The 144179-nt window shown below is 38.8% G+C and overlaps 1 protein-coding gene across 1 annotated transcript; it reads right to left on the bottom strand.

Moving 5' to 3' along the window:
• Window positions 1-69749: 69749 nt before the first annotated feature.
• Window positions 69750-129748, bottom strand: Rab38 (RAB38, member RAS oncogene family). The gene is made up of 3 exons (XM_036173578.1): window positions 129420-129748; window positions 108883-109163; window positions 69750-70735 (listed from the first exon to the last, which is right to left on the bottom strand). The coding sequence occupies exons 1-3, from the start codon at window positions 129619-129621 to the stop codon at window positions 70583-70585; spliced, it is 636 nt and encodes a 211-aa protein (XP_036029471.1). The 5' UTR covers window positions 129622-129748; the 3' UTR covers window positions 69750-70582.
• Window positions 129749-144179: the final 14431 nt, after the last annotated feature.

The following is a 144179-nucleotide window of genomic DNA, read 5'->3' as shown; positions in this document are numbered from 1 at the left end:
CTAGATGCAGAAAAGGCATTTGACAAAATCCAACACCCCTTCATGAGAAAGGTCTTGGAGCGATCAGGAATACAGGGAACATACCTAAACATAACAAGGGCAATTTACAGCAAGGCAACAGTCAACGTCAAATTAAATGGAGAGAAACTCAAAGCAAAACCACTAAAATCAGGAACAAGACAAGGCTGTCCCCTCTCCCCATACTTATTCAATATAGTACTTGAAGTTCTAGTCAGAGCAATAAGACAACGTAAGGAGATTAAGGGGATACAAATTGGAAAGGAATAATTCAAGCTTTCCCTATTTGCATTTGACATGATAGTATACATGAGTGACCCCAAAAATTTAACCAAGGAGCTGATACAGCTTATAAACACCTTCAGCAAGATAGCGGGCTACAAGATCAACTCAAAAAAAAAATATCAGTAGCCCTCCTATATACAATAAACAAACAGGCTGAGAACAAGTCAGAGATACATCACCCTTTACAATAGCCACAAATGATATAAAATACCTTGGGGTTACTCTAACTAAGCATGTGAAGGACCTATATGACAAGAACTTTAAGTCCCTGAAAAAAGAAATTGAAGAAGATGTCAGAAAAATGGAAAGATCTCCCATGCTCATGGATAGGCAGGATTAACATAGTAAAAATGGCAATCTTACCAAAAGCAATCTACAGATTCAATGCAATCCCCATCAAACTACCAACACAATTCTTCACAGACCTCGAAAGAATAATACTCAACTTCATATGGAAAAACAAAAAACCCAGGATAGCCAAAAGAATCCTGTACAATAAAACAACTTCTGGAGGCATCACAATCCCCGACCTCAAGCTCTACTCTAGAGCTACAGTAATAAAAACAACTTGGTACTGCCCTAAAAACCAACATGTGGACCAATGGAATCTAATTGAAGACCCTGACGTTAATCCACACACCTATGAACATATAATTTTTGAAAAAGAAGCCAAAAATGTACAATGGAAAAAAGAAAGCATCTTCAACAAATGGTTCTGGCATAACTGGATGTCAACATGTAGAAGGCTGCAAATACATCCATATCTGTCACCATGCACAAAACTTAAGTCCAAGTGGATCAAAGACCTCAACATAAATCCAGTTACTCTGAACCTGATAGAAGAGAAAGTTGGAAGTACTCTTGAACGCATTGACATAGGAGATCACTTCCTAAATATAACACCAGCAGCACAGACACCGAGAGAAACAGTCAATCAATAGGACCTGTTGAAACTGAGAAGCTTTTGTAGAGCAAAGGACACGGTCAACAAGACAAAGCAACAGCCTACAGAATGGGAAAAGGTCTTCACCAACCCCACTTCTGACAGAGGGCTGATATCCAGATTATATAAAGAACTCAAGAAATTAGACATCAAAATGCCCAACAGTCCAACTAAGAAATGGGCTATAGAACTAAACAGAGAATTCTCAACAGAGGAAGCTCAAATGGCCGAAAGACATTTAAGGAATTGCTCAACATCCCTTATTATCTGGAAAATGCAAATCAAAACGGCTCTAAGATACCACCTTACACCTGTCAGAACGGCTAAGATAAAAAACACTGAGGACAGCTTATGTTGGAGAGGATGTGGAGCAAGGGGAACTCTCCTCCACTGCTGGTGGGAATGCAAGCTTGTATAGCCACTTTGGAAATCAATATGGTGCTTCCTTAGAAAACTGGGAATCCATCTCCCCCAAGACCCAGATATCCATTCTTGGGCATATACCCAAGGAATGCTCAATCATACCACAAGGGCATTTGCTCAGCTATGTTCATATCAGCATTGTTTGTAATAGCCCGAACCTGGAAACAACCTAGATGCCCTTAAACTGAAGAATGGATAAAGAAAATGTGGTACATATACACAATGGAGTACTACTCAGCAGAGATAAACAATGACATCATGAGGTTTGCAGGCAAATGAATGGATCTAGAAAAAGTCATCCTGAGTGAGGTAACCCAGACTCAGAAATACAAACATGGTATATCATAGGAGGATACTAGTTGTAAAACAAAGGACTACTAGACTGCTACTCACAATTCCAGGAAGGATGCCAAGTAAAGATAACCCTAAGAAAGACACAGGGAACACCCAATGACAGAGAAATGGATGAGATCTACATGAGCAAACTGGACATGAGGAGGGGGTAATGAAGGGCAAGGTTTGGGAAAAAGAGAGCTTAGAGGAGCAGAAGATCCCAGCTGGATCAAGAACAGAGAGGGAGAACAAGGAAAGAGAGACCATGATAAATGAAGACCCCATGGGAATAGAAAGAAGCAAAGTGCTAGAGAGGTCCCCAGAAATCCCCAAAGATACCTTCACAATAGACTACTGGCAATGGTTGAGAGAATGCCTGATCTGACCTACTCTGGTGATTGGATGGCCCAAACCCTAACTGTCGTGCTAGAACTCTCATCCAATAACTGATGGAAGTGGATGCAGAGATCCTCAGCCAAGCCCCAGGTGGAGCTCCAGGACTCCAATTGTCGAGAAAGAGGAGGGATAGTAAGAGTGTGAATTGTTGAGACCAAGATTGGAAAAAGCACAGGAACACATAGCCAAACTAATGGAAACACATGAATTATGAATCAAAAGCTGTGGAGTCCCCAACTGGATCAGGCCCTCTGGATAACTGAGCCAACTGAATAACTTGAACTGTTTGGGAGGCACCCAGGCAGTGGGAACTGGACCTGTCCTTAGTGCATGAGCTGGCTGTTTGGAACCTCGGGCTTATGCAGGGACACTTTGCTCAGCCTGGAAGGAGGGGACTGGGCCTGCCTGGACTGAATCTACCAGGTTGAGCTGATTCCCCAGGGGAGTCTTTGCCCTGGAGGAGATGGGAATGGGGGGAGTGGCTGGGGAAAGGCTGGGGCAGGGGCAGGAGAGGGGAGGACAGGGGACCCCATGGCTGATATGTGAAATTAAAACACAAATATCCGTATGAAAAATATAAAATAAATATATTAAAAAATAATAAAAATAAGATATATTAAAAACAAACAAACGTAATACCAGCCCTTCTTCTAAAGACAGTATTAGTCCTAAATGATGACTGCCTAGTGGGTCCTGGTATGCCTTGAGCTACTAGCATGGTTAACTGTATTCTAGAGAGAGCTTCAGAAACTTTTAGTGAGACAGTTTGAGGATGTGTTCCTCACTTACCTTCACTTTGCAGGGAAAGCATGAGAACCACTCTTGGTTGCTTAGGAAGTTTGCTCCTTTGTGTCTGAGATAAAGCTTGATACTTCTGGGCCACATTACCCTGGTGTTGTCCATGGCATTTGTCTTTGTTTTTATTGCTGTAAAGAGACACCATGACCATGGCAACTCTTATAAAGAAAACATTTAACTGGGGTAGATTGCTTATGGTTTCAGCAGTTCAGTTCATTATCATCAGGGAGCATGGCAGTATGCAGACTGTTGTGGTGTTGTAATAGCTGAGAATCCTACATCTTCCAGGCAATAGGAAGTCACCTAACATATTGGGTGGTATCCTGCGCATAGGAATCCTCAAATTTCACAGCCCCCACAATGACACACTTCCTCCAACATGGCATACCTACTGCAAGAAAGTCATACCTAATAGTGCCACTCCCTATGAGATTATAGGGCCAATTACATTCAAATTACCATAATGCTTTTGAGTACTATGAGACTCTGTGTAGGAAAATGTACCTTTGATTTTTATACCTGAGTTGTCCACCAAATCCATCTTTCCCCCTTTTTTGTCAACTGACATAATGTATCAGTAACAATAACTAAATTGTTTTGTTGACTTGCAAGCTTTTGTTGCTTAACTGGACAGCAGAGTAAGGTAGAAAATGAGTGACATAGAGATGTTCAAGGTCCATTGTTTCAGACTGTGCATCTTCTGAACGATTGTCTACATTTTCTCAAATGCGGTTGTCTTACATATAACATTGGAATCAGAAAGCCTATTTCAATAGGGCTGTAGTAACAACTTACATTAGATGAAAAATGGTGTAGCATGAATTTTAAAAGGTCTAATTAATAGAAACAAACCTGGAGCCAGGTACTGGGGTCAATGCTGGAAGATAAGAGAAGCAGAGAAGAAGAATAAGCCACAGACACCTCACCTTGCCAGCTGATCCTGTTTCCTCAGATTGGAAGCCTCAGAGTCCTTATCCAAATGGATCTCAGCTGAACTGTTTCTCAAAAACCTGAAAGCTTAACCAGCTTTAGTTCTTGGTTTTCATGCCTTAATATACCTTTCTGCTTCCTGCCACCGCTTCCTGGGATTAAAGGTGTGGGTCACCATTCCTGGCTCTTTCCAATGTGGTTTTGAACTCACAGAGATCTGGATGGATCTCTGCCTCCCAAGTGATAGGATTAAAGGTGTGTGTGCCCCCATTTCTGGCCTCTATGTCTATCTAGTAGCTGTTCTGTCCTCTGACCCCAGATAAATTTATTAGGATGCACAGTATATTGGGGGACACACTATATCACCACATTTCCCGTTTTTGTCTAAAATAATAAAAGAAGGTTACAGTCAAGAATTACATTAAAAATGTCTAGTCCATTATCATTAGACAGACTTGGACAAAAAAAAAAACTCCAATACATATCTTAACAATGTCCAGTAACATTTGATAAACTCAGACAAAAAATTTCATTACTTATCCTATTTAAAACAAGTAGTTCCTTTTTAAAAGTAGGTTTAATAATCTCTCTTTTTATCTTATTATAAAATGGTAAGAGTATTTGCTTAAAGAAGTAACAAGTTGATTGTGGTGGCCCATGGTACCACCAGAGGCCACATAGATGCCCAGGGTCTAGGCTGAAACCTGTGACCACATTGGTATCTGAGAGCTCTGCTGCCACTAGGGCAATCTGAGTAGCCAGCACTGTCACCTGGGGCCATGGTATCATCTTTGTCAGGGCTGCTGCTGATTTGGAGGATTCCTATGCTCAGGATACTGCCCAGTGTCTCAGTGAACTTCCTGTTGCCTGCAAGATGTAGGATTCTCAGTTACTCCAGCATCACATCTGTCTGCCTACTGCCATGCTCCTTTTCATAATGATAGTGGACTATACCTCTGAAAATGTAAGCAAGCCACCCCAGTTAAATGTTTTCTTTATAAGAGTTGCCATGGTCATGGTATCTCTTCACAACAATAAAAACCCTATCTAAGACAGAGTTGGTACTAGGAACTGAGGCATTTCTGTGATAGGCCTGACCATGTTTTTGTTTGGAGTAATATGGACATTGGGAGTTTGGGTTCAGAAAGCAATGGAATGCTTTAAGTGCTGTTTAATGGGCTATACTTGCAGGAGCCAGCATGGCCCTACCACGGCCAAGGTCTGTGATTATGTTCATATCTCCTGATAACATTGAAGGAAATACAGATGTCAGTGGTCTGGGCTACCACCTGGAGCCATGTTGGTGTTCAAGGGCCATACTGTTTCTAGAGCCATATTGATCTGGGTTCTTTATGCTGCCACCGGGGCCATGGTGATGCCCATGCCTGAGCTACTGCCAAAGGCCACATCTGGTTCCATGGTCCTGTGGCTGCTGAAGTCTGTGTTGATGTCCATGGCCTGTGTTACCATGGGGAAGGGGGGTCACGGGAATCATACAAGTTGAAATCTGACGACCATGGTGGGCTAGTCCTGCTACTCACTGGCCCTGGGATAGCTGGTCATGGCCTTAGCTGGATATTGCAGCAGGAGATCTGGCCCCCACAATCGGGAAAGGTGGCCTCACCCCTCACCACAGGCATGTAACTCATTTCACTTGGATAACATACTGCAGCTGACCCTGTTGTTGAGATGCAGGTGAACTGACCCTGAAGGCATGAGGGTAGCAGAGCTGACCCCTGTCTTCCCTCATCTGCCTTGTGGTAGCATGAGTGAGAGAGCTAGCCCTGCCCCCCACCAGCTGCAGCACACAGGAGAATGGACTCTGCACCTTGCCTGAGCAGAATGCTAGAACTAACCTGGTTGCCTCTCAGAGGACACAGATAAACCAGCCCTGAGGGCTTCAGAGCAGGAGAACTGACATCCTGGGCCCCATATGTCCCCTACAGCAATTGAGAGAGAAGGCCCTGCACATCTCTTGGACAAGATAGTTGAGCTAGCCCTGGTGGTGCTGAGTGTTGGTGAGCCAGACCAAGGGTCTGAAAGCAAGAGAACTGGCCCCACTTCTTGAGGCAGTCTGCATTGAGTGGGCTGGCCTAGGCAGTGCTGGAGAGCTAACCCTGGTGGTGACAATGCAGGAAGTTAGTGGGCTGATGAGCACAGCTACCACCCAGGCCCAGAACCAGGGGAATGAGTTGGTCCGAGTCCACATCCACCACATCTAGGAACTGTTGGAGCAGGTAAAGGGGACAAACCTACAGATCCAAAACTGGAGGATCTCCACAACACAGGACAACAGCAGGCTATCCAAGAGGAGTCCCAGGGAGATCCACTATTGATGGTGTAGAAGAGGCCAGAGGCCTTGACCCAGACCAATGACTCATGGTAATGAACACTTACTTGCAAGTAAAGATGAAACAACTGAAGGGTGAACTTGGTGACGCACAGGGTTGCATTACAGCTGCCACAACTAGACTCTTTTCTTTGTTTTGTTTTGTTTCTTTTGTTTGCCTTGTTTTTCTTCTAAATTTGGCTTTGTTTTGAGGTGCCAGGTTACAAGGGCAGAGGGCAGATGTGGGGGGATGAGGAGATGGGTGGCATCAGTACACACGATATGAAATCCACAAAATATCAATAAAAGTTTGAGAACAAAAAAGTAACACGTAACTACTTCAAGCAGTTGAAGATCTGGTGTAAACTATCTTTGCAAACCTTAGAAGATGCTTTCTTCTTAATGTGCTTTTGTGAGAACACATGTTAGGGCATAACTCTTTGTGCCCAGCTGAAGATTCATTTTCCTTTCTAATGAGTATTATTGAGTTTAGGGTCATGTCTACTCATTACTGAAGAAGCCACAAGGGGGCTCACTCACCTTTATGCATAGCTTCTGTGTGCAGTGAAGCTATTGTGCCCTACCCACCATTTCATGGTACAAAAAATATTTTCATCAAGACAAGATGACAGATACAGGAAGAATAAAAGGAAGCCTAAAGTAATCAAGAAATCTGCACTGCTATGGCCTTGTGCTGCACTATCATGTATGAGGGAGTCAGCTACTCTCTTTTAGATTTTCCTGTATTTCAAAAACTTATTCAAAATGGGCCAAATCTAAAATAAGCAATTCAAAGAAGTAAAAAAATGCTTGTGTTCTTCCAGGTTGGAGGGATGTATTTCTGCATCTGAAGATCACTTTCCTTCAGCATTCTTTTGTCTGAGGACTCCTACCTGAAACTTAAAAATTTATCTCTAATTTTTGATGATCATTCTACTTCGGTTGTTGTCATTTTGTTTCTTAGACATTCTTAGTCAAAAACAATTTTATTATTTCTTTACTTTTTAATATTTTTCCTTTCCACTTTCTCCCTCCAAGGATTCTCATATTGTTCTATTGGCTCCTTTTCAAATCCATGGCCTCTGTTTTCACTGATTGTTGTTACATGCACATATATGTGTATGTGCATGTAACAAATATCTAAATATAACCTGCTCAGTCTATGTGGTACTTGTACATATGTTTTCAGGGATGACCACTTAATATTGATTAACCTATTGGTGTGCTCTCTCCTAGGTGGGGAAAAAATCATTTCTCCCACTCTCAGTAGCATTGAGACCTCATAGTCTTTTTCCTACCTACCTTTGCGTGTTTACTGTTATTGTCCTGGTTCAGCTCATGTTTAGGTAGTTGTGCTAGTTAGATTTTATGGGCATGGCTTTCTGACATTACTAGGGGACTTAATATCACAGCAAATTTCATGATCCTCTGGCTGTTACAATCATTCCATTCCCCTCTTCTGCAATTACCTGAGCCTTACATTCATGGGCATTTTGTATATATATTCATAGGGACTGGGTTCCACAACTCTGCATTTTGATTAGTTGTGGTTTTCTGTTTTGGTTTCCTGTTGGGATAATCTTTTTGTGCACTGGGTGAAGATGAGTCTGTTTCACCTCACCTTCCTAAGGCACCTTCTAATTGGTTTAATAAAAAGCTGAATGGCCAGTAGCTAGATAGGAAAGGATAGGAAGGACTTCCAGGCAGAGATAGGAATGCTGGGAGATTCACTGGCCAGATATGGAAGAACTTGGACATACAGTACTGAGGAGAGGTAACAAACCACGTGGCCAAATGTAGATTAGTATAAACAGGTTAAATGAAGTTTTAAGAGCTAGTTGGGAATGAGTAAAAGCTAAGTCCAAGCTTTCATACTTAATAAAAAGTGTCTGTGTTGTTATTCGGGAGCTAGCAGTCCAAAGGAAGACCAATTATAGCTTCCATCTGTTGCAGAGATGTTTCCTTGATGAGTGGTAAAGACTGAACTTATCTATGGGTATAAGGATAAATATTTAGAATGTGGTTAGGAATTGTGCTGGTTTAATAAAATGATGGTTGTAGATTCTTCTCCAAGATTCATGGCTTTGCAAGTCCTGGGTGGCTGACTAGGTTTCCAGTACCAGGTATGATTTCCCTCTTGTTGATCTGGCATTGTACCCAATGAGAGAGCTGGTGGTTATCGCCAATTCATATGTGTCACTTTTGCAACATTTGGGTTATCTTGCCATGCTGGTCACTGTTGTGGTTCATAGACATCATAGCTGACTAGGACTGTTGGTTGCTTCCATCCTTTGGAAATTTGTATAGTGTCTTCATGAAAGAAGAATTCAGGTCACTTCTAGTTTAGGGGCCTCTGGACCCTGTGTCTGAAGTGCATAGTGTCTTCAGCAGTAGGAACTTACCTTCTCCATGAACAAATCAAGGGCAATAGCAAAAGGCTATATTGCTTTCTAAGTCTCTTGGGCAGCTCTTACCAACAACACAAAAGATGGCTTTCTCATGTCTGATGTTGGGTTTTTGTCAGATAATCTTTGGCTCTTAGAGAGAGCATTGTCAGACAAGATGAGAAATGAAAAGATGAGAAATTTTTATTTAAACTATATAGGTATTTTTATACAAAGACATATGTATTAGGGTTTTGTTTTTTGGTGTTTTTTGGGTTTTTTTTTTTTTTTTGGTAGATAGTTCATAACATTGACCTTAAGACCTTTTCAGACACTGTTGTTATTTTATCCTTCTCCTTTCTTCTATATTTATCCTCTTTCCCTCTCCCTAAATACAGGTCCCTATTTTCACTTGTATCCTGTTATTCCCCTCTCTATTGCTACCCCACCACTCCACTCTGGTAATGGTCTTTTTGATTTCTTGGTTTCTGCAGTTACTCCTGGATATGTACTCACATTTGAAGATTTGCAGTAAAGAGCCTCTGATGAGAGAGAACATAAAAGTTGACATTTTGGCATCAGGGTTACCCCAATTATGCACAGCACATTTTTTGACTGGAGGCTTTAAGTAGGTAGAGCATCTCCAAATGACTAACTCACCAACAAATCCTTCACAAGTTTACCTTAATTGTGTTAACCAATATACTACACTGTGTTCTGTGTACAGGTCTCATGATCCATGTATTGAGAATCTTAAAGGATCTTTTTAATAAAAACAAACCCAGCCAGGTATTGGAGTGAATATTGGAAGATAAGAGAGGCAGAACAAGCCACAGCTACCTCACCTCAACAGTTCCTCATCTGATCCTGTTTCCTCAGACTGGAAGCCTCTGAGTCCTCATCCAAAATGAATCTCAGCTGACCTGTTGCTCAAAAGCCTAAAAGCTTAACCAGCTCTAGTTCCTGGTCCTCATGCCTTAAATACCTTTCTGCTTTCTGCCATCACTTCCTGGGATTAAAGGCTCTTGCTTCCACACCTAGTTATTTGCAGTGTGGCTTTAATGAACTCACAGAGATCCAGAAAGATCTTTGCTTCTGGAATGCTAGGATTAAAGGTGTGTGTGCCACCAGTTTCTGGCCTCTATATCTAGTGGCTGTTCTGTTCTCTGACCCCAGATAAGTTTATTAAGGTGCACGATATTCTGGGGAATACAATATCACCACAGATCCCCTCTAGGTCAGACAAAGAATGATGGGGTTGTGTACTGATCATTTCTTAGCTTCAGGTTCCTTTTCCCACTTCTATTTCTTTCATCACTACTTGTTACATTCTGACAAAGTGTCTGAGCATGTTCTCTACAGCCTCTGGTTGTGGCTTCCACAGCTTTGTTGTCTGTCTATCTATCTATCTATCTATCTATCTATCTATCTATCTATCATCTATCTATCTCATCTATCACCTATCTATCTTCTCTTATTGTCTCTCCTCTACTTGCACTGGTGATAGCTCTTCCCAAGCATCTAGAGATGAATCCAGCTTGGTGAAAGCAGTGTATTGGAGCTGGAGGCACCAGCTTGACTGCTTCTTTGCTGGGGGCACAAAATCCCACTTGGGATTATTTCTGATTTCATTAACTCTTCTTTTATGTACAGGAATAAGATAGAATTTTATCATAATAATAATCATCTTATTGCTCAGCCTCAGAGGCTAAAACACACGACCAGGAACTCTTAACTTACTTTCCACATGTCTTAACAGAAAACAGTAACAGTGTTTAATATTTTCCAAACTAAACATCTTAGAAATTATTTTTCCTTAGACTTTTCAATCAAACAAACAAAGCTACCAAGTCCTTATCTTTCAAAACCATAACTCTGTGTTCTTCTTTCATTTATTTCAGAGAGAACATTTCATGCTCAAATAATTTGTGGGTTTTGCTTTAACTTGCTGTCTTTCTGGTGTGAAACTTTACTGGCACATTTGATATATGTACTCCAAGTTACAATTTGCAGTGTTTTCTGAAAATCCACTCCATTTATTTATTTGTTCATTTATTTGCTTGCTGGCAATATGCAGCCACTCTGTTATGCTGGTAGCTGTTATGATAAAAAAGGAAGCCCACAGCTATTCTACAAAACTGACAAACAAGCAAACAATGGGGGAATTAAAGGAGAAATCTTAAATTAATTTATTTGAAAGTATAATGGCTAAAATTACATTTTAAGTTTAAATTATTATGCTTAAGAAACCTATAAAACAAAAATGCCTCTAACCTGTAAGCCCCACTAACTCAAGGACTGTAAACTTCCTAGAATGTTGGAGGCTGATGTTCATGTGTTCTTTCTGTAAGCAAGCTTGGTTGCCTCAATTGCATAGAATGAGTTGATCACCAGTAGGTGGGAAGTATGTCATGATATATTCTTGCCCCTGATTGGATGAAGTTGGCAAGTATGTAGCCTTGTGGGTTTTGCCTTTATAAGCCTTTGATTAATGTGATACAATGTCATACTCTGGGAATCCTGGGTATGGGTCTGGCCCTTATCCATGGTCCTGGACAGTATTTAATAAAGCTTGCTTCAAATTTGGCTCAGACATTATGGTAATAGTCTTACTCTTGCCCAGTGGGATTAACAAAATCGCATAATAAATAAAATCATTTGAGCTGAGACATGAAAGAAGAATAGAAATTTGTTCTTTGTGTATTTCTTTTCTCTTTATTTGGAACCAAGATGAGAAAAAAAATTTAGATTGTGTTCTCAAGGGTTTGCCAGGAGGAAATAGACAGTATTTTTTTAATAGAATGTTGGAAGCAATTTAGAGACTCACAAGAACCAAGAGATTTTATCATTTCTCCTTTTTACATGACTAGGCTGGATATTTGGAATTTAAGCAAGACTTGGCCATTTTTAAAAGTAGTTTCATTGTTAAGATGGAGGGGCAATGTACTATAAATCAGATCTACTTATGCTGCAGAGAATTACTTAACAGATATCTTGGGCAAATATAAATCAAACAGGCACAGAAAGGCCTAGATAAATAAGTAAATAGTAGAATCAGAAAAAAATGCACAGGGTCTTGGTAACCCTGATAGGAAGAGGGTTAGATTTCTAGTTCCTTTTTTCCTAAGTTTTATTCATTAGTTTATGGGTCCCCCAAATTGCCCACTGATTAAAAAATATTGGAAGCAAAGAAATCTGGTGAAGTGGAGGTATCTTGCTGGCAAGCTGGGCTCAACAACAAAGCCTAAGTGGAAATGAGAAGGGGAGGAAACCATAAATCTCACCTCTACTTCAGCACAAAGAATTATATACAGTGATTATCTTAAATATTACTGTTTTACTGTACCCACTCAAACAAGTAACCTTACACCAATTCTTATGCAGGAAAAATAATTAAATGCAGTGGGACACATGTTTACACACACACACACACACACACACACACACACACACAAAATGAAAATAGAAAGGGAATTCGGAAAGAAGGGATTTGGTAGGAAGTGTAGGAGATAAGAAAAGATCATTGGTAGGGACTTTCATGATAATTTTTTTATTTTATTTAATTAATTTTTAAGCCCTGACCACAACCTCCCCTCCCTCACTGTCCTCTCTCCTTCACTCTGCTCCTCTCCTCAACCAATGCCTCCTCCATCATCCTCCATAATTGCTCAGAAAGAGGCAGGCCTCCCATGGGCTTCAGCAAAACATGGCATATCAAGCTGCTATAAGACCAAGCACTTCCCCTTGTATACAGGCTGGGCAAGGCAATCCAGCATGAGCATTAGGTTCCCAAGAGCCAGTCAAAGCCCCAGGGACTGCCCCTGCTCCAAGTGCTAGAAGTCCCACATATAGACCAAGCTGCATACACCACTGTCACATATATGCAGAGGGCCTAGCTTGGTCCCTTGCAGGCTCCCTGATTATTGGTTCAGACTCTGTGAGTTCCTATAAGCCAGGGAAGCAGTTTCTGTGCTTTTCCTGCCATGTTCCTGACATCCCACCCTATTTTCTACAATCCATTCTTCCTCTCCTCATCAGGATTCCCAGAGCAAGCAAGGCCCAATGTTTGACCTTGGGTCTCTAAATCTGCCTCCATCAGTCACTGGATGAAGGCTTTCTGATGACAACCCAGTTAGTCACCAGTCTGATTACAGGGGATGGCCAGTTCAGGATACTGCCAGGAGTATTAGCTAGGGTCATCCTTGTTGATTCCTGGAAGTTTCCCTTGCTTTAGACTTCTACCCAACTTCCTAATGCTCTCCATCCAGTCATCTCACTCACACCTCTTCCTACTTGCCAACTCAATCCCTCAAGTTTTCATGCCCACCCATACCCAATCCAACCAGCAAGAAAGAAAGAGAGTTACAGACCAATTTCCCTCTTGAAAATTGATGCAAAAGTACTCAATAAAATATTGGCAAACCTAATCCAAGAACACATTAAAAAGATCATCCACCATGATCATGTAGGCTTCATCCTAGAGATGCAGGGATGGTCCAACATAGGAAAATCTGTCATTGTAATCCACTATATAAACAAACTGAAAGAAAAAAAATACATGCTCATTTCATTAGATGCTGAAAAACCTTTGTCAAAAATCCCTTCTTGATAAAAGTCTTGGAGAGATCAAGGCATATACCTAAACATAATAAAAGCAAGATACAGCAAGCCAACAGCTAACATCAAATTGATTGAAGAGAAACTCAAAGCAATTCCACCTTTATTAGGAACAAGACAAAACTGGACACTCTCTCCATATTTATTCAACAAGTACTCAAAGTTCTAGCTAGAGTAAAATTTTATATGAATGAAATCATAAAAGAATCAGTAATAAATAAAGTGTAAACTAAAGAGCTATGACTTTGTAAACTCAACATCTTTAAATGAAGAGAATGCTGGAAGTAGAATGGAGACTAGGAATTTGTCTTTGCTGCAATTGATGAAGAAAGGTTTAGCAGTGCAGGAAAGTCATCAACTTCACCACAAGTTATGAAAACAAACAAGACAGTAGAAGACACTGCATGTGCTCATGGCCAGATCTGATTCTTAAGTTCTTCTTTTTTTTTTTTTTTTTTTGAGCTGGGGATCAAACCCAGGACCTTGTGCTTGTTAGGCAAGTGCTCTACCACTGAGCTAATGGTCTGGAGCATTCTGGTTATTATGGATTGACTAAACCCTGAAGATTCTTAGATAATTTCGTGATATTATGAAAGTTCCCAAAGAGGTATTCCAAAATCTTTGTTGTATTTCTTTGTTTAATTTGCCATGATGAAATAAATACCACTGACTCAGCAACTCAAGCAACAGAATTTCATTTGCTCACAGTTTTGCATACTGGAATTCAGAGCAAAGAATCAGTAGAGTCTACATCCTTCTTCACTTACTCATGGCCTGGCTTCTTCCAGCATCTCCACTTGTTCTTCCCTCTGGGTATGTCTGTGTTTTATTCAGATTTTAATTGCTGTGATAAAATGCCTAAGATGACAACATTAGAGGAGGAAAGATTAATTTTGCCTCAGCCTTTCAAAGGCCCATGGTGGGCAGGTTTCCACTTCTTCTGGTCTATGCAAAGCATTGTAACAATGGTGGTCACACCTTTGTAGCCAGAAAACAGAAAGGAAGAAAGGAATGGAGGGAAGGAGGAAAGAAGACAGGGAGGGAGGGAGGAAGGGAGGAGAGAAGACAGGTAGAGAGAGAGGGAGGGAGAGAAAAGGAAGAAAGAGAGGGGCTAGAGGGAAGAAGAGCAAGAGAAGCAAACAGAAGAAAAGAAGAGAGGAAGGGAAAAGAAGAGATGGAAAAGGTAGGGATGGGAAGGAAAGAATAATGAAGGAAAGGGAAGCGACAAGTTACCTCAGAATGTACCCTAAGTGACCACTTCCTCCAGCTATACTCACCTATCAAACTTTCTAAAACCTCCCATAATAGTGCCACCAGTTGGGACCCAGCCTTCACTAGGTGAACCTTGTGGAAGAATACTTCCTTTACAAACACAGTATTTTGTGTCCTAATCTCTTTTTAAAAGGACACCCATCATATTGGACTAGAACCAACTCTAATCTCATTTCAATTCAATTACCCCCAATAAACATCCTCTCTTCAGTATGGTTACATCCCAAAGTAATAGGGATTAAGTCTTCAGCATAGTAAATTGGTGAGGACCTAACCCTTGGCCCAGGATACTTGCCAAGATACATAACTGGAAAATTGAGTGTACTTGAATGTCACAAAGATAAAACCCTTATTATTCTTATGTTATTTGGTCACATCTTTGCCCAGTGCCAGCTTTATCAAATCTAGTTTCGTGCCAACTTGCTTAGTTGCTTTCCAAATAAATAATTAAATAAATCAGACTTAATTAAAGCCCTTTGTGAGTCTTTCTCTATTCTCATTCATGTCACTGTTCCTTAGAGGAAGATGGTATTTCTCCTAAAAATGCCACATGGATATTTTAAGCCCTGTCTTGTAACTTTACCTATACTCTAATCTATTACTGTAGCTCATACTGGTTACTTTTCCTTAATATTCTAATGCAGCTTTCTAACAAATCTATATTATCTAACATGACATATGACTTACCTGTCCTGACCTGAATTCTCTGTCCCACTCTCTTTCCTGCCCCTTTGCAATTATGAGGCGAACGTGTCACTGACACTCATAAATTTCCATTTCCTTGCACATGCTCTTCTCTGCTTGAATGACCTTGCTTCTTGCCATTAATGTTTGGTCCTTCATTTATACTGTAGTCATTGAACGATGCCTCTGTCATGATGCATTTCTTATCAGATTAGAATTAGAGGTTTTACAACACACTTCATCTAAAGGATTCATAATGTGTTGAGGGTAAAGAGCAGACACCTCATAATTCAATGTCTAGAATATGACACATAACATGCTATTAACTCAAGATTTATTAAATGAATGACTAACATATGGGTTTATTGGTTGGTGACGTTGGTGGTAAGGCTGTTACCCGAAACTGAGGAAATGTTCAGCTGTTGGATAAATGTAAAAATGATGCAAATCTGAGTTCCCTTGTAAGAACAATAGAAGCTGCATGTAGATAAGGAAAACAGAAGAAAGAGATCTGTTTTCTGGAAATTCTTTCTCCTACTGAGACGCTTAGGGTTCTCTGCTTTCCCTCTGCAGCTGAGATGCATATACATATGGTTGACAGTTTCCAGATGCTTACATGCAGCCTCTCCCTTGACACCTGAAGGCTCAGCCTCCCAGACCCTGTTGTGAACTGTGACAAGCTACTAGACAGTAGGGACTTTTATTCTTGAATTACTAAAATGGAAAAGTGGTCCCTGGAAACTAAGTTTTCCATAACCTATAACTGAGAGAAAGGAGTGAAGATTTGTTGACAAGAAATTGAAGGGTCAGTCAAGATTATGAAATCTCAAGGCAATTTTTTTATCACATTACACTCAAATTCTAACATAAACTAAATTTTCTTTTAAATAAATAAATAAATAATTATTTCTAACAAATCACAAGCCATGGGCTTTCAAGGAAAAGGCAGAAGCCAGGTTATCCATAGTTACAAATCATCCCAGATAAAGCTAACATACATGGGAGAAAGCCCTTGACCCTCTCACATAGTAACCTAGGAACACAGTTCTTATGTGTAGCCCAACTTCAGCACAGTACCCTGAGTTAATTGGGTTTCTAGGAAGCTCTAAGAAGCTAGGTCAGGAGACACCTACTGGCATCCCAAGTTAGTCCCCTAAGGCTGTTTTATGCTCATTATCTCTTTCTTGCATATCTGCCTCCAGGATTCCCTAGAGCATTTCAAATCAATCATGACACAAGACAGCATTCTAGATCCCTCTCCCTGCTCCTGAATGATGTGACTGGAGGATAATCTCCAAGCATAGTGAGTAGGGAAGCCAGAGAGTGTGTATGGGAGACTGGCAGTCCCCAGGCAGATATATGTCAGTTCTCTCACACTAATTAGTGGAAGCAGACAGAAGCTGTCTAGGTCTGCAGACCTGAGTGGGTGCAGTTTCAGGACTGTCACTCAAGATGAAGCCAGAGGATAGAGCACAGGCTTCATGGGAAAGCTTAGCAAAGTGCTCAGAATGCCTGAGTTGTATCTCAACTTATCAAATAATCAGTAATTATCATTGAACATGTAACAACCATTTAGAGTAGGAATGATTCTATAAGGAAAGATATAAAAACATAAATAACTTGCTAAAGGAACAGCTTAGTTTGGAGTATTTAAACACAGATACCATAGTTATTTAAATAAAAGCTCTCTAACACACATATTAACATATATTGAACATTTACCTTACTGGAAAAGAGAAAACCTGTGCAAAAGATGAAGTCTGAGACTTGTTGACTGGATAATCTAGAAGGTTTAAGCCTTTCAGATATTTCTATATTCTAATGTGTATTGTTCCCAGATCACCTCAATTTTTCCATGCTTGATTGCTCAAGGAAAAGACAATACTCTCAGTCACACGGTCTTTGTCTTCTCTACTTTTTATATAACCTATAGTGTCTAGTAAAGTGACAGGCAAAGAAAGTGCTGAATTGGTGTTTTTAAAAGGAAGGAAATAAGGCAAAGAAGGCACAATGGCAGGATGGAGGCAGAGGAGGCGATAAGGAGGAAAGGAAGATAAGGGATATTTAAGGGTATTCCAGAATTATATAAAAAAGTATTTGCTGAGCCAAGAAACAGGTAGTTGTTTATAGATACAATTAAAATAGTCTTAATTTTAAAGTACTAGAGAGCTTTTATATACAGTTCTTAGTCTCCAGTTTTATTCTCAGGTTAAACAATACTTATATACATTCTACACTGTTATAACCCCTGGCCTAGAACCAGTCATATTCAACAAGCAAAACAATTGTGGGACTGGGAGCAAGCAAATAGGTGTTCAATACAATGTTATCCAAATAGTGTATTAGAATATGGATCTCCTTCTTTCTCCTAGTAAACATGTAGATAAAGATGGAGTGATACTAAACTAGACCTATTTTACTTAAAAGAATTATATATATATGCTTTACTTTTTATACATTAGAGAAATAATATGACAAAATATTAGTAAATATGGAACACATTAAAGTGAGTTTTATGCTCATGATTTCTCCAAAATTGCATGGAAGAAGGAAGTTGTGGCAGGAAATCAGAAATTCTCAATTACACTTTTTCTTTCATTAATTTAAACAGGAACATGAAAGAACCTCATCAAGATAAACTACAGCACCCCTATCTAAGCCTGTCACTCATAAATGTACTTATGCATACACAGTACTTATCATCCACGTACTTTATCTTGGATAATGAAGAAAAGAAAGGAGTAAACTCTTTACAGCAATTTAAGAACATTATTGACAGGCATGGTGGCACATTGGAAATCTGTTACTAAAAAGGCGGAGCAATCAGGATCAAGAGTTGGAGATTATCCTGGGCTACTTTCAAGACCTTGTGTTAAATAAACAAATAAACAAACAAAATCAAAGGCAAAGCAAATAGAGAAAAAAATCAGTAATATTTCTTTCCTTTGTAGCATTGTTGAGCTTGCATATTGTGCCAAGCCACAGGTCAAGGTTGTTATTGTGCAGGATGGGGTTTATTTGACTTCTGGAATAAAACATACTTTAAGAGATATCAATTAAAATTTAGAAGATGAGAAGGTAAAATACTATTATGTTCAGAAATAGTGGTCCTTCTTGAAATCAGTACAACATGCCCAAATAAGGATAATATAGGATAATAGTTTGTGTAATTAACAGAGAGATCCTTTGTCAGATTGTTTATGTCTTTATATAAAGGGATACAACAGTCTTCATCATATGCACATGGACTACCAAAATAAAGTGTGAAAAATGGCCCAGGTTACACTGAAGCCAGTTCTACTGGCCAATTACTTAGACAACAATCTTCTCAGCAGGGTTGGCATAGACAATAACTATGAAGGCCAAGTGGATATGGCTAGAGAGGAGTGCAGTGTGAATAGCATTGTTTGCCAGTCTAATGTTTTCACCTGTCAGTTGGATATGGGCTTTGTCAGAACTACAACTGACAATGAAGCTTTTAGAGACGTGAAGGGAGCTGTGGGTTAGAGGCCTGTCTGTCCCTTATAATGTCAAATTATTTTCTGCTGATGGTTTTGAAAGCAAGGGATTTCTTACACAAGTACATCTGAAGCACACATGGGTCAGAGTGTTGCCGATTATACATGTTACTTAATGTAAGATATTAGAAGGAACAGTTCCCTCAGTACTTAAACAGCAGCTTCACTTGTTTCCTGGGTACCACTCCTGCCATACAGAAGCCCTTCCTTCCTCCTTCCCCTTCCTTCCTACTTTCTAAAACTCATCCTTCTATAGTCCATGAATTTCATTCTTCAAATTCACAAGAAGTTACAACTGCTGACTCAATGAAAGTTTTGTGAGCTTCAGGCACCCTTACTCCTGAGATGATGATGTTCATCTGAGGTTAGAAAATATTCATATCCATTACACACAAGGAGCTCCATATCCTCACTTACATGGCTGAGATGGAATAATTACCCAACCCTATTTCTTCTACTGGAAATAGCTATCAAACCCATAGTAGGTGCACATAAGAGATGCTCAGCACCAGAAAATTAATGAAAGATACATGTTGAGGAAGAAGTTCAGGATTCCAGTTATCACCAAGTCAAGAGTATTTATAATCCTTCCTGCATGTCTCCTCTTGCCTGAGTTCATTTGTGGGTAAGGTTGTGGAGTCTATTCTAGGCTTAGACTGGTGAGGGGAAGGAAGGAGTATAGTAAACCATGTCTCTGGATATTTTTTTAAAATTGTATTTTTTAAATTCTTCATAGATGTTTGCTTTGATTTTTCATGTCTCATTAAAACGTAATTCATCTTGATTATTGAATGTTTTGATAAATTCCTAAATCTCATACCTGAGAAGTGTGTCACATTTACCACACCCTAGTTCTAATCTTGTAGGCAGAGAGACATGAAAATAAAACCCCAAATTTCTAGTTGAAGGCTCCAAGAAGACAATGGTCAGGGAAATGGAAATTACCAAAAAGATCAAGGAAAGTAGCTCAGGAAAGTGGCCTCATAAAAACTGACAATGACCTCTTTGGTTGTCTGTGTGTGTGGATCTAGCAGTAATCAGCAAGCTCAGTTGGCTCCTGAAGGAACAGACACATCACTACTCAGGTCTCAGACTGGAGTACAGATGAAAGAAGCAAAGTTATTGAAATTGCCATTAATATTGGCACTATAAACATTCCCACAGGAAATGACATTACACCTGTGATCTGAACTTCACCAACACAAAAATCATATACTTCCATGGTATTTGAATGGGATACAATCTCAAGGCAGTCGATATGTGAAGAACAGGAGGCATCTCAGTGAGATGTTCACATGGAAAAAGATGATCAACAAATACGAAGTCACAGATGTGAGAATTATTTGAGAAAGCCTTTAGAGCAGCTATTAGAAAAAAAGTGTTCCAACACAGTTATGAAAAGTCTTTAAACAAATAAAAACATGTAAAATCTAAGCAAAGAATTGGAAGGCATGAGAGAAAACTCAGTGGACAGCTTTCTTCTTTTTTAATCTTTGTTTCTCTCCTTTGTAGCACTGAGGATTGAACCCTTGGGCTAAATATATATATAGTCTCCCACTGACACATATCTCTGTTCTTCTTTTTATATTTTTTCATATAAGACAAGCTCTCTCTAGGTTGTTCAGGATGACGTTGAACTCACCCTATAGTCCAGACTTGACTTGAACTTACAATTACCCTGCCTCTGTTTCTGTGCTAACTGGGATTGTAGTTCCTCAGCACCAGACCCAAATATCAATGAACAACTTCAAGACTAAAGGCATAGTAGTTGAAATGAAGATCCTGATGTTGTACTTAACAGTGGAATACAGATGACAAAAAAAATAGAGGGTCAGAGAACTCAGAGACAGATGGGTAGAAGTTATCCAGTTTGAACAGCAAAGAAAGAAACTGAGAAAGAAACAAGAACAAATAACTTTCTTAGAGATAGATCTACTATTACTAGCCTTATTCCCAGGAAATGAAGAGAGAGAGAAAGAGAGAGAGAGAGAGAGAGAGAGAGAGAGAGAGAGAGAGAGAGAGAGAGAGAGAACTAGGCACTCCAAAGAGTGGAATGAATAATGATATAGAAATATAGCATATAGATATGGTAGGATAATAGGGTAGATTGTTGAACTTTTAAAGAGCAGCTTGTTTGAAATGTTTTATATTGGTATAGATTTTAGTTTATTGATACAAATTTAAAGTTAATTTGTTATACTGTATGTATGTTTCTATTCTTGTTTAAGGTATTACGTTTATGCAGCTCATTTAAATTGTAAGGAGTAATTAAGAAATACAGATTACTAGTTAGTCTTCTATGATAGTCAAACTTATAGTCATGTTGAATTTTTCTAGATATACATGGATGAATTCAATTAGGAATATATATATATATATATATATATATATATATATATATATGTAATTCAATTAGGGAGGTAATCTTCAAACACTTCAAAGATCTACAGAATATGGCATTTTAAATGTTTTAATAACTTAGACTTTCTGGGCAATGAGACACATCTGCTCCTGGCAGCACCAATCTATGCCAGAGAAGATATGAGCATTGAAGAAACTGCATATGGAGTTAACTTTCATTGTGGCAAAAGTTAGCCACTGGGCAAGAAAGTGCCTTTGCATCGACTGCTGACAATATGCTATCCAAAATGGAGAAACAGGACACAAAACAAAGTACTACCCATCCTTGCCAAGATAAGTGTGTTTGCAGCTTTGGCAACAGGCATCCTCTGAGGCCAGGACAATATGGTATCATTGATGAAATGGCTTTGTAATCTGGAAAAGGTACAGTACCCCTTTCTTCAAAGGTATCTGAACAGATAGTAGACTGATGGCCTCTGGGGTGCAGTGGAACAGTAGGTGAAACAGTTATTCTTGAAGGAGTAATTAGGTTGATGGAGTCTAACCTCTCAATAGTGGGCAGGGATTTAATAAAAGAAGATGAAGCCATCCACAAGCAAAGAAGAATGGGAAGCCAAATTCCAAAAACACCAGCAATTCTAGAATTTAACATCCTGAATCATGACAGGATACTGGTGGAATTCAAGTTTATCAGGTACATAGAATACTCACACCAAATGTGAGTTTGAGCTGTAGGTCTTGTGCACATCCTGCTTCACAAATGAGTCTCTCAGATATGCTAAGCCTGTAGGCCAAAGATGATGCTCTAACACACAGAGAAACCTCGGGTGACTGTCCAGGCAGCTGGCTGTTTCTGTCATAACTCATTTTTGAGAAGTCACTTGTTTGCACTCCCTGTTTTATTAGGTAATATTATTTCCCTCTGGACTCTCTGAGGGAGTTGAAGATTAGATAGTTATAGTTACAGTTTTCCTTGTTAAGATATTCAGAAAAGAAACTCGCTAAAAGGTGTTAAGTGAATGTTTGAAAGACATCATAAGATAGTTTTCTGTTGTTAATAAGAGTTAGGATAGAAAGTAAATTAGGTACATTATGGACTCACTAAAATAGAATAGATAATGAAATATTTTCACTGAATTTGTCAAATGCAAATGGACTATCCATTGTTGATGTATCTATTGCTTATATATATATATCGTATATAGTAATTGTAGTTATTGTATATAGTTTTTCTTATATTAGTTATAACTTTTTATTATTTTAAAAATTCGTTTTTGTTTTTCTTGTTTTTCGAGACAGGGTTTCTCTGTGTAGCTTTGCACCTTTTCTAGAACTCACTTGGTAAACCAGGCTGGCCTAGAACTCACAGAGATCTGCCTGGCTCTGCCTCCCGAGCACTGGGATTAAAGGTGTGTGCCACCACTGCCCTGCTTAAATTTTTATTAGACAAAAAAGAGGAAATGTGGTGATATTTTATTTGTGTGTTAATAAATAGAGCTTGCCTGGAGATCAGGGGGAAAAGGCCAGCCATTTTAAGTAAATGAAGAAGTCAGGCAGCACACACCTTTAATCCCTTAGTAAGCAGGATCTCTTGTGTTCAAGGCCACACTAGGGAACAGAGCCAAAGGGGGTGGGGACACGACACACCATTAATCTCAGTAGAGACTTGGAGGTCTGTGCAGTCAGACGGACAGTGACAGAGCTGTGTAGGAAGAGGAATTAAAGTATCTGGGCTAAGAGCCAATGAGAGGGCAGAAAAACAAGGCATATAAGCCTGGGTAGACAGGAAGTCACTCTCCTTAGAAGCTGCAGAGTTGGTGAGCTGAGGTTGGCTGGTGGCTTTCTGTATTTCCCGATATTTCCCTGATCTCTCTAAGGCTTTAACCCAAATTTCTGGCTCCAGGTTTTCTATTTATAAGACTATTTAGCAATTCATCTACAGAATAATGGCCTGAAAACTTTTGAAATTGTTGGTATGTTTTCCCATACATTTCAGTGCATGTGGGAATCCCAACCCAGCACTATAAACAGGTAATATAACACAATGGGAATCCAATTGTGAGTCCTGTCTGATCAAAGACTGTATAAGTATTTCTCATGTGTCTCAAAGATTTCTTAGGTCTTACTCATCTTTCCCTTGGTCTGAGTAAACAACGACATAGTCTGTTTCTCAAAAATAGCCAAAGCAGAATGCTGTTTGGCTCTGGTGATTTCCTCTATTTCCAGCACCCCCCTAACAGTAAGCTATCATTGCTGCATTATGCTATGATTATGCTGGTGTTAGCAGTTTCCCTCAAAGCTGGCTTTTTAATAGTTGAAAATCCCCAGTGACCTAGAAGAAATTGAGGCCACCTTTGAAAATCAGCATGAAATCTTTCGAGTTTTGAGATCTTTCTACTTACTGAGCCATGGCTGTCCCTTTAAAAGAAGATGAACAGAGGTTAATATGAATTTTATATACTACCTGTCACTGCCTATTTTTATGTAATATATATTTCCAAACTGTGCTGTGTTTCTCAGTTTTATACATATATTACACACACACACACACACACACACACACACACACACACACATGTCTGTAGCTCATGCTTTTAAACGTATTAGAGCAACATGAAAGTCATCAAAGGCTGTTTTTCCAGTGAGAACAGAAATGCATTTATGAAAACCATGAGCGGTCTTACTAATATCAAGCAAGAAAAAGTACAGTTAAATCCAAGTCATATCAGGAGGCAAGGCCATGTGACCGAGGCAAAAATTTCAAATGAGTTCTACTAAAAGCCTAAAATACACAGAGGGCTTTTACAGGTAAATAGTTACTTTAGTTCTCAATCAGGGGCACTGTTGGAAGAAAGGACTGAAGGAAAATATTTCCTACAGCAGGACTGTTAACAAATGGGAGAAATTATTTGAGCCAATATGTGAACATTTATAGGCATTGGAATTTATGTCGCTGTTGTTCAAATACCAAGTAAAGGGTATACGACCTAGAACAAAAGATACCTACGGTAAAGCAGATGAAGTTTTGACAAATTTTACATTTTCTATTTCACTTTATGTGTGAATTTGGCAAGTATTAAACTTTCCTTTATCCCCCTTTCCTTAACTATAATGAATGAGATAATCATACCCAAATCACATGATTATCCTGAGGATTAATGCATGCAAGGACACACAGTGACAGCTCCAAGAGCTTGGTTATTATTAAGGCAGAAATTCTATCTGCAAAGCAAGAGTTCCTCTCAATTCAAATTTTCTGTTTTCTTCTGTATTTTGGAGGCTCAAAAACCAGGCTCAAATGAACCCAATTGTCTGAGTCAAACACATCTCTGTAGAGATTTCAGCCTTCTAGCAGTCACAAGATGTGTGTAAGATGGGGATATAAATAATTTCCTTGTCTTGAAATATTTCAGTAAAGCAATTATATAATATATTTTATAAAAGCAAATGGGAATAACCATTACACAGTAATGTGTCAAGTATGTTTTTTTTTTTTTTTTTTAATGTTCAGAGCATACAGCTAGTTCAGTTCCTTTGGTTTTCTAGAGCATCTACTAGATGTGACAAGATCTCTCTCATCAGATGGTGTCCTAGTTAGGGTTACTACTGCTATGATCTAATACCATGACCAAGGCAACTTGGGGGGAAAAGGGTTTATTCAGCTTACACTTCTTCATGACTGTTCATCATTGAGGGAAATCAGGACAGGAACTCAAAACAGAGGAGGATCCTGGAGGCAGGAACGGATGCAGAAGCCATGGAAGAATGCTGCTTACTGGCTTGTTCCTCATGTTTTGTTCAGCCTGCTTTTTTTTAATAGAACCCAGGACCACCAGCCCAGTGGTGGTTCCACCCCAAATAGGTTGGGGCCTCCTCCATCAATCACAAATTAAGAAAATGTCTTACAGCTGGATCATATAGAGGCATTTTTCCAGTTGAGGTTACCTCCTTTCAGATAACTCTAGTTTGTGTCAAACTGACATAAAACTAGTGAGCGCTGATGGCCTATAATATATCAAGGGAGACAATTCTTTCTAGTCATTCAGTGTGGAAAGTTCATAAAAGGAAAAGTGTCCAAAGGAACAGGCAGAACTAGGAGACTAACTTCACTCAGGGATACAAGTGTGCTTTACAGAGAAATTTTGATCTAAGCACAATGTGCGTGCGTGCATGCGTGCGAGTGTGTGTGTGTGTGTGTGTGTGTGTGTGTGTGTGTGTGTATGTGTGTGTGTGTGTGTGTGTGTGTGTGTGTGTGTGTGTGTGTGTGATTTATTTATAGTGTTTTTCAGGTCTAAGGTAAGTCTAGATTTTCCAGATAAAGACAGTTTGTTTGTATAAAATCACAAAAACAAGTGATTACTTTGAGTTATCTGCAGACATTTTTAACTTGGCCATGATCTCATAATAAAAAAGTAGGGATGAGAATTTTTTTTAATGAAAGGACTGCACCATTCTACACTGTATTCCTATGTCATAAGATAAGGAACAACATGTAGATAAAAGATCAAGGTGAACAACATGACCTTGGGCAAAGAGCTGTTGAGGATTTGTCTCTTTCCCTATAAGGTGTAAGAAATAAAAATGGTGCATCTTCCAAGGGATACTAAAGGGAAGTGAAAGATGCACAAGACAGAACAGCTTCAGCAATTCAAATGCAATAACTCCAAGGAGGAAGGGCCAGAAGATCTGCAAGAAAGAATTGCTACAACGAGATATTGCAAAGAAGGCCTTGATGATCAAATGACGAAGAAAGGCCTGAGTTGTTTTGTTTGGTAATGTTCTACAAGCTCCACAAGCCTTCTAGGATACTTACAACATTTTCCTTTCTTCCTATCATGTGTGCATGTGTGGAGCAGGTTATGTTTTATGTAATAAATTGCCTTGAAACCATACTAAGTGCAGTGTTTAGTTCTTCTCTGGATCATGACAGCTTGCAAAAGCTTATTAATCACCTCGGTATGTTATAAATAAACTAAAATTCTTAATTAATCAATTGTTTCAATCTTTTACTCAATCACCCCCTTTGTGATGCCAGGCTGGATGTTATGAGTATAAAGTGACAAAGCCACTCTTTCTGCCTTTGAGATGCTTACAGGCAATGTAGGAATATGTTCAGAGGATTTTATAAGAATGCTACTTGCTGCTTGTATGGGAGATGTAGTGTTTTAGGAATCTTGGGGCAGGAACATCCTGTCAGAAATTAGAGTGGCATTGGATCAGAATGACTGTCAGTGAAGGATCTCCAGGAAGGCTTTCTGGAGTAGATGCAGTTTTACCTAGGGGCTTCTTTCCTTCTTCTTCTTCTTCTTCTTCTTCTTCTTCTTCTTCTTCTTCTTCTTCTTCTTCTTCTTCTTCTTCTTCTTCTTCTTCTTCTTCTTCTTCTTCTTCTTCTTCTTCATCTGCTCCATTCCAAACATAAGCACTTGGAACTTTTCCTTGATATAAGCAGACCATAGAAATCACTAAGTCACTGTCAGAAAACAATTTCCACTGTGTCACAAGGTAACACATGAACAAAGTGAAAGTAAGTCTGCAAGGCAATTTTTACATTTGCAAAAGGGTGCTCTACAGCCCGAACTGTGCAAGCAAGCACACCAGGGGTGGGAGGGAGCACTTATTCTCATCCTAACTCAGAGTAATAACTGTTTTTCATTCAGTTGATGGGAGTTCAGTGTGACTGGCTAGCTCACAATCAGATGGAAGTGGAAGGGTCAGATAGAAAGTCAAGTCTCAAGAAAGCCTGTCATGGGGGTTGTTGGGCAACAAGCATGTTCACAAGAATTTTACAAGAAAGGGGAGAGGTATAGAATTCTTGGCCTTCTGTAGGCTTATAGTCTTTCATTGAAAAGAGTATTTCTCAGAGTCACCCAATCTAACAGACTAACATTTATTTTCAATTTATTCAATGATTACTTTCTTCATTGAGTGGATTTCCAAGGAATAATAGTGGCTCACACAGACTAGGTTCTAAGTGTGAGCACTGAAGAAGACTGACCTGATCCATTCTCTCACTCAGCTTTAATAGAGGCTGTATAATATCATCACCACAGCCCTGGAGAGCTCAAGAGAAACCCTTATCCCAAGTTAGAAGTAGAGGCTCTTCCCTGGGTAATGCATCCTCAGAAAGTCTGCCACGCGCCTGAAAATCACTCTGTCAAATCTTTGCTGGCACAAAGGATACAAATCTTCAACCAGATATTCTGGGAGAATTTTTTTCTTTCTTTCCCAAACCATACACCAAGTAAATGTCCTCACTGTGAAGGCTTCATTAAGCCTGGGAGCAGAGTGTACTCGGGAAAGTGTACCTTTGAAGTCAAATATACCTCGGCTGAAATATTAGCCTCAAAGGTTTCATCCTAGGACAGACACTTGCATTTCTCAGTCCTTATTTTTATTATCCATCCAGAAGAATAAAGGAAAACTTAGTTAATTCAGAGTTGTGATGAGGATGCTACCCTATGCTTCAACCTCCCATCTATTTGTCAGTTCATGTGTTAACACTTTCTTAATGTCCCTAAGCAGACTGTGGAGCTCAGATGTCTCCTCTGTTCTCATCCTTATTAAATTCAAGTATTTCTATTTTTCTCAAGCTGAGTGCTTCCCCACCAACTTACAAACTACTGGAGCTGGGTAGCATATCTTCTGGGTCCATGGAAGCCCCTCACAATAACACTGCTTGAAACATTTTAGCTGCTTTCCCCTCTAACAACTCTTACACTCACCCATATCTTGACTTTTGCCACAAACAAAAGGTGAGCACAGAGCTCTGGGAGGGAATTCCTCGCTAAGAGGAGGACAAATCAACCGAGATTTGCAGATCTCAAGCGTCCTCTTTAATAAGACAGACTGCTTGAGAAGCCTCTGCCTAGTCAGAGGAAGTTTTTCCTGCACAGTAAGAGCCTATGAAATTGCAAAATGAGTGGTCATACTTTTGGCAGCCAAAACAAAGAAGAAAATATGAATATTTACAAGATTTAATGTTGGAAAGAAAAAGGCAAAGAGAAGCATTAGGGAAGCATCATTATCCCTGGTACTAAAACTAGAGAGTTATTTCTCTAGGGCCTCACAGAGAGGACAGCATTTAATTTAATTAACAATGCCAGCAAGAGCATCTTTGCTGTAAATTTAGCAAACAACAAAAAGGCCATAGCCAGGAAATCTGGGAGCTTTTTTTCTGGCCATTTGCAACTGTGAGAGAGACTGTTCAGTATCTGGGGAACAAATGGAGAACATGATCTTCAAACAATCATCCATAAATACTATTTTTTTTCAAGCCCATTTGGTAAATGCATGACTTTGATGATCTACTCCCTGAAGAAAATTACAGCACTTTTGTTTAGTTATTAAGAACCAGAACTGAGTTGGGGGGTAACCTTTACACACTGCTGGTGGGAATGTTAACACATGCAACCACTATGGAAATCAGTACAAAGGCTCTTTAAACAACTAAAAAAGAGATCAATCTTGGGCAAGAAAAATAGCTCAGTGGCCTGGGAAGATGGCTTATTCAACAGAATTCTCCCCATGAAAACACAAAGACCTAAACAGGATCCTAGAAATGCCAGCCATGGTAGCAGGTATTTGTTCTGGTAAATGGAGACACATCTGAGGTTTGCTAGCCATGGAAGCTAGCTAAATCAATGACTTTTAGGACATTGAGAAACCTGTCTCATAAAACAAGAAAAGAGTTCTGAAGAATGACTCCTAAAGTTCACCTCTGCCCTCCATATGCATGTGCCCATGTACACATATGAAGTCACAAGAAAATGTACTTGTTAATACAGTGAGAAGAGCCACATGACCCAACTATATCACCCTTACAAATATCCCAAAAGGAATCCAGGTCCATATACCACAGAGATACTTGTTCTTCAGATAGAAGCTGATACTGAGGTACAGAGGGCATCTCCAAAGAGGCTCCACATTTCTGTGTCCCCCATATAAGGAACTGAGCAGAGGCATGTGGCTGGAGTTTTCCTGTGTGTCCTGGCCTGCCGGCTCTCCCACCAGCGTCCCCCAAGTAAACACACAGAGATTTATATTACTTATAAACTGTGTGGCTGTGGCAGTCTTCTTATATCTTAAATTAACCCATTTCCATAAATCTATACCTTGCCATGTGGCTCGTGGCTTATTGGTATCTTACATCATGCTTCTCCTCATGGTGGCTGGCATCTCTCTGACTCTGTCTTCCTGTTTCCCCAATTCTCCCCTCTGCTAATCCCACCTATATTTCCTGCCTGGCCACTGGCCAATCAGCATTTTATTTATCAATCAAACATAGCAATACATTTACAGCACAGAGAACATCCCACAGCAGAGACACAGCATTGTTCCAACAGAAGCAGACCATGGTTCATTAAGAGAGTATGATTTCAAGTATAGAGAGAAGGCCCAGTGGGTAAAAAAAACTTGCCATGCAAATGTAAGAACCTGAGTGAGTCTCTAGAATCTACATAGAGCCAGACACACAGCACACATTTGCAAGGCCACTGCTCCTACAGCAAGATGGGAGGCAGAGACAGGAGAATCCTTGGAAACTCTCAGGCCAACCTGCCTGCAACTAAAGACACTCTGCCTCAAACACAGTAGATGACAAGGACTAATACCAAAGATCTTCTCTGACCTCAATTCATATGTTGTGGCATGTAAGCACCCACAATTACACACTGGAATATGTACACATGCATAGTGATTATACACATATCAGAGAGAGAGAGAGAGAGAGAGAGAGAGAGAGAGAGATTTTTTTAATATTTTTTTCTTTATTATTATGTGTTTTAAATTTTATACATCAGCCATGGGTTCCCCTGCTCTCCCCCCTCCCACTCCCACTCCCACCTTCCCCCCAGGCCCTCCCCTCCATTCCCATGTCCTCCAGGATCAAGGCACCCCTGGGGATTCATTTAAACCTGGTAGATTCAGTACAGGCAGGTCCTGTCACCTCCTTCCAGACTGAGCAAAGTGTCCCTGTGTAAGCCCAAGGTTTCAAACAGCCAGCTCATGCACTAAGGACAGGTCCTGGTCCCACAGGCTGGGTGCCTCCCAAACAGATCAAGGTAGTCAATGGTCTCACTTATCCAGAGGGCCTGATCCAGCTGGGGGCTCCACAGCCTTTGGTTCATAATTCATGTACTTCCATTCGTTTGGCTATTTGTCCCTGTGCTTTTTGCAATCTTGGATTCAACAATTCACACTCTTGCAGACCCTCCTCTTTCTCGACAGTTGGACACCTGGAGCTCCACCTGGGGCCTGGCTGAGGATCTCTGCATCCACTTCCATCAGTTATTGGATGAGAGTTCCAAGACGACTGTTAGGGTGTTTGGCCATCTGATCACTAGACTAGGTCAGATCAGGCTTTCTCTCAACCATTGCCAGCAGACTACAGAGGATATATCATTGTGGATTTCTGGGGACCTCTCGAGCACTCTGTCTATTCCTGGTCTCATGTGGTCTTCATTTATCATGGTCTGTTATTCCTCATTCTCCCTTTCTGTTCTTGATCCAGCTGGGATCTCCTGCTCCCCTAAGCTTTCTTTTCCTCAAATCTTGCCCTTCATTACTCCCACTGTCATCCAGGTTGTTCATGTAGATCTCATCCATTGAGAGAGAGATTTTTAAAGAGAGAGAAATGGCACAATTTCAAGGGTGTGAGAGGAGTCAGAGGAAACAAGCTTAGCAGCTCAAGGGTTCCCTGTACAAAAAGCTGAGGTTTTCATGTCACTTCGCGCTGTGGGCTTTTGGCTGCATAATGTGGGCTTTTGCTCGACTTGTCTGGCCTGGGTTTTTCTGTGCATGCTCTAACTACTACAGGAAGTTCTACATACAACTTCATATATCACATTTCTCCTTAGTGTCTTAAGACTCCAGGTAGGAGTGTTCTGGTATTGTAATGAGCCAGAGGCATATTGTCCTGTGCTGCTGTTCCTGTGCAAGTGACTGATTTCAGATGACCTTGTGGAGTGGAACAGTGGAGGTCCTCTTTGCCCATTGTTTTTTATATTCAGATTTAGTAAGGATTTGGGTAAGGCCAGACCTCTCCCCTCTTCTTTTGGCTTGTATTCATATTTCTCAGTGAAGGATTCACAATAAACAAGATATGGGATCAGTCTAGCTATCATCAACAGAAGAATGGATAAAGAAAATTGATAAATGTACACAATGGAGCATTATTCAACTGTAAAGAATTAAACTATGGTGTTGCAGAAAAATGGATGGAACTGAAGATTATTGTGGTAAGTGAAATAATTAGACTCAGAAAGGCAAATGTATCATGTTTTTGTTCCTATGTGTGTGTTATGAAAACAGAATGAACAATGTGGGGGTCATTGAAATCTAAAGAGAATGCAAAGGATAGAATCAGAGAGTCATGGAAATAAATAATACAAAAAATATCAGGCTTTCTCATGTATGCAGAATATATATATGTGTACTTTTATATATATATAATATAGGTATATATATATAAAATGTCATATATATGAGAGATATGCTCATTAAAATCAATAAATATATTGAAAAACTCATACAAGTCATACAAAATAATCTAGACTCTGAACTCATACAAATCTGACTACTATTAATTTTGTGACTATGAAAAAAGCAGTGAAACTCTATATGACTCCATCTTCTCATCTATAGAATAGGTTAGCTGCAGAATCCATGTCACTTTTAAAGGGGAAAATCACTTTAAGTCCTAATTAGTCATTTCCTCCCATTGAATCTAATTCTGCATCTCCCTGGCTTGTAATTTCTGTTCATTCCTGATGGGTTCTCTCTGCTACCTCTGCTAATGTAAGGGATGGGACCCACTTCACTGGGCAGTTGTTCCATTAGGAAAGAGCTGAAGTAAGTCTCACATCTTGGAGAAGGAATATTTTTGTAGTAGCCATAAATTCTGTGACTCATAGACTATGTAGGACACATGCACCTTACAGGAGGCTGTCTTAATCTCTGCCTAGAGTTTTCCTTTCAGACTTCAGAGTCAAATGTTACTAGAATAGTCTGTGCTGGGGTTTCTGGGATTATTTGGCCATGATTTACCAAGTACTTATTATGTCCCAGGTACTATGCCTGGTACCAACTTTGCTGTGGTAAATAAAACAGCATGCCTGCACACATGGCTTCAGGCCAGGTTATCCAGGGTCTCCTTGGCTCCTGTCTATTACAACTTGACACATAGTGTGAACAGCGAAAAGTCATGCCAAGACTGACACACTATACCATGGGTCAGTGCTGTTAGGAAGGGCTGTGGATTCCAATGGGAACTGATGTGATTGTCTGTTCTCTGTGTTTGCATCTGCTTTCCTCCATGATGCCATGTCCTTGAGGCTCCAGTCCACTGTGATTTTAAAGCCTTTGTGATTCTATTAAATCAATTCAGCAAACATTCAATTTTCTAAGTACTTACTGAGCTCAGGAAGTCAGTAGAATTGACATCACTAATGCTTCAGCATGCTTCTTGTCTTCATGCAGTCTATCTTTGGGAAACAGAGACAAAAGTAGCTCAGAGTAACTCAAAGCTCTGTTTTGGTTCTCTTTCTGTGAGCATACTTTAACTGTTCCCCTCTTTGTCTCCAGGGAACAGCCTATGTCTTATTAAGACCCTTAGGTCTTTTAAAGACAAGAATCCATTCTCATCTACTTCTTTGTAACTAGATTCTTGTGAAATTTCAGTATGAAAGACTTTTAAACATATAAGGAAACTCATATATATTTTGATACCTTCTATAGACAAAGCATTAAAGTAGATTATTTACATAATTGTATAATTCCCAAGGAATAGGAAATAGTATCTTTATTTTATAGAAGGACAAACTAAAATCAGCAAAATAAAACAACTTGCCCAAGTGAACAGATGAGTTGAGAGTAAAACTCAGTTTGACTCCAAAGCCTTATAGGTTTTTCATAATACTAGGGTCTTGGAAGTTGTTACTGTTGGATTTGGAGCCAGATAATTCTCATTGCTTTCATATATTACATATTTTATTGTGTCCTACATCATCATTAAGCTATACTAACAGGTATCCATAGCATTTCCCCTATTTGTGATAGTCAAAATCTTTCTTTTCCTTGATGTTTCCAAATATCTCACAATTAAAAAACATTATCATATGCTAGACTAAAAGAAAATATCCACGAAATTACCTAATTTTTCTATGTTACAGAGAAAATATATATTTATCAAATTATGTAGGTAAGCATGTTGGGAACTCTGGCAGTACAAAGCTGTATGTAGCATTCTACATTTGAGTATGTTAATAAGATGGAATTGAAATGGCTAGGACTACAGCTCAGTGGTAGAGGACTTGTCTAGCATGCAAAAAGCTCTAAGTTTGATCCTTAGCAACACACACACACACACACACACACACACACACACACACACACACACACAATTGAAATCAGGAAAAGATTTTAGGATTGGGCGAAGTCAGCAGTGTAGCACAGGGAGTAACATGCTTCTTGTCATAGCCGATAACTTGAATTTATCTGATCCCCAGGATAAGCATCCTAGGAGAGAATAAACTTCTAAAAAATTTCCTCTGTCTCCACATATACGCCATAACATGTGCATGCATGTCCATACAATGAATAAATAAATTAAATAAATAATTTAAAGGTGCTAGGACTTCTTATAGATATAGCAATCTATTTAATCTACCAAGAGGGGAAAACTTTTGAAGTGAAGCAAGGTCAGCTCTTCAATGATCTGACCAACCTCATCAACATCCTTGCTAACTGTTTCTTGGCCATTGAGCTAAGATCAAGTGTAAAAGCCTTAAATGATAAGACAACATGTGAGTAGTAATTATCACAATCATAACAATTATGTTAAAAGACTGACAGGCTTTTGCTGATTTTAAAAGTAAAGATGGTGAGGCTGAGAGAAATAAAGTCAGGTATGTCAAATCGGCCATCTGTGAAAAGGAAAAGCCAGAATACATCCATTTCTGTCTGTTTCCAGCCAGAGTTCAGAAGCATCTCAAACACTGGACAGTCACAGATGCTGTAAGAGACCCAAGTGCAAGCAGTTGCCATAAGCCTCGGAAACAAAGCAAGAACAGCAAATTAGGCATGAGTTTCAGTGCTGTGCAAAATGAGAATATTAATCATTCATATTTGGAGAAGACACCCCAGATGTCTAGAGACATTAGCCTGCTTATGTAGCATAAATGAAGACATCACTTTGTCTAATGATCATTTAAGAATCAAATCATAGTATGTGTTTGCCTCAAATATGGAAGGCTGTTTCTAACTAGTGACATATTAAACATGGGCAAATTAGGAACACTGGGGCAATGGACAGAAACCATTAAAACATAATCTTGATAGGTTAGGAGAAAAGAAACACCACTGACGGTGGTTTTTTTTTTTTACTCCATAGTGAAATGCCTGGAATATGGCTGTGTGAAGCCTGACTTTCCTACATGTGATCTAGTAACAGAATGTCAGCAGAGAGTTTGCCAATCTTTTTCTTTGGGATCCCATCTGGCACCGTGCAGAGGTGTTGTTATGAGAGGAAATGGTCAAGCACACAGCGCCACTGATTTCAAAGAGTGTCAAGTATTTGTTGGGTGAGTCTGTTTAGAATTGATTCTGCCTACCCTGAAATATAATGTATTGCCCTTTTTGTCACACGCTCGGTTTCATTATTCCCCAAAATACTTTTTGTTTCATTTAAAATACCAATCTCTCTGGAATCTTCAGATGAATGTATTTTCCTGTTTTGAGGAGAGATGTTTAATAAATAATAAAAGACAAAATATTTAAACTTAGCAGTTAGATGGTAATTCCATGGTGCTCTAACATGTCTATCTATAAATATTCCTTCTTTATAAATGTATCTTCACATAACTGTCTTGGAGTTGCTTATGGAAGACAGAATTTGTTCTGTATAGTAAGTGGTAAATATACACTTGTTGCCTTCAATTAACCCAAGTGAGGCAAAAGAACATTATAGAAGAAGAAGAATTAGACAAAGAATTTAGAGACTTTGGCTTCTAGTCACCAGTTCCCACTGGCCTGGCTTGGTTTCAGTCAGTGACAGTGTTTCTCTGGATTGAATACAACTTAACCCTCCAACTCAACTCATAATATATATTCCCTAAATCTCCAGTAACTGAAAAACTATGGACTCATAAGTTTGTTCAATGCCTACAGGTTCCACTTTCATGTAAATTCAGTAATTCCAGTCGTTATAAGGCAAACATATCATTTCGTATTTCATGGACTCACCATGTAAACTCAAAACCATCACACCATGTACAATAAATGTTAGCTGGTGAAGCAGTGGCTGTGGCAGCACCATTGAAAAGTTTATAAGTGGGAAATCTAGAATTTTAATTAGTTATTTTTGAAATTCATATCTATTAGATACCTATAGTATCTGAATATGACTTTTCCTTGGCATAACTTGATATATTTTACTATTTTTACACACAATGTTTAGAGTTCTAGTAAGAAGCATAATAGTCAATCGAGTCCACTAGTACAGAACATGAGACAAATTATTTATTGGTAGCTTAGGAATGTCTCAGTTTGTTTCTCTGTCAGGGTGTTCTAGTTAGCTTTAACTATCAACTTGGCAGAGTCTACAGCTATATAAAAAGAGAGTCTCAAGTAAAGAATTGCCCAGATCAGACTGACCTGTGGCCATGTCTATGGGGAGCTGTCTTGATTGTTAATTACTGAAGGAATGCCCATCCCCTTTTGGGTGGCACCACTCTGGGCAGGTGATCATGTGCTATATAATAGTTCAGAAAAGATGAGCCTGTAGGTGAGGCAACAGGATGCATTCTTTCATGGTTTATGCTACAAATTCCTTCTTGAGTTTCTGCCCTGGATTCCCTCAATGAGGTAAAGAACAAGAAGTAAGAGGAAAGGAGGGAGAAACTTAGGTTACATCATTATCTTCACTCATTTGTTGGGGATTCACTTGTTAAAGAAGAATGCTTTGCAATCAACAGATTCAAGGTAATCCCCATCAAAATCCCACCACAATTCTTCACACACCTCAAAAAAACAATGCTCAACTTCATATGGAAAAACAAAAGAAAAACCAGGATAGTTAAAAACAATCCTGTTACAATAAAGGAAATTCTGGAGGCATCACCATCCTTGACTTCAAGCTTCACTCTAGAGCTATACTAATAAAAAATAGTTCGGTATTGGCATAAAAACAGACACATGGATAAATGGAATTGCATCGAAGTCCCTGACAAAAATCCACACACCTATGAACACCTGATTTTTTACAAAGCCAAAAATATACAATGGAAAAAAAGAAAGCATCTTCAACAAATGGTGCTGGCATAACTGAATGGCAGCATGTAGAAGACTGCAAATAGATCCATATCTATCACCATGCACAAAACTCAAGTCCAAGTGGATCAAAGACCTCAATATAAACCCAGTTACACTGAAGCTGATAGATGAGAAAGTGGGATGTAGCCTTGAACACACTGACACAAGATACTATTTCCTGAATATAATACCAATAGCACAGACACTGGGAGCAATAATTAATAAATGGGACCTCATGAAATTGAAAAGCTTTTGTAAGGCAAAGAACACCATCCATAAGACAAAATGACAGCCCACAGAATGGGAAAAGATCTTCACCAACTCCACATCTGACAGGGGACTGATATTCAAAATACATAAAAAAACTCAGGAAACTAGACAACAAAATGCCCAATAATCTTATTTTAAAAAGAGGGTACAGATTTAAACAGAATTCTCAACAGAAGAATCTCAAATGGCCAAGATACACTTAAAGAAGTATTCAATATCCTTAGCTATCAGGGAAATGTAAACCAAAATGACTCTGAGATACCATCTTACACCTGTCAGAATGGCCAAGATCAAAAACACTAATGACAACCTATGTTGGAGAGGATGTAGAGTAAGCATAATACTCCTCCATTGTTGATGGGAATGCAAACTTATACAGCCAATTTAGAAATCAGTATGGTGGTTTCTCAGAAAATTTGGAATCAATCTACCTCAAGACCCATCAATACCACTCTTGGGCATATACCCAAGGGATACTCAAAAATACCACAAGGACACTTACTCAACTGTGTTCATAGCAGCTTTATTCCTAATAGCCAGGACCTAGAAACAACCTAGATGCCCCTCAGCCAAAGAATGGATAAAGAAATACACAATAGAGTGAAAAATGACATCATGAAACTTGCAGGCAAATGGATAAAACTAGAAAAAAATCATCCTGAGTGAGGTAACCCAGCCCCAGAAAGACAAACAGTATATATTCACTCATAGGTAGATAATAGATGTAAAGCAAAGGATAACCATACTATAATCCTCAGCCCCAGAGTAACTAGGTAATAAGGACTCTAAGAGGGATGTGTTGATTTCCCTGGGAAGAGGAAATAGATATATCCTGGGTAAACTGGAGGCAGGGGGTGGGTAGAGAGGATCAGGGTAGTTGAGTTGGGGGTTGGACAGAGGGAGAGAGCAGTGAAAGAGGGGGCCAATTATGGGCTTAGGGAGAAACCTGGTGCCAGCAAAACTCCCAGGAAACTACAAGGATGACCCAGGTTAAGATTCCTAGCAATGGTGGAGAGGGTATGTGAACTGGCCTTCCCCTGTAATCATATTGGTGACTACCCTAATTGTCATCATAGAGCTTTCATCCAATGCCTGATAGAAACAGATGCAGGGATCCCCAGCCAAGCACTGGGCTGAGCTCCAGAAATCCAATTGCAGAGAGGGTAGAGGGATTATATGAGAAAGGAGGCATCAAGATCATGATGGGAAAACCCACAGAGACAGCTGACCTGGGCTTGTGGGAGCTCATGGACTCTGGATGTACAGCTAGGGAGCCAGCATGGGAGTTACCTAGGCCCTTTGCATCTGGGTGACAGTTGTGTAGCTTGGTCTTTTGTGAGGCCCCCAGCGGTGTGACCAGGACTTGTTCCTGATACATGAACTGGCTCTTTGAAACCTATCCCCTATGGTAAGATGCCTTGTTCATCTTTGAGGCAGTGGAGAGGAACTTGGTCCTAACTCAATTTGATATGCTGTGCTTTGTGAATTCCCAAGGGAGGCCTTACCCCATCTGAATGGATAAGGAGGAGGAGTGAGTGGGGGAGCAGTTTGAAGGGAGATAGGGTGAGGAAACAGGAGGAGAGGAGGGAGGGGAAATGTGCTTGGTATGTAAAATAAAATAAAGGAAAATATTTACAGGAAAAAAAGAAGAATGCTTTGAAGGTGATATAGATCTATTAATTTTCACATGATATTGAAAATTTTACTTATGAGGACATATGTATAACAAATCCTTCTAGTTTACTTTAGACTATTTAATGTTATTTTCACTTTATTATTAAACATTCTTTTTGAGGCTAGAATCAGAGACAGAAACAGAAAGAGAGAAAAGAGGAACCACTTGTGATTTAAACTTTCTCAACATAGTTGCTTATCTCATTAATACACAAGGAAATTTTACCACTCCACTCCACTATGGAACAGTATTTCATAATGCTGCCTGATGATAAGTGTGGCACCTCATCATTGTTCATGTTCTTAGTAACACAACACAAGAATATCACACAGCTCCTTCAAGAAGGGGGAAATACATATAGACATGAATAGTGGATAGGAATGGTAGTGATCAACCCGAGTGTGCTAGTGTACATTCTTTAAAAACAAACTAATTAAAGAAAACCTTCTATTGGATTAAGGCTGCTGTGGATATCACTCTGTGTAAATAAAGTTCTGATTGGCCAGTGGCTAGGCAGGAAGTATAGGCGGGACAAGAGAGAAGAGAATTCTGGGAGGTGGAAGGCTGAGAGGAGAAAGACACCACCAGCCTCCATGACAAGATGTAAGGTACTGGTAAGCCACGAGCCATGTGGCAAAGTATAGATAAATAGAAATGGGTTAATTTAAGATAGAAGAAGTAGATAACAAGCAGCCTGCTACGGCCATACAGTTTCTAAACAATATAAGTTTCTGTGTGTTTACTTGGTTGGTTCTGAGTGTCTATGGGCGTGGCGGGTGAGAGAGATTTGTCCTGACTGTGGGCCAGGCAGGAAAACTCTAACTACACTAAGGCCTCCACATCTAATTACCAAGGTAAAGAAGTACAAGTTGGGGGTGGGGAGGACACAGCTCTATAATGTGAGTTTCCCATTAGAATACCAGTGTGTGAATTTGGAGACTTAGAAGGTGGAATTAAGCTTTTCCACAATGTTCATTGCCTTATGTGTTGAAAATTTCCAGTTTACATAAGACTGAGTTAAAACAGTCCAGTAGAATATTTTAGCCAAATGTGTAGTTTTGGGGTATAAAACTAGTGTCTCTTGCTGTCAAGTGATTTCACGTACATAAAAAGAAAAGAAAAGAAGAGAAGAGAAAAGAAAATATATTAAATCCATGGTATAGAAAACTAATCAAGCAGAGTTTAGTATCCTATCTATGACAAAATTTGCAGTTAGAAACAAATAGAATAAGTCATAATCTAATCAGAATCTCCCCATCATGTACAAAAACACATTATTTGACATTTGAAATTACCCTTAGATTATCAATTTTATAGCCTTGGATTTGAAATTTTGATAGCCCTGGGGGAGGCTACATTCTTATACCCACTTGAAAATGACCTAGGAGAAAAATGATCCGTGGAATTTCTCTTTGAGTGGTACCACAGAGAATGCTGGGAAAATAAGCCATCTCCTGTCAGAAAGTATGTGACCACAATTTCACTCAGGATCTTGACTTCACCTAGGTTACAGAATCTTACAAATGCCCAGAAGGATTTTTACATTTTCCTTTGTTCATGAAACTCTGGTGTCCCACTGGAAATGGATAAATTCCATAACTGTAAAAGCTTATACTGGGAAAGATCATGGATGCGCCGTATCAGTTAGTGGAGATAAACGGTCGCTAAGGAGAATTTTAAGCTCTGGGAAGGAAGCAACTTATGAAAGGAAGTATAGCAAAAGCTTGTATTCAGAGAGATGGGCTGTGTCAGTAAATGGGAAAACATTCGCTATTTGCTTCTGCTGGCAAGTAGGAAAATAGCTTTCCATAATCCATTTGCCATGATTAGTTGTAACTATGTGCCTGGTACTGGCCAATGCCATGTAACATGCTAAATGTTGCTTCCAAGACAAGCCAGTTAAACCATGTAACATTCCGTGTGTTCCTGTCTCCCAGCCATGTTTTGCATGGGAAATAAAAAGCTGAAAGAAAAGAGTCTGAACTGACATCGGTTGGCATATGAAGGCAGTGTACAAAACTTTTGGTTCACATCAGACTGTAATTGGCATCAGAAAAGAACTTGATTCCATAAGCCTCTGAAATTCAGGTAATGTTTGTTAAAGCAATGAGACTCATATTTTGAGATAAAAAGTGATTTAAGCTCTCAGAACTTAAGTAATAAGAATGTCCTATAATTTGACTTCACATGGATTTGAAATTACCTGTGCAGTTGATAGCTTAGGGTATTTTTACTCATGGTATTTGGGAAGTTTTTTTTTTTTTTTAAACTTTTTTGAGGATCTAGTACTTACCAAATGTTATCTCTGATAGAAGGAATTGATCAGAAAATAAATATCCACTTTATATATGACACATATTCTAGTGGGAAATAATCACTTTCAGAAATTTACTGAAATCTCTATGGAAAGATAAGGCTTCATACTATATTTCTTTCATCCGTCCATGGCTCTTGATTTTTCTTTTTGCCATCTCTGTTGCAATCTTTGTATGGTCAGATCTCTGTTGATTCTAATATTTAACAAGCTCTTGGCATCTTCCTCTCAGCTCCAAGTATGAAGGGAGAGTTTAAGAGTTATCTTTCAGTTCAATGTACAGTGCTCTGTGAAGGCTTGCTTTGCAAATATAGCCACTTCCATGGCTCATTTTGCAAATATTACATCTTCTGTGGCTTGTTTTGCAAGTATTGCCTCTTCTGTAGCACAATCATGTTTTATAAGTTCAATAGAAACTAAGTTTTCCCTTATAATTCTTGAATCAATGTGGTACATGATAAGCCTCATCTCCTGTTATCAGATACTCCAGATATTCTTCTTGCCTTTGGAACTCACTTTTAATCTTTTTTCTTCAGTATACAGTGTCCTGAGATTCTGTGATTTTAAATGTGTTTGAGAGTGGAGAACTGCTGAATGGGGTAGAGAGAGAAATGGATAAATTCTAAAACTACTTTCCAGAATTATTGCACCTTCAAAAGCAGGTATAGTCAACAGAATATCTCAACATGTTTTTCTGTTCTCTTAGGAGGAGATACTATATCTAATAGTAGAAAAGAAAGGAGTAGGTAAGTCAATTTTTACTTTTCCACTCAAAATCTGTGTGATTTGTGTCTTTGAGTAAGCCAGTTAGTCCCACTAATATATCTTACTAATCTACAAACAGGCATATTCATAGTAAGTTCTTATGGGGTTGCTATGAGAGCTGAATTAATAAAAGATGTATTTAGTTAGCATGGATATTGGTAATGGAGAGTGACCTTAGACTGTAGCACAGAAATGTACTTTTCAGTTTATGATCACTGTGACCCAGAGGAAAATGTCCTTGCGATTTGATCAATTGTCCTGTTGGAAATTTACATTTCAGATTCAGTTTTCTGTGTCTTTATAGGTCTTTTGATGGAAAGCTGGGAAGTGGCATATGAGGCAAGGTTATTTTAAATTTAGAAGCTGCTGCCTCATTGAAAGAGGGAACACTCCTGAAGTGACCCAGCTCTGCAAAGACACTGCTTTGTTTTAAAATCATCAAAGGAGCAAGGGCCCTTCACTGACATGATTTAGAATTTAAATGTATGCCTTGTCACAGAGGGTTAGACATATAACAGGTTTTCTTGATTGCTGAAACCCTCTTTAAGAGACACCCTGACTCTTTGCTGGCTCACTGCACAGCAGAGGCATTGACAGCAGTTCTTACTGGGTGAGCTGCCATTTCAAAATGCTGCCAGAGGTGACTATTAAAGACCTCACCCCAACCTTGCTACAAATTCTAATAAATACATACTGTTGCCACAAAATGTATCCTGCATCTCACATCCTTACTAAACATTTACAGATGGTATTTTTTTTTCTTTATGGAGTTTTGTGAAAAATGTGAAAACATCATCTCTCTAATCAGTAAATCAGGTTACTTCAGATCCTGCTTCTTTTTGTGCCTCAATCTGTGTCTAAAATAATACAATAAGAATTAGAAAGCACAGGGCAATATCCTGTGTTTTGTCCAGAGAAATGGTGCTATGTAGCTAAATGCAAGGGCTTTGCACTAAAAGACTTGTTTGTGGATTTCAGTTCAGTGGAGATACCAGTAAATGTGAAGTTGATTAAATAATTTGATCATTCAAGTCCTTAGTTGTTTATTTGTTTGTTTGTTTTAAATGGAAGTAGACATAAAACCAAAGCAGGAAAACAAACAAACAAACCAATACCACAATTCTAAGCAATTCTTATTGGCAAATATCTGTAACTCCAGTATTTGAGGGACTGAAGCAAGAAGACCATGACTATAAGGCTACTCTGGGCTCCACAAACTATTCTAAGCTAACCTGGGCTACATAGTAAGCCTCTATCTCAAAACAAACAAGCAAACTAAACAAATGAAAGGAAAAAAAAAACCCACTTAATTCCATGTGATATTTCTCCTGTCAGTTTCCTGTTGGGGTGTAATTTATTAATAAGGAAACACCAATACCCAGGGGTAATGAACACCTGTCAAGGCAGAGTGCATTTTTATAAGTTCACATACTTCCTTGGGGCTATTTCCCATTCACCCTCTGTTGTTCCACTCCAGAGACAACCACCGTTCTGACTTATTTCATTTTAAATTAGGTTTCCTTTAAGTGAGTCAAACTGTAAATGTAAGAATGGATTTGGAGTGCTTAGAATATTCGTTGTTGCCTAGTAAATGTTCACTTAACTATTTCCCTTATTATTAATAATATATCCACACAAAGATAAAGCTATGGCCTTGATGAATCTTCAGTACTAGTGGGAAAGACATGAGAAAATCCAGATTAACAAAAAAGGGGCTATATAAGGGTAGAAGTTTTGAAAAAATAGCTAGAAGAAGGAGGTTGTTTAATACCAGTTGAATAACTGTTGGATGCCAATATTATGTCAATAGTTTAATTTAATACTAATATGCTAAAGTAGATATTCTCTCTCTCTCTGTCTCTCTCTCCCTCCCTCCCTCTACACACACACACACACACACACACACACACACACACACACACACACACACACACACGTAGCCCTTAATATAACATAACATCACTAAGTAACAGGTGTTATAATTTAAAAATGGTGGGCCCAGGTCTTGGCCTGTTGGAGCCAAGGGGCCACACAGCGGGTGAAAGAGAGACAGTGAGTGCTCAGTGCTCACGTAGAGGATTTTATTAGGTGAAGGGAAGAACGCAGAGAGCAGCTCTGGAGATAAGGGCCGAGGAGAGGAGGAATAAGAGAGAAAGAGAAAGGAAGAGAAGAAGAGACCAGAAAGGGGGAAAGACAGGAGGTGCAAACGCCACCGCGTGGGAAGAGAAAGGAAAAGAGATGGGAGGAAGGGTTTGCCTTTAATAACGGGATTTAGCGTATCCTATAGAGACTGCATCACCCAGAGCATGTTCACCGTAGGACCTGGGCTGTCTAAGTATTTGCCTGAATGTTAGCAAATGCATCCTATCAGGTCCCCAAAGGGTGGACCAGGTGATGTGTAAATGCTAACAACAGGGACAAATTAAAGCCTTCTCCCATCATGCCCACCAGAAAACCGGGACTCATGCATTAGAAAGCAGCACAGGAAAGGACAAGGACACAAGTTGAGTCTGAAAATAGAAACGGAATCATATTGGTGTTGGCTTTTAAAATTTTATTTCATCTAACCATCTGAAATACCATTTTTCCTCATTTTAGTTTTGTGGAATCTGCAGTCCAAGAGAGCAGAGCGTCAATGTGGTTTTTCCTTAGCTTCTTCTGTCAACTTTCTACTTTTCAAGAACAGAAACTAACTAACTAACTAACTAACTAACTAACTAACTAACTAAATGTGTTCAGACAAAAAAAGCTGGAAAATGAGGCACAATATCAGATATAATTAAGTGGACCCTCTCATTAAAAGCACATTTAAAGTTATGGATGTAGCTACTGGCATTACTAAGAGACGCAATCTCACAGCAAGCTCCTTGATCCTCGATTGTGTGGCTCCTGAAATCTCTCTGCTGTCTCTTCCATGGTATTCTCTAAACCTTAGGTGTGAGAGTTGATTTGTAGAGATACTAGTTATCCAACACAAAATGAGCAGCCTCCAAAACATACATACAAGCAACACCATATAGGCTGAACAGGTTGTACACACACACACACACACACACACACACACACACACACACACACACACACACGGAATATGAATGTATGCATCCATATATGCATGAAACAAAAACATAAGAAATCGGTGCTATGACTTTGGAAAAGAGCAATGAGGGGGTATATGGGAGGGCTTGGAAGGGGAAAGGATATAATTATAATCTCAAAAAATGAAAAGAGAACAGAAAATTATGTGTGTGGATTTGTGTTAAACATCTCATTAATTTAGTTGTATTTACTTTGGATAATGCATCAACTATATTGATTTTTTAAACTATTTTTAAAAATTTTATTATATATTTCATATGTGGAAGTACTTACTGATTGATAAATAGAGCAAATAAAGAGCTTCAAACCTTATACAATCTTGTCCCATTAAAACACAGGACGTATGTTGTAACAACAATTAATAAAAAAAAAACAGGCCATGAGTTTGAAAAAGAGCAAGAGGGTTTGGAGAGGAAATGATGTTTATTTAATGTTAAATTATTAAATTATAATCTCAAAAATAATAAATACAATTTTTTAAAACACAGTACATGTCTAGACTAGGGTGGAAGGTAGGAATTAAAAATGAATTTGGACATTTCCATTCCCTGAGAAAAGTGATCATATACCATATATTACCGTATAATACCATAATTTCTTCTTTATTCAATTAATGTGAGATCAAAAACAAATTCAGTGATACGTTTTATATTGAGAATCAATATTTCATAAAGTCTTACCAAATAAAAATAGCCCAATTGGGATTTAAAAATATATATCTAGCTCTAACAAATGAACCTGATCAATCAAGCAAATAATTAAGTTTTAAGACTCAGAATTAGTTGAGAGTTTATTAATTGGATCACTTAAAGGTTTTTGTGAGCCACAGAGTGCAGATCACAGGCCTGGGGTTTATGGCTACCACGACCTGGGAAGAAACACTCCTAAAGAAAAGACTGTAGAGGAGGAGTGACCTTCAGGAAAGGGAATTTTGCACTACTGGGTGACCCTGTAGGGAAAGAGCCAACCTCATTCTCTTTTCTTGCTACTATCCTTCCTTCATTCTTCCACTAGTCAAACTAAAGTGACAGCCAGATGTAAAAAGAAGCTCATATTATATAGTTCTGAGAACACAGTCATGGGTGGAGCAGAGGTGGTACTGAGAGCTGCAGAGATACACACTACAGAAGTGGAATGTCTTTTTCATAGTCCAAACTTAAATCTTACAAGAAGAAAATGCAAAACCAGGTCATCTGGTTGCCCACCTAATTATATTTATACTACAAATTTCTGGTATCTCATGCTAAATTCTAGATGGCTAAACATTACAACCTAGTCTGAGAAGACATCATTAATTTTAAGGGTTAAGTTGAGCCTACTTTCATCTATGGTCATTCCTTCACTTGTAGATTCAAGGGAGTGGGAGACTAAATTACAGGTCTCCATTGGGTCCTTCCCCTCGGAGATTGGTAAATGTGTTAGAAGAGGGAAGGAAAGATGGTTGGAGTGGGAAGGGAGAAGGGGTTGGAGGAAACCAGGAGAACATGGCCCACTGAATCAACTAAGCAGGCCTCACATGGGCTCACAGAGACTGAAGCTGCAAGCACTCAGCCTATGAGGTTTGCACCAGGTCCTTTGTGTGAATGTTATGGCTGTTAGCTCAGCAGCCTTCTAACTGAGGGTAACTAAACATTTTTATGCTTTAATTTCTTCATTTAAAATGTGATTTCATAAGAATGTATTGTTAGAAGTCTCAAATTATTTAATGAATGTATTTCTGGAAATTCTAAATATTAAAAACATGCCTTTGTTTTGGGAGAAGAAGGGATAAGGATACAAAAGAATTACAAAGAGTATAAATATTTGCAGCCGGAAGGTTTTTCCAGTACCGCTTGGCTGCCTGGTCCCTTGGCCATTTATAAAATAATCATTCAGAGGCTTAATATTATTTACGAAATGATGGCCATGGCCTATGGCTCAAGCTTCTTGCTAAGTAGCTCTTATATCTTAAATTAATCCATTTCTATTAATCTGTAAGTTTCCACGTGACCATTGCTTACTAGCATTTTTATGTCTTGCTGCTGGCGGCTCACAGCATCTGCCCCACTCTCTTTTCTTCTCCCTCTCTCTCCAGTTGGAATGTACTGAATTGATCTTAATAATTATTTCAAGGAGTTTTAATTTCTCAGGTAAAAAAACTCCAAAATCATGTACTTACAGCTTTAGTACATTTTTTGCTAGTCTGATGATTAGTAGATGAATCAATCAGGAAAAAAAAAAAAACTACTCTATAAGGCCATGTCATGAATAAAGCATAATACAACTGTGCATAAAGCATAAAATATGAACCTGGGCTGCTCTGGTGTGTACTCTTGCTGAGGCTTCTTCCTTATACAGCCTCTCATCTTTCCTGATGAAATCAGCAGTTCTATGTCAACCCAACCACACCATTTATCACAAAAGCAAATGAAGTGAAGAGGTAAAAATATCATATCAGAGTCCAAGGAGACAAATGCCAAGGAGAGCCAATACTACAGCTCTTCCCTTTGACCATGCACAGCTTAAAGAAACCTCTACCTTAAGAGCCTAGTTGTTAATGTGCAAAGTGCTAACATTTCATTCTGATGTGAATTAATGAGCTCTGACACATACTCATCCAATTACTCAGCCTCAGAATACCCCAAAAGATAGAGGGTAGGGCTAGGATAGGAGTTCAATTCAGCATGTCCAGATCAGTCAAATGGTCAATTTTGTATTTGAATTTCTTCACTATGCTATTAAATAGTATATACACCTTTGATGTGAGACTATTAGCCAATAAAAAAGTAGATAAACAGATAGAAAAATTAGATAAGTATTCAGGTAAAGTAGTTTGGACTTTACTGTCTTTCCTGAATGTGCCTCTGGTTTTAAACGCCTCACACACTAAATGGAGATGTTTCTTTCATATGTCTGTATAATGCAGGGTTTGGGGGGCTAGACATAAACTTCGTACCACAGTTCCAATTCCTAGCACCTAGTAAATGTCCAAAAAATGTGTTTGTTATTTATGCTGGAAAAACACCGAATGCACTAAAAAGTAGACTCCATAGTGTTCTGGAACACTGAAAAGGATGGGGAAACTTTTAAGAGGTCTTCCAACACAAATCTCACTAAGATGAAGAACAAAGAGGTACAGGGATGGAGTGGAGAGAAACTGGACGTTGGTTAATTCTCTTTCCTCTGACAGGCATCACAGACCTTTCTGATCATGATATTACTTCAGTTGAATACTAGATTTTCAGTTCTGTTACTTGAGGTCAGTCAGAGGAGGGGAAAGCTGAAGACCTACCATGTCCCCCAGAATAAAGCCTTCCTGAGAAATGGACTAGGGCTTACCATTACTCTTATCATTCTAAATACTTAGTCATAAAGAATGTGCTCCATGGTTGTCAATAGTAGTTAATTCCAATCTTTGCCACATGTATGATAAATTCATATAAGTCACCGTTTAGGAGTGACGAGTCAACATATGAAAGACACTGCTCAAATCTTTTCTTTCCTCAGAGGAACTATACAGATTAGCAATGTTTGGGAAAAGATCTCTAAACTCATGAGAATTTATTTTAAGGGCATGTGGGATCATAAAACAAGACAGGATTTTTTTTTTAATGTAACCATACCTAAAAAAGATAAGAACTCAGGAACTTGAAAATTGTGTAAGATATAGAACATCTCTTTGTGCTTGTCTGGGGTCCTATTATCATCATGGCTTATCATACAAGTCTGCTTCCTTTGTTCCAAACAAGGTAAGTTAATCATCTTTCTTTATGTATGTTTCAGCTTTAGACTACTTTGGGAAAACTTCTGATTAACTCGCAACAGCAAACTCTTTGGTGAGTCCCCACATGCCCCCTAAGGGCAGGTATTCCTTACTAAGCTACTTCATAGACTTCGGTGACTTTCTCACTGACACACCCAGAGACACACTCTCAGTCCTCATTTCTGGGCCTGTCAGCAGCTTGTGACATTATTTCCCTCAACTCTTGAAACTCTTATTTGTGTTCCAGGAGGCTATTGTTTCACCAAGGACCAGGCTTTGCTTTGTCTTTTATTCTGTTCTTTCACATCTCCCAAAATAAATGTTGAGTATCTGAGGACCTCCCTAGAATTGTTTGTTTTTATAGTATCTACATGTTTTTACTATTAACATCATAACTTTAAATGCTGTGTATACACTTTCATTTTTTGATAAAATCTGGCACTTTTCTCTATTCTAATGTCATGTATCACATGTCCCACTATTTTGTATCAAATTTAACAAGCCTAAATTTAACTCCTAACCTCTCCACCATCACCACAACTTCTCTCATTCATCCCAGAATTTTTACAGTCAACATAAAACTCTCAAATCTCTTCTGACTTCTTACAGTCCTCACATCTAATCTATCAGAAAATCCTACTGACTTTTAAAATTTTGTAAGCCAGCGAGTAGCTCACCTAGTTTGCCATTCCACTCCTGGCAAACAAACCCCTCTAAACTCATGTAGGCATGCACTGAAACTGGTTCATTCATCTTCACAGTAATTGTTATTGATCATCTGAGAATTCTTTTTGCTCAGTTTGCATTGAAATTCTGAAAATGCAGACTCAAGCTCCTTGTTATCAGCTCTTAGCTCTTTGTTTTTGCAGCTCCAGATGACCAGCTCTTAGTGGTTACCACCTCAGTCCCTGGTTCTTCTGTGTAAGTCAAGAAAAAAAATCATAAAATAGGTAAACCTAAACTATCCAGATAAGACATTATTGGAGTTTATGATGCAGCACAAGGAATGCAGTACATGGGACAGTTTTTCTGTACTGTTTCCCCAAAGATGGTAGGAGTGAATCTTACATAGACAAAAGGTGTGGATTAATACACTCACAATCTGCTGTCAGCCACAGCGTTTCTGAACAATAATGCCAGATCTTTGCCGTAGGCGCTACAGTTCATTTGTACTTGAAAGGCACTGTACTCTTTTGCTGGGTTTCTGCGTTCGGCTGTCATAGGAGAGGGATGGGACGCTCATCTCAACCCCCAAAGACCATAGGATCTTCCCTGCAAAGTCTTTGGGAAGTAAGCTGCTGAAGCAATGGTGATTGTTCCTGCTGCAGGTGAGGCAGCCGAAGCAATGCTGCTGCAGCAGTCATGACATCAGATGGTCTTGCCAGGACACCCTTAGAGTGAGAAGAGCTGCAGCAGCAGTGTAACAGTCACAGCAGCAGCTACTCTCCACTAACCACCCTCATTCTGTTCCGAGATGCTGGTGCCACCACACCCTACTCTACGTTCTGAGTATCTACTGAAGGCACCTGGCATCACAGGAGCCATGACTTCTGCCTTACCTTCATCCTATCTTGCAGGACAGTGTGGCCTTAGCCATCCACCAAAATAATCTGTGCACAGATAAGTGCCCACCTCAGGAAGGGTTAAGCCTTACTCGATCTCAAATAGTTCCTTATTTTATTTGAATCAAAATCAAGGTAAGAAGTCCTATAGTGTCTTCCCACTCCTTGCTACAGCATTATTTACTCATTCATTGGTAATCTCCAATACTGTCTTCATGTCCCTGGCTTTCTTGTGTTCCTTGGATACTCCAAAAACATCTTCAACTAGAGATTGCAATATTTGTTCCTTTGTTTTCCTAGAATTTTGTCTTCCAGGACATTTTTAGATCTCACTTTCTCATTTCCCATTCACTTCTGCTCTATTTTCATCTCATAAGACTTTTTTGACTAACTTATAAAGTAACACAGCACACACACAATCTTCCACTCAAATATTTCTACTTTGAACTCGAATGTTTTAATACCTAATATACCACATATTTATTGGTGTGCATTGTCTGCACATTTGTATTAGCTATGTGATAGTGGGGATCTTGCTTTATTTATAACATTGCCCCAACAATGTCAACAAAACTAACAAGTTTTTAAATAAATGAACTACACTTGAAGAAAGAATTTTATTGCAGCAAGAACATAGGAGTGAAAAAAGAAATAAAAGCAAGATAAAGCAGAAAGGCTAAAACAAAGTATAGAACAACAAAGGCAGAGGGAGGAAAGGAAGGAAGAATAGTGTCAAAATAAAGCTCCACATGCACGAAAATGTCTCTTATTTGGGGTAGAAATGAAAGTGAAATTTGATATATTATTTATATTTTTAAATGAAGGAAAATGTCTAAAGTATATGTACAGAGAGAAAGTACTGTAGAAACATAAATAGAAGACTAGTAACAGAGTGTACAATTCAGCATTGTGATTATAGAGAAAATATTTGGAGAGAAACAGGATTCTGTTTTTTGTTGTTATTTTGTATCTAGAAAACAAACCAAGGAAGCCCTTAGATTTTCCCTTGTGAACAATGTGTGCATGTGTGTGCACAGTCATGTGCATGTGGATGCTAGAAGACAACCTCAGGTGTCACTCCTCAAAGTTTTTCTCTTATTCTCAGGTAGAGTGTCTCAGGTGCCTGAAACTCGCTAAGTAGTCCAAGATGGGGGCTGTGAGCCCCTTAAAACTGCCTGTCTCCAGAATTGGGATTGCAGGTGCTCTTCACTAAGTCTATTTGGTAGTACTGTTGTTTGCTTGCTTCCTTTATTTGTTCAAGTGTATTCTAGGGATCGAATTCAAGTACCTAGGCTTTCTTAGTAAATACTTCACTGACTGGGGTACTTGTGAATATTTTTAAATGGAAAAAAAAATGTCTTAAGAACAATAAGATGGTCTCAACATCTCCCCCTCATATAATCCCTCCTCTTTCTTGCTGATTGGATTCTTGGAGCTCCACCTGGGGCCTGGCCATGGATCTCTGCATCTGCTTCCATCAGTCATTGGATGAGAGTTCCACCAGGACAGTTAGGGTTTGGGCCATCCAATCACCAGAGTAGGTCAGTTAGGGCTTTCTCTCAACCATTGCCAATAGTCTATTGTGAAGGTATCTTTGGGGATTTCTGGAGACCTCTCTAGCACTTTGCTTCTTTCTATTCCCATGGGGTCTTCATTTATCATGGTCTCTCTTCCCTTGTTCTCCCTCTCTGTTCTTGATCCAGCTGGGATCTCCTGCTCCTCTAAGCTCTCTTTCTCCCAAACCTTGCCCTTCATTACCCCCTCCTCATGTCCAGTTTGCTCATGTAGATCTCATCCAATTTTCTGTCATTGGGTGTTCCCTGTGTCTTTCTTAGGGTTATCTTTACTAGGCAGCCTTCCTGGAGTTGTGAGTAGCCATCTAGTAATCCTTTGTTTTACATCTAGTATCCTCCTATGAGTGAGTACATACCATGTTTGTCTTTCTGAGTCTGGGTTACCTTACTCAGGATGACTTTTTCTAGATCCATCCATTTGCCTGCAAACCTCATGATGTCATTGTTTTTCTCTGCTGAATAGTACTCCATTGTGTATATGTACCACATTTTATTTATCCATTCTTCAGTTTAAGGGCATCTAGGTTGTTTCCAGGTTCTGGCTATTACAAATAATACTGCTATGGACATAGCTGAGCATGTGCCCTTGTGGTATGATTGAGCATTTTTTGAGGAATATACCCAAGAGTGGTCTTGGGGGAGATTAATCCCCAATTTTCTAAGAAAGTGCCATGTTGATTTCCAAAGTGGCTTTACAAGCTTACATTCCCACCAACAGTGAAGGAGAGTTCCCCTTGCTCCACATCGTCTCCAACATAAGCAGTCTTCAGTGTCTTTGATCTTAGCCATTCTGACAGGTGTAAGGTGGTATCTCAGAGTCATTTTGGTTTGCATTTCCCTAATGATTAGGGATGTTGAACAATTCCTTAAATGTCTTTCAGCCATTTGAGCTTCCTCTGTTAAGAATTCTCTATTGAGCTCTATATCCCATTTCTTAATTGGACTGTTGGGCATTTTGATGTCTAATTTCTTGAGTTCTTTATATATTCTGGATATCAGTCTGCTGTCAGATGTGGGGTTGGTGTAGATCTTTTCCCATTCTGTAGGATGTTGCTTTGTCTTGTTGACCATGTCCTTTGCTCTACAAAAGCTTCTCAGTTTCAAGAGATTGAGAGATATTGAGACCATGTTTGGAAAAAGCACATGGACAAATAGCCAAACTAGTGGAAACACATGAACTATGAACCAATAGATGAGGGGCCCCCAACTGAATCAGGCCCTCTGGATAAGAGAGACAGTTGATTAGATTGAAGTGTTTGGGCAGCCCCCAGGCAGTGGGACTGGGACCTGTCCTTAGTGCATGAGCTGGCTTTTTAGAGCCTGGGGTCTATACTGGGACACTTTGCTCAGCCTGGGTGAAGGGAAAAGGGAACTGGGCCTGCCTCAACTGAATCTACCAGGATGAGCTGAATCCCCAGGGAAGTTCTTGTCCTAGAGGAGATGGGAATGGGGGATGGATTGGGGGAGGCAAAGGGAGGGGGAAGACAGGAGAATCTGTGGCTGATATGTAAAATTAAATTAGAAAATTAATAATAATAATAGTACTAAAATGTCTATCAGTTGATAAAGCAAATAAACAAAATGTGGGGAAAAAAGAATAATGAGATGTAGTAAAGATAAAAGAAGAATGTGTGTTCCTATTTTCCCATCTGCTTCCTAAGCAGAAAGCTCAAACACTGGACTAGAATTAATATAGAAACTGTTTTACCCATGAGGGAGAGACTTCCCTTCTACCATCATTTCCTCTGACTTTTCAGACTTCATTCAAAATCCACAGTACAAAGAGCCTGCACTGTGTAAAAGTATATTGTAACAGGTCAAATTTCAGATGCACCTCTGGGCAAAAACAGATGGTAAACACCTATGTGACAGAGCTAAGTACAGAGTTAATAGAATACCCATCTGTGCCCCACAAAGAGTGTAAACTATCAGGAAGAAAACAGTGTTTGCATTTGAGAAATAAAACAGTGTCTGTGTCACTCATGTGTCTTAGTCTTTAGGAACACAGAGAAAAAAGTAAACAAGAATACAGTGGAAACTTCTTGAAGTAAACCTGGGATGCTGCAGGGTATCTGGACATGTTCACAGTCTAATGAGCCTTGTGGTGTTAGCCTTTGTGGCTCAGGTATGGCAGGGAGCTGATGGCTACACCAGGATTGAGACCATTTGCTACTGTGAAAAGAATGAAAACTCTTTTATCTCTTATATCCCTTTGTAGTTCTACATGTGTACACCCAGATAATCCATTCCAAACTTAAAGAAATTCTAACATGAGTAGAATATCTTTACAATAAGAAAAGGACAGGCTGGGGCTTCTGATTGTGTGTCTGTATAACTGAGGTCTTAATCTAAGGTCCTAGAGTTTTGGCTGTCCATATCAGCACAAGACATAGTTTTCAATACTGGGCAAAGTTATACATCAATCCAACTCAACAAAACAGCATAACTTCATCAGTAGCTAGCACTTATGACTTTCTTTTGTGGGGTCAATCCTTCCAGAAATTTATTAACTTTCTTTTTTGTTTGATTTGTCAATAGAAGTTATCCAAGACCTTAGGAATCTCCACAGGGCCCATTTATAAGCCAGTATATATCAGCTATTCTAGAAATGTAGTCACACCAACAGACAAAAGAATATATCTTTATGATGGTTATTATCTAGCATCTCACCAGGAATTTAATGCAACAACAGATAAAATAGCAAAATCAAAGAAATTTCAACACCAACTATGGAATAGTGTGGTTTTAAAACCACCTAGCTTTTAAAAGGGTGTATTAAAAATAATAGGATGTTCTGTTCTGTTTTTTACCAATACCCTGCAGAAGCATCTCTGAAACAAGAAAAAAAATCAAACTCAAAGCTGGGCTGTCACTATGCATTGAAGCTGAACTATAGTGGTATTTGCTCTGCCCATGACCTTGGGCTATAGGGCCCAAAGGAGGTGTGCTTCCTGTCATTGTATGTGACCTCTAAAAAGGAGAGGGAACCTCCTCAGGAGCCTCTTACAGGCCCCTAAATCAAACGTGGTCCAAACATTTCCAATCATTGTAGAGGAAATTCCTCAAGGATTATTAAATAACCCAGTACCTAATGTAAAAAATGGTATGACACTGGATGATACAACAACTTTGATAGATTAATAAAAAAAAATCCAAAAAACACCATAAAATGAATATTTTTGGCAGGCTTCCATAAATGAACAAAGCCCAAACCTTAAACTGCAAATTAATAACACTGTCCTTGAAGGACTACTGGACACAGGTGCAGATGTGACTATAATTACACCAAAATCAAGGCATACTAATTTTCCTCTTCAAGAGGTAGATGTCCATTTTCTCAGCTAGCTCAGTCAGTAGAGCATGAGACTCTTAAATCTCAGGGTCCTCGGTTTGTGCCCCATGTTGGGAGCCACTTAATAAAATCAATCCACATGAGTCTATTTAATGGGTAATAGGGATTTATTAAGATATAAATGGAGGAAATACACTCATGAATACAGAACTGAGTAGACAACTGAAGTCATCCTCTTTTCTGACCAAGAGCAAATCCGCCTCATAGTCAGAGGCAGGGAGAAGGGGCCTGTGACCCTTCCCCTCCCCCTTTTAGAGGTCACATACAATGGCAGGAAGCACCACCTCCTTAGGGCCCTATAGCCCAAGGCCAGGGGTGGAACAAATACACTAGACTGACATGCTCACTGCTTTAGAATTTGTATTGGCCAAGTCAGGCTAAGGGGAACCTGTATCCTGTGTTTACATTTCCACCATGTCCTGGAGAACAAACCCAACCCCTATGAAATCCAAAACAGCCTTTTCACTTTTTTGTCTTCTGAACAATCATGATATTATATGACTTTTGTTATTGTTTCACCTTTTATAGGTTTGAGGAAATAATAAAAATTAATTTCTTTTACTTATAAATGTTAATACTAACCTAAATCATTGATACTTATTTCCACTTTAATACACAGCAGATCCAAGGAAGTGCAAGTGTTTCCTTAAGGTTCACTTTGGTTTTAAATAAAGTTCTTTGGCATCTTCTGACTGTTTTAGTAATTGCTTAAATATTATAGATAACTATATCTGGTCTTTATCAAAACATAATCTAAATATAAGGAGGAACTTGTCTTCAATTTTCTCATATCTAAACTGATTATATATAGTGTATAAAATGCAATAATATAATGCCAAACAAGCTTCGAGATTAAAATGAAGCCTGAGTTAGTATTAAATAATCAATGACATTCATGCCCTGGAGCACAGGGAAATCTCTTTCCTTGTTATATTATTTTATTTTTCAATTTTCACAGAATTCATTACCACTTCTCAAGTTGCAGGTTTTCTTTAATTGATCAGAAAAATGAAAGGAGGAGGTGAAAGGAAACTTCATGTGCATCTATGTGGAAAATTTTGGCACTGAATTCCATTGTCACCAGTTAGAATCTTTAGAAGGGAATGAATGGATTCAAAGTGTGAGCATAGATGTCTCAGCAGTGGGTTGGGTAAGGAGGAGGATAGAATGTGGTAGAAGCTGAGGGAGGAAAATAACATGATTAAAATATAATGTCTGCTCCAGGGAGGCTACCTAGAAAACGGGACCCTAGGAAAGACACAGGGATCACCCAATGACTGAGAAATGGATGAGATCTACATGAACAACCTGGATGACAGTGGGAGTGATGAAGGGCAAGGTTTGAGGGAAAGAAAGCTTAGGGGAGCATGAGATCCCAGCTGGATCAAGAACAGAAAGGGAGAACAAGGAATAACAGACCATGATAAATGATGACCACATGAGAACAGGAATAGGCAGAGTGCTGGAGAGGTCCCTTGAAATCCACAATGATACATCCTCTGTAGACTGCTGGCAATGGTGGAGAGAAAGCCTGATCTAACCTAGTCCGGTGATCAGATAGCCAAACACCTTAACTGTTGAGCTGGAACTCTCATCCAATAACTCATGGAAGTGGATGCAGAGATCCTCAGCCAGGCCCCAGGTGGAGCTCCAGGATTCCAATTGTCGAGAAAGAGGAGGGACTGTAAGAGCGTGAATTGTTGAGACCAAGATTGGAAAAAGCACAGGGACAAATAGCCAAATGAATGGAAGCACATGAATTATGAACCAAAGGCTGTGGAGCCCCCAGCTGGATCAGGCCCTCTGGATAAGTGAAACAATTGAATAGCTTGAACTATTTGGGAGGCATCCAGGCTGTGGGAACAGGACCTGTCCTTAGTGCATGAGCTGGCTGATTGGAACCTGGGGCTTACACAGGGACACTTTGCTCAGCCTAGAAGGAGGTGACAGGACCTGCCTGTACTGAATCCACCAGGTTTAAATGAATCCCCAGGGGAGTCTTTGCCCTGGAGGAGATGGGAAAGGAGGGGAGGGGATGGGGGAAGGTGGGGGTGGGGGCAGGAGGGGGGAGGACAGGGTAACCCATGGCTGATGTGTAAAATTAAAACACAAATATAATAATAAATAATAATAATAATAATAATAATAATAAAATAAAATATAAAAAAATACATAATGTCTGCTCCTAAAAGTGGGAGCAGAGGCTGTCCCTAACACTTTGGCTGGCTTTTAGAAAATTATTCCTCATACTGGGTTGCCTTGCTTAGCCTGAATAAAAAGGGGGGAGCTTAGTCCTACAGCACCTTGCTATGCCATGTTTTGTTGATACTCATGGGAGGCCTGCCCCTTTCTGGACAGAAACAAAGGAGGAGTGGATGAGGGGGAGAGGTGCAAGGAAGAAATGGGAGGAGAGGCTTGAGGAAAAACTGTAGTCAGGATGTAAAATAAACAAATTTAATAAAATACATAATGCCTGGAAGTTTAAGTGAAATAGAAAAGGAGTGTGAAGTGCTGTTACAAAAGAATGGAGTTCAGTTCCCAGGAGACTCACAAGTGCCTATAAGTCCAGGTCCATGGCATCTGATGCTTCTGGCACCTGCACACTGTGCATAGACTTACATTCATAATTCACATATACATCATTAAAAATAATAAAAATAAACCTTAAACATGTTTCAGGCACATGTGTGAGTATATGCATGTGCACACAAACCCCCAAAGCCACAGAGCTTCATCCAATAAATGAGAGAATATACTTAGAAGTGTCAAATGAACTTTTGTAATACCATTAGTGTTTGTTACACTCTTAGAACAAAGATTAGGGCCAATGTCTCAAATTTGAATGTATAGTTGTTGTAGAACATGCTCTCAGCACAGAAGGTCACAAATGCCTTTTGTTTTGTGTGACATTTGAATCCCAATCACTTCAGAATATCACTAGCTAACATCTTTGGAGAGCAAAAAGCCAGGGACAACTCTAAATATTCTACCTTGGTTATCTCCCTTAATTCACTTAGGAATTCCATTATCAGGATCTTAAAGAGTTATCAGCAAATGTTTATTCATGAGTTGCTTTTGAAGGCTTCCCCTAGAAGAAATTAAAGCTCAAACAGGCCATAGAGTGAAAGGAAAGAGAGAGGAGAGCAGGGCATTACCCAAAAGGTTATTTTTTCTTTCATTTTTGAGATTATAAATACAGCATTTCTCCATTCCCTTTCACTTCTTCAAGCCCTCCCATATACCTCTCCAGGCTTTTCTTCAAATTCATAATCTCTTTTCTTATTGTTACTGCATGCATACATACTTATATATGTATACATGTGTCCATGCATAAATATGTATATATTCCTAAATATAACCTGTTGAGTCTGTATAATGTTTCTTGTATGTATGTTTTCAGGGCTGACCACCTGGCACTGGACAACCAATTGGTGTGCTCTTCCTGGGGAAAACCACATATCCTACTCGGTTACCTATAGTTCTTTGTGTGCGGGGTACCTAAAAGTTTTTTAAAAAGTCATTCTGTCTCCTACTCTAAATTTCAAAGAAGAGAGTAACTGGTATGATTTTGACAAATATCATTAATTCCAATTCAAAGTCAGCCAATATAAACTGAAAATTAAAAGTATGAAGTACCAAAGGGGATGGTGATTATGTGTAGCTTTAACACAAGAAAATTGCATAAACAAGTCTTTAAATGGTAGATTAATATTATTTTCCATAATCCAGAGATTCTTTAGTATCTAATATTTTGTAAATTTCCAATCTAATAGACCAAATCATCTGATTTTTGTTTATATTTTTTAGACTCACTACATAGAGTCAGAACAGAGTGATGTCCAATGCAGTATTCTCCTGCCTCAGCCTTTCTGAGTGCTGGAATGAGATTACAGACATATGACATGAGGGCTCACAAACCTCTATAAATTAAGGTAAAAAACAAAACAAAAGAAAAAAAAAACCCTAAACTTTGCTGGGGACGTACTTTATGCTTGAATTTATTCTGTCACTGTAATTCAATTTTCTTCAAGATTAAAATGAAAGCAGATTCAATAGTGTTTTTTAAAATGAATTTTGTCATAGATTGAAAGCAGGCTAAGAAGATTGTATTATGATTTCAAAAGCATTATAACTTATAATGCTTTCATAGAATAAATATAATACCATAAAACACAATACTTGACTCATTGATTTCATTAATATTATTAGCAAGCAGATTTACTGAAGCCTACAGGTTACATCTCCCTAGCAGATAAAAGACTCCTAGGAAAACCTATCTGTGCTTATCGTTTTTTATTTAGTGCCATGACACTTCTCCCCAAGGACTTGAGTGCAAACTGACCTTTTTCAAGGGTACTGAGGAGAGGAGGGAGGTGTCTACACTTGTGTTTAATCGAGTCTCCAGTAAAAAATGACACCATGCCTTTGGTATCTGCAGGGATTTCTCTTCTGCTTATACATTTGCCAGTCCACTCCAGCACACACACAGGGAGGTTTTCTGCAAAGAATCTGCCACAGTTCTAAGTCCAAGCAGAAAAGAGGAACCTAGGTTGCTCTGCTCATTGGTTATTTTCAAATATCCTCAAGAGAAGGAAAGATCAGTACATGATTTCTGCAAAACAATTTTCAGGTGGCTTTAAAATTTTGCATAAATTATGAATCAGTAGTTTCATTTACAGAAATTTATTCTGATGAATTAATCATGACTATATGCAATGGCTTATCTTAGAGATATTTTAAATTGAAATTATTGGTGAAAACAATTAAGTCCCTCATTAGTGATGTGATTGCATACATAAACTATACTGGATAATAATGTGTGTAATTTCTATCACTCAAAATTTATGATGTATATGAAGTACACAAACTACAAAGATATTCATCATAAAGAGAAAAAAAAATCAGATTCCAATCCTAACCCTAATTCACTTTAGACAGAAAAATGGTGGTTACTTTGGGAAGTGAAATCACTCATGACTTTCATAATCATTTTATTATTCATAACATACAGAAGCTTATAAAGACCTAATCACTCTTTTGTAGAATTAAAAAAGTTTTTATTTCTTTAACCACATGCTTCCTAATAACATCTTTAGCATCTGATTATCAGGTTACCAACAAAGAAACAATAATATATGTAGTTAACCAAATTAAAATTAAGTGCTACATATTCATAGTTGTAGTGTTATATATCATTTGCATATTAACATTGCTGTCCATGTGGAAATAGTTGGGCATTATTTCAATTAATTTTCATGGAATTCAGGGAAGACAGACTGAAATAGGAATTGGAATAGTTATTATTGTGATCATGTAGAAAGTGGGGAACTAACAAAAACGAAAGCTTTCTATATGCTTGAAATATTTCTCTCTATGCAAAGCACTCATTGCTGTGCCTGCAACAAAGCATGTGCCGCAATACTCCTAATATTTCTACTGTTCATGTTGTTGCTGTGGAATCTTCACAGTAACCAAAGACCATGGTATGATTAGCAACACTTCAATTTTGCAAATTAAAGAACCAAAGGGTTAGAGTATGTGTGGAAAATTCATGCTAGGCTTTACCAATATCAAAGCTTCTACATGTAGAGTACAAGGTTCGTGGCAAGGCAACCATTATCTGGCATACAGATGATTTTTTTAAAAATCTGTAAATTTGATAACTACCAAAAAATAGGCTTTTCTGGTTCCCAGAATAAACCACAAATTGAATACTTTTATTTTCACCATATCCTCTTTAGGATAACTGCACATGTATGGATTTCTCTTCCAGCCTTCCTAATTACTAGTTAAATATTTACTGAATATCAATATATGCAGTAAGTATGATCATTTTTAAATTATATATACAATAACTGAATTTGGGACATTTGGACATGGTAAAACTTTAAAATGAACAAATTACTTAAAAAATCTAGTGGAGCAAAGACGATATTACATTGTCTCTGGCACATTCTCAGATTCTTATAGAACTAGGAGCCTGAATTCTGGTCAGCTCAGTGTGAGCAAGTGTTCATTCAATACAACAGTTATAAGACTGTCTCTACTCTTAGGAATTTCTCTCATTCACTTCTGTTTGCATATCTAGAAGCAAAGGAATTCAGGGTGATGGAGAAACTCAAGACAGGAATAACCTCATCTGGCGATCTCCACTCCATTATTTCAGTGACAGGGAAATGGTTAAGTCCAAAACATGAGGAGTCTTTTATGGTTGAGCTATTGTGGCTTACCGTAAGTACCACACTGTGTTGGTTATCGGTTTATTGCATTTCTATTCCAAATTCGGTCTGTGGTCCTTGCCTTATCTCTTTATTTTATTTTTAAATTTTTCTCTATTTTTCTTGCAGGTTACCAGGGTTCTTTATGGCATTTTCATGCATATTTTGTCGGGGTTCATCCCTTCTTCTGTCCCTCCAATTTTGTATCTCATGTGCTCTATTGCCTACCCCTTCCTCGCTTAGATTCTGGGGTTTTCTTTATTCTCACTTATTCTCTTGTTTCCTAGACAGTCTTGACAGTTACTGCCTGCCACTTAATACTTTCAGTTAACAGTAAGAAGCTAGGGTCTGCACTGTCTTTACTTTTGGTTCCAGATGTGAACCTTCTAATCTTCTGTCCTTTGCCAGCATGCACAGTGCACAGCCTTGCCAGTAGAGGGTGCTAGAGAGATCCCAAGGGCAAGAGGGATCTTTCCAGCTTAGATCCAGTGTTGGTCTTCCTTCTACAGTCTGAAGCCAAAGGATTCTGTCCTGGCTAGCAGTTCTTTTGTCAGAAGACTTTGGTAGTGGCGCTCACCTCCCAGTGAATTTCCATAGCATCCTTGCCAATGATTTCCAAAGAGTGGTCTCTGTGTATCTACTCAAGCACAAATCTCTTCACATTTATCCACTGGGTTCTCTGGACCTCAGCAGACTCTTTCTAGCAGTGTGCCCACATCAGCCTCAGGCAGAGGGTGAGAAGTGGGGAGGCTCGGCTAAGTTTTCTCCCTGGAGGAAGTGTTCTCTCAGAAGTGCCGGCTTTCCTCTATATTCTTTAACTACTTCTTCCTAATTAATCTCCACTTTCTAAGAAGGAAATCCTCCTATTACATGTTCTTTGTTCAACTTCACGTATGTCTCCCTCTTTACTGAAATTCTACAGTTTCACACGCAAAACAAGTAAATTTGAAAATTATCATTTCATTACTATCAAATAGCTGTGATTACATGGAGAGATGTTCAAATTGTGGTTCCTGAGCTTTCGGCAGACTCCTACCTCTGGTGTCCTGTGCTTGAATCACAGGTCTTACCATCACACCGGCTCCTCTCACACTACTCTGGGCAATATTCAATGGGTCCATATAATTCCACATTTTCATAAAATTTTTATTCCTATCCTTTTTAAATTCCCCTCAGAATTGGCCATCTTTATTTAAAATAGACTCCCAAATTATAATTCATGGGCTTTATAAAAAAATCTGCTTCCCTAATGGATATATAAATATACTTGAAACATTTCTGCATTAGCACTAATTTTTAAATACAAATTGATACACAATGCATAATCCTCTGTATCTATCATACTGTTCTCTATAATCTTATCAAGTAATTTAATCACAAAATCTTAATATGCTTATTTTTATTAGGTCACTTTTACCATTTTATTATTTATTTTTGTGAGACCAACTGATTTTTATTAGCATGAAGCACCCATCCCTTCATCAACTTTATCTTTATATTTCTATACTACTAGAATATTTTAAAATAAAAGCCCAATTTAAAAAGTGGGAGTTGTAGTTGTTAAGGAGCATTATGGTCAGAAGGTGTGTTTGTTAAGGTTTCTATTGCTGCTTTGAAAACACCATGACCAAACAGCAAGTTGGGGAAGGAAAGGATTTATTTGGCTTACATTTCAACATTGCTGTTCATCACTGAAGGAAGTCAGGACAAGAACTCAAACAGGGCAGCATCTGGGAGGTGGGAGTTGATGCAGAGGCCATAGAGGGGAGGTGCTTATTGGCTTGCTTCCCTTGCTTACTCAGCCTGCTTTATTATAGAACCCAGGACCACGAGCCCAGGCATGGCACCACCCACAATGGGATGGGCCTTCCCCCATTGATCACTAAGTGAGAAAATGCCTTACAGTTGGATATCATGGAAGCTCAATTTCTCAATTAAAGCTCCTTCCACTCTGATTACTCTGCCTTGTCTCATGTTGACACACAAAGCCAGCCAGTACAACAGGATACAGGTTTAACCCATTCTTACTATGTAGAATTTGGACTCTGCAATAGTAGTCAGGGACATTTGGTTTATGGACAGTAGAAAATCAGTTCAATCTTTACTGAACAAAAATGCAAAGAAACAAAATAAGAATTTCTTATAACAAGATATTAAAGGTTAAATTAGGATTCTTGCATAGTTGAAACCCAGAGACTTAGACAGTCTCTTCCATTGTCTTTGCCTCCCTACTCTCAGTGTTGAATCTCACCCCATGGTGTACAGGTTACGAATTTGCTGACCTACTGCTGGAGTGAGAAAATGACAGCTGCACCTTGTAGTCTGCTTTACTAAAGTTCGGAGGGGGAAGCACAGAGAACTGCACAGTATAGCCTGCACCACAAATACATCCCTGCATCTCACATTAGTTGAGGAGGGAGTATTCAAATTAACCAGAAGGGCAGATATACTGGCTACAAATCTCTCCAGAATCATGATAAGAACATCTTTCCTTTTCTATAAGCTTATTTATTTATTTATTTATTTGTTTGTTTATTTATTTATTTATATAATTTGAAACCCTCCAACCAACAGAGTAATAAGGATTATTAAATGGCACTGTATTTGGAAGAGATATATTGTAGGGTCTAGCAATAAATAATGTATATTACCTTTTACTGTAATAAAAATGAAGACTGCTATGTAGTAGAAACAGAAACAGTCACTTCCATCCTTGGTTCCATCTCTTCCCTGTCTTATTAACCACTCTCTCTTCCTCTAAGGAAATTCCAAACTTAAAGTGCAGAGAACCATGACATTTTATTCTTCAGGTTTCCATGACAACAGCTATCACAGGAAAAAAAAAAAGAAACTAACACATTAAGCACTATGTATTTTGTTACAAACCTTGACAGGTGGCCTATTTAATACAAATACAGAGACATGCTCAGAGCAGTGACTTGATAGCTATTTGATTAAAGACTTCTATGAATACAAATTGATTGATGTTACACATCCAGCATAACTTCTTAAAACTTCGGTACAAGGCAACAGAAAATACAAGAATGTATTACAAGTATCAGCACATCCTTTGGTATTTGATGTGGAAAAGCAAAAGCAAAAGCAAAAGAAACACTTGCATAAGGTTGAGTCATGTTCTAATGGAAAGCATGATCCCAACCTTCTGCATTGTTAACTTCCTGGGTCTTGTGTCTAAAGTCAGCTAGCATACTGGATTTAGGAATATACTGCCTGTGCCTGAACAACTAATTCAATTGAAGAAAATAAGCTGGTTATTGAGCATTTCAGACTTAGCTGTGCTAATAAACATATGTACAGCCATGCTAGCAAACATATGTGCAGCCATGCTAGCAAACATATGTGCAGCCATGCTTTTCAGAGGCACTTTCCTCCCATGTTTCAGACTCCTGCTTTAGTTCACCTGTTCTTCTTACTTAGCATTTGGAGTTTCTCATGCTCCTTTCCTTCCAGTATTGGAAGGTGTTCTATTGCTAGGAGGAATTCAGAGCCACAAAGAATATCAGGGGACAGGGACAGCTGAGAAGCAGCTAAATTTAAAGCTATGCACAATGGTACTACCCAGAACCTGAGAGCAAGCCATGAGTTCAGCAGGGTGGGCTGGGGCGACAGATATCAGCAGTGATACAAGCACACTTCAGAAGACACCTTCTTGTGGAATCAGATCACGAAAATTTCCCCCAGGTGGACTACATTAATACATCAGAAAGAAAAACAACTTTGTATTTCTTTTTCTCTAGCTTTTCTTTGTTTCTTGCAAGGACTTTGTAATTTATTTGCTCACTATTTATCCCTCCTTTCACTGGATTTTAATGTATTCATGACGTTGTGCATCTATCATTACAATTAATTTCCTACCGGTTTTGTTTTTCCCCAAAGAAAATCATTCTTTTCAGCTATCACTGAAACCAATCACTAAACTTTACCAGTGAGTGAGTTCCAAGGCTATATATATATTTAAAACATATACATCATCTCATCAGATGATTATGTTCGCACTTCTTTAGCTTAGTAATAACTAAGTCAACAGGAGAACAGCACAATGATCACTTTTTTACTACTTGCCATGTTTTAGGCACTGTGTCAAGTGTTTGTATAGATAGTGTATAGTAGCATCTCTCTCTCAGTGCTGAAGGGAAGTGCTTGGTAGCAGCTGGTATTTAGTAGCACTGCATCCTGCAAACATCTAAGAAGAGAGTTTATCATAACATTTAACAGCATGGCCACTGGCATCAGCTTCCTTGGTGTGAGTCCTTGTTCTGACAGCAAGTAGCTGTATGAGCTTAGGAAAGTTGACCACTGACTATAGAGATGAGTGATCACATATTTACTCCACCATTGTTTGGATCCTTGACTCTAAGACATGCCTCCCCCCCCCCCACTCTGACAGGCACACAAAAAACAAACAAGCATACTAACAAACAAAACCCTCAAACCCTAAAAAACCCAGAATATTCTAAATAACAGGAAAAGGTAGCCAAACAAATTTTTCTAGGGTGTCTAAATCTTGGTGTTCTAGGAAGAGAATCGTGGGAACACACCTTTTTTTCTTCCCTTAATTATGATTGTAGCTAATATCCTAACATCTAAAAACAAATTATGTTTTCATAAGAAATGTTTTACCTTATTGGACACTTACCTTGTTTATTAGCACAAAATGAATTGCTCATGTGTTTGCCTCTTTGACCATAGCATCTTAAGGTCTAAGACCCCGACTTAGTCGTTAATCTCTCCAGAAACAGTCCCAGTTGCAGTAGTGGCAATATAGTGATTGAGTAATAAATATAAGTTTGTGGAGAAGGCCAATGAATTACCTGGTTTAGCAGGTAAAAGTGCCTCTTGCTAAGCTTGATGACCTTAGTTTGATCCCTGGGCCCCACAATGTGATGGTAACAGAAAACCTATTTCTGGAGGGTTATTTCTTTTACAGCCTTCACACATGTTTTCAAGAACGAGCATGTATGCATGTATACACACATACAAAATAAAGAAATGCAATTTTAAAATTTGTGATGATTTATAATACTAATAATTAGTAAATAACAAATATTATGATTATAAAAATTTAGATGACAGCTTGTCTTTAAAAGCATGTATCAGCCCTATGCATCAGTGGATAGTTATATATATATATTATAAATTTCATGGTTACCAACTAGATGCCCTGATGTCTTAAGATCCACAAGCACTCAGAGCTCAAACAAAAATGAAAATTACTTACAGATCCTGGGACTCACTGGAGATAAGACAGAAAATGGAGGCAAGGATGAACGGAAACCAAAAAGGTTGCAATAATCAGTTTTCCACTCTGTCTTTGGAGGCCTCTGGAGAAGGAAGCCCAACGTTTATTCAAGCCAAAGTGAGAAAGCTTGACTATTTACTAATTTACACTAGTGTTGCATGAGACTTGTCCAGGAGGTCTGAATTCTGTGTTGCTCTGACCCTAGGCATCTAGAGAAAGCTTGTAGGCAATGGCACAAGAGACTGTAGTAGATCTTCCACAGGTCTTTGGCATTCCTTGCTATTGCCTGCATACTCTGTATGTACTCATTCTGCATTTTCAGAACACTCTGGCCTTTCATGAATTTTTTAAGAAAGTCACTGGTTTTGAGCATTTTTTTGACTTGTGACCCCTTCTCACAGAGAAACTTTTACCAAACCATGAGCATATAGGTATATAGACTGGGTATAGATTTCAAATATTTACAGATAACAAATAATAAATGAATAAATTTTAAAAATTCTTTGCTGTACATCCAATTTTAGCATTTATTGAAGATGAAAGTCTATTTGCATCCTAATGAGAGGGATGTGAATATTTTTTCATAAAGAATTAAATTTTTCAGGACATGGATGATCTTTCAAGGGTATTTCAAGTTGTTTGATGTCCTGATTTTGTAGTCATTAATGTTGACAACTCTACTTCATATAAATATGTAGTACAAAATGGTAGAAGTGCCTTTAGGATCATTTCAGCAATTGTTTAAAAGTCTATCTTAACCCCAGTCAAAATTCCTTTAATGTTTTTTTTAACTCAGTTCAGAAATTTAAATAGCAACTTTTCTTTTCAAATCAAGTATTCTGACATGATGCAATTCAAATCATTCAAATATTTATTTTACATGTGCATGCTGAGGCATGGATGTCAGAAAAACATTAAAAGTTTTCTCTTTACCGAATTATGACACTACACTTCTGTAAGAGGAGAAAACTCTTTATGTACAATAAAAGTACTGCAATTCTCAACACACAATAATCTCCAATCTGAACCAAAGTGCTTCAGGCAGCATTTGGTGGCATCACACACCCAGTGAAAAGAGCATGTGTTTTATATTCAGAACTAAGGCTCCATTCAGTAAGACCCTGTCATACAGCACAGGTTGAGTGCAGCCAGAAACACACTGTATTCATACCGTGTTTGTTCTTACAATAATGTTCAGTTGTAGTGTGTTCAGGAGTCTTTTAGTGTTGCTGGATTTTCACAATCCTGACATTTGATTATTTTGCCCCTTAAAAAGTCCCAACCCACAGTTTACGCAGCTTGAGTCTATTTAATACGGGAATGGAGATGGATAAGGAGAGAGTAATAAAAATAGGAAGAGTGGTGGAACAATCTCTGCTGCCTTCTGCTGTGGTTTATCTTTGAGATCATAACTGATGTTTATGATTTTTCTCTGCCGCTCTCATTCTCTTGACTCAGTTGCTTCTAGACCAAGTATCCCACATGACACTATAGTTCAGACTTTGTCCCCAGGAATGTGAGTCCTGGGCTATCCTCACCAGGGATATTGCAATTGCTCCAGAAACTATCATTATGCATGGAAACATCAGAAGGATCCCAGTGAGCCCACTCTTCCAGACACATGCCTCCCAGATCGATTGGTGTTCAGCAATCCTGCTTCCTCTTGCCCATCATGATGAATTATCCTGTCTGAATTAAGCACCTTTCCTAAGTACTGGTCTACGAGTATCAGTGTCCAGAACTAATCAAGCAGCAGCCGACAGTGAAGTAGAATTCTTCCTATGTTCACTGGGTAAGTATGAAGATTTCTAGTTCTAATTTGCTACAAATGACAGGATCATATTCTTTTTATGGATAACTAATATTCCATAGTTATCTACACATTTTCTTCATCCATTTGTTTGCCAATGGGTACCTTGGTTGACACCACACCTTAGCTGTTGTGAATAGTGATGCAATAAATATTTTTTGATATGCTTTTTTCATTTCCTTTTGCGTATAGATCTAGAAATGTATGGCTGAACTATGGGGTAGATACATTTTTAGATTTTCAAGGACATTTATATTGTTCATCATAGCTGCTGTATTAGTTTTCATCCCTATCAATGGTGTATGACTTCCATTTTCTTTGTATTTTACCAGCATTTGCTATTTTTTTTTCTTCTGTGATGTTAGCTATTCTGATTAGAGTAGAATTATATCACATAGTGTAGAATTATATCCCTTTCTTTGATGTCTAGTTACATTCTACCTTTATTCGGTGGCCATTGACATTTTCACATTGGAAGAGTATCTCTTCAGATCATTCTTATTGGATTATTATTACTGTTAATGAGTTTTTAGAGTTCCCATATATTTTTATTTGAAATCTTTATCAGATGAATAGTTTGAACACATCTTCCATCCTGTAATTTGCCTCCTCATATTCTTGATTGTATCCTTTGCTATGCAAAAGCTTGAGTTTAAAAGAATTATATTTACTCTTCAGATGTCTTCAACTCACCTCATGAGAATCTTAGTAATCTGGTACTACTGCTTACAGCTTTTCTCACCAGCAATGAGTCCATCCTGGCTGTGCCTTGTTTGGAAATAAGTCAGTTCAAACATCTGATACTAAGACTTTTCCTCCTTGTTTCACCTCCATCTTAACAAACTTAGGTTGCCTTCCACATAATAAGACCTGGTTTGCATGAATGAAATTTGTTTGGAAGGTTAGCTCAAGAACATCAGTAGAGGAACCAGGTAATCATTTTGGATAAATCAAATGGAAAATTCTCTCTATAAAAACCAGATACTTAATGTCATTAGGGACAGTCTGCAGAACATGCCTTGGCACTATTCTTTGTGACTGAAAAGAAATTTGAGGGTGTGTAGCTCATTCTTTGTTCTTATGTGTGAGATTTGGTTCAAGAACCATGAATTCCCAGAAAATTTGGGACTATCTGCCTCATGGGCCAATTGCATCAGAGGTAAGTGCACCTCTTAAGGGAAAAAGAAACACAATACTAACACGTGTGCGATGCTTACAGAAATAAGGGATGTCAAGAGTATACACTAAAAATATATGTTGTAAAATTTGAAGTTTTTGTGAGTGTATTGTGAATATCAAAGGAAAATTGATATTCATACCTGCAACATTTCAATAATATGGTCAGTTGTTTGTTTTTATATTCACTGTTCTGTATCATTCTTGGTCAGAATGTATAAAGATATATTTCTGTGATTAACCAAAAATGCATAAACACTGGCTATTTCCTTGACCTAGATACTGAATGAAACAGTTGATGCAGACAGAATGAACTCATCCCAATTCCTCACCTCCTTTCTAAAATCAGATGTAAAAATGGAATTGGAGAAACATGATTGCATTGTCAAAAAAGCCACAGTACTAAGCAAGAAATTGAAGGCAATGTCAGAAATAGGGAAACAGCATCTTTAATGTTTTATTTTCCACTTGTGAAAATATATATATAATATATCTTACATGTACAGAGAAGTCCCACAGCTTGAGTCCGAGGATACTAGAAGAAAGGCACATACAGGGAGCAGATCTTTCCACACAGTTTTCAGTTAAACCAGCATTCGGGGCACAGCACGTAACAACGGAGGCAGCCAAAGCACAGGCTGCCGGTGCTCAGGACTCTGAAGAGCAACATCACAGACAACCCTCAGGTCTGCCAAGAATGGCAAAAATACCGTTTCTATTCAATAGACCTCTAGGACCACCCGGAAACAAATTGAAACCTGAACAAAGAGACGCGCTGGGGCAAGGCAAATCCCACACTTAGTTTGACCTCTGCCTTGCTCTCTTATTCCCCTTCTCAAGAAGACCAGAGGCCTCATGGGCTGATTTAAAGGAACATGTATCATGGCTGGATGTGTCCCTGAGTGACTTCGCTCAGTGATAAAACAGCATTTTACAACAGACTAATATTTTAAAAGCTTGTAAACACTGTGCTGATGGTTGGGAAAACATATAAAGAACGTTTGCTGTTCCTCTCTGACAGGAAACGTGCTGTCATACATCTTTGGCTTGTCACATGTGCTTCTCTATCCTGACACTTACCCAAAATGGTAATAAAGCAAAATGGAAGCACAATTCATTAGGGCCATGAGGTCCTGTCTGGCATATGCCAGCCCAGCAGAGGTGCCTTCTAGGATCTGGCACAGCCAGAGCAGCTGACAACCTTGGGTGATGTGAGGTGGGGCTTCACAATGTCTGGTTCTATAGTCTCTATAAGGTCACACTCATTTGCAAGTATGTGCTTCACCAGGCATCTTGAAGCTTCATCAATGTTTATATTTTCCTGAAAGGGAGAAAAAAAAACAGTTTTCTTTTAATGCAACATTGTAGAATAATAGTCTTAAATAAGACAAAATCCAATATTTAAAATTGTGTGTGTGTGTGTGTGTGTGTGTGTGTGTGTGTGTGTGTGTGTGTGTGTGTTTTGCTTTTGTCTCCATGCATATGTGTGTATAGGCATGTAGAGGTCTGAAGACAACCTCAAGTGTTGTGTTTCAGGTACCTCCACTTCTCTTTGAGACCTTGTGTCTCACTGGCCTGGGACTAGCCAAATAGGTTGGGCTGGCTGGCCAGTGGGGCTCAAGGACCTGCCTGTGTCTGCCTCCCCAGCACTGGGTTTAAAGGTATCTTTGCAGCAGCTTGTCTGGGATTTGTTGCCTTGGTTCTGGGGATCAAATGCTAATTCCTGTGCTTGCAAAACAAGTACTTTCCCCACTGAGCTTTACCCCAGCCAGGGAAGTGTTTCTGGTGATTCATGTGAAAATTCTTTCTATACATTATCTATACATCCTCTTATTTTTCCCTTACTCTCACTGTCATCTTCCTCCCTCCCTCCCTCCCTTCTCTCCCTCCCTCCCTCCCTTCCTCCCTCTCTCCCTCCCTTCCTCCTTCCCTCTCTCCCTTCCTTCCTCCCTTCTCTCCCTCCCTTCTCTCCCTCCCTTCTCTCCCTCCCTTCCTCCTTCCCTCCCTCCCTTCCTTCCTCCCTTCTCTCCCTCCCTTCCTCCTTCCCTCCCTCCCTTCCTTCCTCCCTTCTCTCCCTCCCTTCCTCCTTCCCTCCCTCCCTTCCTTCCTCCCTTCTCTCCCTCCCTTCCTCCTTCCCTCCCTCCCTTCCTCCCTCCCTCCCTTCCTTCCTTCTCTCCCTCCCTCCCTCCTTCCCTCCCTCCCTTCCTTATTTTGTTCCTTTCTTTCTCTATCTCTTGGTTCTCTACAAAAATTAAGGTACATATTTTATTTTTTCAAATAGGAACAATATTGTTTTCTGGATTTATTTATGTTACACTTTTCAGATTTCAACTTTCTTATTTTTCACCTGTTATACAATCTTATAAGAAAAAATAAGTTTTCAATCTAGCATAGATTTACAATTATAGCGATGCACACTGCTTTTAAAGTCTCCGTAGGAACAGAGGCCACAGGACACCTTTTGCAGCAGTCATTAGCAGTTTTACCAATATTTCTCTTTTCGCCTGCCAGACAAATGGTCCAACTGCCATGTTTCTGGCCTCCTTGAATTCAGGTATGAACATGTGACAGCTGGCAGCCACTTAAATATGAGAAGCATTAAAAAAAAGTATGAGAAGCTACTTTCTTAGGTAGAAACAATAAAAGTTAGGATTTAATTGTCCCGCATTCTTTCCTATGAATTCGTGGAAACTTAAGGTGGGGATTCTAAGACTGTTCCAATGAGCTCATGATGAGACACACAGCATAGGTGGGAATTACGCCTTTGCTATTTGAAATCACTAAGATTAGAAATCATTTTACCATGGCATCACCTAGCCACTCCCGATGAACGTAACTCTTTAAAGGGAAATGTAAAATCAGAAGTGGATCCAGGGCCAAGAAGACAGCCCGTGAGTAGCACTTGCTGAACAAACCCAAGGATCTGAGTTCAGAGCCTCAGCATCCATATGGAAACATGGATGCAGTAGCCCACAGGTTTGTGGCTAGTCATCCTTGCTGTGAAGATGTGAGACCCAGACAGCAGACTTGCTGGGCACTTGGGAGCCAGTCAATGTGCCACTTACACTAGAGGTACAACAAAAAGACCCTGTGTTAAACAAGGTGGAAGATGAGAACCAACGCCCAAGGTTGTCTGCTGACTTACACAGACACCTTGTCATGGCATGGCAGCACCCCTATCCCCCGCAACACACACGTGCTCAGGCAAGAAATGAATGTTATGCACAACAGTAGAACAATCTTTAATTTTGAAAAAATATAGAACAGATACTTAAATATACATAAAATATTTAATTACTATAATATTTTCCTTCTGAACAGAAAAAAGTAACAAGAAATTTATTACCAGGATACTAGAAAAAATATTTTCTCATGCAAAATTCAATGAAGCTCTCCAAAAACCTTTTATTGTTTTAAGTCATTATTTAGAAAACTTTTAAAAATGTACTTTCAGACATTCCATTGCTAAAAGACAAGGGCTTTTGTCTTGTCATACTGTTACATCACTGTGTCTTTTTGTACAACTTTAACTGGAATTACCTATTCCTAATATTTTGTAACTCAAAATCATTGATCTACATTAAGATCCTTGCAAAAAAATAAAATAAATTTTTTTAAAAAGTGCCAAATTAAAAAAAAATCCTTGTGGATTTGTGGGGACCTCTCTAGAACTCTGCCTATTCCTGTTCTCATATGGTCATCATTTATCATGTTATTCCTTGTTCTTCCTTTCTGTTCTTGATCCAGCTGGGATCTCCTGTTCCCCTAAGCTTTCTTTCCCTTGAACCTTGCCCTTCATTATCCCCACTCACGTCCAGGTTGTTCATGCTTAAGTAATTAAAAAAATTACTTAAGTAATTAAAAAAATAAGCCAATACCATTTTCTTATTAACTTGCTTTTGTGTCAGAAATGAAGGCATTATAATCTCACCTCAAATGCCAGACATGAGTTATTATCATATGTTGGCAGATAAGAAACCTTAAGTTTAGAAAGGTTACAGACATTCAGTATGATCGCACAGTAAGTGGACTGGAAGGCCAGACCTCTCTGTGGTATTAAAGCAAGTTGTGTTTCTTTTCAAGACTTTTTTCTAATTTTGAAATATTTATTCTTTGATATATATATGATATATATCAATATATATGATATATATATATATTCATATGACGAAAGTTCATATATAGAGCTATATAAACTATATAGAACTTTATATCTATATATGAACTTTAGTCATGTTTGTTCACCCCCACTAGCTATCTCAGCCCCTCCCTCTTCCACAGAAATGCTTCCTCTTCACCAAAAACCCCCTCACACTTTCACTTCTTTTACTCTGTGTGACCCACTAAATTTAATTAGGGTTGTTTGTATATAAACATGTGTGAAAGGTTATTTACTGAAGCATGGACTACTTTTTTGTTTTGTTTTGTTTTGTTGAGACAGGGTTTCTCTGTGTAGCCCTTGCTGGCCTGGAACTCACAATGTAGACCAGGCTGGCCTGGAACTCACAGAGATCCACCTGCCTCTGCCTCCCAAGGGCTGGGATTAAAGGCATGTGGCACTGTCGCCCAGAGTGCACTAATTTTTTTGGGGACTACACTGACCCATGACAAAATGCTGTTAAACTGTTTTAAAGACCAAATGGAGTAACAGAAGTTCTTTACCCAGCATTAGACATACTAGGTACTAAATATTTCTCCTTTTAATGTGTTATATACTATAAAAATATGTTTATATGATAGAAAAACTTTAAGAGGGCCCCTCCTTCATGTATAGTGTAACTTAGGATCTTTAGTGATTTTTTTTCTAATTTACATTTATATGGTAACATGGCAGTTAAATATGGTTTTCAGTCATTAATGTAAAATTTACAAAAATCTCTTAATGAATAGGGTTAAATAATAATAATATGGCAATTAAATGAAAATATATTCATCACGAGGAGGAAACTACTAAAATACCTGTCCAGTCAGTGGCAGCCTAGTGAGACGGTTCTGTAAAAAATAAGATGATGAAGGAGAAACTGTCTTTGGAGAGTAGCTGATCAAATCAAGGTAAATTGGGTTAGGACTGGGTTGAGCCTTGAGGCTCCTTACAGAGGAAACAAGCAGATCAAAGGAGTAAGGGGATCTCCACTGAGGCCCCAGCTAGTAACCTAGTGGCAGTTCATGGTGACGGAAGCACATCCATTATTTTAACCAGTATTGTGTGCATTCCTGCTAAGTCCTAGGCATAGAGATGAAGATGAGAAAGTCCCATTTTGGTTTGGGAATACGCACTAGAAAAGTTTGTAGGAACCCCAGAGGCATAAAGTGTCTGGAAAGAGCATCTGGCGGACAGTTTATTGCAGAGGTTTGATAGCTGGGATCTCTTGGAGGGGAAGTGCTAATAAGTACAATTCTCTACGATCCCATTATAGGCAAGACTGTAGAGAAACTGAGCACTCTGCCTTCACCATCTATCAGTACATGTTCATGAACACCCGTGCTTGTATACTTCTAGTTATCATAGCAGCACGCCTGATTCCAATCAGAGACTTACAGATGAAGCCAGGAAGCATTGAGGGCTCCCATTTATCACTATATTCACCATAAACATGCTGCAAGAAGGAAGGAATACAATGGATAGGAAAGCTATCTGAAGTCACATGCTTATCTTAGGCCGCACTCACTTTTTGACTGAGTAATCCCAGGAAAGTTCAAAGCATCAGATGTTTCAGGAGACAGTATGAATGAGAAATGTATCCCACAGACTCATGTGCTTAAACACTTGGTGCTCAGATGGGCGTGCTCTTTGGGAAACTTATGGAACCCTTAGGAGGTGGAGCTTTACTGGATGAAGTAGGTAATTAGAGGTGGGCTTTAAGGTCTTACAGCCTGGCCCCACTACCCGCTCTTTCTCTCTATTTCCTGTGTCTGCATGAAGCATGATCTCTCTTCTTCCTAACTACCAGGCCAGTCTCATGCTTTTGTTGCTATGTCTTTCTAGTTATGGTGGGCTATGAATGCTTTGGAACTGTCAGGTAAAAAAATCTCTTCTACTCTAAGATGCTTTAAGGAATGATACGTCACAATGACAGAAAAGTACCACACTTTAATCCACTTGAAAAAATTAAAAATCTGCCACACAGGTGATTATAAGTGAATCATATTAGATGCTTAAACCAAGCAAAATACTTGGAGCAGTGAAGGATATAGCAGTGTCTATATTCTGCTCTCGTAAGATTGGACTCAGCATCTGAAGAGCAGTAATGTATGAATTCTATCCCTTCATCTGGCAGCCCAGGACATTGAGATTGAAAAAGAGTAAGTAGCTAGCTCCAAGCCACAGGTGTGCATTTCAGGGAAAATAGTAAATAGTGATAATGACTACATGCTTACTGCCAAAAGGTAAGGGAAGTGTGTATGTAGTGTCAAAAGCCAGCTTGAACTCATTTCAACTTTTGCAAAGATTTCCATAGTAAAAACAGAAATAAAATGGACAGGGTACTCTGAGACTGGCTACATTATTTTAGCTTCTTTTTCTTTTCTTTTTTATCCTTTGTTTAAATTAAGAAATTTTTTCATTCATTTTACACATCAAAGATCCCCTCTTCCCTCCTCCCCCCCCCCCAGCCTCCCCCCCCAACACAACCCCCACTCCCTCCTCCCCGACAAGAAGGCCTCCCATGGGGAGGCACATCTAGTAGAGGCAAGTACAAGCCCTTCTCCCTGCCTTAAGGCTGCACAAGTGTCCCATCATAGGTAATGGGCTCCAAAAAGCCCCCCTCATGTACCAGGGATGGATCCTGATTCTACCTCCTGGGGGCCCCCCAAGCAGATCAAGCTACACAACTGTCTCGCCATGCAGAGGGTCTAGTCCAGTCCCATGCAGGTACTACAGCCATTGATCCAGCTTTCATGAGTTCCCACTAGTTTGGTTTGGTTGTCTCTGCAGGTTTCTCCATCAGGATCCTGATGCTCTTGTTCATAGAATCCCTCCTCTCTCACTCTCCTACTGGACTCCTGGAGCTGGAGTGAGGGGTGGGCAATGGAGGGTAGGGGATGGGGGATGAGAACATAAGGGAATGGGATGGACAAGCTGGAACATGGATGGAATGAGAAAGCAATGAGAGAGATACCATGATGAAGGGAGATATCATGGGGATGGAGAGAAACCCAGTGCTAGGAAAACTGCCAGGAATCTCCAAAGATAACACCAGTTCAGACTACCAGAAATAATGGAGAGGGTTCCTGAACTGAACTGGCTTGTCCTAGTGATCAGATCAGTGAATACCTTAACTGTCATCATAGAACTTTTCTCCAATGTTTTAGATTCTTACAGGACCCCACAGAGATATCATCCCTCCCTAGATAGCAGGAAGGAATTTTAAGAAAGTGACACCCCCTCTCCTAACAGGTTTTGTTTTCACAGGGTTATGGGTAATTGCCATCTGCTAGGGTTTGGTTATAAGTTGTAATAGGGTTGCAGTTCCATTTTTGTTGTTATTACCCTTCTTCTTCCTGGAAAATACTTGATAATCATTCTTACTGTATATGGTTTGTATTAGATTTAGAACCTTCTTATTTAGACAAAAAGGGGAAGTGTAGTGGTATTGCTTCACCCATGAACTTGGGCTATACAGTCAGAAAGAGGTAGTGCTTCTTGCCTGTATATGTGACCTCTTGCCTGAGATCTCTTAAAAGGAAAGAGAGATGGGTCACGTTCTCTTCTTGGTGTGATCAGATACTAGATGGCCAGGTGCATTCACTCCTGGGCAGAACGGAGGACAAATTCAGCTGTTTACTTGGTTCTGTATCCATGAGTATATTTCCCCCAACTTACATCTTTTTTAAAATTAATTAAGAAATCTTTTTATTCATTTTACATACCAATCACAGACCCCTCTTTTCTCTCTTCTGCCGCCCCTCCTGCATTCCATCCCCCCAAGCCACTCCCATTCCCTCCTCCAAACAGGTAAGGCCTCCCATGGGAAGTCAGCAAAGCCTGGAACATTCAGTTGAATCAGGTCCAAGCCCTTCCCCCTGCATCAAGGCTATGTGACGTGTTCCATCATAGGTAATGGGCTCCAAAAAGCCAGCTCATGTACCAGGGATGGATCCTGATCCTACTGCCAAGGGGCCCCTTAAGCAGATCAAGCTACACAACTGTCTCTCTTAATAAATACCAATTATCCATTAAACTGACTCACGTGGATTGATCTTAAAAGGTGTGGGTATGTATCCGTCCATGTATGCCAACTTGAGGAAGTTGGTTCTCTCCTTCCACAGGGAATTGAACTTAGATCACCAGGTTTGACAGTAGGTACACTTACTTTCTGAGTCCCCTCTCTAGCATAGTATAGATCAAAACTATCTCCCCTTTTGATCAAACCCTGCCTGTTAAAACTTCAGCTATGTTTCAGGTACCACTGAGCTACCTGGCATCCAGGTAGACACAGTCAGGCTCATGCAGCAGGTGACTGTGCAGAAACAGACCTGCTGATTAAACTGTAAAGTGCTGTCTGGGGACTTTTGTATGCATATGTGACTCAGAGCAGTAGCAGCATCCCAGGAACATCTTCTGCCTGAAGGGGAATTTATACATTCTGTAACTCCCAAGTTACACACAAGCTACCAGAATCTGGCTAATTCACTCACACATGTACAGTATGAGGAGATGGTCTACTATTCTGGCAGCTTCAGGTCAGAAGGCTCAGGCTGAGCCACTGCTACCAGTTTGCTTCACTGTATCAATAGATAAAGGCTTAAAACTGCCAACAAAGCATTTCACTAAAACAAATGGTATGAGTGGTGTGGTTAGACAAGTGGGTTATTTACAAAATAATGTTCTCATGCACTCACCACACACACACACACACACACACACACACACACACACACACACACACACACACACATCTATGAAAACAACTTGACAGCCACATTCTAAAGGTAAGGAAGCCATAAGGCCAGGAAAACTCACCCAGAGCAGAGCTTGCCCTTGCTCAATCTGTCATTTCCACCAAGACTCAACTTCTGTGCTGCTCTCCAAGCACTCACATAGTTTCCCAGGTTTAAAAAACGATAGAAAAACAGCCTCACTTCTAAACCCAGAGTTCTCGGTCATGGCTGCCTCTGTCTTCCATGTTAGTTTACAAATGTACACAACCAGGCTCCCCGTCTCAGGGATAGATTCAATTGATCTAGCATAATAACCCGCATGGACATGCTTCAAAAGATTCTGGGCCGAGGAGATGACTCAGCTGGTAAGAGCACTTGTTGTGCAAGCCTGAGCATCTGCATTCAAGTCTTCAGCATGCATGTAACAGCTGGGTATCAGAAGGGTGGAGAGGCAGATCTGAGGAGTTCACTAGCCAGTTAGCCTAGCTAAAAAAGACTGAGCTTCTGCTTCAGTGAAAGACACTGTTGTAAGGGAATAAGGCAGGCAGCAGTATAAGAAAACACCAATGGCCTCTACATGCACAAGTACTAGGGTGTGGGCACCCACGGACACACAAACATTCATTCCTTCATATATACATACATACATACATACGTACATACATACAGCACACATACATATGGACAACACGCACACACATTCAGACCAGGGAGGTGGTTTAATTGGTAAAGTGCCTCAGTTCAGTTCCCCAGAATCCATGTAAAAACTGAGTGAGGGCCAGGCGGTGGTGGCACATGACTTTAATCCCAGCACTCGGGAGGCAGAGGCAGGTGGATCTCTGAGTTTGAGGCCAGCCTGGTCTCCAAAATGAGGTCCAGGAAAGGCACAAAGCTACACAGAGAAACCCTGTCTCAAAAAACCAAAAAACAAACCAAACAAACAAACAAAAAAGTGAGTGAGGTCCCATGCATCTCTCATCCCAGCACTGGAGAGGCAGAGACAGGAGGGTTCCTGGGACTTGCCTGCCAGCCAGTCTGCCAAGCTGGTGAGCTCCATATTTTGTGAGAAAACCTGTCCCAACAAAGGAGTGGGGGCTTGATTAAGGAAGACCCTTAATGGGAGCCATTGGATTCCATATATACATGCATACATGTACACAGGCAGAGTACATGCACCTCCTTTATGAACAAACATACACAAAAATTTAGAAATGAAATGTACATCCAGTTATAAGACACCCATAGTAAAGATACCTTTATAGTACAGATACCTTTAAATACTCTGTCCTTTTTATTTTTGTTTTATAATTAAAATATTATTTAGTAGGTGCTCTACACTGGAGTGATTCTGATTTTTTCCTGGAGTAAAGCATCTAAGTCTATGTGAGGTCCGGAGATCTTGTCAGTTTTTTAATCAACTCTTTAGGACATCTGTCTGGGGTTGGATTATTTAATGTTTGACTGCCATTGACAGAGAGGGGGGAAAAACACTAGCAGAAAACTTTCACATCTGCCTCATTAAAAGCTAGCAAAGAATTCACTTTCCACAATCTTTCCAAATATATCAACCTCAAACAAAATACCTAACGTACCAGAGGCCTGAGGTTAGGACACCAAATTCCTCAGCACTGTGAAGTTCTAATTAGAGCTGGTGGATGGTGGGTAATAAATAACACTACAGTAAGAAGTCTCACACAGACAGGGACTTAAAACTCCTTACTCCAAGGAGAACATGTGTCACTTGTCTATTGAACACCTATGTGCCAAAACATCTCTCGCTCCCTGTTGGTCGATATTTCTTTTCTGTGGTCGATGTGAACAGAGGTGACGGACCTGAATTTGTGTCTGCTTTGCCCTTTCTTCTCCTCTTCCACTTTTTTGGGACTTCCTGACTCTTGTGAATCCCGAGCTTTGACTAGGACTTCATCTGAGACTTATATGTCACACACTGTTCTCAGAATGAAGTTTTTCACTTAATCTTCATGGCAATACTCTGATTTTTTTTTTTAAGAGAAAATTCAGTTCATAGAATGTACCCAGGATCCTGTAACAGTAAGGTGTGGAACCTGACTCCTGCCTTCATAGCCTGTATTTTCCATTTGCTTGGAAAATGCTTGACTACCTTTCACTTATGTCCAAGCTATCAGTCACAAGCACCCAAAGCTTTGGACTCTGCTCCTATTTCTGGATGAGAAGGCGCATGTGGTATATAAAGAGAAACTAAAAGTTACCCAGCATCAGACTAAGGTTATTGGGAAGGACAGACTGAGCTGTGCACAGAAGGACCATGCTGTCAGCAGAGAGTTTTCAAATGCACTCAACTAAGAAGTTCCTCTGCCAACACTGCTCCTATGGCTACCTTGTCTTATGGTCTTTCTGTACTTTACTTTCAATGGTTATATTTTCCTGTGCTGTGGTTTTTACCTGGGGCTTCCGGCATGCAAGGACACTGCCTCCTACATTACCTTTACTTTTTAGATCTGAAAGTCCAATTCAACCTTCTTGTGTGCTTTCCTCCAGCTTCAGGGCTTCTCTTATCTGCTAGTGAATGCTTCCTCCATCACCCAGGCAGCCATGTACCCCACTTTAGCCCTGAAAACACCCTAGATGTACAGAGTCACCAAACACTAACAAGGAAGGGAAAGGAGTCATCACTACTTCATTCTCCTCTGACGCCCCAGAAACTGAAGGAAAGGTGACATCTGTATATTACACAGGCTGTTGGACTACACAGAGCGGCTAGCCACATGCACTCCCTCTTAGCTTTGGCTGTCTACTCGCATCCTCATTTCTGAAAACATTTTTTCTTCTGAGTGGCCTTGTGTCTGTTTTGTGAAACGCTTCCTCTATGTTCTCTGGCTCTTTCTAGCCTCCTCAAGTGACCTGAGGACTGTGTCTTTCATGCCTTTTGCTGGTGTCCCAACAACAGAATTATGTTTAACTATAATACACGCTGTGCGCTACTGGCTTCCAACATGACAAGAACTCTCTAAATCATATTATGCAATATTACTAATACCTATAGACAAGTTATTATAAATCATGTACCATTTGCATACTTTCCCTGTGTCAGCTAAGTTAATCCTCCACCCAGAAAGGCACTAAGCAAGAAAAATGAGATTACAAAACTTTCCCAGCATTACCCATCCCCATATATGACTCAGAAATGTATTATATTGGAGACAGGACCACAGACCAGTTGAGTTCCTGTTCTTAGCCTATTCTTCTCCATAAATGCTTATGTAAGGCATCAGGTATCAGCTTGACTTCCTTCTTGCTCTATTGCTTTCTTTATAAACCTGAAAGATTAGATATGGGTAGTCCACAATATTTTTCACTTGATCCATGGCTAGTCATTGACTTGGTGGCTTTCAGGTTTACTGTCTTTAGCTGGTATATGCACACTGTCTCTAGCTTGGCACCTAACTCGCTCATTTAAATTAAATTCCTGAACCTGAAGAAACATTGCATCATACCTGTTGCTTTCTCTTCCATCAAATGCCTGCAACCCTAAAATTAGGAGGACAGCTTTTTGAGTTTGCTACTCCTGAGAAGTATTTTCCAAATTCAGTATGTGTAACTTGCCATGAATGATCACTCAGTCAGAACACTCTTGGATTCTGCTACTATTAACACTTCACTTTTAATTTAGTCATGTCTTAATTACCCTCACTGTGAGTCTTTTGCTAACACAGTGTTAAGACACCCAATAATCAGTTTTAAAAAGAGAATACCCAAGTTTCAACGCTATCACTTAGTCAGACTTAATAACTCCATTCATGAAGAATAGCTTCAGTTAATATCCTTTCTCATTTGTCAGCTCTGGAAGGCAAATGACCCAACAGGCACAAATATTAATAGTAATAATTGCTAATACTGCCTTAACACTTACTCAGTATTCTGCTCTGCATGCTGCTACATACATTAACTCATCTAAGAAGTAATATACTATTAACCTCACTTTAGTGAAGAGAAGATTGAGATACATATAGAATAACACTTAGCTACAGCATGTGCTGGATGTATTTGGTTCAATTTCCAGTGTTATTGATTACTCACCATGAGCAGAAAATGATCTGTCTTAAAATCTATTTCTGTCTTGATTAAATGCTTTTCATTCTGGTAACTCTGTGTGTTAAGACAGCAGACTGAAACAGGACCATCATTGTCTCAGGAAGCAGCAGGATGTAATGGAATTAAAGGAAGCTTCAGAGTCAAGATCTATAATGTGAATTAACTCTGGGACCAAGGAGAAGTTGAAAGGTTCTGCCTCCACTTCTTAGTCTGCAAAATGAGACCAGTAATAACTCTGTTTCACAGGGCTCTTGATAGAGTTAAACGATAAACAGAGATGAAGCACCCAGATATGAAGTCACTAGTACTTCAACAAATATAAGCCTCTACTCCTAGCTCATTCTCATCTTGCTTCAAGTCGTACTTTGGTTGTCATACTCTGTGGGGAGTCTCATGATTTGCTTTGACTGGAACAGAAGCCCTTCAAACACTCTCACCTAGTTCAGATCAACAGAAAAAGGCTTGTTTATATACATCCTTCACTGAGATGCCAAGGCTACTGCTGCATTCTACTGTCCACCACAGTGGCTGTAGACAGCATGTGAGTTAATGAACAGCCAATCAACTGACTAAATGATTGATTGTGTCCTCAGAAGTGTGACAAGTTCTGGTTCCAAAATGAAAATAAGTTTAGATATGGGTGATTTGAATAGAAAGTGAGAAAGAAAACATGTTCACAACAGAATTTACTTCACAAGCCACACTGCCTATTCGAATTTGTTCCCAGTTGCCAACACCACTCCATCCAGAGGAAGTGAAGGGCAGATTGACTGAACCAGTTCATTGTCATTGAGCTGGATTTGGTTAGATAATTAGACTTTCACTCAAGCTGGCCTAACTTGTATATTTATTTCCTTTAGGAGTAATTATTTATATTTGTTGTTTCTAACTGCTTAGACCACCCATTGCTGCTTAATAACTTAATTTATTTAGCAAAAAAAAAAAAAAACCTTAATTTTCTTGAGCCTTACCTATATTAGATAGAACTAGTTAATAAAACCCACTTCTCAGAATGTTGAACTTACATTCCACTGATTAGATAAAATATCCTGACCAGACAGGGAAGAAAGGGTTTATTTATTTGGCTTGTGTTCCAGGCTACAGATCTTTACTGAGGGAGAACCAAGCAGAAACTTACAGCATCACATCCACAGTCAAGAGCAGGGGGAGAACAAGTGTGTGGATCCTTGCTCACTTGCTCTGATAGCCTTCTCTTCCCTTACATGCCTGGGGTGCTGTGCTTAGGAAACAATGGCATGTGCAGTGGGCTGGGTCTCCCAACATCAGCTGACAGTCAAGCAAGTTCCACACAGCTACAACCACAGAACAACTTGATCTAGGTCATTGCTCATTCAATGTGCTGGAGACATCTCAGCTGTTAAAAGCACTGGCTGCTTTTGTAGAGGACCTGGGTTAGGTTCCCAGTACCCACATGGTGGCTCACAACTGTCTTTAACTCTGGTCCCGAGGGGTTGGATACTTGTTTCTGGCCTCCATGTGTGTCAAGCACACAAACAGTGCTTATATACATGCAGGTGAAGCACACATGTTCATAAAATAAAAATAAATCCATTTTAATTAAGGAAAAAACTGTCAAAGTGACAGTTAAAAACTAACAAGTGCACAGAACTATAAGGGTTATAAATATTACACTTGGCAATATGTATACATATTACATAATACATACATAGTATATAATATGTAAGTGCTGCTATTTATGAATAGATACAAACATCATACATATGTCTATATAGGTATAGAATTAGTATTATCTTTCCATAACACTTTTTTTTCAGTCTTTCAGTTTGTTTTTTCTTTATGTATTATACTTTGGTTTGTTCATCTGTTAACTCTTCTGTAATTGTAGTGGTTTGAATGTGGTGTTAGGAATGGTCTTCACATTTCAATGCTTGGTCATTAGGATGCAGCACTGTTTGACAGGGATTAGGAAGTGTGGCTTTGTTGGACGAGGTATGGCCTTGTTGGAGGTAGTATGTCACTGGAGGTGGGCTGGCTTTGGAGTTTCAAATGCTCAAGCCAGCCCCAATGTTTCTCTCTTCCTGCTGCTTGCCAATCTGATGTAGAACTCTCAGCTACCTCTCCAGCACCATGTCTGCCTGTGGGCCACTATGCTACCCACCATGACAATAATGGACTCAACCTCTGAACTGTAAGCCAGCCCCAGTAAATACTTACCTTTATAAGAGTTGCCCTGGTGTGTCTCTTCACAGCAATAGAACACTGACTAAGACATAGATACTTTGAAATTCTTGCTTTTTCAGGTAGTGTAAGTAAAATTATCTTTACCACTATAATCAGAATAATGCTAACTAGGACTAAAACAAAAAAAGAGTAAGAATAGTGTGTAAATGTGGAGGTGTTGGAAAAAGCCAAGAAACTCATCTTTAATCACATTTTCATATCTGGAATGTCTGTGATGTTAGTTAACTACCAGAACTGTACCCTGCTCCCTGGAAACTAAGTCCACCAACCTCCCTTTCTAAATCCTTGAGTTCTAACTACTAAGTTCCACAGTCAGATAATGGGTCATCCACAGCCTGTGAACATCCAGAAATAGCATATAGCATCTGTTATATAATTTCTTTCTTTCTGATATAGAGTCATATATTCCTTTCTTTATTCCATAAATTTATAATTAAAAAATTAGACACTACAGGACTTGAAATATCACATCACTGAAGAGAATAAATGATTAGTTAATATTAATTAAATGATTCATTAATATTAATTAATAATTTAAAACAATTGATTAGTCAGGAAATAATCATGGGCTTTTCAACAGATCGGATATATCTTGTCTCAGGCTGTGTTTAAACACACTGGGTCATCCACTGTGATTGTCATTGTAGTCCAGGAGTCTTTGTTTATGTTTAGAGATAATGATAGACATGATGTGCCTTCCTACCACACTCATTCTCCCCCTATTTCATGCTCCATATAATCTCTTGGGCTTCATGCCTTCAGTTTCTATCCATTAACAGTCACCCTTCCTTTTCCTGTCAGGTTGTCTCCAGGCTATTTTAATGAAAGTATCATTCTGTTCATACCTCATCCTCATTATCAGCTTATAAAACTTTATTGGCTCAGACTGCTTACTTGAATGAGTATAGGCTACGAAAGCATGCCAAGCTTGTTTCTTCTGTCTCAACTCCACTGACTCCCCTGCTTAGCAAAGCCCAGCTGAACTAGATCATAGGACTTGTTGAAGGCTAGAGCCCTCATTGTGGCCTCTGCCCAAGTTAGTCATACTTCCCTTTCAGGCTGTAGATCAACAATACAAATCTGGCTTGGTTATTCTTATTCCAACTCTCTGTGTAGATGCCTTGCCCATTCATAACGTCATGCAGAGTACACAGGAGGGTTTGTTTCCGCAGTGTATCATTAGGCCATGGTGGGTTTCATTTGGAAAGGGAGGATTAGAGAAGAACAAAAAGAATTGCCACCCCATTTAATTCCTCCTCTGCTCACACATGGAAAGAGTATCAAGCAGTCATACCTGTATCTGACCATAGGACTATTACATAATGTTGTATCTCTCAGGTTTAGAGCTTCTCTTTATACAATTAGCAGCTACTAACTTGATGTAGTAGTGATATGTAGGAGAGTAGTGGATGGGAAAGATGGACCAAGGGACACATTTATCAACTGTCTTTGTATAACATAGTATTTAACCTTTATCTATGTTATTTAATCTTTATCTATGGTATACTTGTTGTGAGATATTTGATTACATTGTATAAAGATATGTCACTGTGGTTGGTTTAATAAAAAGCTAAATAGCTAAATGGCCAATAGCTAGGCAGGAAGTATAGCAGGGACTTCTGGACAGAGAGAGTTCTGGGGAGAAGAAAGGCAAAGTCACCATCCAGATGCTGAGGAAGCAGGATGGGCAAAATGGAGATGAGGTAATGAGTGCATGAAAGAGCAAAGACTTAAAATATGGGTTAATTTAAGTTATAAGAGCTAGTCACAACAAGCCTAAACTAAGGCTGAGTTTTCATAATTAACAAGTCTCTGTGTCATTTTGTGTGTGTGTGCTGGAGAACTAAAGAAAATTTGTCTACATATACTATTTCTACTTTCACCTTTCTCCATTTCTCTGAGTCTAGCTGAAGATGTAGTGTGTGTGTGTGTGTGTGTGTGTGTGTGTGTGTGTGTGTGTGTGAGTGAGTGTACATGCGACTGTGTGCACATGCAGGCAAATATGTTATTGAAACAGAGTTACATAATGCAACACTTAAAACAGTATACCTGATTGTTTATGAAAAGACATGGTGTACTTTGATAGGTTGGTACTCCCTGCTAGTCAAAACAAGGTGGGACTAGATATCTCTTCTAGGTGCTTCTTAGTAGTCTCCTGCAGTACTATTACCTGGTATGTAGAGAAATGGTTTTTAAATGTCATTTTTAGGTAAGTTATCCTGTGAGAGAGAAAGAAAAATGAGGGGGGGGAAGTATGAGCTGCCTATGTAGATATCCATTATACTTAAGTTCCTTTAAACTCAAGACCCATTAAGATAGGGAATTCATCTTGGCACTGGTGTCACTGCAAACCATCCTAGTCATTAAAGACATGTCAAAATCTCTCTCTCTCAGTTTCACCAACTGTAAAGGCAGGGAATTTATACTTTATACTAGGTCTTTTTCCAAACAGACTTGAAGATGACGCTTGAGACCATCTCTGTGTGTTGACTAATGCAATGAAACTTCTGGGAGACCTTAGAATAATGCTCCTTTAATGTGGAAGATTTCTCATATTGAGGCTTTAAGTAGGAGACATTTGTTTAACGCATCACTTACTAGAACAAGTATACTCTATCAACTTGATTAGCCATAAGTTTTTTGGCTATAAAATTTAGAAACCCACTGAGTTGTCCAGGGCATTTGGAGTTTAGTTCCTGGGAGTGACAGAATTGCTGAAAGACACAGGCTATTCCATGAACATAAGGCAATAAAATTAGACTCTCAAATGCTATCAGGCCAGCTTCATTTCCTCCATCTGTAATGGCTTTATGTATATAAAGAGACTTGGAACTTCTAGGCTCATTGGTTCATCATTTTGATGTCTGAGAAAAAAGATTTCCAGTCCTCAACTTCAGATGCAAAAATCTCTGAAGAAGAACTCGGATGACTTTTGATTTGGTTGCATGTTCACCTTCAAGGCCAGAGCAACTTCCAGCCCAGGGGTTCCAGGAGTGGCCTCACTTAGATCTCGTGGACACAATTAGCAATGGACAGTAATTTGATAGGCCCAGCATGAAGAAATGGTAACATATTTATAGAACATGCAGGAGAGGGAAAGAGGGACATGGATAGGAACAGAAAAGGAAACCTGACGTGGTAGAATCATTTTGAACTTGAAAAATCTTGAGTTGTCCATGTTATGTCACTTCATAGACATTTATACCATCAACACCAGTGTAAACAGACTACATGCTTTTGTTTTAGATAGCCTAAACAAAAGATGAACAAGAAAAGTATTTTCCACAAAGCTACATTCTCCAGCAAGTACAGGGACATCCAAAAACTTTACCATGTGCTGGACACATGGATAATTTGGGCTACTTTACTAGGCATAGTGACAGAGATGCTAAAGAGAATAAAATAGAAATGCCTTGAAAGAATTACCTTACTCAGAAAGCCATTATTTATCAATATATTCTTTTGTAAAATCATAATAATAATATGGAAATAATAATAAAGTACTAAAATGGCCTATTTGAAACTTAACTCAAACCTAATTAATATATTCTGATTGCTTTATAGGATTTTATCAACTTATTAGAACAAAATGAACAATATCTTTGACAAGTAGAAGAAGCTGCTGCTTCAGATGTGAACTTTGAAATTTTAGCATTATTGCTGTGAACGTCTTAAGGTATATACACACTGTCCACCTCATCAAGCCTTATTGAGAAGAGGAGTTTCTGTCACTAAGCATATTTTATTCTCTCCTTATTGCAGCTGCTACTGTACATGCAACAATACACCTATAAATAGCAAATATGTGCCTATAGATAATGAATACATCCTGAGGACTGAAGTGTCAAAATAAACATAATACTTTGAACAGAAATAGCACAGTGGTTAATGGGGCTAGTTGCTCTTCCACAGAGCCTAGGTTTGATTCTCAGCAACCCACATGGTGGTTCACATGTACTTCCAGTTCCAGGATATCTGATGCCTTCTTCTGGCATCCATGGACACCAGGCATGCCTATGGTACACAGAGGTACAAGCATACAAAATACCCTTACACATAAATACAAATAAGTAAAGTTATAAGGAATAAACATACATAGAAACTTTGGCTAGAGTTTCTTAAACAACTTTCTTATTGGTAAGAAACAACATAAAATATTTATGGCTAATTCAATTAGTCATTAGATTATAGATAATGTTAATCTTGTGTTTTTAATTGTGACTATTTTCTAAGTTCTCCATATGATACCTGTATGATAATATTCCCACTTAAAGGTAGAACAAACAAATTAAGTTTTAAGCAATAAACAACATAAGAACACTTAAAGTTTATTTTACTCCTAAAGTGCAGACAACATGAAAGAAAGAACACACTGATAAAATGCAGGAACTAGAAAAATAAAGAGGAAAGTAATATAAAAAATCAGTATAACTATAAAAAAATCAGGTTACAATGAACTTGTACAGAGGACAGATGGTCTGGTATCTGAAACTTAGAACAGATTTAGAATTAGTCACAAAGCGAACCCAAAATTTAGGGCATTATTAAAGAAACTGCTAATGGTACTTTAAAACAAAAGTACTATCACCGAATGCAGGGACTCACAGAAGGGAAGGACTCACTAAAGTGAGGAACTCCAAAGGAGAACAGATGGGGATCTAGTTCCATTTTCTATGTTTCTTCAGCACCATTTGTTAAAGAGGCTGGCTTTCCTTCCATGTGTGCTTTTGATATCTTTATCAAATCTTGGGTGGCTGTCGTTATCTGGGGTTTTACATGAATCCTTTATTCTGTTCACCTACAACTTTGTTTTGGGCCCAGTTTATGTCATTTTGAGGACTGTGTCTTTGTAGGAAAACTTGAAATCAGGTATGGTGATCTCATCAGAATGATATTTTATGCTCAGCATTGCTTTGACTGTTCTGGGTTTTTTGCCTTTATAATGAAATTTTAGAAGATTTTTCTAGTTCTTTGGAGAATAAGACTGGAATTTTGATGGGGATTACATTGAATTTGTAGATTACCTTCATTGGCCTAGTATTCTCACAATATTAATTCAGTCTATGTGAATGGTAGGTCTTTCTATCTTCTAGTGTCTACAATTTTCTTCTCAATGTTCAAATATTTTCATTAGAGAGAGCTTTCATTCTAGATTTCTTCTGGGGTTTGTTTACTTGTTTTGTTTTGACGTAATTGTGAACGGGACTGCTTTCCTGATATCTCTTTTATTACAACCATTACAATATATTATTATTACCATTATATTTTAAAGAAAATTGCAGGGCTTCATAAGTTAATTTTTCATCCTGCTGCTTTTGGGAAGTGTTTGTCAGTTCTAAGACTATTCTGGTGGAGTTTTTTAATGATTTCTTACATATAGGATTATATTTTCTGCAATAAGGATATTTGTATGTCTTTCTATTTTTTTCCTATTTGTATGTTTTTTATTCCTTCATTCATCTTATTCCTGTAAGACTTTGAGCAGAAGTTGGAGAGAGTAAGGAGGTCATGGTGGTTCTGGGAGGAGGTCATGAGAAGAATCAGGTGTTTGCACAACCAAATACATTGCATGTATAAAATTCTCAAAGAATAAATGAAAATACTTTCTAGACTGTGAAAGTAGACATCCTCTTTTTGTTCCTGATATTAGTAAATACGCTTTCAGGCTTTTTCCATTTAAGATAATATTGGTAATAGGTCTGTCGTATATAGCCTGTATTATGTTGGGGTACATCTCTTCTACCAGTAGTTTTGTTATGGTTTTTATCATGAAGAAATGTTGTATTTTTTCCAAAGGCCCTCTCTTCTATCTAATGCATTTACTTTGTCTTCAAATCCTGACAGTCTGCCTTCTACTTGACTCATTCTACTCATGTGGGATCTACTGAGATTTTTATTTGACTTATTAGAGTTTTCATTTCTAAAATTTAAACTTAGTTTTTAGTATTTCTAACACTGTATGGAATTTTTCTTTATATATTTTATTGAATTCTTTATTTCACTCAGCTGTTGATGTGTACTCTCTTTGAATTCATTGAGGAGTTTGTGTCCTTGATTTTGATAAGTAGGCTTATAATTACTTTTTTGACTTCCTTTGGGATTTCATCTAATTCACTCTTAACTGGAAAAACTGACCATGCCACTATGTATCTGCAGTGAAGACTTGCTTTCCTGTTTTACCCTGTTTCTTGTGCATCTGCAAGACTTAGGCACTTTGGCTTATGTAGTTGGTTGGATTTTTCTTTAATAACCCATATTCTTTTTATAGTATTTTTATTTTATAATTAACCTAATTTCACATATCAGCCATGGATTCCTTCCTCCTCCCTCCTCCCATCCCCCCAGACCTCTCCCCCAATCCACCCCCCATTCCCTCCTCCTCCAAGGCAATGTTCAACTTGGTCTAGGCTGTAATAGAGTTTAAGTGCCATTCTGTTTTTACTAGATTAGGGGTGTAGTTCCCCAGACATTATCTCCAGTAGCATTCTGAGGGGAGAATATTAACTGTGAAACAATGACAGATAATAAACCCATTGTGACCATGGTCAATTAGAAAAAATTCAGCTGTATTAACTTCAAGGGAATAAAGGAGCAGGAATGTGTGGTATATAGAAGATATTTATTACTATGGGTAAGAATTGAAGGAAAATAGGCTTAGTAAGACTAGGTATTATTATTAGAGTAAAAGAGAAAACTAAAGAAGAAAAAGGAAAAGAAATAAGAAATAGAAATAAATTTTTAATAAATAATTTTTATAAATAAAAATAAAGAAGAAAAAAGAAAGTTGGTTAAATACTTTAAAATTTTTAATGTTACAGATACTTACATGTAGAAGTAAAAACATGATTTGATAGTGGATGAAACAGAAAATAAGACATGACAGAGATAGAACGTTACATGTATTATAGGTAAATAGCAGAAAGAACACAACAAAAGAGGTATAGAAACAAATGGAATAATCACACAAACTAATTGAACAATGTAAATAAAAAGAACAAAATAAGGAACACTTATATGTAAATGTAGTTGTTACTTTTCTGTTGCTGTGATAAATACCACGGCCAGGGTAACTTATGCAAAAAGGAATTTCGTTTGGCTTATGTTTCTAGATCAGACATCCCATGGAAGGGCAGCAGTTGTAGCAGGGAGAACTCACATCTTCCACCTCAGTCATGAAGCAAAGAGAGCCAACTAGAATTAGAGCAAGACTATGAGCACTCAAAGTCCACCCTAGCAACATACTTCCTCCAGAAATGCCATACACCCCAAAGTTTCCTAAACCACACAATTGCTTTGGAGCCAAGTACCCAAGTACTGGAACCTATGGGGGACATTTCTCATTTCAACCACCACAGTGAATCAACATTTCAAACAAATAAAAGCCAAAGTGGCATATATAGCTTCAGTCAATATCTCTTCTTTGCTGAGATTCATGTTAGATCCAAATTCTCCATGAAATGTGGTTATATTTTATTTGTGCTCTAAAAAGCAAAGCTTGCCTGGGGATCAGAGGACAAAGCCAGCCACTATATTAAATGTAGAAGTCAGACAGTGGTAGCAAATGCCTTTAATCCTAGCATTTGGGAGGCAGAGATTCATCCAGATCTCTGTGAGTTCAAGGCCACACTGGAAACCTAGCCAAGCATGGTGGAACATGCCTTTAATCCCAGCACTAGTTAGCCATAGAGGTCTGGAGGTCTGTACAAATAGACAGGAAGTAATAGAGCTAGGCAGAAAGAGGAAGTGGTGTAGCTGGGTGGAGAGAGGAAGTAAGATGGCAAGGCACAGAAAGGTATAAAGGCATGAGCATATATGAAGTAGCTCTCTTGGGCTGAGGATTTCCTAGTGGAAAGAACTTGTGGCTGGCTTGTTCTATTCCTCTGGTCTTTCAGCTTTTATCCCTGGTGTTTTTTATTAATAAAAATATTTAGCATTCATGTTACAATGAAATATTTTCTAGAGCAAATTGATGATGAGACATGCTGTTTGTATCTCCAGATGAAAGCTGATATATTTGATTGGTCAGTATTGGTCTGTTCTGGATTTCTGCACAAAATCAGAAAGAGTGGGCCATCCTTCTGGAGTTTCCCAGACATCCATATTAAGTGTTGCCCAGAGTACCTCACCCACTAATGTGCATGACTGGTACACTTCCCTGAGTAGATATCAGCACCCAAGGCTCTGATGTGGCAGGCCCTATTTACCTATATTCTCATCTTACTAATGCTTGGATTGCTCATGTCAGCATCATTAGCCTTAGCTTGAGTAAGCTTGTTCTCCTACGCTTGAGTTCAGGTTGGCTCGTATGAGGTTCTCTGGACCTCACACTGTTAATGGGAAGATGAGAGCTTGGTGTTTTAGTGACATCATGGTGTGCCATTCCTCCTCCCAGCTGAGCAGCTTGATTGGAAAGTTTCTCTTGGAATCTGTTCCTTCCTTACTCCAGCATTTTAGGCAGAAATGAAGCATGACTGACAGTGGGTGCATCATCACCCAGCAGCCTCTCTATGGGACTTATAGGTCTTTTGCTTTCACATCTACAGATTTTCCATTTCTTTCTTTTGGCGCAAGTCCAATTCTCTCTTCTCCCTTGTGCTTTCTTCAGCATTCTAGGTTCGACTGTGAATTCCCTTACAAAGACACCATTCAATATTTCTATATTGTATCTAGTCTCTTACAGTCCGAAAATTGCTGTGATCCTCTGTCGCCATTCCACACTTTTTACCTCTTTTTGGAGTCACAGATGTTTTCTTTCAGATTTATTAGAGCATAGGAAAGTGCTGCCTGTCCCTACTAGGCCACCTTCCTTCTCCCTATGACATTCTCATTGTTTTAGGATATAACTGGGCACAGCAGGCTAAGCCAGCCTTTGAGTACTGTCCCAGCATGTCAGGTCAGTGGGCTGGCGGCTGAGGAGCTCTGCTACTCCTCACTTAAGTCTAATGGGATATTGATTTCCCCCAATCTCAGCAGCCTCTCGCAAGAAATCAATATCTCACTTGCAGTGAAGCAGACAGAGATGAAATGGAAGGCCTTGGGATGATAAGGCTGTCACCAACAAATCAAGAATGCTTCAAAGATGGCAAACAAGACACCATCAGAGAAGGCAAAGCACTACAAAACAGGGGGCAAAAAAGTCAATACAGAAAACAATAAAGTCGCAAAAGGAGGGGGAAGGCAAACAGGTCTTAACAATGAAGCCCTCCTGAAACAGGAAAACCCTGGCCAGGTTTAGAAAGAGGAGAAAGACATTGGTTCTGACAGAGGAGGCACAGATTTTGTCCATTTTTTTTTTTTTTAATTTTAAGTAGGAAGCTGGCAAGGAGAGCATGTTCGTGAATCAGCTGTCACGAATCTCAGTCCCAGCTAGGATGCTAACTGGATGACTGGAAGTAAAGTCTACTTACTCATCTACTGCTACACTTTACTCCCCACATTATAGAATTAGGACAAAATACTACTTTTCAATTGCAATAGTTGTTATGCATTAACAAGGATTGGAGGGAGAAAGCAATCAGCAAGTAAACAAGAACATACACACATTTCAGTTAGGCATGGCAGGACAAGGAAATGTGCCCATTTATTTTTCTTTACCAATATTCTGCAAAAATCATCTAAGAGTAATACAATACATTAAATAGCATTTTAATGACTAAGAAATAAGAAAATGTGCATTTATGAGATCTTGACATAGTTTTAGAAATTTGGAAGTAATGGAAAAATTGGTAATGGGTTGGTCAGCATGTAGATAACATAGTCTGAATTTCGTGTAGAGGGAGATACAGATGAGAGAAACTTCATGTTCACAGAATCCAATCATCCCTAGAATTGCGTATTAATGTAGCTAAAGTCAGAGGGACTGACTGAAAGAATGTAGCACTCCATTCCTTCTGCATTCTCCTACCTAAAATACCAGTGACATTAGCAACATCTAGAGTCTGAATCAAATATACCTATATCCTCCAATTAGCCTAAGAATAAGAGAATAGAATGTTTAAGCAAAATGAATACAATAAAATAAAGATTGAAAAGCATTGAAATTATGTGGAAAAGTGAAAAGTTCATAGACTTAAATAAAGTTACACTAAATTAGAAAAAAAATCATAAGGAAAGAACAACAAAAAAGTACAAAACTACCAAAGGAATATTTGTTTTCAGCATATAAGTGTCTATGCCGAAAGGACTTGGAGTCCAGGAAGATAAATGAGCAACAGCCATAGACAGCAATAACCTGTGAAATTACAGATTACCAGGCTTAAGTATATGACCCTGAAACCTGACAGACAATGGAAAATGTCTTCAACATAAACTTGTAAGAATCAGAAGGTAGGAGCGATCTACAGAGCAACACAGAGTGTTATTCAACAGTGGAGCAAGGCTTTCCAGCAACAAAGGGAAATAGTTTTAAATATAAATTTTGATACCCATCCAGAGAACTAAAATTGTGTGAAGCTGAGAAAACTCATACTTGAAGCTATCAGAATCAGAAATGGCCATGTAGCTTTCCCTAAACAATCTCAGAAGCCTGTGTTCCAATAAAATAGAGCCATAGCACAGGGTACCAGGGAGTCAGCGAGCCATACAGTGGAAGATCAAAGGCGACCCCACAGAGGAGAAGAGCGAAGTTCCAGAATTCCAACCTGTGTGATGCCTGAGTCTTCAGGGCAATCTAAACAAACAGGAAGTGGGAAATAGAGAAGCCTGGGATGGAGCCTACTAGCACAAAGATGTTCTCAACAGAATAATCAGTATGAGGGAGAATTTTTGAAAACACTAACGAATTAAATTTCACTGAGGATAATCCTGAATTACAAACTACTTATGGAAATAAAGTTGTCATGTTTAATTATATTAGATAGTGTCATTACTTACGATTGAACTAAAAGCAGTGGCAGAACAACTGCAAAGATTTGGGGTAATTGATAGGGAAACAGACATGGATAGGAAGCCACCTAATATAGCAGACAACATGTATGTTTGTCTATGTACCACAGACTAAGACAAAATAATAGGAAACTTCCATTTACATTTTTGGAAATGAGGAAAAAAACATGGACTATAAGGGGTTTGGATGAAGAGAGCTGCATTCTAATTCAGACTCTGCCACAAGCTAAACAGATGATCGCAGGCAAATAAGTTGCCTTCTCCAGCATCTGCTTGTGCTTTGTAAAGATTGGTAGAAAGAATAACTGAATAACTTAGGGAAAAGTCCTTTTAAAAGAAAACATGCATGTTTATAAAGTTCATTAATATTAGCATTCTCTGTGGCCTTGTAGTGACAGTTTTCTAAGGACTTGTAAACTTAGACACCTCTGTAGTAGCAGCAACGTGCTCTTGCGTAGACTCTTGACATTAAGATGAGAAGTTGGAGTGCCTTCAACAGTCCCTGGGTCCCTAACGTTGTTCCTAGGGCTCCACTCTACACCCATGAAAAAGGAATTAACCTGAGTCTCCGTTGAGTCTTCCCTTAGTACCTCCTTATACTTAGTGACCTTGATAAAACAGAAAGCAAGTTGCTTTGCCAAGACATGGGTAGCAGTTTTACTAGCAAATTCTCTCACAGTTCTTACTGAAAAGACTTTTTTTTTTTTAAATCAAACTTCACACTGTACCGGAGTTGTTCTGTGGGCTTTCTCTTAGGGGACTCGGGGCTCTTTGATTAAGAGAAACTGACCTTAATTTTCAGTGTCTCAGTACTTAGCAAAGGGCCCACCTGCAAACACAGCAGAAATTTACAGAATGCTTTGGGAACAAATGAAGGAATGAAAACTAATACAGTGATGTTAATTATTGTCCAAATCAAAGTTACTAAAGTGGTATTCCCCCCCCAAATATGCATTTTTTTCTACAGTTATTTCTAAAAATTAGACCAAAGCACCTGCAATTTCAATAAGCCACTTAGGTTTCCCTGATATGAAAGCCTCTTCAAAAATCATTCACTGTCAGTGGGCAGATCATTGGCCTAGATCTGAAGATGAGGCCTGATATGTACAATAAACATCATTGGAAAACTTTCCTGGGGCTCTAGGGGTGGCTTAGCATGCTTATTACTCTTGTAGAGGGCCTAAATTCTGTTCTTAGCATGCACATTGTGGCTCACAACCACCTTTATCTCAAGTTCTGGGAGATCTGATGTCCACTTTTGGCCTCCTCAGACTCCTATATACATGAAGTTCATAGAATCTCAGTTAAGCAAGCACACATACATATAAATAAATGAACAAACTTTTAAAAGAAATTTTATAAAGCTTTCTTAGAATTCTGTTCTTTATTAGTAAAAACAGACAAATATAATAACCATTTTGATTGCCACAAATGACAGTACCAGAAAGACATGAGAGGACCATGCAAAAGAAAATCAGTGAGGAGAAAATGTAGTATACCCTGGGTGATCAGATCCATGGACTAATGTCAGGTTCTTATTGGATTCTAGGTAGCATTATCAGAGTTTGCAATCCCAGTTTAGGACAGAGGGCATTGAGGGAGGAGGAGGCCTCCCTTCACCTTCATTTCTCCCCTCTGATCCCATTGCCCATCCACACAGCAGGGCACAGCAGCAATCTCCTTCCTGTGCTAAGTGTCTGGAGAGCTTTCTAGATGAAAGGACTTGCATACTGTAGAGTCCTTCTGGAAAACACAGAATTAATTCAATTTTTCTCCTCTGCAGAGTTCTCCAAAGATAGAAATTGTCCATAAATGGCAGGGAGAGAATAATACAGTAGACAAATCTTCTGGAAGTGGCCCTGGAAGGCATGACAGTAAACAATGCTCTTCTATTCAGTAGCTTCTGACAAAGCGATCACCTCTGTAACAGACATTGTATTGGGTGACAAACTGGGACACTCACAGATGAGGGTAGAGCCCAAGCTATAGAAGAAATGATTACTACATAAAGTCTGAAGTGAATGAAGAGATAACCTGTTGTCAGTAATCTTGGATATGAAGCTGAGTCCTGAAGGAAGAAAACTAGGTGCATAAAAGTAGGAAGTAGATTCTTCCAAGCAAAAGGGTACAAAGTCCAAGAGAGGACTTCATGCCATGCAGCATAATTATGGGGAAAAATGAAGTAAAAACAAGCAAATAAGTAAACAGTAAAGCTCTGGGGAAGCAGGTAAGAGGCTCTCTATGGGAGTTTTTGATGCTCAGGAGAGAGGATCCTAAAGGGTAAATAAGAGGCAATAGTAAAGACTAGTTTAGCTAACTCTGTGTGAAGTTAGCTAACATCCAAACAAGATGATGGTATTTATAGAAACACACCAAGGTCCAGACACATCAGTTTTGCAATCTCTGGGTGGTATGAAGGCACAGATCTATAAAGAGATGGAAGTCTAAAGAGTGGAAAGAATTAATGCCTATAGGTAAATGTCCAGACAGAAACAAGAATCCATAAGCAAATTCTGGTTGTATTTAATCATCTTTTGAATAAGGGGGATGACCAGGATGGTCTACTGGTAGAGTCTAGAGTTCAAAATTTAGTTATAACCCACACCTGGCTGCACACAAGCAGTATTTTTATCCCTAATACCCCAGAGCTTCATGAGATTTTCTTATTACCTACAGTTTTATGAAGAAGGGTTTTTGTGTTTCAGATGAAGCTTGAGCTAGGTGGAGCCTTGGGAAGATCTTTAATCCTTGGAATTCCAAAAAGAAGTGCATAGCTCTTTTTTTTCTTAAAAAAATATTGAAATATGTATGTTGTAGAGTTGGGAAATGGTTAAAGGAGAGTGCAAAATGAAATTTTGAGTGTCTAGAGAGATTGATGAGTGTATAAAGCCCTTGCTTTGCAAACATGAGGAATGGAGTTCAGATGCCCAAAACCCACATAAGAGCTTGGCAGGTATGATGAGCCCCTTGTAATCCTAGCACTTGAGTGACAGACACAGAAGATCCTCTAGGCAAGTTGATTAGTGAAACTAGCTGGAGTCAGAGAGAGATCCTGACTCAATAAATAAGGAAAGAAGTGATTATAAAAAAGACACTTTGATAGTGATTCTGGGCCTCCCCATGCATGTGCACACATGCATATGCATTCTCTCACACTTGTGCAGCAACACACTTGTGAACACACATATACACATGCATATAACACACATGCAAAAAAAAATCCAGTTCTTACAGATCCCATTAACTCCAGCCTTCCTCTAGATAAGCTCATTAGTATATAACTTTTGTTCCCTTTCCCACAGTGAATTCATTCCCATGAGAACCCTCTCTAAACCCATACAATATATCTCTTAGGTGAAAGATGGAGGCAGTGGGACCATCTACCAATGTATCTGACAAAGTTCTTTGAGTTTTGCTTAAAGGAGTTCTCCCATTCTCTCCTCTCCAATTCTGATACTCAGACCTCTCCACAAATCATACTTTAGTACTCTAAATGTTTTAAAGAAGACTTAAGAAATTCAAGGCACTAAGAGAGTAGCTACAGAGAATTCCATGATTTGATTGATAGGCTTTTCAGAAAAGCCTTTGGAATTCGGGTGCAATGATTACATGGAGGTATGTTATGTATGGCATTTGAAAATTTCATACTTGTATATAACATTTTTGGTCAAGTTCATTCCCCATTTCTGCCACTCTAATCCCTCATTTATGACCCACATCTGCCCTATTCTCTCCAAATTCCAAGTATTCATAAAAAAAAAAAAAAAAAAAACTGTAAAAACACTCTTAGGTAAGGTCTCTGTCACTGAAAAGGGACACCATGACCATGGCAACTCTTATGAAGGAAAAACATTTAATTGGGTGTCTTACTTTTTGAGAGGTTTAGTTTATTATCATCATGGTGAAACATGGTGGCATGCAGGCAGACATGGTGCTGGAGAGAGAGCTGAGAGTACCACTTCTTGACTTACAGGCAACAGGAAGTAGTCTGGTTCACTGGGGGTGGCTTGAGCATATATGAGAATCCAAAGCCCACCTCCACAGGGACACCTAGTCCAACAAGGCCACACCTCCTGATGTTGCTACTCCCTTTGGTGGCCAATTTCTTCCAAACGACCACAAACACTGAGTCTACTTAGTGCTGCCTGTGTATGCATGGGGTGTAAGGCCGTCGAATGGAGCACAGTTAGCCACTCAAGGGTTGAATCCCTAAAGTAAACAGATACTTCCTTTCCCAGAAACCATCAATTGCCAATATATTCACAACCAGAAGTAAGACTTCATGCCTGGCTTCCCTCTCCACACTGAGATTTGGTCTGGCTCAATCCTTACATAGGTCTTGCACATGCTGACACAACCTGAGTCTGTATGTCTAATGCATTTTTGTGTTCAGAAAACATTATTTTGCTGTAGTTATCCACTATCTCTATCTTTTAAAGTCTTTCTGTCCCATCTTCTTCAATGACTCCAAGTCACAAGAGGAAGAGAAGTGATAGAGATGTCCCAATTAGGGCTGAGCACTCCAAATTCTCTGCATATTGACCAGTTGTATAAATTGCCACCCATTGCAAGAAATTTTTTTACAATGCAATTTTTATTGAAAATAGATTTTTCTCTCATATAATACATCCTGACCACCATTTCCCCTTCCTGTATTTTTCCAAGCTGATCCTCACATCCTCTCTCCCCCAGATCCACCACCCCTCATTTCCTTTTCAGAAAACATCAAGCCTCCAAAAGACAACAGTCAAATAGGACAAAACAAAGTACAATAAGATGAGGCAAAGGGCCCTCATATTGAGGCTGGAAAAGGGAACCCAATAGGAGGAAAAGTCTTAAGAGCAGGCAAAAAAGTTAGAGATACACCTGCTCCCACAGGTGAGATTCCCACAACTCTAAGCTAACAGCTATAATGTGTATGCAGAGGACCTGATGCAGACCCAGGAAAGTCCACCTTACCACCCAGCTTAGCTGATTCACTGGGCCATGCTCTCCTGGTTTCCTCCACCCCCTCTGACTCCTATAATCTTTCCTCCCCCTTTTGCCAGGGGTTCCCCATTCTCCGAGGGGAGGGACCCAATAGAGACCTCCAATTTAGACTCACTTTCCCCATAATGTCTGGATTTTATTTAACTTTTTTTAACTAGGAACTGAACCCAGAGACCTGTATTTGTTAGGTAAATGATTTGACACTGAGGTAAATCTCCAGCCTAATTCATAATTTGATGGCATTACTAGGAGGTAGTAGAAGTTCTCAAGTTGGAGTATACTTAGGTTAAGTAGAGCATGAGGAGGATACCCTAAAAGAGTACTTCTTGTCCATGTTTCCCCTTCTTCTGAGCCTCACTCTCTCTTTCCTAGTCTTCCCTTTTTTCTCTCTTTCTCTTTTTCCCCTGATCTTACCCCGTCTATCTTTGCTCATGTCTTTTTCTGACTCACTTGATGTTGCCCTCACCTCAGTCAAAGAACCATGGATTGAAACTTCTGAATCTGTGGACTGAGAAATCTATGTAGACCTTTCTTCCAAGGTGTTTCTGTTGGACATTTTGTCACAGTGAAAGAAAGGCCTATTTTCATTGCATGTGTCCTCTCATTAGACCTTAATCTTCTAGAAAACAGGATCATACTTTACTATCTGCAAGTGTCAGTTGCTCAGTAAGTAGTTATTATAGAAGGCCACAATAGGAGAAAGCTAAAAGGTAGCACAATGTGGTGCTTGGGTGATTAAGCTGGGCTGTTGGGACACCTGCATTGAACTGTCACCTTTCTTACATGCTAAGCTTGAGTACTGTGGCTAGTCATTTACATTTTCTACTTTAAACTTTAATATCCTTATCTGTAAAACAGAATACTAACTGCAGCTTCATCACAAACTTGTTTGAAGGAAATCAAAACAGAGTATTTTATGTAAACCCATAATACCTTGATAAGAGAAGCTGTTTTTTATAATAAAACATCCATGGCAAACTTTAAAAAGGGACAGATGTTGAACAGTTCAGGGTTTGCAGTCTACAAGGCCTCTGTTTATCTTAGATGTGCAGGTTACAAGGCCTCTGTAGTTGAAGCAGTACAGGAGCCATCACTAACCTGTAAACCAGGAGCTCAGCTCTGCTCTAATAGAAGCTAAGGTTAATACAGAGGTGGCTTGTATTTTGCCCATGGGTCAAAGTTTACTAACACTTGCTAAGTTGTCTGACTATTAATCATTAATAAATGGAGCTTACTGGAGATTATTGATCTAGGCAGTAAATAAAACAAAACAATCCCTGTTCAGGGTGAGTTTCAGCATATGGCATATAGTTGGAAGTTTTTATGTGTCCCACCTGGCCCAGGGTCAGGACAAATCTTTCACCCACAGTCCTGAAGCCTTTTATGAAATAATCACACAGAGGCTTAATATAACTGCTTGGCAATTTGCTCAGGCTTATTATTTCCAACTCTTCCATTTAAATTAACCCATAATTCTTATCTATGTTTAGCATGTGGCTTGGTATCAATTTTCAGTTCTGCCTTCACATCTTGCTTCCTCTGTGTCTGTCTGGCCAATCCTGACTCAGCCTTCCTATTCCCAGAATTATCCTTGTTTGCTTATCCTGCCAATCTTCCTGCCTGGCTACTGGCCAATCAGCGTTTTATTTATCAACCAATCAGAGCAACACACATTCACAGCATTCAGAATGATAGTCCACAGCAATGGCACCTAAACTTGGCTCCCCTAAACAAGTCTCAAGATGAGATACTATAGTTTTCTAAATGGGAAAAAGTAAAGGTTGGAAGTATGAGTTAAAAAATCAAGAAATGTGAAGGACAGAGTGACAAGTACAACACTGTGTCTCCTAATCACCAAACCATGGTTATATTCACTTATAGTCTCTTTCTACTGTCCTGAAATGGGATGTCAGGCTGTCTAGCTAACTATAAGCACATAACCAGAGTATATTTAGAGAACTAATTAGGTAAAAACGAAAAGGCTGATCTGTAAGCAGATAGGTAGCTTGAGTTTGTGACTAGGGCATAAGCTACTCTCAAGCTCAGGAAAAGTTTTCCATTTCTCAAGTAAGGCATTAAGACTCTGTCCAAAGTAATTATTCAGATGATGGTAATACAGACTGGTAGTCATTATGGAACCAATCATGACTATTAAACACACCCATAATCTCCTTTAAATTATACCTTCTAACTTCACTCTGACTTTAGATTTCAAATGGGTCTCATCCTTTTATGTTCCCAATTTCTAACAGCTCCAACCAGAAGAACTAAAAATGCAGGGTAAAATGTATGACCGGGTTAAAAGCCATGGCCAGATAAGTTAGTCTAGCTCCTCTAACTCCATTACAATCCATTGGAGCTAAGTATGTAAACTGATGTATTTTCCTTAGGGCCTTGTTAAAAAAAAAAATAATGTTTCTTTCAACACATTATGTGCTTAGGGTACACCATTCATAACACAGATCCTGAACAAAGTCACCTGATACAAACTGTGCACATCAATGAATACACAAGGGACTATCAAGGTTTCTTTTTTTCACATTTTGACATTTGAAAACTAGAAAGAATCAGAGATGGCTTATTACTTGATTTAATAGAAAAAGATTTAAAATATAATGTGTTATGCTCAACTCATTAAAAAGGAAATTAGAGTAACTATTTACCCATACCCAAGTGCAATTATCTATGCAATTCCAGTTTGTATAAACGCAAGTTTTATAACTGTTTATTTTCTAGATGTCTGTAAAATAAATGATGTGTGAGACTACCCTTGAAAAAGCTTCCAGAAAACTCGCCAGTCTTAACTGCTTTCTATGCCAGCTTCTGAATAGCTTAAAAATAGTAAAAGAGCTCACTAAATTTAATGAAACACACAGAAAACTTTCCCTTTACAACAACAACAACAACATAATTTCTAAGCTAGCATTCCCACTGCTCTGTTCAACATGGGGCAAAACACTTAGGAACTGCCACTAGATACAGCTGCCTAATAGAAGAGGCAGGAAAAAACCTGCTGCATGTTATGACACAGCATCATCAGACTACGGGCCACACCTTAATTTTTAAAATGCACTATAATTAGATATAAAGAAATATGTATTAAAATAAAGAAATAAAATAACTGTGCAACTTTAGAGTGGTCACCTATGCCTCAATTTTTATTTCTTTTGAATGATAATAATGCCTACCCCATGAAGTCTTACAAATAATTGAGTATGTTCTCACACAAAAGTCTTTGTACAAAGTAACATCAAGGGTTGGATAGATGGCTCAGTGGTTAGAAGTGCTTCGTGTTCTACTTCCAAAGAAGCAATTGAGGAAAATATGAAGAAGTGGGATGGTTTTGTGGGTGGTGATGCTGTCAAGTCTGACAACCTTCCATTCCTGGAACCCACATGGTGGAAGGAAAGACCTGCTCCTTCACAAAGGTTTTTCTTGGACTCTCACACGTGTCAACACACACACACACACAAACAAACATAATAAAACTATTATAAACAGCATATTAATGTGTGCTTGTCAAGACTATGCAAAGCTTAGAGTTCAGTCCAAGTTGTATCACCTCATGAAATCATGTGGAGTGGCACATGCTTGGAATCCCAGGGCTAAGAATGTGGTGGCAGAAAGAGCAACACTATAAGGTCGGCCTTGGCTATACAGTGAGTTTGAGGCCAGCCTAGGATATGCAAGATTTATCTCAAAAGTGAAAGAAAAAGAAAGAAAGAAAGGAAGAAAGGAAGGAAGGAAGGAAGAAGGAAAGCAAAGCAAAACAAAAGATTTATAGATTTTTTTGCATAGGTGAACTAAAAAAGTCCCTAAAGATAATGAATATGTGTAGCACTCACTAAAATGCCGAGAACTGCTGTGGTGTAAAGTGTCCAGCCTTCTACTACAATAAGTCTCACCATCTCAGAAGGTGAGCAGTCAAGCACATTCATTCTCTGAGCAGAGGGCATCCACAGGCATATTTACTTTTAAGCCAAATTTGGGAGATTTAATTTAAAATAGTTGCTTCCCAATGTACCTATTGATCCTAGAGCATTCTTGGAAGTGTGAGTCTAGAGAGTCACTATACACAGAATAGAAATAGCTGAGGAAATTTGTCAGAAATGGGGCTTGAGCTAACGGAAAAGAAGAACGAAGACACTGTAGGTTTTCCTCTGTGGATTTGACTCATCTCAGTACTACACAGGTACAACACACTCCATTATTTCTTGCTACACTGTCAGCACCTAAAGTCCTACTTATGAACACAGCTGTACGTGAAGCGCTACACTTGAAGAGCAATGGGAAGAGAGTGGGGGGAAAGGCTAAGATGCAGGAGGACTTCTCTCACCAGAGTACAGCTGTGTGTGCCTCAGAGTCAAACACAGAAAGTAAAAACAAGACTAGCTGCTGGCCTAGGGTAATAATCAGTAGGAGAGAGAGAGAGAGACAGAGACACAGAGACAGAGAGACAGAGATACAGATACAGACAGAGACAGAGAGAGACAGAGAGAGACAGAGAGAGACAGACAGACGACAGAGAGACAGAGAGACAGAGTGTGTCTGTGTCTGTTTCTGTGTGTATATGATACAGTGGAATCAGATTTAATGCATATGGGAAATCCAAATACATTTTCACAACAATTACAACAACTTCAGAAGGTGGTGAGAAAGCAAAGTCCAAAGATGTAAGAGGGAAGACTCAGATAAAAGGCACCAATAATGTACCAGGTGAGCCTGTTAGCAGGTAGTAGGGTTCAGTAAACACTTGAGCCCAGATGGCAGGACCCAAACTTTTAGTATGAAAGCACATTAAGAAGATTATCTATGGTCACAGGAAGGCATAAAATATTCATTGTTAGAGTAAATTGAAAGAGTGAGATAGACTGGGCTCCTGTGCTATTTACACATATAAGTGTAGGAAATCTTAATGATTATTTTAAAATAGCAAGCATAAACCAGGAATGTTTGGGGGAAACTGAGACATCTGGGCAAACAATCATATGCTACCTAGAGAATCCACAAAGAGCATTCATTCAGGCAGGCTGCACAGAAAATCTGATTTAATAAAGATCATTTTTCTTTCCTTTGAATTTAGTATAAGAAGAGATAATCTAAATGTTAGATGTACCACAATAAAGATATATATCTTTTTCATTTTAAAATTTGTTAGTCAACAAGGGGCTACCATATTGTTCCAGCAATAATAACAGGTATAAAGGCTCTCACACAAAGTTGCTGCAGAAACTGGAAGGCTAAGACAGGAAGTCCTACTCAGTGATGGAGTCAGCAGCAGGGCAGACAGTGGTTTCAATCACAAGCTCTAGTTTCATTTAAGAAAGGGCAAGGCTGCTGCTGCTTTCCACAGGATTTCTAACAGGAAGTGTTCCTGAGGGTAAGCCAGAGTGTCTGGCTTTGGCTCATTAGTAGTTTTGGAGATGTAAAAAGAGAAAAATGGAAATCAGATGTTCATCGCCAGCTGATTATGATGTCATGCAAGAGATTTTTAACTGTTTAAAGATTTCCTTTATAAAAATGCTTCCTATTCGACATGTCCCCTGACTCCAAATGCAGTCAAAGAAGGAACTGTTTGCTGTTCCCAAATGCTGCCATCTCAGGAACCAACAGCAATCTAACCTGGGGCTCAGCTTTATAAAGGGTGCAATGCTGTACTCAAAAATTAGCAGACCTTTATCTCAGATCTGTAAGCAGTTTGGCACTTCACTATGTCCATGATGCGTATTATTTCAGAGGTTCCTAATACTGTTGGGGAAAGTTAAGCCAGTGTCAGCCAGCCGTTTGCTTTAGGACACTCAGAAGGGCAACTCCAACTGCATTGCTTACAGAGAAGAGGGAAGTACAATTTGGATTAGTGGTTCACCACAAGCTCTTGTACTCTCTTGGACATATTGCTGTGAAATTCCATGCCCTGGTCTTCCACACTTGTCCACAGCCTCTCTTCAGACTTAACACTAGTGGGAACTTGAAGGATGAGAAATGCAGTACTTAAGTGGGAGTGTCAGCCAGATTTTAAGTTAATGAGCATAGTGCTCTCAAACATATATAGTTTGGTACTGCAGTGAATGAACCAAGAATGTCAGAGTGAAGTGAGGAAAATAAAGTTAAGAAAGTTCTTAGGCCCTAAAGTAATTCCAAGCCTCCCCATAGCTCATAGCCTCCTCTCCTCTTTCTCTTATTAGTTGTCAATCACTATTCAGCATACTAGAGATTTTACTTATGCTGCGCTATGGCTCTCTGTGAAGACAAAATTGTGTCTGTTTTACAAACTTTTGCAGTTTCACTCACAGAATTCTTGACTGGTAAGTAATAAATACCTGATGGTTTTTAATGCAGTGAAAGAGTAATAAAAGACCACTTCTCCATAGAAATCATTTGGTCCAGTTTACCCATAGCTATGAAAAGTAATCCAGAACCCTATGTCTACTTATGCCTAGCAGAAGAGTTTAAAAAAGAAAGGGAGGAAGGAAAGAAAGAAGGAAGGGAGGAAGTAAGAAAGGAAAAATCTGAAGGAAAATGCAGAAGATGTGAAGGTGGTGTGTATGACTCAGGGGAAAGAACAAATGAGTTAGCTCATATTTTGGAATGAAAAAGAAAATCCAGGCTAACATCCAGGGAAAGGCTATAGTTGTGAAAGTTCTGTGTGTTAATAAAGAACCAAGGGAAGAATAATAAGAAATGGGCAATTAAGGACTTAAAGAACTGGAGACATGCTCTAGAACATGAGAGCCATTTTTAAGAAGACAACACTGGAAACTGGGCGTCAATAACCTCTATACATAGGAACGTTCAAGGCAGCACATAGGTGGGCCAGGTAATAGGAGTGTCCTAGAAATCACTATAACAGAAACTGTTTCAGGTAGGACCCCATCAGAGACTACCAATTCCCTTTCCCTTTTTCTCATTTTGTGAGTTAAGCAGCAAGTTACTCCTGCTGGGTTTACATTTCAGGGATACTCTCAAACAAACTTTTTCTTTTCTATCCCTGTAGCCACTAATCTCGAGCATGGTCATTTTCCCATAGGAATCCAGGTTAAGTTGAAATCAAAGTAAACCTGTTTAATGAAATGTATTATTTCTTCTTCCTATTTTAATATCTATAGCTATATTTAAGTTATATAATAATTATCATGTTTATAGTCTATACTTTGTGATAGAACACCCTCAACCCACTTTGAATGATGGCTGTTGAAGAAATTTCACTCACAATTTTCTGGGGACATGTACAAATGTCTATAATGAAGTCTACATATGAACTCCATAAGTAAAGTGACAATACCTGTCTTATGCACACCTGAATCCCGAACAGGTATCAAATGCTTGGGCTTCACAAATATCTAAATATTGTACACTAACAAAAGTAGAACAGCCATGACAAAAAGTATACAGATTGAAATCCCAATAGTCTAAAAGATATATTTAAATTCACACAGAAAATTTCAGAACACTATAATAAGCTAAGGTGATGAATATGCTAAATGTCCTACATTGACTATTATCCAATGAGTAAATGAGCCAAGGCAGTACAGTGCATGACATAAACTTGTATTATATTATATGTCAATTAAAAGTAAAATGAATGAAATAAATTTATGTTGAAAGATATTTTCTTTTAAGATTGAGATTTAAAATATAAACCAAAATGGGAGCTGAGAGTGAGCATAGAAAAGAAAACTTGTACTAACAAATTGGAGATCAGTGAAAGGTTCAATTTTAAGTGCAATGCCTTTTTGTACCACGAAGGATGCTGGATCTTTTACATAGGCTCCCTCTTCCTGGTACTTCCCAGTCTCCCAGAGAATCAGAAGTACCAAGCTATGCTATGTACTCCACATTTGTACTATTTCTTTTCTTACCCTATCATTTTAGTATCCCAATATGGTGGTCCTCTATTATTGTCATTACTTCATTCATATGACAAAGTGTAACTCCTGACATGCAGGTGAATGGATTTAACAGTCACAGAGTGGATTTAAGAATAAGACAATGACACAGAATGTCACATCCATTTCTTTCATTTCCTATGAAATTATAGGATCTTGTATGGACTAAGCACAAGAACACTTGTGAAACACACCTGGCTCACAAGAGTTGTGCACAGTACCAGAATGTTTGTGAAACACACCTGGTGTACTGTGAGCTCACGAAAGTTGTAGACATTTATGAACTATTATCAGTGTTTAGGAAAACATGTACAAGTGGTTTTCCTTCCTTAGTCATAACCATCTTAAATAATAGGTAATGATTTCATTCCCGCCCACTCATTACCTTTCTATGAGACAGAGCATAAAGCAGTTTGCAAACTCTATATCATTGGGCAGAAATATCACAGTAATCTATGATAATGATAATGGTTATGTGCTGGGCTCTTTGTGAATCTTAGTCTATTAGGCTTATTGTTTAATGTGGCCTTACCTTGGCTGAAGTTTCAAACCATCCTACGAAACCATGCTCCTTGCAGAACTGGTCCATCTTGAGTCCATTGTTCACAAGCAAGTCCTTCCCCTGGTCACACTTGTTGGCCAATAAAACCACTGACACCGGCTTACCATTAGGGAGAGTTAACTTTGAGTCCAAATCATTTTTCCACTTTGCCACTGCTTCAAATGTGGCTGGCCTGGTGACATCAAAGACGATAAATGCTCCCATAGCTTCTCGGTAATAGACTCTTGTCATGTTTCCAAATCTTTCTTGACCTATCACCAAAAAGAAACAGAATTCAGGGAGTTTTTAAAATTAGAATCATAATTATACATTACACTAGAGATTCATGGGGCCTTCAAAATGAAAAGATGGTGCAATAGAAAGTTCTATTGCTAATTTGGAGTGGATAAATATACAATTATGTAGCTGTGTTATTTAATGTTTACAGACAGAAGGAAATCTTTCATTAAAAAAATGGGGTTTTGTATACTGGGTCTGTGAGATGGCTCAGCAGTTAAAGGCTCTTGCTGCTTAGCCTTAGACATGCATTCAGTCCCCAGACCCTACATACAAAATGGAGAAAACAAACTCCTACAGCTTATCCTGTGACCTCCACAATATAGTATGTGTGCGTGTGTATTTGTATGAGTGTATTTGTGTGTTCAAACACATGCGTACAAAATAAGTAAATAACTGTGAAAATTATGAAATATTTATTGAGAAAGTACTGTGTAGTATGTAATATTCTATAATTCTGCTTATATAGTACCTTGGTAGGTATATGTGATTATTTACATTAAATTAATTAATGCTGAATAAAACTCAAAATTCAATCTACCAGTCACAGTAGTTAGATACATTTCAAATATTCAGTAACTACATGAAAACTTCTTTGAAGTTCAGGGTAAGATGATAGATTAGAAGCTGTCTGAGCCAGTTGCTGGTGGGTCACACCTTTAATCCCAGCACTCTAGGGAGGCAGAGGCAGGTGTATCTTTATGAGTTGGAGGCCAGTCTTATCACAAAGCAGTTCCAGGACAGCCAGAGCTGTTACACAGAGAAAGCCTGTCTCAAAAAAAAACAAAAACAAAAACAACAACAAAAAAAACCCCACAAACAAACAAAAAACAAGAAGCTGTAGATCTGTGAGATTGGATGAAAAAAATGTTAATATAAAAAGTAGATCCTGTTTCTATAAGAGAAAGAGATACGGAAAACAGAAAGATACTTTGGTAGGTTTTTGCCAACAAAGCAGCCAACACTCCAGCCAAACCACACTGTCTGTATGTACCCTGGCAAATTCAACTGTAGCTACCTGGGAACTCGGTTCACAGGCAACCAACAAGAGAGAGATGGTCCAAATTTTAGAAACTAGTGCGTGGACATATTTTACCGGGATAAGTGGCCAGAGCAGAGCCAGCTGCAGAGATGAAGGAAGTGTGGCAGAGGTGTATAAAGCTGAAAGGAGCTCAACACTCTCACACCCACTCTTGCCCTTTGCCTGAATGAACTACAAAGCTCCAAAGACCTTGAGAGTGGAACTCAGTGAAGTGTCCTGCTGGGTGCCACAAAGCATCAAGCAGGACAAACTGAAGAGAGCATCAGGAGTGTGAACCTGAAGTTGAAACTTTTCAACAGTCCTCAACCTATACTCTTCCACTGCTTAGATAAGCTATGAAACTTGGTATGGTATTCAGATAGACTCCATAAAAGGTAAACAGGGGCAGATCTTCCAAACTGCTTCACAATCTCAATCATAGAAAGTTCTGACAAAAAGAATGATCTTCAAAACACCAGAGACAAAGTTGTAGTGTGGCAGTAGGTTTCACAGATTGGAAATTCTGGCAGAAAGTGGACTTCATGTTATAGAGATTAGGATCAAATCTAAGATATTAGGCCTGTTGGATAAGCAACTCTACCACAGGGCTCTGTTCCCAACCATTATCCTTAGTTTAAAATGAGAAAATTGAGAATTGGAAGTCTGTGTAGTTTGCTCAAATAAAACAGATGGTAAGTTTGCAAAGTCAGAATTCAAACCTCAGCTGCCTGATTTCAAAGCCTTGTTATCCACCAACATCAAGTACTTCCAGGTTCTAAACCACACTCTTGAGCTAACTTGACTCCAGATTTATGTTCCAGAAATAGCCAACTAAATCCAATTTTACAGATACTTGCCAGGGATCTTTAGAATCTGTGCCAGTCTCTGGTCTATGTCCTCACAATATAACAGTGAACCAAACAGTCTCTCCATTAAGGAGTCTGCAACCCATTAGACAAAGACATAAGCCTGGTATTGAAGAAAATCATTTTCTTTTAAAGAATAGATTGGTTTAGGAATTAGTTGCAGTTGGCCAGAATCAGTTTTGCTCTGAAAATCTTCCTAATGAGTACTGGCAAGTTTCTTATGCTTTCTCAATTAAGCCTTCCTCATCTGGAAAGTGTCTCTCTAAGACTTTGAAGACCAGTTTTGTGCAGATGGAATGCATTAACATAGACTAAGCATTCAACAGTCAAAATTTCTTTACTATGCTGAAAACATAATAGAAATATGGTCTAGGTTCTATAAACAGTGTGCTAGACCAGAATTTAAGGCAAAACACTATTACAGGTACTTCAGCAGAGACAAAGTGAGAAAAATCCTATTACCTTTAATTAAGTCCACTAGTGATTTCTGTAGGCAGAGACAAACAAAGGATGAATTTTTATTTTATAAGCCCCAAATCTTTATTTACAGTGGATCATAAAATTATATAAACCAGAACCAAAATAGGTATGCATTAGTTTTCTTACATAGAATAAAGTACTGAAATACAATGTATTTAGGAAAATGAATGCCAACACAACCTCAAAAAAAACTTTAGATAAATTTAGAACACAGGAATTTGTGCTGGTGAATTTTAATTCAAAGTAATGAATGTTTTGTAGATTGCTTTTACAATGGTATTAAAGAAAGGATGCTTTCCTAAGCACGTCATGGGAATGGATGGAACTCGACAGCTCTTGCCTTAGTATCTGAGCACCTGCTCATGAATGTGTGTTGGAGAACAGCATTTAATCAGGATCTACACTTGACAATCTGATAGTTCTTATATAGGTTGCACCATAGAGAAATTTGAAGCTGTTTTCCTAGTCATTCAGTCAATGAAGGAGAAGGGTATAACATTTTTCATATGACACACAACCCTCGGATGAACTTCCCTTTTTCCCAAATGACCTCTCTCTCTCTCTCTCTCTCTCTCTCTCTCTCTCTCTCTCTCTCTCTCTCTAGTGCATGATACAAATAATGATCTCCTTTGATACTGTTCAGGGTGGGGTATGACATTTCAGAACAAAAGGGAAAAAAGCCTTCTGTGATCATTCTGAACTCTGAGGGCCTCTAGGCTTGTTAAGGATGTCTTATGATCTCTCCAGAGATCTAACCAGACAAAGGGCAGTCATGGGTTATTCAACAATCTGCTTGTCCAGGGGTTTGCAAAATAGTTGGCTCCCAAGAATGAAGATTTTACACTTTAACATATGGACAAGGATCATATTCATACTGTGTGAAAAGCAACATACGGTATCTTACCCTGACTGGCATTTTAAAAGGACAATGAGTATATGAAAGTGTGTTGAGTGAATGGATCTGAAACAAGTAGAAGGCGACTTTTCTAGACAGAAAAGATCTTTGTATGTGGAGGTCACTGGGCCAACCCACTGGGAAAGTTTGTATTTTTGACATTCCAGGAAGGGGTCACAGGCAGACCGGAGCATTTCTGGCTCTCACGTCTTATCCTTCCTCTGTCAGCTGACAGCCCTCTCTGCTACTTCTTATTAAAAGTGAGAATCATGTGAGCCTCAGTGAGTGCCTACTTGTAGGTAAACTAGAAATTTGTTCCATCTGTCCTAAGCAAATTTACTTTAAAACAAAACTCAAAACCCATCTCTGCATAACAGTGCTCACTCAACACACATTTACTGGACAGCTACTTAACTCTGTGCCACTATTATGTAGCGTTTCTGGACATGAGAAGTTTCTTAAACAAGGAAAGTCATACTTGGCTCTTCTACTAAAATCCTACTTCACCAGATGGAACAACACTTTCCTTATACCCTCTTAACACACTCCATTGTAATATGGATATGGCTCATGATTCTGCTCCACAATTTGAGGGATATGAAATTGTAAACACATTTCTTTAAGGAGTCAAAAGACACAGACCTTAATTTTATCACTAGTGGTCTTAAACAAACCAAGATAATTTTAAACAAATGTTTCTTTCTCTGCATCTCAGTTTTCTGCTGTGGTAAATGAAATTGATAGGGCTGATTGTTAAGGTCCCCCAGCTGCTCTCGTTTCTAAGATTTAGTCAAACCTTGGCTGTGTTTTCTAACAGCCTGAAATGGTTTCCTTGGTGTCACAAGCTCAGGTAAAAATATATACAAATGTCACAACCATAATGTGTATTTAATGGTATTTTTACTTAATAATGAGTGTTCTTGTTTGTTTTCTGTTGCTGTGATAAAACATAACCAAATCAACCAGAGGGAAAGGGTTTATTTAGTTTTAGATTCATCTTCAAAGGAAGTCAAGGAAGGGAGTCAAGGCAGGAATCTGGAGTCAGTAACTGAAGCCGAGATCACTGAGAAATGCTGCTTACCAGCTTGCTTTAAGGCTCTGAATCTGCTTTCATTTTTTACAGTCAGGGCCTACTTGCCTGCAGATCAGGTAGTATGCCCACATTAGGCCCTCCTACATCAAGTAGCAATTGAAGTTCCCTCTTTCTAGGTGACTCTAGGCTTCTTTCAAGTTGACAGCTAAAGCTAATGGTAACAATTAGTACCCTAAATGTTCTCACTAGGAACAGCCAAGCAGTGAGTCTCTTAAATGGGCATAAAACCTACACAGACGTATAGAAGGTTATACTCTACAAAAAATTCATTACTTCATATTGAATTTCACCATTACATAATCTTGTGTTCAGAACTTATCTAAAGTATTTTTGAGGTTATGCTGGCATGCATTTTCCTAAATACATTGCATTTTCAGTATTTTATTCTTTCTAAGAAAAGTGATGTGTACCTACTTTTGTGATTCAATGTAAATAAAAGTTTGGGCTCATAAAATAAAAATGCACCCTTTATTAGTCCCTGCCTCCAGCAATCACTAGTAGATATGTTAGAGGTAATAGGATTTTGTTCACTTTTTTTTTGTCTCTTCTTAAGTACTTGTAATAATTTTTTGTCTTAAACTCTGATCCAAAACTGTTTTTAGAGTTTTGCATCATATTTCTATTAAGTTTTTAACATAGAAAAGAAATTTTGACTGCTGAGTGCTTGCTGTACTTTTGTCCATTGGGTGCATTCCATCTGCACAAAATGGTCTCCATATTCTTATAGACACTTTCCAGATGAGGAGGGCTGAATTGAGAAAGTACAGACTCACCAAAACTAAGCAGATGCTTTTAACCAACTGACCTTAACCCACCGGTTTGTGACTTCAGATTAGTCTGTTCAACATAATGGGTCTCAGTTTTCTCACTCTTTACAGTAAACTACATTTGTTACTGTTTCTGGAAATTTGGCAGCTGTAAGAGCCAATATGATTAAGTTCACAGGTACTGGAATTGCCCACAATACAAGTATCTAGGCTTGCCTATGAAAGAATTCTGGATGAGGTTGAGGTTTAAAAAAAAAAAATACACAAAACATTAACTGAGGACAGCACCATAACATAAGAGCTAGGGTCCTAGTCTAAAAAGGAGAAGGAGAAAGTGAGCTGAATCCTGGTATTTACTGTTTTTTGATTCCTGAGTGTGATTGCAATGTGACCAGCCACCTCCCGCTCCTGCCACCACATGTGCCAATGTGAACTTTATGTCATGGAAGTTGATGCAAATGAACCCATCCTTAAGTCGCTCTGATCAGGTATTATATCAGAGAAAGGGGACAAGCAACTGACCCAGCAGGTGCATAGCTGCTCACCTCCCACCACCCCTGTGTGCCTGTCTGATTTATAGCTTCACTTACACAACCACCCACAACGAACTGTCAGGCTGTCTTCCAACACACTTCATTTTCCCCTCCACAGAGTCTCTATTACCCACCCCAAACTCCATTTCTGAAGTAGCTTTTAACCCTGCCACCTCCTATCCATCAAAATCGCCACTGCTCAGCAGAGCCACATAGACCATCACCTGGATCCCTGGTACGTCTTTTACTGTCTCTCATCACTTTCTTGATACCAAGATATAAATAAAAGTAAGTGTGAGTATAACTGTACCAATACAGGTCTTCCAACAATTTCAATCTGGTAGCATTTTAAAGAAATCTGAAGAATCTATAGAATACCTATTCCTATCCTGCACTCTTTGTTTTTGTTTGTTTGGTTTTGGGTTTTTGGTTTTCTGAGACAGGGTTTTTCTGTGTAGCTTTGGCGCTTTTCCTGGAACTCACTCTGTAGACCAGACTGGCCTCGAACTCACAGAGATCTGCCTGCCTCTGCCTCCTTCGTGTGAGGTTAAAGGCATTCTCTACCACCATTCAGCCTGTCCTACACACTTTAGAGAAGTACTTAGTGTGGAGCCTAGAAGTTAGTATATGCCCTAGTCTATCAACTCCAGTTTTATTATGAACTACCCACAAAAGGTAATTCTTACCCTTATTCTTTGTCGTTTTAGTTGTTCATTATTCACACAAATTTAAGAAAAGTATTTTTATTAACACTATACATAATGCTGTATATCTTTTGTCTCCATCTACTTTTACAACTTCATCTCACTTCCTTCAAAACACGTTATGACCCAGTCATATTGGAAAATTCATCTCCTTAAGAGTCTTAGGCAGCTTTTAAGTGAGCACTAGGGATTTGAACTTGGGTCCTCAGGTTTACACAGCAAGCTCTCTTACTCTTTGAACCATCTCCTCAGCCCCACACCGCTGTCTTTTCCTACACCGTGATTACCTCTTACAGTGTGTATTCATGCTTCAACCTCTCTCACAGCACTGAAAATCTCAGAGAGCAGGTTAGTCATGTGTTTTTTTGTTTGTTTGTTTTGTTTTGTTTTTCGAGACAGGGTTTCTCTGTGTAGCTTTGCACCTTTCCTGGAACTTGCTTTGTTAAAGGTGTGCGCCACCACTGTGCGGCAGTTAGTCATGTTTTGATGCTGCAAAGCTCGAGGGCCATTTCTTCCTCTTTTGGATACAGTGAGAGCACAAAATGCGATAATGAAAATAAATTGAGTTGAAAGGTTCATTTTTTTTCTACAATACATCAGCATATAATCACAAGCCACTGGTACATGCTGGCATACTTACTTTATAATCGACTCTCACTTCTAGTGAATAAGTAATAAGTGTTCATTGGAAGAGAAAAATCAACATTATTCTACCAAGGTCATGTACATATCTGTTGCAATAAGTTTCAGACCAGAAGGCAATATACTTTTGTAGCCATTTTCATCCTTAAGGAATCGTCTTTTGTGATGAATTTACTATAAATAGTACTTTGGGGGAGTTATGGTCCAATAATAAGATCTAAAGGGACATAAATATGTTCTCTGTATTTATATGACTAGTATGTGAAAAGAAGGAAACCAATATAAAAAAATCCAAAGTAAATATAGCCATTTCACAATGCTCTGAAATAAAAATAATCAAATTATTTAGTTCCTGCTGTAATGAAAAGAACACTAAGCTGTCAATAGAGAAAGCTTGTTCTGAAAGCTTAGGGAAACCCATATACTCCAATAGATAACATCTTGTGAAAGTTTTCTTCTTTTTAGGTGCCTCAATGCTCATCTGGTGGAAGATTTTAATCTCTTCTTTCCTTGATATTTTTCTCTGATACGCCAGTGGCAAACAGATATCTATTAATCATTATTTTTCCTCATTTAGGCATAGATTATACTTAATACCAACCTTTTATAATCACGCCTGAAACACTACCAACTGATCCACAATCATGATCAAATTTCTATCACCCCATGACCATCTTTGAACTCTGTATGGTAAAAGTTCATTAAGGTTCATTTGCTGGGTGAAGGAGAAACTATGTTGCCATTGGACAGGAAGAGCCTCTTACAAAGGTTCAAGCACTGAAAGCTTAAGCTTCACCCTAGCTGAGGAGACTGGATCTTTAAGTTACTGGTTTCATATAGCCAACGATTATTTCACACTCAACAGAGATGGGACCTGGCTGGAAGAAGTAAATCACAATCTCTCCCTCTCTCTCTCTCTCTCTCTCTCTCTCTCTCTCTCTCTCTCTCTCTCTCTCTTCCTCTCTCTCCATATATATAGATATAGATATAGATATAGATATAGATAGATAGATATAGATATATAGACAGATGTTTTAAATAAGAATTGCCTCCATAGGATCATAAATTTGAACGCTAATTTAACAGGGAGTAGCACTATTTGAGAAGGGTTAGCAAGTATGGCCTTGTTGAGAGTAGATTTAGACTTGGAGGAGTTGTGGTCTTGTTGGAGGACGTGTGTCTTTGAGGTTTCAAAAGCCTGTGCCAGGACTTGTCTCTCTCTGCTTGTGGATCAGGATTTAGAACTCTTAGCTACTTCTCCAGTGCCATTCCTTCCTGCCACCGTGGTCTCTGCCATGATAATGGACTAAGCCTCTGAAACTGTAAACAAGCCTCCAATTAAATGCTTTATTTTATAAGAGTTGCCTTGGTCATGATGTCTCTTCACAGCAATGGAAAAATAGCTAAGATATCTACATATCTGCATGTATGTTTGGGGCAGTGGGGGGGATATGTTGTTAGAGTAGGTGTGGCCGTGTTGAAGGAGTTGTGGCTGTGTTGGAGGAAGTGTGTCACTGAGAGTGGGCTTTGAGGTTTCATATTTATATGATATGTGTGTGTGTGTCTTATCTTTTTCCTATCTTTCTTTCCTAGGTTTCCTAGGTGCAATGAGATGATAAAAATAAACCTTACTACTTTATTATTTTCCCCAGATAGTTTGTCACAGTGCCAGAAAAGCTAGCTAATAGCCCTAATCCCTTAGCTCCCTCCCAACTCACAAGTGTAAGCTCTTAAACATGCCTATCTTGTCTGTGTATTCTGCACTGTCCTTCTACTTGAACTGGAATAAGCCATCTATTTCATCATGCAACAACAAACAAGCAAACAAACAAACAAAACATTGTAATGCTTATGATTTTCTAGGAATTATTCCAGCAATTAGAATAAAATTTCTTTGACTCCATTGTGATTACATTTTGCTGGTGAGAGGTAAACAAGAAATTTTAAAAGAAGTAAGTTAAATTGAGAGAATACTGTTGATGTGGTTTAAAAAACATCATGGGAAAAAATAAAGCAGGAAAAGAGAAAAAAGTATTCTGAGGGTGGGGACAGAATTTGGAAAGTTGGATAAGAAACCTTCCAGAAAATGTGTATCATATGAGCAAAGACCAAAAGCGTAAAGTAAGAAACTACATGAACATTTGGTAGATTTAAACAGAGGGAACACCTGGCACAAAGATAAAGAAACACAGATCAGTCTGGCAAGTCTTTGGGAAGCAAAGGGGATTAGGTGGGATACCAAAGACTGCTCATGGGTCAGAGTAGACTGAGATAAAACAGAGACCAGGAGGTCCAGAGGATAAACAGTTTGGTGCCATTGTATTGATACTGTCTCTAATTCCGGGCAAGATATGAAAATACTGAAGGATTGCAAAGAGATGAGAATCATGGATTAGTAAGGCTGAAGCATTGAGAAATGGCTTGTGGGAGTGAAGACAGAACAGGAGACACCAGTTAGGAAGGTATTGCGATGAGTAGTGAGAGATTATTATTTGAACTACAGCAGTGGTTGTGAGGATTGTTTTTCTCCTGGATACAATGGGAGACGGAGATAGCAGAGGAATTTTGCAGGGGATAACTCAAGTAGGACTCATAGACCCTCAAAGAAAACTTGGCTTTACCACAGCTAGGATAGGGATGGAAATGGTCAGGGCTGTGGATTTAACTTATTCTCTTTTAATTTATGTATATTACTACCAAATTCACTTTCTGTGACAGTGTCTCAGTATCAACACTTGTAGAGATTCATGTGCTTAGAGCCTAGAGCTAAAGTACATAACTAGAAGTTGGACTGCTAATATGTGATGTGATCCACCCCAGGTTTCAAAGAATTTAAATTATTCCCTTCAGACCTTTATAATAGAAAGGAAGTGGTATCATAAACATCCACACATTGGAATATTTGAAAATTTCTGAACACTTGGAAATACAGGGCTCATATTAATTATAAACTAGGTCCATATATGATTCACTTGTGAACACTTTTGAACTAACCAATACTAAACTCCTAAATTTCCATTTTAAGGGGAAAATGTGCTGAGACAACTACTTCCTTTATATAGTCATGTTCAAGAAAAAATATTTTAAATATAAGCTTTGCATTCATATCATTTAATAAAATAAGTACCTTCTTTCTAACCAAAATATGTAGCAATCAGTGAAAGATACAATTTTATTTTCTAAGAAACCCCTGTGACTGGTCCATTGTTGTATAGCTCCAATTAAGAATTACTTAGGACATCCTGGTGGTTTCTGTTTTGTTCTGCTTTGCTTTGCTTTTTCCATCAAAGCATATGAACATACTTTGGTTTATTCAAATATAAAAGTACAGACCCAAGGCTGTGGAGAAGCTTGGTTCCCATTTCTTAGGGGAAGGGGAAAAGTTGCTTGAGTTATTCAAAACTGGAAATACATTTTCAGAAAGTCTCTTAAAAGATGAATGTTTGCCTTGGTCCCCTGTAGGAATTGGGGGATCATCTACCTAAGAGCTGTGTTAAGAGCAAATCAAACTATGCCTGTTACTCTTTGCTAAGTCCTGTGTCTAATAATATTGAAACCTTCATGTTAAGGTGACCTACCCTCACTTCAACATAACCTCTTCTGTATCTTCCTCTTAACCAAATTCTACCTGGCCTTCAATGTTGGACCCAAGCCCAAACTTCCTGGAAACTATGACTATTTGCCTTTGCACTCATCTCTCTGTAAGCTTCCATAGCAGTGACTCATTATATCACCCTCTTGGCTATTTAACTCAACACCTGTTTGTAGTATTTTTCATGTTCTTCAAGCCTCTACAGTGTGTCCCCGGTGACACTGTAGACTCCTCAAACCACGTATTCAACTACTCAATCACAGTACCCATGACTGCACAGCATGTAGACCCTAAGAGGCTCTAAGTGTGTGCTCCTAATAGATTTACATAACACATGAAACTAGCAATACAGAGACTTCATATAACAAAGTGAATATTACATTAGTAGAAGGCAAGGAAAGGAGTAGACCAAATAGAGCAGAATCTTAGTTCTTGTGTATTTACTTCCTATTCCTACCAAACTGCTCATAAAGATCTCAACTTGTGTGTAATTCAGAACTACATAGGCACTTCTCTTCATTTTAGATCCCCTGTAAACAATATCCTTGATTTCATCCTCTTGGTAGTTAACATTTCTATAATCTATCCATCAAGAATAAACAAGTTATCTGTGATATATTTAACTGAGCCAAAATGTGCAAGAAAATAGGACTCCGTAATTTTTTTTTTACTCTGTAACCCAAGCTACTTTTGAGTTTGTGATCCTCCTGCTTCACACACCAAGTGCTAGGATCACAGGTATACACTACCTTCCCTGATCTTAATTTTTAAAATCGTATGATGCCTTTCATTACAATTATTAAACACCGAAAATTTGTAACTAAAAATTTTGTTGCTCTAAAATTACTAATAGTCAACCTAAAATATGTTCATGAAATAATAAGCTTAATACATCCAATGGAAAAACCAGCTTTGAATTACTTGGCATTCAAAATAGTAGCTCTAAGTAGCCTTTAACATAACGTATAAAAACACTCTTTTAAATCCTAAATCTTAATTCCTGAAGGATTTCTAGACTCCTTTAGAATACAAATTCCCCCCAAACACATGCCAGAAATGCTCTAATATGCCCCCCAGGAAACTCATGTAATATTTCAAAATCTTGGGGCAAATATATCAAGCAAATATATCAGACACTATTAACTTAGGGTAGTTTAATTTTGAAAATTTCTGTCATAGAAAACAAGAGTCGTGCAAAGAATCAATGTGATCAGAAAATGAAGGTAGTAGGGCCACTCTGCCCCAAGGTTTTAAGAGATCATTCTCTAACGAAACACACACACATATCCCTAAACCGTAGTTTTTAAAAATCAAATGATAATAATTCTCTCTTATAAGTTATACTGTTTTTCTCAAATGGGTAATTATTTGCTATAAGATACTTTTTTGTGTGTGTATAACAAAGCCTCATGTAGTACAGGTTGGCCTTGAAATTGCTACACAGCCCAGGATGACCTTCATGGTTTGATCCTTCTGCCTCCACCTCTGGAGTGCTGAGAATATAGGCAACATCACCAAGCCTGGTTGCACCTAGTGCTGGAGATCAAACCTCAAGCTTTATGTGTGCCAAGTAAACACTCTACTGAATGAGTTACATCCCTAACCCCAAAACATATGCTTGTTAAGTCAGCTGGTGTTAACTTTTTTTGTTTGTTTTTGTTTTTGTTTTTCAAGTTAACTTTTTAAGGAACAGAATTTTTAGGTATTTCTTTTGGCTGAAGGGCATAATAAGAAATTACTTTGACACTAAGAATTTGGTGAGTGAAGAATGTGAGCTTTTTTTGCCTTAGCCTCCAGATACTACTCTATTTTCCTTAAATTTAGAATGCACATACATAAATACATATCCACAAAGAAACTGTCCTGTCACCGTAGGAGTTAGTTATTATTTGGATACTGCGCAGCTATTGTTAGCTGTGTTTCTCAAATGAGAGACTTCTGCCTCTCAGGCACTGTAGCATTCCAGCCTAAAAGTCATATATGAGGATGGTTGTTTTTAACCCCAGTAATCATGAGCTTTCATTGTTGATGGCTGTAAAGAATTTAGTTACCCTATAGACAAAATTTAAACAATCTATGAGTTGCAAAACTATTGTATTATTTTATCATCTAATGGGAAGGATTAGCATAGACTAGTCAGAAAATAGGAGTTACAGTCAGATAAATCACAAATTGTAACTCAGCAGAATTCCTTATCTGTATGCCTTTCAAAAAGTTTTATGTGCTTCTCATTTTTATAGCCTAAATAAGCAGAGTTTTCTTGTCTCCATGTAATTAATAATAGTGTCCAGATAAGCTCATTGTGAGCAATAAATATAATGATGCATATGACTACAATATGCCTGGCCTTCAGTAAATAGAGCTATTAATAAAACATTATATTGTAGAGGAAAACAGATGTCTCAGCAAGGACTTTGATTCAATTTGTTTTGAACTTCCCCCTATAAATTAGACAGAAATTTTTGCAATCCCCCTTACACTATAAATATTTCATCTGTATTAGACTCAGGAAGTAAACAAGAAAGTTCATCATTCTTCCTGGGAGAGAAATTTTATGCAAGAGTGGTAAACCAATTAAAAGTTAAATGTGAATATGAATATAGGGAACAAAGGTTAACCAATGTATCAGGATAACGCATACTACAAAAATTACAGAATCAAGGTAAAAGATGACAAAACACTTAAATGATTCAGTCTTCTTAAATTCATGATCATAGTTTCTAGTAATTAGGACTTTTCTTGATCATGCTCTGAGATGACAGAATCTAGATGCACGTGGGAGATGGGCTCCTAGGCACACCTGTGGGAGATGATCTTGATTATGTGAGATGACGTAGGAAGACCCGACTGTGTGTTTGCCTGGACTGTGTAAAACAGAGGAAGCAAGCTAAGCATTAACATGCATTTGGCACTCTCTGCTTTCTGACTGTGAATACAATGCTTCAGGCTTCTGCTCTTGACTCCCCTACCTTGATGGACTGTGAGCTAGAAGAACCCCCCTTCTCACTTACATTGCTGCTGTTGGAATATTTTGATTCAATAGGAAAAGTAACTAGGACACCCCCCAAGTAGCATTTTCTCTTTCTCTACTTCTTTGCTGACCACGCTCATCTAATTAAATTGTATAACAAAAAACTCATGGCTGAGTCTTCTGAATCTTGCAAAGGATATCTACAAAATAACAAAATAACTTTTATACCAGACTTGGTAAGAGAAGTACTATAGGGTAATAAAAGCCAAAAAGTCACATGAGACTGAAGGAGGAAGAAGCTGCAACTGAAAAAAAAAATGGGGGATTTCCAGAGAGGAGTTACTTTTCAAATGAGTCAAATATTAGCAAGGACTATGATATGTGGAAACAAACAAACAAAATCATATGGATCTGTAGGAAGACTAGACAAAGAAAGAATAGAGACAACTAACATTGGAACAAACAGGGAATGCCAAGGAGTTAAAATAACTGAAATATAAATATCCCAATGGATAGTCAGTAGGATAGTTTTAATTTTAAAATTGTTGTTACAGTGCCTGAGGATGTAGCTTCTTGCATAGCCTTTACAAGGTTCTGAGTCCCATCCCTAGAACTACAGGAAAAAGATGTACCATTAGCAACTGAACTGCGGATCCCTCTTGCCTATCCAATTTCATGACCATTGAACTTCAGTGCTTAAGATAACATCATACATCTAATGTTAAAAAAAAAAAAAAAAAAAGGTTTTCCTTCTCCAGAGTGATCCAGTAGTAAACATGGAATTAGTTCTGCTATTAATTAGTTCTGTGGGCCTGAAACTCCAATGCTAACCCCCTTCGAAATCATAGCTGCCTTGTCTTTAAAGGACTTGAATGGTTTAGATGAGAACTTACAAGATGATGTAACTATAAAATTACTTTTAACAAGGCATTACTCCATTTAATATATTGAAAAATCACAAAGAAGATAGATTTCCACTTGACCTTCAAATGAGTGACATCTGACTTCAAATTATGGCGATTTTGATAAATGAAGAATCACAGCTTTCATAGTCATATTTAAGCTCATTCCCCAGTTTTTATGTTTTCTGCACAATATTTAAAATTCTCCATTTCTGCTTGCTGTACACTCTGTTTAGCTGTAAGCTCACAATATGTCATTCCACATAGTGATCTGAAAACCTATAGTTATCCAAGACAGAAACGAGGCAACAAATTCTCCTGCAGAAATGGGTCCATCCTCGGATTCATTTTTGTTTTACTTGACATGCTTGTTTTCAAAGTTAGCCTTTTCTCTATATCTATATCTCTTGCCAAGACACTTAAACCTTATAAAATTCATGAGATAATTATTTTTAGACATAAATACTAAGGAAGTGGCCCAGTCCAAACCCTTCCTCCAGTTTAGTTCACTACATGGGAGTTTGGAAACTATAGAGCAGCCTACCATGGTGATCCAAGTGAATGAGAACAGACAGTATAGCTGAGTCTTGCATGGAAATGGAAATGCTATTCTCATAAGTTGGTTCTTCTCAGAGGTCACTGTCATGTAGAGGATGGCTGCTATGAAACTTCTCCATGGAGAAGAAGCAGTCTCTCTGCAAACATGATGTTTACAATGCATTTGTTGAATTTGGAGTTGAGTCTTGTGATGACTAGCAGACTCAGTCAAGTTTTACACACACACACACACACACACACACACACACACACACACACACTTCCATTAAGCAAATATACTAATTCTGCCCTTCCTATTGTGAGCAAGTCCCTTGCTTCTTTGATTCTTGACCTTCATTAGTATAAAATGACTTTGATACTATCTTCTCTATCTACATTAAGATCAAGCAGGAAATGTATGTAGAAGTAGTTTATACTAATGGTAACTATCATACTAAGAATAAAAATAGTAATGTGTTTATTATGTATCTGGAGTGTTCATGAATTAACTCATTTATTTCTTATAACAACTCTAACAGATACAAGTTCTGTTACCCGCATCTTACAGACAAGGCAGAAGATATGAAACTTATATGTCAAGACTCACAATTAAGAAAGTTAGGGAAAACTATCATGCATTACCTATACGGCAGGCAAGGTGAGGCTAGGATATTAATGTTGGTGGAGGCTAAAAGAAAGAACATCTTCCAAATGTGATATCATAGACAAATAAAACAATTGCTATTCTATAGGTGGGACACCTGAGGTCCAGTAAGATTTCATGACTTGACCAATATCAAGTATTATATTTTCATCATATATAACCCATACTACATATAGAATGTATCTGAAACACTGTACTATTAAACCAGAGGAAGTGGAGAGAAGCTACGAGGAAGGTAGAGAGGGACATGTTCAACAGCCATGTTTTAAATTGTGACACTACCATATGCTAGCTATTTTAGGAAATTATTTTTTATTTTTATTTTATTTTATTTTTTTGGAGCTGAGGATCAAACCCAGGGTCTTGCACTTGCCAGGCAAGTGCTCTATCACTGAGCTAAATCCCTAACCCATTTTTAAATGTCTTTGGACAACCATAAGAACAGGTGATTAAAGGATGGTACCTGCTGGGTCTGCAATTGTCTCAGTTCCTGAAGCTGTGTCCCAGAGTCCATCAGATGCTTCAAGGAGAATTATTCATGCCTCTGAATGGGCTAATGTGGCAATTGCTTACCGGGTTTGCAGAGTAGTAAGAAAAGAAACCTCAAGTGTAAACTCTGTTGTTTCTTGGTTGATGTATATAGATAAGCGGGAATATAAACTCACATCTGAGCCAATGATAAAATTTTAAAAAATAAATTCATGTATTTCCACTTTCTCCATACTGGTATCTAATAACATCCAAAAAATTATGGGAGAAAATAAAGGATTACCTAACAACGAAAGAAAGGGAAGGATGGGGAACAAGTGGAAGAGTAGGGAAGGGGAAGGATAAGCAAAATGTATCATATAAAAAAATCTATTTTTAATAAAAGAAAAAAGAAAGAAAAAGGTGAGGACTATCTACCAACCAAAGAAAGGAAGAGGGCTTTATCCACAAGAACACACTTCTTGTCGGGTACTCACAGGCTGGTGGACTTGCAGAACATAGTATGAGTTCAAATCACAGAATAGATAGAATCCTGCTTATCCACTGTTAACAGGTTCATCTTGGACAAAATAACATCTTTGACTCTACCAAGAACATCTAAACAGGGTTGAGCCAGATGCTCCCTTGTGGTGTACTTGCTCAGATAGGGAGCAAACACTGTTCCCTGTGTGGTTTGGGGGAGATTATCAACTTGTTTCACAAGCCCCTAATGTCTTGAAACTTTCAGATTGACTACTCAAAGTGACTATAAAATACATGTCATGGGAATACAAATAACAAATATCACTGAACCAAATAAAACACAAGGAGTCTACCAAGGAGTCTATCATATTGGGCCAGAGTAAGTCCTTTCCATCTCATCAAAAGTGTCAAGGTTCAGGATAAATCTCAGTGGGCAAAGTAATTACCTAGCAGGCACAAAGCCCTTAATTTTATTCCCAATATTGCATAAACCAAATACGGTGGCAATTGCATGTAACCTCAGCATTTGAGAAGTATAACAAGACCAGAAGTTTCAAACATCTTTAGTTTCACAGTGAGTTCAAGAGTAACCTGAGCTACATTGTCTCAACAAGAAAACAAAAGGAGGGGAGGGAGTAGAGAAATGGCTCAGCAGTTAGGAGCCCTGTCTGCTCTTGCAAAGGACCTACTTGAGTTCAATTCCCAGCACTCACTTGGTAGCTCAAAATGATCTGTAACTCCAGTTTCAGAAGATCCAATGCTGTCTTCTGGTTTCTATGTGCACTGCACACACATGGTGTACAGACATATGTGCAGGTAAAACACCCATACACATAAAATAATGTTTTGTTTATAAAGTTAAAAGAAAATAATTTGAACGTTCTCAAAACTTGCTTCACTACTATCCATGTTTTATAGATACACAACATTGTTAAGGAAAAAAAGGATGGCTGGGGCAGTAGTGGCGCATGCCTTTAATCCCAGCACTGGGGAGGCAGAGCCAGGTGGATCTCTGTGAGTTTGAGGCCAGCCTGGGCTACCAAGTGAGTTCCAGGAAAAGGTGCAAAGCTACACAGACAAACCCTGTCTCAAAAAAGAAAAAGAAAAACAGGATGGTATTCTGTGACTTGAGTGTACTAGAAGACTTACTCAGCTAACTTGAATCTGAGAGGAGAGTTGAGGTTGGATTTCACATCACCTTATAGCCCAATATGTTTTGAAACATTTATGTTACAACGGTTCTATCCCCGGTTACCTAGCTTTTTACCTAAAAAGAGCTTTCAACCTCTAACTCAGCAGTTCAGGGCCTTTGAGTTTGAGGCTCTCAAAGAGGGAACTGGGCATCAGATTTTCTTCTTGCACAGACTTCTATGATTACAGCCTTCACCACAACTTTGGTCTGAAACTATGGCTTAGAAAAGCATTCCCAAGTCTGGGAGTTAAATTGTTCTGACAGCAAGCTTGGAACTTAAACTACTTTATGCTGCAAAATGGGTGAGACTAAAAAATGATACTGGCATTTGAGGACAGGATATATGTGGGGTATAGGAATTGCATGTTATGAGGATTTAATTGCTACATGTATACCATGTTCCTCTTGTTTAATCTGTGTAATTGTTCAGAGAGGGGTAATTTAATGAGCTCCTGGATAGTAGGCATTATTGTCTTTACCTTGAACTATTGGTTATTCTTCTCTTATTTGGTGGAATAAAACATACTCCTTGTTTATAGATAAGAAAAAGGAAACAAAGAGATTGGGGGATTTGTCAATAATCACATAATACATATGAAATAAAGCAGGATTCAGAAGGAGGTATTCTATAGTTGGTATCCCATTCTAGAATTTGAGCTCAGAATCATTATACCTTTCTCATCCTCCCATTTAGAAGAGGAAACTAAAACTCACAGATGTTTAACAAGGCTGGAGACATAATATTACTAGGACTTGAAATTAGTGCTAGTGACAGCTCCATCTTTTTAACAGTAAGATGTTCTAAACTGGGGTCCTGGGGGCTTTGGTGCAGTCAGAAGATACCTCAGACACTAAAACATGAAGCAACAGAGTCCACGGACTTGGAGGAAAACTTCAAAAGACTCTAGTTGATGCCATCTTCAAGTCTCCAACATCTCATGTTTCTCTAAATCTGCTAAAGACTCCAAACTATGAACTTGTCTGCACTAGCCTCATCACAAGACCTGGCGAAGCTCACGGTTACAGAAGCCCTGGGTCTCAAGACCAGAAACATCCTGTCAGGAATCTTCTTCCTTGGTTCTCATTTCTAGTCACGACAAAATGTTTGCAGTCAAATGCACTAGCTGAAATGAACATATTTTCTGAACAAGTATTGTTTACTTTACATCCGTCATCTACCAAAGGGTTCTCGGTGCCCCAAACCATGAACAAAGATTAAGTAGGGCTATTTGAAGTGGACCATGGAGAATCTCATTGGAGTTTAAAAGTTCTGAACAGGAAGATGCTGAGCCATTACTGCCTTGCAGCTTAACAGGGATGCTGCTGATCAGGTAGGTGACTAAGCATCTAGAATGAGAGGCTACTCATGCCCAGGTTACAAGCAGAAAAGTAGGACTCACTCTTGAGTGAAAACTGCCGCCTCAGTTTTCACTGTGCCTATGAGCTGGTACACCTGTTGGTCAAATTCTGATTTCAAACACCATAAAAATGTTTATCAGATTTTGGATATCTCAAAGAATACACCAGGATCAAATCAAGAAATTTTAAAAGCAAATGCCATGAACATTATCACAGCCCCCACCCCTCTTCACCCCCATCTCTGCCATTGGGGAGGCAGTAGCAAATAGATCTCTACAAGTCTGAAGTCAGCTTGGTCTACATAGGGAATTCTAGGCTAGTTACAGTTAGGTGGTAGGACCCTGTCTCAGAAAAAACAGCTGTCCTAAAACACACTCACAGTCTCCTTTCTGAGTTAGGCTATGGAGAGAGAGCCAGAGCTATACAGGGATGGAGAAGAGGGGAGTGGTATGGGAAGAGATAGCTTGTCCTAGATGTATACGAAATCAACAATCTCAAACTTACTTGACTGAAGAGATGACCATAGTAGTGAAATTTGGAATAAACTAAATCCCTAAAACTTGAGAATGGACAAACAAGAGTTAACCTGAAACAATCCTGTTCCCTCTTAAGTTTCTTAGGGGCTTCCCCTCTGCTGGCCAGAAGGAAGGCCACGTGGGAAACTGTGGCCTGAGTCCGGGCTACTTGTGTCCAGAAAGGGACTCGAATGGAAACAGAAGGGCGCTACAGTCTTCCGGACTGCTCTGAACCCAGGGTCCCAGAGGAAAGTGGAAGAACCAGCTTGAGCCATGGCCTCAGAACACCCAGTGAGAGTGAAGTTACTTCAAGTTGCAGCTAGGGTTGGGTAAGAATCCAACAGAAACAACAGCAAAACCAAGAAAACACTTTCTTTGAAAGCAGGTTTCCAAGCCTCTACCCAAAGTTTCCTAGAGTGGACCACTCTGGCGATCTGGATCTCCTACTTGGTTGCACGCCAGGATCCCAGGACTGGAAATCAGCTGTAAAGTCACTCTCCACTCCCTCAACCCCTCCCCTTTGCGCGCGCTGCTCAAGAGCGCTCACCTGCAATGTCCCAGAGCTGCAAGCGCACTACGGTCTCTGGGTCCCAGTGAAGCACTTTCAGCGCGAAGTCCACACCAATGGTGGCCCGGTAGTGCGAGGAGAAGTTCTGGTGCACGTAGCGCTTGATGATGCTGGTCTTGCCCACACCCAGGTCGCCGATCACCAGCAGCTTGTACAGATGCTCCTTGTGCGGGGCCTGCATCCTGGAGGCCCGTCGAACTTGCAGAGCCTGGAGCCTGCCCTGAGAAGCGCAGCGGGGGCTTGGGCGCAGGAGGAGACCCAAGCGCAGTCTGGGCGCGTCCGCCGCCAGGCGTGCTGGTGCAGGCTGGGGAGCTGGGGCGGAACTCCTCCCCCGAGGTTAATCCTCCTTCCTACATTGCGGTCTCCAAAGTGGGAGGAGACAGGAGCGACTCCTGGGACTACAAGCTTAAGGACCTGAGTGCTATTGACAGTTCCAGCTCTTATTTGCACAGTACTTCATACCTTTCGCAGAGATTTTTCTCGCCTTTCGTCCAGGGCACAAACTTGTAAGCTGTGGGGTTTGTTTTCCATTATTCTACCAGCGGAGAACTGAGTGTCAAAAAATACCCAGGTCTTCTGAGGTTACCTAGCCCTGCTGCCACCCACACTGTGGTGTGATTGGGGAAGCCATGAGAAATACCAAGGTAGAAGGCTAAACTCTTCAGTTTGGGTTGAGCCAGGCCCCTGAAATTGAATGACATTGGGCAACCCTTTGAGCCCCTTAGCTTGGATGTCTGTAATATGGTAATGCTCTTAGCACCTTTTAACCTATTGATCCTTTAATGACCTTAATGCCCCCCCTCCCCGCGAGATGAAATGTTGAGGGTTTGCTAAACTTTCAGCCTCCACTCCCATCCTAAAGCATCCCACCTATACTGAGTGACTAGACATAGGAGATCTTATCATTCATTATAAGTAGCAACAAATGTTTATAAATCCTCTCACATACGCCACATCCTGGCAGTCCTAAAAATCAGTATAATTATTCTTCCTGTTTTACAAATGAGGAGCCCCGAGAACTGGATATACCTCACTAGTGTAAAGCAAACACCCATTTCAAACCCTAGTCCGGCTGGTATCAACACCTTCTTTCTTATTCATTCAAGTAATGATGTGCCCTATGCAGATATCTGTGTGCTTGAGGGAATATAAAAGGAATCACAGACCCACAAAGGGATAAATGCACCCGTAAAATGGGGAAAAGAATGTGGAAACTCTGTGTGGGCTTGGCTGTTTATTTAGGGAGGCCAGAAAAGGTCTTCCTGGGCAGGTAAGTATTGCCTGAGGAGCTTAAGGAAATGAGGGAAGGATCATGCAGATATTGGGGATCAGCATTCCTTGTCAAAATGGGTAATTTTGTACTCGTTGTGCTCATAAGGGAAGAGAGCTCAGTCTGAGTAATCTTATTTCATCTTTACATTCCTCTATGAATGGAAAAATGTGTGCAGCTTTAAAGGAGGAAAGCGAGATTGGGAGCTGCCCTCCCCAGGTACCATGTAGCTTGAGAGTATAAGAAATGAGATGTAAACTCTGTAAAACAGTGGATGAAAAGTTTGCTGTGGCCAAAGTCTGTCTGCTCTGCTTCTCTGAAATTACATAATACCTTCACCTTCAGCCTCCATTAGCCCTTCATGAGCATAGAGATCCTTTCCTGGGTGAGTACACACATGCACCTATATGAACTTTGGTTTTCAGAACAAAAGAAAGTAATAATGTCTAAATGATCTGAGGAGGGGGCATGGGTGTGTGTGGGGTGTGTGTGTGTGTGTGTGTGTGTGTGTGTGTGTGTGTAGTAGATGCTGATTAACTGTGAATAAATGACAGCTCTTAATGGGAAATGACAGGCAAGTTTTAAGCTCTGTCAGTAGGGGTTTCTCAGCTTTATTTCTCATTACAGGAGAATTCAGAAGCTTTGCTCATAGTGGAACACTAAAGGAAGATGTGTAGAACCATTCTGGCTTCTTTGTTGAAATACGTAGGTAGTAGGTATCTGGGTAAGCATCAACCATTGGTTTCCATATATACACTGTGCAGATTACAAGTAAGAGAAGCATTCTGCCTGCTGACAGAATTATCCAATACTGTATATTCACTTCCCAAGAAGAGCCCTAGGGAACTGTAAGTGCTTAAACCTTTTTAGCATCAACAAAATGAGAGATTCTGACAAAATAAGACCCTTGCCAGATCCCAAACCACATTTCTGTAGATATGAAAAAAAAAAAAAAAAAAAAAACCTTGCTGTGGGCAAAGATCTGATGGAAGAAACTGGCAGATGAGTCAAATTTTAAGACACTATGGCCCATCCCTCACTATAATGCCTGCCCCAACATTTTTGCAGGCCCCAGCCCTGTTTCCCAAGCCAGATAGATACCAGCTGTGTCATATTGACCTTGATCTGTTCTCTCCTGGTTAGAAACACATTGGGACATCGGATATTCAAATGTATGATTTAGGACAGGTAGAGCAAGACTCAGGACTTCTGGAGCCAATGTGTATAAAAATGAGGGGCTCTTTAAGCAAAATAATACAAAATTAAAACTTAAAAAGTAGGTCTAGGGCCATAGAAGGAGCCCTGCCATGTCTGTTTAGATGACCTTCTCAGGAACTGTGCTCAACTAGAGTTATCAGGCACTCTGACTAGGCGGGACTTGTGTGTAATTTGTTTCCATAGGTATTCATTGTAGTCTTATGACAATTCCTCACAATGGGAAGAAATTACTCTTAGTTTCTTTTTAAACTCTTTAGACTTCAGGGGCATGGGAAGTACAGGCTAGCAGTCCAGTGAAACCTAACTAGGTCCCTGAACCTGTAAGGGCACGGTCTCAACATCATATTTGCATCAGGGAAACCGGTTTTTCCCAGTGACTCTCCACAAATCCCTGGCACTGTTTTCATGCTCTTACGACGTTCCTCTTGCCAAACCACTGCACACCCTCTCCCCAGCAACAGAAAGGCAGATGACTCAAGTCATAAAGTTGTGAGACTACAAAGTACTCCCAGTTCAAGGCCTTCATGATATCCCAGAAAGCACAGTGGCAGCTGTCTGCCTCCAGTCACATGCTGTCCAGTGTGGATACAAAAGTTTTCACTTATTAAATGGAAAAACTAATTTAAAGGATTGGGAATATAAACTTAAAAGGCCAATCCCTTTTGCTTCTCTCTGGGGTTGCCAAATTAGATGAAGCTCCAAAAAGTTACTTTATTTGCTTTTGCCATTAAAAGAACCACAGGGAGTTACTCGTTAGCTTATGTGAGCTCTTAATTATTGCATCAAAGAAATACTTAAAGGACTGCAAGATAGAGTTGGTCCCAAAGGCTTTGTTGTAGGGAAGGGAAGCTAAGTTTTCTTAGATTAACATAAGGAAGATATCATAAAGACCGGCCTTTGCTCTGCAACGGACCTTTGAAGAGATGACCATATAATTTATTATCCAAAATCAAACCTCTTGGGAACAGAAAGGTACATTACTAATAATTACAGCAAATAAAAGGAATGAGCCAAGGCACTCTTCAAATATATTCATTCCTGAGGCAAAAGCCGGGAGTTAAAGATCTCAGATGAGATCTGCATTTACCAGTGGCATCTGAAAACCTCCTAAAGCAGGCTTTCAACAAATGAAGCTGCAAAGTTTGTTACTCTGTTATCTTCAAAGAGTTCCCCTTTTATCCACTAGGCTTGTCTGAAACCTGTTCCTCTCAAACCTGTGCTCACTTGTAATGGGCGTTAGTTATATCCAGCATTGATTCAGGAATGCAGCAGTTCTCTTCAAGTGGACATTAGCATTCAGATTATTTGGAGAGAGGCCCAGGTGGATTTAGTGTTGAAAGTGCTTGAAATAAACACATTTCCATCAGTAAGAATTCTGATGTTGGAATGTTTTCCCTCCAAAAGCTTATAAAAAATCATTTAGCAATTATCATCAGAAATTAACTGCAGCTGAGGTTTTGAACTCTCAATTAGTTTATATCCGGAAAACTTGATTCAGTCCTAAATCATTTTAGGCCATAGATTCATTGAAAGAATTATGTTTGTAGCTGCATGTGTTAGGCTTGCATTGGACAGATCTGTGGGACCTGGATCTCCTGTTCTTTCTTACCTGCTCAACATTGACGAGGAGACATAAGCTATGGAACAGCTGAAAGGCAAAGATGTGAGAAGCACATGCATCAAAACATTCCAAATGGAGTCAAATTTAAAGTTCTTAATACTAGGTGCCCTTTTTTTTAGCTGAATTTATTTAAGCCTCATAATTATCATGGAGAAAGTACCTTCTCTTTATTTGAGCAAATTAGGCATTAAATCACTTAAACTGTCACCCCAGAGTCACAGTAACATACTATGAATTTCAATGCATAGCTCCAACATTTGTTTCTTTTTGTATGTACCACATTTTTTCAGCATCTGACAAAATGTAGATTCAAATTTCTTCTCCAGATTTTTTTGTGCTATACTATCCTATATTCAGACTATACAGAAAGGAATTTGTTCTATTCCTAGTTTACAAAGCTTACAAAATGATGTTTAATGATAAATATATATATATTCCACACTTGCTCAAAAAATACAAATAGCCTTCTCTTTATTTGAGCAGTGATCCAACCTCGTATCTATAGCAAGCATGCACCAGGGTGTCTTCTTCCATTGCTCCCAGAGAAAGCAGTAACACTAAGATCCTGAGGGTATTCAATGTTGTGTGAGCCCCGAGTCTGCACAGGTAATGATATAAGAAGTCATGCAATGTAGCCAGAAGGATGGAGTTATGCCAGAAAACTATTGACACATTATTAAAGCATCAAAAATACTTATATGTAAAAAACTACATTGGACACCTTTTTTAAAGCTTTTATTTATTCTTGGTGGATTTCACATCATGTATTCTAATCCCAGTTATCTCCCCTTCTCCTCAAATCTGCCCTCTGCCCTTGCAACCTCCCCTGCCAATCAAAACCAAATATTTTTTTTAAAAAAGCCAATAATCAAACAAAACAAAGAGACAAAACAGAACAAAAACTACCATCATACCACAGACAGTTTTAGGGTAAAGGTCAAAAGAAGGATCTCACATCTATCTAAAAAAGTAGGAAAGACATAAGACCCTACCATCAAAATGCACCCATTCTGATTAAGCTAACAACATGGCCCTTTACCTACTCTGACTCCTTCAATGGCAACTTCCTTTCTTTTATGTCTGTCTAGTATTTTGCTGTTTTCCATCCTTTGGATCCTGTTTCTCTTTACTTGAACTCATTCACTCTGTTACGGTATACTAAATTAGTCCAAAGATTAAGTTTTCATTCAAGTTCTCCCACTATCAAGTAGTGAGACCTTAGTAACTTAATTTCTGTAGCTATGTCTCTTCCTACATACAATGAGAACAGTAATACCTTTTGCATAATAAATTCTTTAAGAAGACTAAATGAAAAATGCAATAAAGCATTTTGCATAATTCCTGGCCCAAGACATACACACACAAAAAATGTTAAACTAACGAACGTTTGACTGATGGTTTCCACAGCTACATTTTAAACCCCAGCATTACTCTTGCATTCCATACTCTACTGACAAACTGCCTGCTGGGCATTTCTGCCAGGTTTTCTGGCAGGCATTTCAACTGCAACATGGGCAAAACTGAATTCATTATCTACCCTAACAGACTTGTTCCTTTTCCTGTACTCATGGCTTCTGGTCTGTGGTTCCACCCTCACATTATATACAAAGCCTGGAAAGTCAGCCACATTTGACTCCTCCCTCTCTATTACCAACATCCATCAGCTGATCCCTCTGATTCTCCACAGGCCATTTCCGGAGTGTGCTTCCTCTATACCACAGCAGTAGTACTAGAAGATAAAGGCAAGTAATTATTCAATAGTATTGCTAGGACGGATCACATGAAGGCAGGAATGATAAAAGGAAAATACTCTGTGTGCATGTGCAACTCTGTGTGTGTGTGTGTGTGTGTGTGTGTGTGTGTGTGTGTGTGTGTGAGAGAGAGAGAGAGAGAGAGAGAGATGTGTGTGGTTGCATGTGTCAATGCATGTTTGTGTATTTGTTTTTTTATATGTGACTGTATGCTTGTGTATATGTATTCGTGAATATGTATGTATGTTTTTGGAAATGACAAAAGACAGAAACTGGTTGGAAATTTACAACTAAGAAAGGAAAAATTGTATATATACATAAATATATATGGTATATATACATAAATTCTCATTAAATTATTTTCAAAGAACCCCAAAAATAAAAAAGCAAAGATGTGAACAAACAATTTAGTACACAAGAAATACAAAAATCCAGCAATGTAAAAAAATATTTTCTATTAGTTTAAGGAATGAAAATTAAATAATCGAGATACCAACAAGACACTGAAATATATTCACAATGTTTTCCTCATAACATTTATTTTAAAATTGTGAAAAAAAAATCAAATCACAAACTATAATCACCAATTACAAATAAAGCATATACTTTTTAACTTTTTTTACACAAATACATTGATAGAACATTGTATACAACTGAAGTGTATTCTTGGGTGGTGAGATGGCTGCCTTTTGACAACTGTGTTGCTCCTGCTGTTCTAATTTTCTGTTTTACCTGTACAGGCAACACTGCTGGCACCTAAAAGAGATAAGAATCTGAGTGCACAAATAGGCCCCAGACAAGGAGTTCCAGCAACTTTAAATGCAGGTTTCAGGGTTCAGTGTGCAATGACAATAACATCCAAAGTCTTGCTGCCAAGTTCTCAGCTGCCAACTGTCAGTATTTTTCCAGCCACCATTTGTCATTCTCATCCCACTGATCTTATCAGTGCTGAGAAGATTTCCCTCACCACAACCAACACACCATTTCATGTGACACTCAGAACCAGTCAGACAGGGCCTGGCTGTTGTCCAGGAGTGACTCAGCCATAGAAGCCCATGCTTAGCTCAGGAAGCATTGATGGGAGCTATCCCCATGAGCTCATTGAGGTTAAAATTTCTCCCAGGCTCATGGATGTCATCAGATAATATCCTTGTCTCCTTCTTGATCCTGCTCCGGTTTCCAATGGGCATCACTGTGCCAGTTCTTGTCTCCAGTGCCTCTCCCATTCATTTTTTGTTTTGTTCCCTATTCTCACTCTCTTTTTTTTCTCTCTTTCTCCTTACCCCTCCACTTATTTCTTTTGTGGGGGAGAAATAGGGGCACATGAATGCCACAATGTAAGTGTGGATGTCAGAGAACAACTTGCAATTGTCACTTCCCTCCTTCTACCATGTGGGTTCTGGGGATCAAATTCAGGTCACCAGACTTGGCAGTAAGCAAGCACCTTTACCACTTGAACCATCTCACTGGCCCAATTGTAATCTTAATGCTCCCTAAAGAAATCTCCCTGACTTAGTTTCCCCAGGCCTGAGCTCTATCACCAGCCTCACATCAATCTTCTTCAAAAATAAAATAGTATGTATTTTCTCCATAACTTTGAGATTTACTTTAAGTATGATAATATATTCTATTTTGTTTAACCATTAGTTTAGTTGAGTTCTGTTATATGCAGCCAAACTGAATCTTAACTGATACCTGCCATTGGGTCTGAAAAGAGAGTTACGTCCCTCCATAGTAATAGCAGATTCCATGAAAGCTGGCTTGCCAATTCCTCTCTACAAGCTTTGTTTCTGGAGACATTGACTGCTCTTTGACTCTACTTGTGAGATTATGAGCATATACTCTCTCAGCACATGGTACTGTGCCTGTCACATCATACCTGGAAGCCTGAGACATTTTTCATACCTATTCAGGTACAGCTATGTTTGATGATCTTCTGCCTTGCACATGTGCTCAAGAATCATTGAATAATAGTATAAAATAGGAAATCTGAAAGGTCGTGTCTTCTGTTGCTGTGAGCCTTAAGTATACTAAGGTACCTATTTTTGTTGGTTGTGTGGTTGTTGCGTTTGTCATTGCTTGCCTCTAAGACATGAGCATTCCAACAGGCATGTATAGAAAGGAATGGGAAGATGGAAGCCTAAAGATTGCTGGGAAAGAAGCTTTAAGGGCTATCTTTCCATTCTGAATCTGTCACTGACTCCAGCATCAACCTAGTTTTGCTCACACTGTGCTACAGCCTGTTTGTTACACAGCTACTCAAAATTATAAAGACATTCATAAATGTGTACATCAAGGGTTTGAAACAGAGAAACACTTACCCAACAAATGGTATGAGCTATGTAAGCAGTGTCTTCTTAAGAATCTACTGTAAAGAAATTAGCAATCTTTCAAAATTGTGGCACAAAATATATCATTAATTTTAATAGCAACCAGAATATACATCAATAGAAAGTTGGTACAACAACAATGTCATGTCCATAAAATTTAAAAATTTACAGTCATTTAACATTTAATTCATGAAATTTAGTTAATAGAAATGATAAGCTTCCTATTATGCTATTTAAAATGCAACATTTAAGCTTACATGTGATATTTTTTATGTACCAATTATATCATTCATATATACAATAGTTTGAAAAAGTATTAAATGATGCATTTATCATGTCTCTCTGTATATGAATATTACAATAATAATTCTATAGACATATGGGCATGATTATATATTAGAATATAGTTATATATTGCAAAAAGCACAGGGACAAATAGCCAATGGAATGGAAGCACATGAATTATGAACCAAAGGCTGTGGAGCCCCCAGCTGGATCAGGCCCTCTGGATAAGTGAGACAATTGAATAGCTTGAACTGTTTGGGAGACATCCAGGCTGTGGGACCAGGACCTGTCCTTAGTGCATGAGCTGGCTGTTTGGAACCTAGGGCTTACACAGGAACACTTTGCTCAGCCTGGAAGGAGGGGACTGGACCTGCCTATACTGAATCCACCAGGTTTAAATGAATCCCCAGGGGAGTCTTGGTCCTGGAGGACATGGGTATGGAGGGGGAAGGTGGGAGTGGGAAAGGGGAGGACAGGGGAACCCATGGCTGATGTGTAAAATTAAAACACATAACAACAATAATAATAATAATAATAATAATAATAATAATAATGGAAAAAAGAATATAGTTATATATTAACTATATCTATATTTATCATATATGTATGTGCATATAACTGAAAAGAAAGATAGCAAGATAAGGGTATTGTTTTGGGGGTTTTTTTGTTTTGTTTGTTTGTTTGTTTGTTTGTTTTGAGACAGGGTTTCTCTGTGTAGCTTTGTGTCTTTCCCAAAACTCACTTGGTAGCCCAGGCTGGCCTCGAACTCACAAAGATCCGCCTGGCTCTGCCTCCCTAGTGCTGGGATTAAAGGTGTGTGCCACCACCGCCTGGCTGGGTACTGTTTTTAAACCTGATGCATAATTATTAAGAAAATCTTTTATTTTTATTTCCACTTAGTATTTTGAAGTTTTACAGTGATATATTTGGCTTAAGTCACTAAATATTTTTTTCTTCTAAATGCTCACCTTTTTCTTTTTTTAAAAAGGCATTTTTACATTATTACTTTGATGATTTCTCTACATTTTAATGTGTCCTCAGCATTTCAAAATGTTTCACATCTAACTAACACTAGATCATGATGAAGACATTAAAATATATTTTACATTCTATTGTTTCTCAAAGATTTGCTCAACTTGGTTATCTACATCTTTCATAGAAAAAGTTTTACAAGATTGTTTATTTCTATAAACTATTTAGATGCATATGCAACTATTAAATTAATATGTTCCTATCACATACATTTACAGCTTAAATCATTAAGCTTTTTGTGTTGATGTTTGATAATAACATCCTTTCAGGTTCCTAAAAACCAAACTGGAAAATTCACTACTTAAGAACATCTGCTGTGGAATAATCCTCATTTACCCTGTAAAGATTTGTCACTCAAATTGGTATAATAAATGGCCAGTAGCCAGGCAGGAAGTACAGGAGGTACCACCAAGCTAAGGATGATGGGAAGGAGAAGGGGGGAGTTAGGAGTCACCAGCCAGACACAGAGGGAGTAGGAGATGAACGTGCCATGCTAATAAAATAAAGGTACTGCCATGTGGCAAAGCAAAGGAGAAAATATGGGTTAATTTAAGTGTAAGAGTTAGCTGGTAACCAGCCTGTGCTATTGGCCCAAAATTTATACGTAATATTAAGCCTTCCAGTCAATTATTTGAGAAGCAGCTGCAGATATTTGGGAACAGGTGGATGGGAAAGAAACCTCCAATTATAGATATCACTAAAGAAAGGAAATTGTATATTGCCTGTAGATTTGCAAACCTGGCATATCTGAGTTTCAACAATAACCTAGATGTTTTGCAAAAGAGATAATAGATGATTTGTGGAAATAAGAACTCCTTTGATTACACATTGGAAGAAAATCTGATGAGCTAAACTGATGTTCATCCAATTCAGAAGGCAAGTGAGAGATGACAGGTTTCTGTCATTTTACTTGAAGTCAGTTAAAGACCATCAGAACTTTGGGTAAAGAAATATTCACATAAAAGGTAGAATGGAAATAATGAGGAAAGATGAGAGGTGTTTGTTTTTAGTTGGCTGTTTATCAAAACAGTCTCTCACCCCAGGTATATTTAAATCTTTTTGGTAGCATTAGATTCTGTGGTGCAAATGATTGGTGCCAGCCCTTCTTCATTCACCCATGATAATTTCTGCAAGTGAGGTGTATTGCTGCACAATAGGCTCATGTCAGAAGGAAGAGAGATGCCTCAAAAGGCATGTCTACTAAGCTTCTTGAGGTACACTCTCATGATAAATTCTAAAAAGAGGCATGAGGCCCAGTATTGGAAGACTCAGATCAGAACTGTACACAGCCTGGCCAGGCCCCACATAGCACAAATGTTTGCATGAGTTGTTGGTAGAGCAGTTATTTTTAATGAATGTGGTTATAGCATTGCTGATCCTCCATTTGATGCAATGGTTCTGTACACAAATGTCACCACTTCTTTAAAGCTCTCAAGTTAATCCTGTCTAGACACATGGTCTCTGGGACACATTTTCTGAGGTTCTCTATAGTCCTGAAGTGAAGTCTGTGGATATGTAGAGAGCTAATGTCAGTTTTTATGACCTGAGAAACTTTAGGAGGGTAATCAATCAGTCATCCATCAGGTTGGTCACCTGTGAGTCACTCTACCATACTTCAGTTTGTTCTCTGTTTTACTGTGGTTTTGTTGTTATTGTTCATTTATTTTGAAAATAAAGTTTTTCAGTGTTTTAAATCTTTTTGATTTAGGAATCATCGACAATGCTAGGAACTTCTTTCTTAAATCTTTCTAAAGTAGCTCTCTTGGTAACACTTGCCACGGGACAAGTGAAGTTCTAAAACATGTCTACTTCCATCCTTATTGGGGTCAAGACCTAGTCTTCTAGCTCCTGGTATGTAAAACTAGCATTCCTTTCTGCTGGGGCAGACTCCTGAGGCTCAGTCCAAAGGATTAGACAGCCTCCTGCCCTACAGGGAAACAGGCCAAATAAATAATAATTGAAGATGAAAGAGACTTTCACAGTTTCAACTAAGGCTAAGAAGATTACAGCTACTTTAACCCCAATCACAGTGGTAGCCTTATTGCAACTTGAGTTCACAATGAGGTCACAAGTCACAGACAGCAAATAGGGGCTTTGGAAAGTAAGAGTTATGCATCAACACGCAGTGTCTGCCATTTGCTAATTAGATGGTACTACCTGACACTCATTATATAGAAAAGCTAGCATAACAGGAAAAAAGAAGGTTTAGAACACTGGGTCTGCAGGAATTGCTGAAGGCTTTAATTATGGGTCTCACCAAAGGAAAGAATGGCCATTTTGCTTGAAAGAAGGAAATGCTTATAGCAGATTCCAGAGACATACTCTGTTGGGAGGCCAGCTATTCACATTTTGGAAGGCACTTTAATTTCCGCCAGCTTAATGCCAGCTCCACACCTTGCCTGCAGTATGAACTTGGGAAGTCACTGGACCTCTCTGAACCTCGGATTCTAACCTGATATTAACCAAAAGACCAGGAAGGAATAAACCTTACATCTTAGCAGCAAATATCATAATTCCCCCTGGCTGTAAAAAAGTCAAATCAGAAAACTGACTGAATAGTAGCTTAAGAAATCTCTATATGAAAGTAAGGTATGGATTTCTTTCCTGTTGAGCATGCCATAAATTCTTCAATTTATTGAGTATTAAGGCTAAATACTAATCACAATAGTTTTTTTACTGAGGTAATAAAGACTAAATACTGTACTGCCCAACTAAAATCAACCTATCCTATAAGCATAAAACAACTTGACTAAGTCAAACTGAAAACTTAAAACTTAAAGAATTCCTCCTTAAGGAGGCATTCCTGAGCACTGCCAGCTAGAGTTGCTCTAGCCTCTCTGACATTTGGTGACACATGCTGTTTTGCATCAATTAACTTGAACTGAGACTGCATCACTCATTAACTGTGCATGCTCAGAGAAGTCACTTAATGTGCCAAGACACATTTTTCATGTTTGTGTACTATATATAGTTCAAGTACACACTTTCTTTAACACCAAACAGTATGATTATTGCCATTTATTCATGTAGAAACTCAAGCTGAGAGGGTAGGTTCCTTTTCCAAAGACATAAATAATTTACACTATATAAATTCTTGAACTGGGTTTTTAATAGCATATATGTATATCATGGACAGCACATTCTTGAGATACACACATATACACATACATACACATATAATAGGATGGCTAAATTGAGTTATTTAACATATACATTATCTCACATACTTACCATCTTTGGACGTAATACAACTTAAATCTTCTCTCATAAAAACTGTCAAGAATCCACTGTTATCACTTTAGGATATAGAACTGTTCCACAATAGATGTTTTGCATGTAAATTTTGGGGAGTGGTATATAAACCCAGGACCTTCCAGATCTGGAGACATATTCATTTCCCTTGACAGTGACACATAAACCAAAGTATAAAGTAACAGAGTAGGCATCTAGTGGGTGCAGGAAGAACATTCTAGTTAAGAGCTAGTTAAGAATGTGAGCCTCAAGTAAAGTTCCTTGTTTTCATTTTGGTGAAAATAGTTATTAATTGTGGGACCATGTGCAACATAGTTAAGCATAAGCCTGTGGCTGGGGAAGTCAAAGGCTCTAGTGGGGAATTTACTGTTATTGTTTTGCTAAAAGAACATGCCGTACCTGTCAAATTCCCTATATAACTGTGTTTATACTCATAAAATAGTGTTGCTGTTAGCATTAGGTGGAGAAGCTTCTTTTGCAGCATCCAGAAGTAACCGCAGAGATGCACAATTGGTCAAAGCACTGAGAATAAACTGAATGGCTAGCCATAAATACAAGACCTGTACCACTCTCACCAAAGCTCATGAATATTGTGGAAGAAGTCCCTGAAACTAACTTAAGGGCCAAAGGAAAGGAAGAAGTCAAGGTATAGTGCTAACTTCTGGGTATAGCAAAGGTGCTACACTCTTGAACTCACAGTAGATCATCCCCTACAGAAAATCTCCAGAAGATTGATCCTATCAAAAACCTACCATGTAATGAAAGGAGCCTCAAGGGCCCCACAGTTGCCCATGGATTTAAATACAATTAACCATAGATGGAGGATAAAATACATTTTCTCGTGTGATGTAATCTCAGGTAAAGTACTTGTATTCCTATGGAGACTTCTGTAAACAACCTTCTCAAACTTCTGTAAACAACCATAATGAAATTCACTAGGATGCACACACCCCTATCCCCCCCAAACACACCCACAAGCACACATACCAAATAGAGGCCTAGTTAGGAAGAGGAAAGGGATCATTTAGAATAAGGGAAGGTAATAGGATGAATGTAATCTAAATATGCACATGTATAAAAATAGCATAATGAAATCTACCTTATGTATAATTAATATATGCTAGCAAGAAACACTAAAAGAATGCTTTAGTCTTCTGTTTCTCTGTTTTTTCCTCTAAAATGAAGTCATTCTGAGGAGATGAAATCAGTGGTTAAGAGTACTTGCTGCTCTTGCAGAAGAGCCAAACTTGGTTCCCAGTACCCACACTGAACAGTGTACAACTGCCTATAACTCCAGCTCCAGGAAATCTAGTATCTTCTTTTTACCTCCTTGAGCACTTGTAACACACACACACACACACACACACACACACACACACACACACACACACACAAACACACACACACAGACACAACACACACATATCTTTTAAAAATATTATATACCTTCTCAAATTATTCTGAGAATTGAGTTAATGCATGTATTGTACTTAAAGCCAGCATCCTACTAGAAAAAGAAAAATAATTAATTTACCCAGGTATGAACTCTGTGAGATACAGTCACAACTGGCATGACAAGACATGGCCACTGATGCAATAGTGTCATGAATGTCATGGGAGTAATCAGCCACTTTCTAGTAGGATTTAAGACCCCTTCATAAAATGAAGCCCATTCCTGGTGCCATTATTAGATCAAGAAACAATGGCTAGACATATCATGAACCCTATGAGAGAACACACTATTATTATTCTGCTAAATGGACATAGTATCAAGCCAAGCCCTAATGACCTATCAATATACCCATATATTAAGGTGTTTATCAAAATTCATCATACAAATTTCTGTTTTCATTAGATGAGACTCAACACAGAGACCCAAAATGTGCAGAAACTAAGAGATTTCAAATTATCCAGCTCTAAATGAATATATATTAAATATACATATAAATTATGTATGTATGTACGTATGTATGTGTGGAG

This window comes from Onychomys torridus, chromosome 1 (assembly GCF_903995425.1).
Source record: "Onychomys torridus chromosome 1, mOncTor1.1, whole genome shotgun sequence".
NCBI classification, from domain to species: Eukaryota; Metazoa; Chordata; class Mammalia; order Rodentia; family Cricetidae; genus Onychomys; species Onychomys torridus.
This window is presented reverse-complemented; position numbering and strand designations above follow the sequence as displayed.

Coding starts and splice junctions, on each gene's coding strand:
- Rab38 (XM_036173578.1), bottom strand. CDS start 129,621: ATGCAGGCCCCGCACAAGGAGCATCTGTACAAGCTGCTGGTGATCGGC. Junction 109,164..129,419: donor GCAGCTCTGGGACATTGCAG/GTGAGCGCTCTT, acceptor TTTTGGTGATAG/GTCAAGAAAGATTTGGAAAC. Junction 70,736..108,882: donor GGTTTGAAACTTCAGCCAAG/GTAAGGCCACAT, acceptor TCTCCCTTTCAG/GAAAATATAAACATTGATGA.